The sequence below is a fragment of the Anabrus simplex genome, chromosome 1 (assembly GCF_040414725.1).
Source record: "Anabrus simplex isolate iqAnaSimp1 chromosome 1, ASM4041472v1, whole genome shotgun sequence".
In the NCBI taxonomy this organism is placed as follows: domain Eukaryota; kingdom Metazoa; phylum Arthropoda; class Insecta; order Orthoptera; family Tettigoniidae; genus Anabrus; species Anabrus simplex.
Window position 1 is genome coordinate 132,723,319 of NC_090265.1, and position 144,179 is coordinate 132,867,497.

At 40.3% G+C, this 144,179-nt stretch overlaps 1 protein-coding gene across 3 annotated transcripts; it reads left to right on the plus strand.

Annotated features, from left to right (window-relative positions):
- The first annotated feature begins 9,705 nt into the window (after positions 1-9,705).
- LOC136884836 (peroxidase) lies at positions 9,706-101,462 on the plus strand. 3 transcript variants are annotated; one of them, XM_067157133.2, is made up of 14 exons: positions 9,706-9,796; positions 87,350-87,496; positions 87,612-87,900; positions 88,847-89,112; positions 89,294-89,485; positions 89,583-89,782; positions 92,401-92,596; positions 92,750-92,947; positions 93,984-94,131; positions 94,310-94,466; positions 94,561-94,728; positions 95,787-95,985; positions 99,717-99,819; positions 99,937-101,462. In XM_067157133.2, exons 2-14 carry the CDS (start codon positions 87,361-87,363, stop codon positions 100,019-100,021), a joined length of 2,337 nt encoding a protein of 778 aa, XP_067013234.2. In that variant the 5' UTR covers positions 9,706-9,796; positions 87,350-87,360; the 3' UTR covers positions 100,022-101,462. The 3 variants fall into 3 exon arrangements, with proteins under 3 accessions (XP_067013234.2, XP_067013242.2, XP_067013228.2); XM_067157141.2 differs by lacking the exon at positions 9,706-9,796 and adding an exon at positions 85,249-85,458; XM_067157127.2 differs by lacking the exon at positions 9,706-9,796 and adding an exon at positions 85,495-85,684.
- The last annotated feature ends 42,717 nt before the right edge of the window (positions 101,463-144,179 follow it).

A 144,179-nucleotide genomic window follows, 5' to 3' on the forward strand; every position in this document is an offset into this window, starting at 1 on the left:
TCGATAGGTGATGTGTACACACTTTGAAACATGGCTATTCTTTTTACTTTAAGGTCATGCGTATAGGTTATGCTAGGATAGCAGCACAATCTAGCGGGAGGAGATTAGTACGAGAGTCAATGCATGCAAAATCCATAGGTAATGTGTACATGCTTTGAAACATGGCTATTCTTTGTACTTTTAAGTTCATGTGTATAAGTTATGCTAAGATGCCAGCACAATCTAGCGGAAGAAGTTTAGTACGAGAGTCAATGCATGCAAAATCGATAGGTAATGTGTACACGCTTTGAAACATGGCTATTCTTTGTACCTTAAGGCCATGCGTATAGGTTATGCTAAGATAGCAGCACAATCTACCTGCAGAAGTTTAGTACGAGAGTCGATACATGCAAATTCGATAGTTGATGTGTACACGCTTTGAAACATGACTAATCATTGTACTTTAAGTTCATTGGTATAGGTTATGCTAAGATAGCAGCACAATCTAGCGGAATAAATTTAGTACGAGATTTGATGCATGCAAAATCAATAAGTAATGTGTACACGCTTTGAAACATGGCTATTCTTTGTACTTTAAGTACATGCGTACAGGTTATGCTAAGATAGCAGCACAACCTAGCGGAAGAAGTTTAGTACAATATTTGTTGCATGCAAAGTCGATAGGTAATGTGTACACACTTTGAAACATGGCTATTCTTTTTTACTTTAAGGTCATGCGTATTGATTATGCTAAGATAGCAGCACGATCTAGCGGAAGGAGTTTAGTACGAGAGTCAATACATGCAAATTCGATAGTTGATGTGTACACGATTTGAAACATGGCTATTCTTTGTACTTTTAAGTTCATGTGTATAAGTTATGCTAAGATACCAGCACAATCTAGCGGACGAAGTTCAGTACGAGATTCGATGCATGCAAAATCGATAGGTGATGTGTACACCCCTTTTTACTTTAAGGTCATGCGTATAGGTTGTGTTAAGATAGCAGCACAATCTAGCGGAAGGAGTTTAGTACGATATTTGATGCATGCAAAATCAATAAGTAATGTGTACACGCTTTGAAACATGGCTATTCTTTCTACTTTTAAGTTCATGTGTATAAGTTATGCTAAGATAGCAGTACAATCTAGAGGAAGAAGTTTAGTACGATATTTGTTGCATGCAAAATCAATAAGTAATGTGTACACGCTTTGAGACATAGCTATTCTCTGTACTTTAAGTTCATGCGTATAGGTTATGCTAAGATAGCAGCACAATCTACCTGCAGAAGTTTAGTACGAGAGTCGATACATGCAAAGTCGATAGGTAATGTGTACACGCTTTAAAACATGGTTATTCTTCGTACTTTCAGTTCATGCATCTTAGTCATGCTAAGATAGCAGCACAATCTAGCGGGAGAAGTTTAGTACGAGAGTCGATGCATGCAAAATCGATAGGTAATGTGTACACGCTTTGAAACATGGCTATTCATTGTACTTTAAAGTCATGCTAAGATAGCAGCACGATCTAGCGGATGAAGTTTAGTTCGATGGTCGATGTATGTAAAATCGATAGGTGATGTGTACACGCTTTGAAACATAGCAATTCATACTGCTGCTCTATTCCCAAGACTTTTAAGCATAGCTAATCCTAATGCTGCTCTTAGCGACGTCGAGCTAAGGATTGATTACGTGACCGTGACGTCACGACCACGTGCTCTTGTTTGGTAAACATAGCCACGTGCTTTTTTGACAGCTGTCTTCTTGACGAACCCTAACCTCACTTTGAAGGACAATGGAGCGTCGCTAACCTCACTGCTGCCATCTTTACGGCGGTAAACCTCAAGGCTGCCACCTTGTGCATGTTATAGCGGGGAATTTTAAAAATCCAACAACGGAACATTGCTAACCTCACTCTTGCCATCTTTACGGGAGTAAACCTCAAGGGCTGCCACCTTATGCATGTTGTAGCGCGGAATTTAAAATCCAACAACAGAACATTGCTAACCTCACTCTTGCCATCTTGAAAAGTTCAGTGTTCCAAACACTAGTTCGAAAAACGTAACTCATCGCACCTCGGGGATTTTATTAGGTAAGACGTAACCCCTAGGTTCCATTCCTTGTTCTGAACATAAAACCATTTACCAATAAAGATTAATTTTCTACACTTAACAAAGTACAAGCGTTCTTGCTGATAGCGATCGATGAGGTTGTTGCACCTTTAGCCCTTTAGCCCTTTAGCCCATTAGCCCTTTAGCCCTTTAGCCCATTAGCCCTTTAGCCCATTAGCCCTTTAGCCAAGGAATGTGCGGTAAGGAGGAGGAAGAGTCCTTTCATCCTTTTTGCCCTTCTGATAAGATGTAACCCCTGGGTTCCATACCCTATCACGATTTTTTTTCAGCCATGTTTATGCGATAACTTGTTCGACTGATTTTTACACACAAGACGAATGATGGAAGGTAAATAATTTGAAGTTATACTTTGGCTATATCGTTTACCGAGCGAGTTAGCTGCGCAAATCATCAAAATTATACTTTTGCTCTGAACACATCAAACAATGTTCTGATCATATGTTGAGGTTAACAACATCGATTACAGTGTTCGATTCTAGTCTTGTTATGTTTCATTCTGATCTTCTTAGAACGAGGGTACCCCCTAACATGTTCTAAACACATGTTGTATTGAGTACAGTGTTCGATTCTAGTCTTGATCACTTATTTCGTGTTCTGAACACATCGATCAATGTTCTGATCACATGTTGTATCGAGTACAGTGTTCGATTCTAGTCATGATCACTTATTTTGTGTTCTGAACACATCAATCAATGTTCTGATCACATGTTGAAGTTAACAACATCGATTACAGTGTTCTATTCTAGTCTTGTTATGTTTCAATCTGATCTTCTTAGAACAAGCGTATCCCCTGACATATTCTAAACACATGATGTATTGAGTACATTGTTCGATTCTAGTCTTGATCACTTATTTTGTTTTCTGAACGCATCAATCAATGTTCTGATCACATGTCGTATCGAGTACAGCGTTTGATTCTACTCTTCTTATGTTTCGAAAGTCTAAACATGCACAATAATGTTATCGCTGCACACGCTTACCTTCGCGATGCAGGTTTTAACTTGTTCGATATAAAGCTATGCCTTGACATAAGAGGCGGAGGAGGAGGTAGAGAAGGAGGAGGAGGAGGAGGAGGAGGAGGAGGAGAATGATAAGGCCTTAACAGCCTATGTATAGTCACCTTTGTTTAAAGATGATAGCTGTCAAAAGAATTTTTCAAATTATCCACCACCACATTTCAGCTAAAGAGGGCAGCAGGGTGCTCTGTTGATTAAGCACATAGAATTTCAAATTGCCCTCCACCACATGCATAACAGCAGCTGTTATCTTGCGCAGTAGCCTCTAAGCTAGCTTTCTTCATAAGAGTAGCCGCCATCTTGTGCGAGCACCCCTAGGCCGTCTCATAAGGAGCTATGTATAGTCACCATTTTGTGTCTGCCATCTTGCGTAAGCATCCCTAGGACGTCTCAAGGCATCTTGTTTCTCATAAGAGCAGCCACCATCTTGTAGAAATAGATAGCTGCGAATGGCAAAGGGCTTAAGTAGGAATCGAACCGTTGATCTCATCATTAGACTATGTTTTTTCTTGTTCCTGATACTACGAACCTACGTATTAGGCGGAAAAATTTTGTCCGTTTTGCTCTACGATGCATCGTTTTCGAGATATTTAACATTTTGCATTTAAGCCTCCAAATTTAATGAATCGAACCTGCACGGCACGTTATACTCTCTACCATAGCTAAACCTGATCATGTTACGAAGACTCGCTTCAATACAAGCTAAAACAGAGCAAATGCCAAAGGGCCTAAGTAGGAACCGAACCGTTGATCCCATCATTAGACTATGATTTTCTTGTTCCTCATACTGCGAACCTAGGTATTAGGCAGAAAAATTTTGTCCGTTTTGCTCTACGGTGCACTGCTTTCGAGATATTTAACATTTTGCATTTAAGCCCTAAATTTAATGAATCGAACTAGCACGACACGTTAGCCTCTAAGCTAAGAGCAGCCGCCATCTTGCGCAAGCACCCTTAAGGCGTCTCATAAGGAGACGTGTATAGCCGCCATCTTGTGTCCGCCATCTTGCGCAAGCATCCTTAGGGCGTCTCTAGCCATCTTGTGCAAGGACCCTTAAGCCGCCTCATAAGAGCAACCGCCATCTTGCGCAAGCATCACTAGGGTGTCTCATAAGGAGCCTTGTATAACCACCATCTTGCGCAAGCATCCCAAGGGCGTCTCATAAGAACCTGTGTATAGCAGCCATCTTGCGTAAGCACCCTTAAGGAGTCATGTATAGCCGCCATCTTATGCAATTAGCGTCGAGAGAGGACTGCTGTAGAATTTTTCTTTTTAAATTATCCACCACCACATTTCAAAGGTATCTAGCTAAAGATAGCAGCACTGCGTATGACAGGTGACGAATTTACATCTACTGCGATAAAGAGGGCAGCACGGTGCTCTCTGGATTAAAGATGGCGGATGATAGCTGTCAAAAAAGCACGTGGCTATGTTTACCAAACAAGAGCATGTGGAATTTGCCGCCACCACATTTCAAACTAAAGAGGGCAGCACTATGCTCTGTTGATTAAAGATGGCGGATGGTAGCTGTCAAAAAGCACGTGAGTTTGTTTCCAAACAAGAGCATGTGGAATTTTTCAATTTGCCGCCACCACATTTCAAAGGTATCTAGATAAAGATGGCAGCACGGTGCTCTCTTGATTAAAGATGGCGGATGATAGCTAACAGAACTTTTCAAATTGCCCGCTACTACATGCTTAAGGTAGTAGCCATAAAGAGGGCAGCACGGTGTTCTGTAGATTAAAGATGGCGGGTGATAGGTGATGAAATTGCCCGCATGATAGCAGCACGGTGCTCTATTGATTAAAGATGGCGGATGACAGCTGTCAAAAAAGCACGTGGCTTTGTTTCCCAACAAGAGCACATAGAATTTTTCAAATTGCCGCCACCACATTTCAAAGGTATCTAGCTAAAGAGTACAGCACTGTGCTCTGTTGATTAAAGATGGTGGATGGTAGCTGTCAAAAAAGCACGTGAGTTTGTTTCCAAACAAGAGCACGTGGAATTTTTCAATTTGCCGCCACCACATAGAGGGCAGCACGGTGCTCTCTTGATTAAAGATGGCTGCTGTCACGTGGAATTGTCTGGTACCACAGGTATCTAGCTAAAGAGGGCAGCACTGAGGTTTGCGATGCAAGATGGCTGCTGTCAAAAAGCATTTTTCAAATTATCCGCCACCACATTTCAAAGGTAAGTAGCTAAAGAGGGCAGCACTGTGCTCTATGGATTAAAGATGGCGGATGACAGCTGTCAAAAAAGCACGTGGCTGTCAAAAAGCACGTGGATTTGTTTATCTCGAGCTAGTGAGGTTAAGTTGGTAGCACTAAGGTTTAGGCCCGCCAAGATGGCAGCACTGCCGATGACAGGTGACGCAAGAGGGCAGCACAGCGCTCTGTAGTTTAAAGATGGCGGATGGCAGCTGTCAAAAAGCATGTGGCTGTCAAAAAGCACGTGGCTTTGTTTATCTCGAGCTAGTTAGGTTAAGTTGGCACTACTGAGGTTTATTCCCGTCAAGATGGCAGTACTGAGGTTAGCGATGCGTTGTTGTCTGTCAAAAAGCACGTGGCTTTGTTTACAAATCTGTCAAAAGCACGTGGCTGTCAAAAAACACGTGGCTTTGTTTACCTCATGCTAGTGAGGTTAAGTTGGCACTACTGAGGTTTAGGTCCGTCAAGATGGCAGTACTGAGGTTAGCGATGCGTTGTTGTCTGTCAAAAAGCACGTGGCTTTGTTTACAAATCTGTCAAAAGCACGTGGCTGTCAAAAAACACGTGGGTTTGTTTACCTCATGCTAGTTAGGTTAAGTTGGCACTAGTGAGGTTTAGGCCCGTCAAGATGGCAGTACTGAGGTTAGCGATGCGTTGTTGTCGATGACAGCTGTCAAAAAGCACGTGGCTTTGTTTACAAATTCAAATCTCCCGCCAAAATTCAAATTTCCCGCCAAAATTCAAATTTCCCGCGGGAGGAGGAGGCCTCTCCCGAGAGCCGGAGGAGGAGGAGGCCGCCGAATCCCTGTATTATACTACTTGTATTCGTATCCGGTAGAATGATGTGGATCAGCAGCTGGCGGTGCAGGGAAAGTCGTGCGATATTGCCGCGATAGCTCTATGTTGAAGATTACGATTACAAGTTGCATGTACAGTGTAACATTTCCTTTGCCGTTTGCTCAAACGTTTCCTTCGTATTTAATAATTACTTGTGATTAGCATGCAAACGAATGGTATTAAGAGGTCATGAAAAATTCTTCCCATCAGCTTTTGTCATGAGGGCTTTGGACCTCCGGTGGCAACTTTAAGAAAGCTATATTTTTGTTTTTATGCTGTTTTTGCGTTTAATACTTCTGTTTGTTACGTTCTTATTAGCATAGACTATATAGGCTAACTATTTACAATACATACATTGGTTTGACTCAGCGTGAAATGAAACGAGGAAATTGATGACCGGGCGAGTTGGGCGTGCGGAAAACCATCTTCAGGGCTGCCGACAGTGGGATTCGAACCCACTATCTCCCGGGTGCAAGCTCACAACTGCGCGCCCCTAACCACACGGCCAACTCGCCCGGTATTTAGAGATATTAAAGATCAATACAGTTAATTCACTCAATTAGTTTCAAACACTTGGAGATTCATTTGGAAAAAAAGGCGCATTTCTATTTTTCCTAAGAGTTCATCTTATCACCGTCCGACTCGTTGGCTGAATGGTCAGCGTACTGGCCTTCGGTTCTGAGGGTCCCGGGTTCGATTCCCGGCCGAGTCGGGGATTTTAACCTTCATTGGTTAATTCCAATGGCCCGGAGGCTGGGTGTTTGTGCTGTCCCCAACATCCCTGCAACTCACACACCACACATAACACTATCCCCCACTACAATAACACGCAGTTACCTACACATGGCAGATGCCGCCCACCCTCATCGGAGGGTCTGCCTTACAAGGGCTGCACTCGGCTAGAAATAGCCACACGAAATTATTATTATCTTATCACTTACCGTATTTCAATAGATTGTCTAACCGACACACTTAAACCGATAAAAATGTTCATGACGCATCCGATTATTCTGTGCGATATTAACTGAGTGATATTTGAAACTCATTCTATTATTTAAATTGATTATTCATTCCATTAACTAAATAATCGGATGGAAGTTATTCGATTATTAAAAGTATTCCATTATCCCATCACTAATAGGGTGGACATTTATCCATTCAAAGAAGAACTGGCCCTGCTCGTGAGTTTTGAGACTGGCCCAGGTAGAGAAACCTACTCTTACTAATCCTCTTCCTGGAATTCCTGAGTTTTAAGACTCCTGAGTTTTGAGACGATACGCCCCCACTGGGGCGGGACACCTAAAGGGTAACGCCCCCTCTCTGACTAGGAGAGTTGCGTGAGTTGAGGGAGATTAATGTCTTTTAATACATATGTACTAGGTATGTCTTTAATTACAGCCAAAAGGGAATTCCAGCAGCGTACGGTTGCAGGAATGAATGAGTCACTGTAACATTCCGCGCGGCAGATTGGGAAACACAGCAGGGAAGAGGTTTTTGACCTTCTAGGGATGCTATTTGCGAACGACAATTATTTAAGATCTGTTCTTAAGTAACTTGGTGTACAGGTACATAGCATGTTGCAGACAAGCGACAAGCTAAATAAAACCACGTCAGTTGTTCAAGGCAGGATGATTCATGGCAATACCTAGACTTCTAAGTATGAAACGGACACAGGTATCATGAGCTCGCTGAAGTTTAGCGCTAAGTGTGCTGCTTAGGTTGTTGTATTACGTCACTATAGTTGAAGATGGGCAGAATGAAATTCTGTACAAATAACTTTGTCATATTTAATGGAAGGAACTCCCTTAAAATTCTAAGGGAATGCCGGAAAAAGAAAACTTACTGGCAGATTTTCGTGATGTGGTCTGTCCAGTTTAAATGTTTGTCAAAAAGTATACCTAGATTTCTTACAATCTGATTTATTGCTATTTGGGTTTCATGGAAGAGAATAGCAAGAATTTCAACTCGATTTAATTTCAAACTATTACTTTTCGATCCTATTAGGAGTGCTTGTTTTGAATGGGTTGACTTTGAGAGAATTAGATTTTAGTCTAACACGATCATGAATTCCTGAAACTGGTTTCGACGTACAACCTGTGACAATAAAGTTCGGTGAATAAAGTCAGAACGGTCGATACGGCAACACTGGCGACACACAACGCTGCATCTGCGTAGCAGCAGGTTTTGACCACCTGCTCCCAACGTTGTTCAGTTGAGCATCGTGTGTGTGCCGTGTAAGACCTGTTTGACACAGTGTGTATTTAGTGCGTTGGTTTTGAACTGCGAACAGGAACATGAACGACCAAATGATCAATGTACAGTTGTGTTTTAAGCTTGGCAAGACTCCGAAAGAAACGCATGCGATGATGGTACGTGTTTATGAAGATCAAGCACTGTCCTTGAAGTGTGTGTACGAGTGGTTCGCCCGTTTTCGGGGAGGTCGGGAAAGTGTTTCTGACAACCCCCGTAGCGGAAGACCGGCGACCGCCGTCAGTGACGAAAACATTGAGAAGGTGAGGACATTAATCACGAACGATCGGCGATTAACTGTGCGCATGATAGCGGATGAACTGCAGATTAACCGTGAATCCGTGCGACAAATCGTTACCCAGAATTTAGGGAAGAGAAAAACGTGTTCTCGTCTTGTGCCACATCACTTGACTGACGATCAGAAGCAGGCACGTTTAGAGGCTTCACAGGATTTTGTCGAAACGGCGGATGCGACACCAAATTTCTTGAACTGTATTGTCACTGAGAATGAAACCTAGTGTCTTCAGTCCTGAAACGAAACGGCAAAGCATGGAATGGCGTTCTCCGGGATCCCCTTGTCGGAAAAAGGTCAGAACCGAAATGTCACGCATCAAACTCGCTTTGAAAGGAAAGAGATTTGACGATATTCCTGACATCCAACGAAACGTGACGAGGCTTTTGAACACCATCCCAAAGGAAGCCTTCTTGCAAAGTTTCCAGGACATGTATCTCCGATCTCAGCAGTGCATAGTTATGGGAGGGGACTGTTTCGAAGGACAGTAAGGTCACTGTCGTGCGTTGTTCATCTATGTTGATAGTACAGGACTATTCACCGAACTTTATTGTCACAGGTTGTAGTTTAAATTCTCAGAACTCACACCTTAATATTTATTCAGTTAGGTACTGCATCGAAAATACAGATACTCTGATAGCTATATCTGGTTTTTATTTTCATAAATAATGCATAATATAAAGTGAGAATGTGTTTTGATGGAACTGTTCTCTCGGTACGTCACGGGGGAGCGTCTATAGTCAGCCTTGGAAGTCCTTCGAACTTGGACTTTATACTGGAAAATTGGCATAGATCTACAGTTTATAGGGTCAGTTTTAAGTAATACTATTTCAAAATATAAAAAAGAAAATAGAAACATTAAAAGCTTCGCTCCTTGATCCTTACTGACTTTGGTTTCGTCACCATGACGCACTTAGCGATAAGATGACCTTTGTGACCTCCTTCAGTGGACTTTGAAATGAAGAAACTCTGATCACAAATAAAGCAAAAGTTGGAGGGAACGTAAAACAAGAGGGCGTGCAGGCTCCCGCAGACTTCATTCACAGCCAGCAGCATCTCGCATCGCATCTACTCGTTCAATCAAGGTAAGACTCTTGGAGATCTTGACTAGGAATAACTAGATTGTTATAACATGGGATCGGTCTAATGACGTCATAAGCAGTGATTGATAATGTTCGTTCTTGCTGATGGTTATTCTGCTGCAGCCTACGAGATTACAATTGAGCATTATCCTCCGTGTATCTCTACACGATACCTTAAAGATGCAAAATGGCATGCATTTGTCGAGTTCAAAATTTGATAGGGAGTAGTTAAATCAACAACGCCGCAATTTATTTCTTATTAGTTTTGATGAAGACAGACTTTGGATATTCAATCTTGAAGGGTTACGTCACAAAGCATACGCACAGAAAAAATGTTTGGAGGAACTTCTATTTTTTCGTATATTTGTATTGAGTTTTGCCATTGGTACATACAAAAAGTAACAACTTTTAAGTTAAAATGATTCTGTATTTCTGTATTTCAGTGTAAGTTGAGGAATTGATAATAACCGAATGATTTCTTGTTTTCGAGTCCTGGCCGGTTCAGGGATTTTAACCTTCAATTGTTAATTTATCATAGGTAATTCCCCATCCTCATAAATGCGCAGGTCGCCCACGGGAGTCAATTCGTAAGAGGCCTCTCCGAATATCATGCGCGAAACAAACTGTAGAATTGTCTTTACCAATGTTTGCATCTAATATAATTTTACACGACGATGATAAATTTTGACGGGCTTTAGATAAAAGAACCGGTCCTGTGGTGTATAGGTAGCGTGCCTGCCTCTTACCCGGAGGCCCCAGGTTCGATTCCCGTCCAGGTCAGGGATTTTTACCTGGATCTGAGGGCTGGTTCGAGGTCCACTCAGCCTACGTGATTACAATTGAGGAGCTATCTGATCGTGAGATAGGAAGCTAAGAACAACAGCCGAGAGGATTCGTCGTGCTGACCACATGACACCTCGTAATCTTCAGCCCTTCGGGCTGAGCAGCGGTCACTTGGAAAGCCATGGCCCTTCGAGGCTATTGCCCCGTGGGGTTTGTTCTTTTGGTTTTAGATAAAAGAACTGTAAACGAACCTCCCTTTCCTCTTTCAGAAAAAGTGTTTTATTCCACACACTCTTTGAACATCAAACAGAACGAATCGTGTATCGATAAAATCTGTGTATACAAAACACTCTAAGCCTATAAACGAGGGAATGTCTTCGCTCTGTACATCTACATAATTATCTACTGTCGGCGCAGAAAGTATGTGCGGTCGAGTTTAAACGCTAATAAAATTTGAACCAGTCCACCAATCTAAACTATAATCACACCACCGTAAAGTTTGTTTTATTCTTCGTTCTTTGGTGGTATTTATAGATTGTTATTATGTTTCTTGTGAAAGCTATATTAGGCGGAATGCAAAAAGTACCTATTTTCTTGCCCGTTTTTTGTAAACAACAACTTTGTAGTACCACGACATGAAAGTGCACTGTCCGATTTTAATGAAATTTAGGTGGATTATGGAATGAACTATTATAAACATACTTCAGAACTTTAAATACTTTACACACTCTGTAATCAATTTGTTATTGTTTTAGAAAAAGGCTGCCCGTTTGATACTGGGTGGTCTTCCGAAATTGAGTTTGAGTTCATCAGAAAGTTCTGAAGTTTTTGTTTCAAATCATTGTATATATATATATATATATATATATTATTGATCTTCCTATCTAGATATATTACTGAAATGTTTGCACTTCTTTAACACGGAAACAGCCGGTTACTGTTACAACTTTTGTAGGGTTCCCTACCCAAGATTTTATACACCAATGAAGATTGTTATAATCAATTGGGAACATGCATCATTTTCAAAAATATTTTTTTTGAAAAGTACACCAATGAAATAGTACGTAAACGTATTACATTGTGGTATGTTGCCTTGTTTTCTACCATTAAAAAATATTTAATAGTGCCTTTCCGCAAGGCGAGTGAAACGGCCTCTGACGTAAGCGGCGCGCTGTGACGTCACGATCCAGTACCGCATGGAGCTCTACCAGCCGTTGTGCATCAGCCGTTGCTAAAAGCCGATTGTTTATTATTCATGATCGCGAATAACTTCGAAATGACAGAAGAAACGTTCGAAACAGCACAGTCAGACAATCTACCCTGTGTAGATGTCATCATTCTTGAAAAATGTGACTTTGTGGCCGCAGAAATTCGCGGATAACAAGCAAGTTTGTAAGTGGCGTCTTTTATATACGTGCAATGTACTGTAACCCATAGTATTAGGATAACAATGAACCTGGATAGATATCACATCACCTTCAACATTTCCTTCTAGACTGATGCCCCTATTAAAGAATAACATTAAATTTTCGGGCTTTCAGCATTAGTAAAGTAAGAAATCGGATTTCAGCACTAACATAAACATATAGGTAGCATTATAGTACTAGTCCGCTTCTGTGGTGTAGTGGTTAATGTGTGCTACTCCCGGAGGCCCAGTTTCGATTCCCGGCTCTGCCATGAAAGTTGAAAACAAATAGTACGAGGGCTGGAACGGGCTCTTATCAGCCTCGGGAGGTCAACTGAGTAGAACGGTTTCGAATCCCATCTCAGCCATCCTCGAAGTGGTTTTTCGTATTTTCCCACTTCTCCTCCAGGCACCTAAGGCCACGGCCGTTTCCTTCCCTCTTCCTTGTCTATCCCTTCCGATCCTCCCATCCTCCAACAAGGCCCCTGTTGAGCATAACAGGTGAGGCCGCCTGGGCGAGGTACTGTAATGGCCCTCCTCATCAGTTTCATCACCATACTCAAAGTGTCACGTTCCAGGACACTGCCCTTGAAGTGGTAGAGGTGAAATCCCTCGCTGAGTCCGAGAGAAAACCAACCCTGAAGGATAAACTGATTAAGAAAGAAAGAAAGAAGGAAAGAAAGAAAGATCATAGTACTATAGGGCTATATCTAATCTATCATTCCCCAAAAAAAAATATTTATGGTTGGGACAACTGGCCTACCCACTTCTGGGGCCCATGAAAGAGAATTAAATATCTTTGTGGAGGGAAAAAATTAAACATGATAAAGATAAATATGACTTCATCTAGTTTTCACAAGTCGGGCTGAGTGGTTCAGACGGTTGAGGTGCTGGCCTTCTGACCCCAATTTGGCAGGTTCGATCCTGGTTCAGTCCGGTGGTAGTTGAAGGTGCTCAAATACGTCAGCCTCGTGTCGGTAGATTTACTGGCACGTAAAAGAACTCCTGCAGGACTAAATTCCTGCACATCGGCTTCTCCCAAAAATCGTAGAAGTAGTTAGCGGGGCGTGAAGCCAATAACATTAATTACATTTGCCTTTTAACAAGCTGAGTATATCAGGAAAGAAAAGTGTCCTGGAGACATTTTAGTCGCTCAATACAGGAATGTCTTTGGGTGCTGTGACTTTTACTTTTTTTTTTGTTTTGCTGTTTGCTTTACGTCACACCGTCACATATAGGTCTTATGGCGACGATGGGACAGGAAAGGCCTAGGAATGGGAACAAAGCGGCCGTGGCCTTAGGTACAGCCTCAGCATTTGCCTGGTGTGAAAATGGGAAACCACGGAAAACCATCTTCAGGGCTGCCGGCAGTGGGGTTCAAAAACCACTATCTCCCGGATGCGAGCTCACAGCTGCGCGCTCCTAACCACACGGCCAACTCGCGCGGTATTTTTACCCTTCGGTTTATTGGCTTGTATAACCTAAAACTTAGGCTAAGTTGCATAATATTTCAGACACATCACTATTTTCACCTGTGTGCAATTATGTTATTTATTTCATTCATATTATGATAATTATTATAATTGAGGATTGTTAACTTATAAGACCCCAACAGACAAGCATTGGTTTTGTGTAGAGTTATACATAAATTCACGTTGTTTCCTTTCATGATGTACACGCCTATTCTTTGTTACATTATAGAGTATTTAGATATAGCCTAAATTTCTTTACCAATTAAGCTCTTCAATAAAGACATACATAACTGTCCCATGCCAAGATATATTGGTAAAATTAGAGCTGTCAAAAAGATTCATAACCCCTTTGATTTATTAGCTTGACATGGATCACCCAAAACATAGGTTAAGTTTGGAGAATACTTTAATAATCAGCATTATATAATGCAATGTTTATTACTTTCATATTCCAAGATGTAATTGAAGCATTTAAATAAAGCATCATACATTAAAATTTAAAGTTTTACCACTATAACAGCTGACATGGAAAAGTGATTTGAAAATTCAAACAAATTAATCTTACGTGAAAATCTTCAAAAAAAATAAACTGTAGACTTTTCCGATATATCACCAGCATTTCTCCGGCTCGCCAAAATCCATTTCTCCCTAGTTTTAGCGTCTTTGGAACATTTATAAACAATTTGTTTGGGATGGTATGCGATGTGCTATTGCACATCGGAACTATACACCATTTATAAGTTTTCAGCCTCACTGTCTGTGCAGGATTCATTTTAAGTCTAAAATATACTACTCAGATTATTATCCAATGTATAGACCTCGAATTTAACCATACCAGACACTAACATAAAGTAGAAATACGCGATGTGTATCCTGCTTCTCACAGCACACTATGTGTTATTTCGTCTGCTAATTCAGTCAACCTGTACGATGACGTCAGACCAATGAGATCGCGTACTTGCGTGACGTGACATTTTCGTAGATTTTTATCATGTTTGGAGTTATTATTTGTACATTCTGATCACATTTTTGAATTCTGCATGAAAGTTTGAATCAGATTAGCATATTTTTAATTAAAACCCCGGATCATGCATGTTCCCTATTGAAGGCATCTATAAATATTCAACTTTCGCGCTGACTTTAACTCCTTCATAAAGGCGATATTCAGCTCGCGATATTCGATTCCAAGCTGAAGCTCCATAATCTAAGAAATTGCAGTAAAAGATTTCAAAACCATATCACAGGCTCGAAATTCCTTCCGTCACTGCTGACCAGAAGAACTTGAACAGCAATCTTAAGATTAAAATAACTCAATCTCCTCTTTTTTTAATGAATGATTTACTGATACTGCTAAGCAAGTCAGTTATAGAACAAATTAGTATGCGAAACATAATGAATTTAAGTCGATCGTGACAGTTTCATTATGGCCCGCCTGGTTGGCGCGATAGTTAAGGCATTGAAAGTGAGTAGTTTTATAAAATGTGTTACCTTGAAGGATAGATTGGAACATAAATCGTCGATGAAGTATAAGAGAATAGTGGCTTGCGCTAGAGAAGGAGCAGTCATCAGGTTTAAACACGCCCGTTGAACACTCGAACGTCTTTTAAATTAATAATCATAAGAAGAAGAAGAAGAAGAAGAAGAAAAGGTGTTCCAAGCTCTTAGTATGAAACGCCGTCGTCAGCATCATCATAATCAACAACAACAACAACAACAACAACAATGGCAGTCTTATAGATATTCTTAAAGAGTTCTACTCGGAAATATACTGGCACCTTTGGAAAAAAAATATTGAACAAAACATTTTTCCGAGCCTGTAACTATGTCGCACATCTACGGTAGCAAGCACGAGCTGTATTTGTCTGGAGAAGATTAACTGAAACAATGATCACTTTCTCGCCGTACCTAGATATAAATGTGCGCCTGGTACTGCGATGCACCCGCATAACCTTTACCGTGACAGGCGAGGCAGAAAGGAAACAAAAGGTTTATCCAGTGGCCCTCGAAAATTGCACTCCCCCTACTCGCCGAAAAAAAAAAAGAATCGCCAATCAATTCATAACAAGATGAACAGAAGCACAGTTCGCTATTTGAAGTGTCTTCTCCTTGATACAGGCGAGAATGAAGTATAGCAAAGCGCCACGTTCTGGATTTCTTGTGCCTGCCTCAAGATAGCTAACATTTTGTGGTAATGATGAAATTCGTCAGTTAGTGCATTTTTATTGATAGTGATATACCTCTCAAGGGCAGTGTACTGTAGCGTGAGACTTTGGGTCGGGGATACAACTGATGAAAAGGACCAATACCTCACCCAGGCGTTTTCACCTGCTATGCTGAACAGGGACCTTATGGGGGGATGGGAAGGTCAGACGGATAGACAAGGAAGAGGGAAGGAATCGACTGTGGCCTTTAGTTACCATCCCGGCATTTGCGTGGAGGAGAAGTGGGAAACCACGGTAAACCACTTCGAGGATGGCTGAGGTGGGAATCGAACCTCCCCTCTACTCAGTTGACTCTCAGGCTGAGTGGACCCCGTTCCAGTCCTCGTACCACTTTCCAAATTTCGTGGCAGTGCCGGGAATCGAACTCGGACCACTAACCACTACATCACAGAGGCTGACGAATACAAAACTTACCCCTCCAAATAATATTGTCCTTTAGCCATCTTGATGTTTGTGAGGTCGGAGGTGAGGTGAAGGTGTCTGTGGCTCGATGCCAGCAGGTGAGGTGAGGTGAGGTCAGCTGGAGGATGAGCGGGAGAGGGAGGACTGGTGGGTATAGTAAAGCACGAGTTGCCACACGAACACACACCACTTAGTAGCAGCAGCAGTGTTCACACGCTCGCACGCAGCGCCGGTACCAGGTGAGTGCATACATAACCTCACTAATGGGGGCGTGGCTGGGAATACAATAGTCTTAAGGTAACCTTGAACTAGGTTGCCAAGTGTTCAAGTTCACCACCTTACAGTACATCTCCCAGGGGAAATACAGATCCAGTTCATCTCCACGTGCGTTTTGTTATTGGCTTCATTGCTTGCCGGCGGTGCGAGCAACCTTACCGGTACCGGGCATACTCATCCAGTCAGGTAACTCGCAGTGAAAGAGAACATCTCATCCTCTGAAGAACAATTCTATTCCAAATATTGATTAGTCAGTACATAAACACGTTATTCACCCCGTAAGGATCATGCTGGCTCATTCCGGTGGTATTTGAAGGTGCTCAAACACGTCAACCTCGTGTCGGTAGATGTACTAGTACGTAAAAGAAATTCCTCGGGAGTAAATTCCGGCACCTCAGCGTCTCCCAAAACCGTAAAACTAGTTAGTGGGACGTAAAGCAAATATTTATTATTATTATTATTATTATTATTATTATTATTATTATTATTATTATTATTAGGATCATACTGTTGACTAATGGTGCATTATGCGTGCACGTAACTTAATTATATTTGGGGACTGTCCGTTCAAAATGTGTTATTTCTACTTCCAAAAATATATATTTTCGTCTACATGCATTACCCGATCATAGGTACGTTCTATATGCCTTTTACTTTACGTTTCTTGTACTTTTGCCCACAACTTTCTTAAGATGGAAATAACACATTTTGAACACACACCTCATGTAAATGTCTACTTATCTCAAATGAAATGGCGTATGGCTTTTAGTGCCGGGAGTGTCCGAGGACATGTTCGGCTCGCCAGGTGCAGATCTTTCGATTTGACACCCGTAGGTGACCTGCGCGTCGTGATGAGGATGAAAGGATGATGAAGACGACACATACACCCAGCCACAGTGGCAGTGAAATTAACCAATGATGGTTAAAATTCCCGACCCTGCCGGGAATCGAACCCGGGACCTCTGTGACCAAAGGCCAGCACGCTAACCATTTAGCCATGGAGCCGGACTACTTATCTCAAAAAATAGTAATAACACAGTCATCATTCCTGTGCTTTAAGCGAGTACAGTACGTCTGAAAATCTTTTGCATATGGTATCCTGAGTAGGAGATGTGACTATCCGTTAACAATTATTAGAGAGTAGATTGAAATAAGTGGTCTAGTCCATGAAGTCAGTCATTTTCTCAGCACTGTCAGCTTCCATATCGTAACGTAACTATTAGCTGCTGTCATCGGAGGCCCGGGTACGATTCCCGGTACTCTCAGAGACTTCAGAATGGCAGGAGGGCTGGTATCTGGTTAAAATTGTGCCTGCAGCTCACCTTCTTATGAGATGTGCTTGAAAAGAGCTGCACCACCTCGGGACGAGGACACGAGTTTACTTTAATTTTATCTCAGCATTCTCCTGGAATAAGTGAATAAGTGAATAATAATAATAATAATAATAATAATAATAATAATAATGGTTTTATGTTCTATTGACTGCTATTACAGTTTTCGGAGACTGTTTGTCCCGCAGTTCTTTCACCGGTAAAACTAGCGAGCGGCGAATGAGTTCATTAGAGAAGCATGGAAGGATGGATATGTTTTTCTCATGTCCTAGTATACATGGATGACGTACTGTACACTGGTTGCCATGGTTACCGTGATGTCGGAAAAGTTGTCCGCGCTAATTCTAGATGGTGGTGGTGGTGGTTATTATTGTTTTTAGAGGAAGTACAACTAGGCAATCATCCTCTATATAACAGTAATCAGAGAGAGAAAATGGAAGGGATCCGACACTTCGAAAAATGAAGGTATCGGTCAAAAGAAAACAAGGGCCACGAGTGGCGTGAAAATGAAAGCCTCGAGTGCTCTAATACCGTCTGTGTCGGAAAAGAACAAGAGTTGACCAACGGAGGTCGGATAGGATAGATGAAAGTGAGGAGCCTGGCACAAGTAAGTGGAAGCAATACCAGGACTCAGCTAAGGGGCCCGTGGTGGCCAACCCACGCTCCCAAGGTGAAAGCCCCTGGGGCCCTTTTAGTCGCCTCTTACGACAGGAAAGGGATACCGTGGGTGTTATTCCACCGCCCCCACCCACAAGCGGATAATTCTAGATAGACCCAAAGCCCAAATGAAAACATATCCATGTTAATACATCAAGACCTTCGAGACCGCGAAATGACCGCCTGGTACTTTCCACCTCACAAAGGTATAAGAGATGATTTTTCTCTTAGAATTGGCTTTACGTCGCACCGACACAGATAGGTCTTACGGCGACGATGGGATAGGGAAGGCCTAGGAATAGGAAGGAAGCGGCCGTGGCCGTGATTAAGGTACAGTCCCAAAAATGAAAATGTGAAAATGGGAAACCACGAAAACCATCTTCAGGGCTACCGATAGTGGGGCTCTAACCCAATCTCTCCCGGATGCAAGCTCACAGCTGCGCGCCCCTAAGCGCCAACTCGCGGGGTGAGTTGATCTTTATATGGAATATACGCCTGCCAATAATTGGGTGAAATACCATTAAGGCTTCTCATGTAGTGAAAGGTGGGATGCAATTAAAATGACGACTAATAGTGTTACTGCAGTAAGAACTGTGCCGGGTAGATCTCTGTCGGCATTGCCACGGCTAGAAAGAAACACTGGCCCACGTTATGGAATTGTTCCCGCATAGTGAAGTACTGAGAAATTATCGGCACCATCGAGGAAGGCCTTTAATCGCAGATGAATTTCGGAGGAAAGGTTATATGAAGAAGTCCATGGCATATCATCAGATAAATGTAAATTAAATGTTCTTCATTCCATCGAACACACAGGTTAAATATAAATATTATACCACAACATCATCATCATCATCATCATCATCATCATCTGTTTACCCTCCAGGTTCGGTTTTTCCCTCGGACTTAGCGAGGGATCCCACCTCTACCGCCTCAAGGGCAGTGTCCTGGAGCTTCAGACTCTTGGTCGGGGGATACAACTGGGGAGTATGACCTGTACCTCGCCCAGGCGGCCTCACCTGCTATGCTGAACAGGGGCCTTGTGGAGGGATGGGAAGATTGGAAGGGATAGGCAAGGAAGAGAGAAGGAAGCGGCCGTGGCCTTAAGTTAGGTACCATCCCGGCATTCGCCTGGAGGAGAAGTGGGAAACCACGGAAAACCACTTCCAGGATGGCTGAGGTGGGAATCGAACCCACCTCTACTCAGTTGACCTCCCGAGGCTGAGTGGACTTTTCAAATTTCGTGGCAGAGCCGGGAATCGAACCCGGGCCTCCGGGGGTGGCAGCTAATCACGCTAACCACTACACCACAGAGGCGGACATACCACAACATACCTGTAAAAAAACACATTATTAAACAAGGGATGATAGTGTGTATTCTTATCCCTTGTTTAATAATGTGCTTTTTTACATAGTATTATTATTATTATGTGTTCGAGAGATTGAAGAACTTTTAAGTTACATTTAACTGATTCGAGACTGGAAAGTATGGCTTCCTTCTTAACAAAAAATAAATAAATAATAAATAAATAAAAATCATCAGATGGCAGCACTACACGCACACACATGATTCCTTTGAAAATAGCAAGGGTAAAAGGCTATTTGCAGACTCGATCATGAGGTTTGACCATTATAAAGATCAACCGGAAGAAGTAGCGATGAGAAAAAAAAAAAAGAACATTACATTCCGACAGTTCTCTTCTACAAATATAAATATACAAGAGATTGAAGTAATAGAGCTTATGTTTGGAACACGAGGTACAGTATCAGCATTCTTCATGAAGTTCACAAAGAAGTTAGCGTACGCTTTGCCAAAAATTGGAATACAAGAAATTTTCCTTAATGTAATCCGTATTTCATTGGGATTTGTAAAAACCCACCCCTATAGTTAGTAATACACAACACTATACAATGTAAGTTACTGTATTTACACTACCTATAAAATTGAAACAATGTAGGCCTATATTCTACATTGCATTAGTTCACTTTGTCCACAGTGGCCATCTGTAAATTCAGGAAGTGGATGGTTTGACAATACATATCTCTCCATTAAATTAGTTTTTTCTTCATGAAGTTGTACTTTATTTTGAATTTTCAAAACTCGTATCTCCTTTGACGTCCAAAACATTGACATATTTTCTTGTTGGACCGAATGAGTTGGCCGTGCGGTTAGGATCGCGCAACTCTGAGCTTGCATTGGGGAGATAGTGGGTTCGAACCGCACTGTCCACAACCCTGAAGATCTTTTTTCCCCGCTGTTTCTCATTTTCACACCAGGTGAATGGTGGGGCTGTACCTTAATCGAGGCCACGGCCGCATCCTTAAAACTCCTAGCCATTTCCTATCCCATCGTCGCCATAATACGTATCTGTGACGGTGTGACGTAAAGCAAATTGTAAAAAATAAAACATTCTTGTTGGTATTTTAAAGTCCCATTGACTCATATTTTCTGCGACAGTGGGTTCGGAAAGGGCTAGGACTAGGATTAGTGACCTTGGTCTTAATTAAGGTACAGCCCCCAGCATTTGGCTGGTGTTAAAATAGCAAACGATGAAAAAATACCTTTAGGTCTGAAAATGTAGAGTTCGAACCCACCGTCTCCCGAATGCAAGCTAACAGATGTGTGGCTCGTACCGGGTAGTCACCTTGCTCGCTCAAATACATTTGAAGCAAGTTCCGGGAAATATTATGTTCTGGTTTGTTTAATTATGAGTGGTTCAGAGTATCAGTAGGCGGCTGTAAGACATCTACACAAACAGGTCTCAGGACAGCTTTACAACAGAATGTTTAATGAAACAGCGATTTGCAGTAGGTCAAGTTCACATTCGAAGGCCTTCTAAGAGTTATAGCTAATGGCATTGAGAATATTCACCATTCTCTTTGCATTCTTCCCTGTTGTTAAACATAGAACACGTAGGCTTGTAAATAATGACTCGTCAACAGACTAGTATTTGTCAGGCTCTAACTTCAGCTTGTAAAGAACTTGCGAATTGAGCATGTTTGTGAACATCATTATGCCGACAGCCATGAAGCCTCGTGCAAGTACGGGTATACTGCTAAACAAGAGTCATGTTGGGCGGATAAAAAATTATTCATTTAACGAGGTGCTCTTATGGATCTAGTCGCCTCTATGTTGAATCTCTTATCCTATTACCCGACAATGCAAAAGATGCTACTACTAAGTACTACACCGAGCAAGTAGCCACCCGATTTGGGTCACGCAGTTATCAGCTTGCATTCGGGAGATAGTGCGTTCGAACGCACTGTTGACAGCACTGAAGATGGTTTTCCGTGTTTTCCTATTTTCTAACCAGGCAAGTTCTAGGACTGTTCGTTAATTAAGGCCAAGGTCGATTCCTTCCCACACCTATCCCTTTTTTTATCCCATCGTCACCATAAGACCTATCTGTGTCGGTGCGACATATAGCAAATTGTAAAAAATAAAACTGCTACAAAGAGTAGAATTCACTTCAAATAAATGTGCCGCTTGGTGCGCGAGAGAGAAGTGTACACTCTTTGTACTAAGGTTTCAAGAAACAAACCGAGCTCGATAGCTGCAGTCGCTTAACCCTGACAGTAACACGTCTATAAATATCGCTTTAGTTACACCACACGTCTCGAAGATGTGCCACTCAAAGCCTATTATTATTTAAACTTACGTTAAAGTTACCAGACGGAATGACCAAGGAATAGAGGTGGTGGAGGGGATAACTCTCCCCTCCTTATGAGAACTAGATGGCATTCATTCGCACAACACGTCAGAAAATCGTATTGTCAGGGTTAAGTGAGGCCAGTATCCAGTAATCGGGAGATAGTGGGTTCGAACCCCAATGTCGGCAGCCCTGAAGATGGTTTTCCATGGTTTCCCATTTTCATACCAGGCAAATGCTGGGGCTGTACCTTAGTTAATGCCACGGCCGCTTCCTTCTCATTCCTAGACCTTTCATATCCCATCGTCGTCATAAGACCTATCTGTGTCGGTGCGACGTAAAGCAAATAGCAAAAAAAAAAGAAACATTTCCACCACTTCGCCCGAAACATTCAACATCTCAGACTGAACAACTTTAGCTTCGATGTTCTTGGTTTAAGACATCCCTTAACTGGGGAGGTGCAAAAGGAAAGCTTACCACGTCACTCAGTCTACTTCAGACCTAACAGCATTAACATTATTTACGAACAGTGTGCTAACAAATTCACAAGAAGTAAATACGGCACAGTCACTGCTGTTAACACAGGTAAATGCTGACGGTGGCGCTCTTGTTGGCAGAACCTGGCAACCTGGACCTAATTAAAATGGCAAAGCATTTCTTACGGAGGAAAGGCATATATTTAACAACCCCAGTAAATTGTATTCACATTTAAGTGGTATTAGTGTCAATGCTGTCCACGTCATGATAAAAGAGTGAAAAGAAAGCATCAGACTTAAAAATATGATACTTAAAGTATGTGTTCACAATGAAATATTAACAAAATTCATTTGTTACAAATGCATTTTTCGCCTCAGACATTTCTTGGTGCACATTTTTATCCTTCATTCCGTTTTCATAATCTCAGTAATATTGAATATCCTCATTGAAGCAATCAATAATAAAATAAATTGACTCATTCCTTGCAGACGCTGTTAATAGAAGCAACATTTACATCTTGTACTAATCTGCTTTATCTTGGCATTTGCATTCATACAAATAATTTAAAGGCTTATCATTATATTTATATATATATTGCTATTTGTTTTACGTCGCACAGACACAGAGAGGTCTTATGGCGACGATGGGACAGGAAAGGTCTAGGAATGGGAAGGAAGCGGCCGTGGGCTTAATTGAGGTACAGCCCCAGCATTTGCTTGGTGTGAAAATGGGAAACCACGGAAAACCATCTTCAGGGCTGCCGACAGTGGGGTTCGAACCCACTATCTCCCGGATGCGAGCTCACAGCTGCGCGCTCCTATCCGCACGGTCAACTCGCCCGGTGCTTATCATTATAAACACATGCAGTATTACTATACAACTCATTTGTTTGGAATTTTAGAAATCTGGCCTTATCATATTAGTTTGTCAAAATATGCAAATTTCTCGCATTATCTTTATTATCACCACCTAATTGCGCATGGCGATAGTGATAATGTAAAATAAGGTACTGCATAATCAGCCATATATAATTATGTTAATTAACCGAGCGAGTTGGCTGCGTGGTTCGGCTCACATAGCTGTAACCTCTCATTTCCCACCGTCGACAGCTTGAAGGTGGATTTCGTGGTTTCCTGTTTGCACTTTAGGCAATCGCTGGGACTGTACCTTAATACGGCCATGGCTGCTACCGTCAGCTAATCACACTAACCACTACACCACAGAGGCGGACTATGAATAGATGATATAAATAGAAATGGCCAGTGGATCAACTATCCCCCTAGTCTGACCCCCCCCCCCCCCAATACACGAACTCCCTGGGAGTTGGAAGATACCGACGCGAACAAAATTTCTCTGAAGGGTCTATTGTACATTCTGGCGTCCCTCGGGGTTCCGTGTTGGGTCCAATTTTGTTTTCACTGTATATAAACAATCTACCTGGAGTTTTACGCCACACGAGACATCATATGTACGCCGATGATTTACAGATCTATTGCCATTTTCCTGTGATTCGTGTTGACGAAAGTATTAGTAAAATAAATCTAGACATAGAAAGACTACATCAATATAGGCCTACACTAAGTCATAATTTACTATTAAATGAAAGCAAAACGTTAGTTATTTTTCTAGGATATCGAAGAAATGTATCAAATCTTTTCAAGAGGGACATTCCTCCAGTAATAAACGGTTCTGCAGTCAAGTATCAGGAATGCGTTAAGAATTTAGGTATTCTTTTGGATAATACTCTCTTCTGGACCTTCCGTGCCAAGCATTTGACCGGGCGAGTTGGCCGTGCTCGTAGAGGCGCGCGGCTGTGAGCTTGCATCCGGGAGATAGTAGGTTCGAATCCCACTATCGGCAGCCCTGAAGATGGTTTTTCGTGGTTTCCCATTTTCACACCAGGCAAATGCTGGGGCTGTACCTTAATTAAGGCCACGGCCGCTTCCTTCCAACTCCGAGGCCTTTCCTATCCCATCGTCGCCATAAGACCTATCTGTGTCGGTGCGACGTAAAGCCCCTAGCAAAAAAGAAAAACCAAGCATTTGGTCAAGAAAATGTCTGGTATATTGCATCAGTTTCGACGAAACTTGCCGTATCTTCCTTTTTCGGTGAGAAAGATGTTGATCCAAACTATGGTATTTCCTATTTTAGATTACGGCGCTGTAATTACCAGCGATATCTCTGAGGATGTTTTTCCGTGGTTTCCTATTTTCACACCAGGCAAATTCTGTGGCTGTACCTTAATTAAGGCCATGGCCGCTTCCTTCCCACTCCTAGGCCTTTCCTATCCCATCGTCGCCATAAGATCTATCTGTGTCGGTGCGACGTAAAGCAAATTCTAACATTTCTTCTTTCTATATTTCTACTTCTGAAACCACTCGGCTATCATCCCCTTGTAATTGACAGCTATGTGACTCCCTCGTCATCACCCTAGCATTGGTAGCAACGAGTTTCTCAGCGTATAGCTGACATTAACTTCCAGTTTTCACATTACGCATTAAATGCATTAAACGAAAATAAAATGGTTTACAGTGTCATTTCCAAGCGAATTACTGGATGTTTCATGTCTCTTAATCAATCCTAGTATGCCTGTAGTCCATAGTCCATTACAGACACCACAGCAACAAAGGTTAAGTCGTAATGGTACAAGCAGGCGCACATATCTTCTCGCTTGCTGTCGTGCTGCTCGCCGTGTGTTATAGTATATTAATAATAGGAGTTCATGGTTCCTGTTGGCTCTGTTCCAAAGAGTATGAGAAGGACTGAACATACAACCTGTTTACAAGTGGGCCCATGTATCGTGACTTTGTCCTCGGGGTCAAGGCGTTTGGGGCAACAGCACCAGTTAGTAACACAGATGTATCAGCAGTTCGAATCGGAGTTAGAGTTAGAAATGGTTGTGGAAGTAAGGAGAAACTGAAGGAACTTACAAGGAAATTGAATCTAGCAAAGAAGTCAGCTAAGGATAACATAATGGCAAGCAGAACTGGTGGTCATACAAATTTTAGTGAAAAATGGAAGGGTATGTATAGGTATTTTAAGGCAGAAACAGGTTCAAAGAAGGACATTCCAGGAATCATTAATGAACAAGGGGAGTGTGTATGCGAGGATCTTCAAAAGGCAGAAGTGTTCAGTCAGCAGTACGTAAAGATTGTTGGTTACAAGGATAATGTCCAGACAGGGGAGATGAGTAATACTAATGAAGTATTAAAATTTACCTATGATGACAATGACATTTACAGTAAGATACAAAAGTTGAAAACTAGAACAGCAGCTGGAATTGATAAAATTTCTGGGGATATACTAAAGGCAATGGGTTGGGATATAGTACCATATCTGAAATACTTATTTGATTATCGTTTGATTATGATTGATTATGTTTGATTATGGTTTGCTATAGTTGCTATAGTAGCCCCTGTGTATAAAGGAAAGGGTGATAGATATAAAGCTGAAAATTACAGGTCAGTCAGTTTGACATGCATTGCATGTAAGCTTTGGGAAAGCATTCTTTCTTATTATATTAGACATGTTTGCGAAATTAATAACTGGTTTGACATAAGGCAGTTTGGGTTTAGGAAAGGTTATTCGACTGAAGCTCAGCTTGTAGGATTTCAGCAAGATATAGCAGATATCCTGGATTCAGGAGACCAAATGGACTGTATTGCGATTGACCTATCTAAGCTGTCAGTGGAGAGATGGCGTGGGAGGACATCAGTAGACGAATAAGTTTGAGTGGTGTCTTTAAAAATAGATAAATTTGGAATTCAAAAGGACAAATTGGGGCAAGTATTCGTTTATAGGAAGGGGAGTTAGGAACTGGAATAACTTACCAAGGGAAATGTTCAATAATTTTCCAATTTCTTTGCGATCATTCAAGAAAAGGCTAGGAAAACAACAGATAGGGAATCTGCCACCTGGGCCACTGCCCTAAACGCAGATCAGTAGTGACTGATATGTGCTTTTTACAATTGTTATACTTAATACAGTGAGAAGGCATTGCTAGTTGCATTTGGAAGTGAGTAATTCGGCAACACCAACTTGCGAGTGCTTAAAGTACATCTATGATTTTACAACAAATATGTTACCCATTATTGTGCATCATAGCAGTCAGCTCCGCGTTCTAGGGTTGGCGTGTCTTCCTCTTACCCGGAGGCCAAGGATTCGATCCCAGTCAGGTCAGGAATTTTATTTCGATCTGAGGGTTGGATCGATTCCCACTCAGCCTATGTGATTCAAATGAGAAGCTATCTGACGGTGAGACGGCGACCCCCACGAGTTTAGAAAGCAAAAAATAACGACCGAGAGAATTCGTCGTACCGACCACACGTCACCTCGTAATCTGCAGGCCTTCGGGCTGAGCAGTGATCGCTTGGTAGTCCAAGGCCCGTTAGAGCTGTCACGCCGAGAGTTTTTGTGCATCGTAATAATAACAATGTATCCTCTGTGGTTTAGTGATTAGTGTGATTAGCTGCCACGCCCGAAGGCCCGGGTTCGATTCCCGGCTCTGCCACGAAATTTGAAAAGTGGTTTGAGGGCTGGAATGGGGTCTTCCCAGCCTCGGGATGTCAACTGAGTAGAGTGGGGTTCGATTCCCTCCTCAGCCATACTAGAAGTGGTTTTCCGCGGTTTCCCACTTCTCTTCCAGGCAAATGCCGGGATTGTACCTAACATAAGGCTACGGCCGCTTCCTTCCGCTTTCCTTGTCTATCCCTTCCAATCCTTCCATCCGCCACAAGGCCCCTGCTCAGCATAGCAAGTGCGGCCACCTGGGCAAGTTACTGGTCCACTTCTCCAGTTGTATCCCCCGAACCAAAGTCGCCGCTACAGGACATTGCCTTTGAGGCGGTAGAGGTTAGAATCCCTCTCTGAGTCCTAGGGAAAAACCAACCCTGGGCGGTAAAAGGATAAAGAAATAATAACAAATTCTTACAGAAGAATCTTAAGTTGTCGCCAAACCAAAACCATCCCGCTATTAATACTAAAACGTTTTCATTATGTCCCTGAAGGGGACGACGGGCCAAGGTCTGTCTAGGGAGGTCTGGTCACGCTACCACAATCCTTTGCGGTGGCGGCCATATTGGGTCTTAAATATCGTTATGTGGGCGTGCCCGATGCAATGATGCGAGTTATTACTTGCACTTTGAAGGAAAATAGGATTCTGTGCCGCACCAAATTGTCAAAATAAGACAGCTGACGGAATTAGAGTGTTTCGCTTCCCGAGAGATAAGCAAAGGAGAGCTCAGTGGGTACAAAAGTGTAGGCGTGACAAATGACAATCTACAGATAACTCCGTCTTGTGCGCGGTTAGTGAAGTTATACATTCGTATTATTCTTGAATAATAATACGTTCATATGAACGATGTTTTATATTTATAGGTCTTATTATATCTTTTCTTCTTGAATCATTTTGAAGAATCGCAATTTGAACTAAAGAGGGCAGAGGGACGGAAACTACTCAAGTGGAATTTCATCCCAACAATTTTCAACGTCCCTAATCCACTCAAGTCTTTGATATATAATAGGAAACCTCCCAAAGAAAGAAAATTGTCTTTCAAAACAAGCAAGAAAAGTAATAGGAAATGTTTAATAGTAGTATTGATGTTTATGAACATTTCCTTTTCAGGTGTCCGGCTCCATGGCTAAATGGTTAGCGTGCTCGCCTTTGGTCTCGGGTTCTATTCCCGGCAAGGTCAGGAATTTTAACCATAATTGGTTAATTTCGCTTGCACGGGGGCTGGGTGTATGTGTCGTTTTCATCATCACTTCATCCTCATCACGAAGCGCAAGTCGCATCAAATCAAATCAAATCAAAAGACCTGCACCTGGCGAGCCGAACTTGTCCTCGAACGCACTAAAAGCCATACACCATACGCCATTTCATTCCATTCCTTTTCGTGTGAACTACAGGTAGTAACTTTCTAGCCCAACAGCAATGTGGAAATGTTTCACAGAGATTTGAAATGCTTGTTCCTGTTCATTTACCAATTATAATCACAACAAACAATAGGCCTATCACTTCAAACCAACAACTTGTGTCCAGCTTGCCATCATTACAACAACTGTAAATGAAATGGCGTATGGCTTTTAGTGCCGGGAGTGTCCGAGGACATGTTCGGCTCGCCAGGTGCAGGTCTTTCGATTTGACACCCGTAGGTGACCTGCGCGTCGTGATGAGGATGAAATGATGATGAAGACGACACATACACCCAGCCCCAGTGCCAGTGAAATTAACCAATGATGGTTAAAATTCCCGACCCTGCCGGGAATCGAACCCGGGACCCCTGTGACCAAAGGCCAGCACGCTAACCATTTAGCTATGGAGCCGGACACAACAACTGTAATTTGTTAATAACGGTACTGTAGTTATTATTTACAGCTATATTTCATTCAACTTAAATGCTCTCTAGGGTACATTATATGGCTGGACAAATACCTAAAGACCTAAAGATCACAACACTCGCTTCACTCGCACTAACCAACTACTGTAATTTAACGTGCCGTAGCCTAACATAATATCCTAATGTAATCCCTAAAATACCCTAATCTAGGTTAACTCAGCTTAATAGTGACTGAATTTCTATTTCTTATGGAATCGTGTCTACCAATGGCTTTAATTTTCTTAACCATTATTATTATTATTATTATTATTATTATTATTATTATTATTATTAGTAGTAGTAGTAGTAGTAGTAGTAGTAGTAGTAGTAGTAGTAGTCGTATATGCGTGAATGTTAGGACTCAGCTAAGAGCCCCGTGGTCGCCAACCCACGCTCCCCAGTTAGGAGTTCCTGACGCCCATTTCTGTCGCCTCTTGTGACAAGCAGCGGATACCGTGCATGTTGTTCTATTGCCCTCCACCCACAGGGGGAAATCTATTCTGGGTTGTGAGCACGAGGCCCTTAGCTGAGTCTTGACATTGCTTTCACTTACTTGTGTCAGACTCTCACTTTTTCTATCCCATCCGACCTCCCCTGGTCAACACTTGTTCTTTTCCGACCGCGACGGCATTAGCGCATTCGAGGCCTAGGGAGTTTTTCATTTCCACGCACTTTGTGGCCTTCATCTTTCTTTTGCCGATACCTTCTTTTTTTAAATGTTGGACCCCTTGCATTTGTTTTCTTCTGATTAGTGATTATAGAGGAAGGTTGCCCAGCTGTACTTCCTCTTAAAACAATAATCACCACCACCACTTTGTACTATATAGCTGAATGGGTTATCAATAAACTATTTAAGAGTAGCCAAGAACATCATTCTTGTTGCATATGTGCAGTCCAAAGGAATTACTAGATTAATGGATAACAACAGTTACCATACATAATTTAATGTACTCGGCTCAAGAGGCATTCAGTGTTTGTCGACATACTGGGGTAACCTTTTAGAAACACAGTATCGGTAATTACTTTCTTAATAAAGAAAACGCTGAAGGTAATTTATTACAACTCTCTTTTAGTACTTTAATTACAGTACTACGAGTTCAGTATTCCATGTACCAGTAATCATAATATGACACAGGTACTGTACAGATTTCTATGTTTCTGTCAATAAGATTACGTATTTGACAGATGATATTAATAAGAAACAGAGTAAGACCATGTTGTAAGGAAGTAAAAGGGTAGGACATGAGTTTTTCTGTTGATTCTTGTTACTAAAAAAAAAATCAGGCTCGGTTAATTATTTTCCTATTCAAATAGCTGTGAATGTATTCATATCATTTAAGTGTTATACAGTTATATATGCATGAACAGTAGATGCCCAATTAAATTATTTATGGAAAATATTGGTATTTTGTTTTTATTTCAATGTACGGTACCGAAATCCTCTAAATTCGAATACAGTACACTTGCCTTTGGTTACGATCGCTTGAAGACCCAATATGGCGGCTCCATAAGAAGCATTCGTGACTTGACCTCCCTAGACAGACCTTGACGGGCTTCCTAGACGGTAACGCCGTCTCTCAGCCCACGGAGATGTTTGGAGAAGGTGACAGGGTCGTGGCCTATACTAGGAACTGTCCCGACATTCGCTTTAGTGCAGGAGAATAGAAAACCACGGAAAACCATTCTTGGACAGCCATTGGTGGGGAGCAGCCCCTCTACGTCTCCCGAATGCAGAGGCGTAGAGCCACGACAGAGCCGCGGCCATCCCTCCTCTTAATCGCCAACGTGAACATGAACTACATAAAACAAATAATCGGTGAGTTCATAGAGTAGGCTTCTAATGTTACGACAGATTTCTGACCAATTATCGTTCATAATATTGATCGTGTATTGTGGCATAATCTTAAATAATCGCCAATATAAAATTCTATTGCCCAAAAACAAAAAAGACTGCCGAGTGCAGGAAGTATAATATTACAACAACATATTACCAGTTACTGTTAAGAAGAAGAAGAAGAAGAAGAAGAAGAAGAAGAAGAAGAAGAAGAAGAAGAAGAAGAAGAAGCCTGTATCGTACATTGCCGGGAAATGTTTTACTGTCTCGTGTGGAACATGCGCAAATGATAATTTAGGCTCATTCGTATGGCTCATTCGCGTAACTTCATTTATGGGGCGAAATTCATGGTGTTCATTGTCACGATTTTATTTATTAGACACTGTATATACACCAACCCGTATGGGAGTCAACATTGGCGGGTCTGGTTAAGGTTTCATTCGTTGTGTTTTTTATAATGGTTTTATCTATGTTAAAAGTTTATTTTTTCAACAGACAGAAACAAGCCTCTCTCTCCTATACTGCAGATGTTTCACCACAGGATCGTTTCATGCATTACGTTGGGGATCAAAAGCAACCGTCAGCAGAATAGTCTTTTAAAATGTCTGCAGTTATAGCACTAATATTTGTGTAGAACATTTAAAGTTGCTTGCTGGTTCGCACTTCCACGTGGACTATGCCATTACATTTCCCTATAGTTTCTTCCTGTATGTCCTCTTTTTTCTTTTCATCTCACACTATCAGTCTTCTTGCATTCTATAATTCTTTGATACGTAGTGACTGACTCTGTGAGTAATGCTCTTTGTCAAGCACAAAGATCTGTGCCTCTGCTTCTCTTTCTCTTCTGAGACTCTTTTCCATTTTATCTATTACTGCTATCAGGCCTATTCAGGCTACCACGAAAATTTGGAAGAAAACAAAATACCACGCAAGAAAGAAACAAAAGAATCGCGCAAGAAGTGTGTTCATAACCTCCAATTTTCAATCACAGCCTCTTTGATTAGTACAGTAGCTGCTTCCAGCGAGGATTACTACGGTGTTAGTTACTATCTGCCGAAATAGATTGCTAAAAGGCGTGACTCGCAAGAACGAGTTAAAGTATTAACAATAACAAATAATAGTTGCATCGTATTATTCTCGTTACGTTCCCGCCTTTCGACTTGCGCGCGGCCTGGCAATGTACGGTACGTCTGGTTAACTTGGAGTCGCGAGGATTCATGCGAAACGAACCCGACGTTAGAGTCGATGGCATGCTGAAGATGAGATGGGTAGATTGAATCATGAATGAAGAAATACTGAATCTAATTAGTGAAAGGAAATCAAGTTGGCTAAATTTGACGAGAAGAAAAGATAGGATTATTGGACACATCTTAAGACAGCCAGGATTTGTTCAGTTGTACTTTGAGAGAAGTGTAGGCAGTAAGAACGGTAGGGGTAGACCAAGATATGAATATGACAAGCAGATTAGAGCAAATACAGGATGCAGTAGTTACCGGTACGTAGAAACGAAAAGATTAACACAGGATGGGGTGACATGGATGGCTGCAACAAACCAGTCTATGCACTAATGACTCAAACAACAAGAACCACTATGTTTTTGTAGTGTACTGGCATAGTAAACAATCCTAGCATGAAACCGGTTATGCATATTAAACAGAAATACACGACATTAAAGAGATGCAGCATTGCTACATTGTTTGTTATTGGTAAACTTCAATAACAGATATACGTACGTACAGTGCCAAGAATCCGCCCTGTTATGAGTCCCTTGGTTGTTGTTGTTGTTATTACTTATATTCTTGTTGTTAAGTAATACTTGTTGGAGTATTTATTTTACGTTAATTTGTAATGTTATGATTGTGTAACGATAGCTTCTCTTAAGAGAAAAGCTTCGAATGTGACCCCTGCATGGGAAGTCTTCGTATCGTCGTGGTGTCCGGATTAACATACATTTTTAAAAACGGAATAAATTCAGTGTATGAAATGTTTGAAACGTCACTAATTCCAACTATCACCACGCTGAGAAATAGAGGTTAATTATTAAAATGCTACTTAGTATGAAAATAAGTCATCCTTTACACACCACTTATGTATCGGGGCTGATAATTAAACGGTATTTCTGAATTCAAGAGGACAAGTAGGGGGAAAATATTCATTTATAGGAAGGGGAGTTAGGGATTGGAATAACTTACCACGGGAGATGTTCAACAAATTTCCAATCCCATTGAAATAATTTAAGAAAAGGCTTGGAAAACAACAGATAGGGTATCTGCCACCTGGGCGACTGCCCTAAATGCAGATCAGGATTGATTGATTGATTGATTGATTGATTGATTGATTGATTGATTGATTTATCTGAGTGGCTCAGACAGTTGAGGCGCTGCGTTCTAACCTCAACTTGACAGGTTCGATCATGGCTCAGTCCGATAGTATTTTAAGGTGCACAAATATATCAACCTCGTGTCGATAGATTTACTGGCACGCACAACAATTCCTGCGAGACAGGAACCTCGGCGTCTCCGAAAACGGTCAGAGTAGTTAGTGGGACGTAAAAACTTATTACTATCTATGCAGTAAGGACATTAAAATCACCGTGAGATGATGCTGTGTTTAGAATGAAGTGTTTTGAGTATCACACGTTCTGTAAACAGTGAGTGGTTGTTATTCCGGAAACGAGATCACGTGATCAGATGTTCACCCTGCATACCCGCGCAGCTGCCGATGTAGCGAGTGCTTCTTTTGTCAAGTATGAATGGCTAATAGCCTCGGTCATTTGTCTGTTTATTGAATTCGCTGCCTCTTACTCGAGGCGCAGGGTTCGAAATATACACCTAATATTCACATTAATTACCATGAGCGAATATCTTGATACGCCATGTGGTAATTGCTGGTATATTTAAGACCTCTTAGAGTGAGACCCTACTCTGCACCAAACCCACAAAATTAACTCAGTCTTAGGAACGTCGATGTTGGTACGCAGGCCGCCGAAATGTTGGCATTATTATTATTCTTTTTTCTTTCTTTCATTCTTTCTTTCTTTCTTTCTTAATCCGTCTACCCTCCAGGGTGGTTTTACCCTCGGACTCTACCGCTTCAAGGGCAGTGTCCTGGAGCGTGAGACGTTGAGTCGAGGGGATACAACTGTGGAGGAGGGCCAGTATCTCGCCCAGGCGGCCTCACCTGCTATGTTGAACAGGAGGATGGGAAGATCGGAAGGGATAAATAAGGAAGAGGGGAGGAAGCAGCCGTGGCCTTAGGTACCTGGAGGAGAAGTGGGAAACCACAGAAAACCACTTCAAGGATGGCAGAGGGGGAAAATCGACCCCCCTCCCCCGCTACTCTACTCAGCTGACCTCCCGATACTAAGTGGCCCCTTTTCCAGCCCTCGAACCACTTTTCAAATTTCGTGCCAGAGCCGGGAATCGAACCCGGGCCTCCGGGGTTGTTAGCTAACCACTATGCCACAGAGTCGGACACAATCATTATTAGAGTATTATTATTATTATTATTATTATTATTATTATTATTATTATTATTATTGTTAATTATTTAATTTTAAATACTAAACTTGTAGTAGCACACACACAGTCCATCGATAACAACTACATTTAACTGGCCCGCTAGTTTCAGAACGAAAGACTAAAAACTTCAAAAGATAAATGTTCTAACAAATATCTCGACATTTCGAGAATGTCTCTTTTCTGGATCGAAGAGGTAATGATTTCCTAACATGTCTCAAAAACAAAACTAGACGTGACTATTCCTACATTCGCTACCCCGTTCAGTTACTCCCTTGAGGTTCCAATGTGACTGGAGGGCACTACAATAAAATTACTTCATTATTATTTTTTTTTTTTTTTCAAGTTAAGAGTTTCACTTTACTTGACAAGGAAGAACGTGTTGTTGAAGGCTGTTTACTTCCGTTTCATATTGACAGAATGTATTTACTTGGTACTAGGTACGAATATAGATCTGATGATGAACAACAGCATACTTAACACACCTCACTCTTCATCCAATCTATTAGATCGTCTCTCTCGTGGTGGTCACGCCTGCTAGAACCTAGACTCCCATTGGCGGACGTTTGAGACCTCGAGTATCACTTGTTTACTCGCGGTAACTCTTACACAACAGGAGTTCCGTCAAAACGATTAGGTAATAAATAGACAGTTCAATTACATGCGCCCTTGAGGTGCCAAATTATAACGACCGTCACATGACAGGCTTCTTTATCTGATGGCATAATGAAGCTTAAAATAGCCGGACTGAGTGGCTCAGACGGTTGAGGCGCTGGCCTTCTGACTCCAACTTGGCACGTTCGAACCTTGTTCAGTCCGGTGGTATTTGAAGGTGCTCAGATACGTCAGCCTCGTGTTGGTAGATTTATAGGCACGTAAAAGAGCTCCTGCGGGACTAAATTCTGGCACTTCGGCTTCTCCAAAAACCGTAAAAATAGTTAGTAGGACGTAAAGCCAATAACATATTATTATAAACTTAAAATAGCTTCGAAATGAAATGAAATGTCATATGGCTTTTAGTGCCGGGATATCCCAGGACGGGTTCGGCTCGCCAGATGCAGGTCTTTCTATTTGACACCCGTAGGCGACCTGCGCGTCGTAATGAGGATGAAATGATGATGAAGACAACACATACACCCAGCCCCCGTGCCATTGGAATCGAACCCGGGACCCTCTGAACAGAAGGCCAGTACGCTGACCGTTCAGCCAACGAGTCGGACAGCTTCGAAATTATAATTTCTTAATAGTTTCTTCAACCTCACACGGGCCCGGATTAAGGGTGCTTAGCGCCCTAGGCCTTCTATTTAACAGTGTTCAAAATTATCATGTTAAATTATCGGAAAACCTTCTTATTATTATTCTTCTTCATCTTCTTCTTCTTCTAGAAATGTTTGGCTGGACTCATGTGTTATCGCCCAGTCACAAACACAGATTGTTAAAGTCTACACTTACACATATATCACTCACAGTTAACAGAAATAGTGTGGTTGTCAGAAAAACACGCCACATGAGTCACACGAGACATGATGACCTCACATAATAAGGGGAGGAAGGAGATCTATGGTTACGTGCCAGATGCGACCGTGCCGCATGCGACCCATCAATCACTTAGAATTGATTTGCATTAAGGGCTGTCACCAAGTGGCGGATTGCTTATAAGTAGCTAACTTCGTCTTTTCTAAAATAAAGGTCTGACACCGTGGTTAGCAGGTTCGAGTGCCACTGGTCGAAAGAAAAATATAATAATGTTGCTGGCTTTACGTCCCAATAACTACTTTTATGGTTTAAGGAGACGCTGAGGTGCCGGAATTTAGTCCCGCAGGACTTATTTTACGTGCCATTAAATCCACCGACACAAAGCTGACTATCTGAGCACGTTCAAATACCACCGGACTGAGCCAGGATCGAACCTGCCCGGAAGACCAGCATCTCAACCGTCTGAGCCACAGAGCCTGGATGAAAAAAAAAATCACCATCAGAATATTGGCCGGCAGGGTAGGAAAGTTGGTGGTAGACAGTTTCTAATCACTAAATTGCATGCCAAAAGCCGGGATTCAAATCCAAACCTTTTCGCATTGTTCAAATGGAGTGAGGGGATATGATGCTGTTGATGGTGATTCGGCCGTCGGATGACGACGTAAAGCATTGAGCAGATCCCTTGGTATTATTCGAGAGGAGTAGGCTACGTGCCGAAACCGGGTTTCATCTCTCCCTACTTCATTATCATAATCCCACATCCAGACGCTCAGGCCGCCCAAGGGAGTCAGATAGAAAGACCTGCACCAGGCAAGCCGAACACGTCCTCGGACACTCCTGGTATTAATAGGACACGATAAATAAGTAGGCCTAAAGTCGTAAATAATTTCAGAGAATTAGGATAATTTTTATTGCTAGTGGCATTGCGTCACACCGACACAGACAGGTCTTAAGGCGACGATGGGATAGGAAAGGGCTAGGAATGGGAAGAAAGCGGTCCTGGTCTTAATTAAAGTACAGCCCCAGCATTTGGCTGGTGTGAAAATGGGAAACAACGGAAAACCATCTTCAGGGCTACCGACAGTGGGATTCGAACCCACTATCTCCCGGATGCAAACTCAGGGCCGGGCGCCTCTAACCGCATGGCCAACTCGCCCGGTGGGAAAAGACGTAAACGCATCACCATGTTTCGTATTGTAAAACGAGTTTCCCCCAGAAGTGTTATGTAAAGTAGGGGCAGTAGCTGCTTATAGGACTTAATGAAATGGCATTGCACTTCGTTTAGCTCACCTTATCTTGGGTGATGACACAACTTATCAAATGACAATTTGCTTGTAAACGCCGGTCGCATCCGGCACGGTTACAGATTATGCAGTCGCTAGTGGCACGGGTCGCATGCGGCACGGTCGCATCTGGCACGCCACCGAGATCTACTGTATATCGCACCAAAGAGTATGATAAACATTTTGCAATGGAAAAGATGACACAAAAAAGTTGTCAGAGGTTTATAAAACAATACGTGAATCATCAAGAAACTGCTTTAAGCTGTTAACAAGAGTAGGAGTGAGGGAGGATAATAAACACGAAATACTTGTAGGAAAGGGGATTTTCATTTGAACCAAAAAGGATAGAAAGCGCTGTCAGGGAATAAATCGCAAAACCCTCTAATAATATAATAATGACAGTAAGGAAATTAACAAAAAATATTAGTCTTGTACAAAACACCAATAAATTAACGCGTTTTGGCGAACTTTGTGCTTCGGGGTCCGTGTCCAATGGGCCCGTTTCTAAATCTGATACTGGCCCCACACATAAGAATCACAAAGGTAGAGAGGATGTCGCTATGTGAAGATTAGAGAATTAAATTCTGGAACGCAGGAGTAACATTTGATGACCAGTCTGTTAGCACAGGACGTAACTTCAGGATGGTAGATTAGATAAGGCAGGGTCCCACAAAGTAAAGAAGATCCACTCCATCCTCCTGTATCTTATATGTCTATACACTGTACATTAATTTTGTAAGACAGATGTAATGGATCATCCATGGCGCAACAGCCTCGAAGGTCCACAGATTACGAGGTGTCGTGTGGTCAGCACGACGGATCCTCTCAGTCGTTATTCTTGGCTTTCTAGACCGGATCACTGACTAAGCGTGTGATATTTACTCCTTTGTACCTTGCAGTTTTCATTACACACTGACTTCAAATTGTCTTCAGCCCAGGTATCCAGACAAGCTAACTGTCACGAGACGGTACAATAAAAGCATCCAAGATTTTAACTCTGTTATCATCTTGTAGTGAAAAATAACTCGCTTTTATCCACTTTTCGAGAATGTCGCAGTATGTTGGTGTTGTATCTGACCGTTCCTGCCACAAGTGCAAACATGGAACGTTCATATCAGAAATTTATAATACGATGTGAGAAGCAAAGTTTATAATTTCTATCCACCCAGCTGTCTTCAGCTAGGAAGTTGGAAATAGAAAAGTAAAGATATCTTTGCCGAGGTTTAAGTTGTAGCAATGGATTCTAAGAATGTTGTGAGATGGACAGTAGGCAATTGTATGATGATAAACGGGGAAAGAAGTCAGGATGTGAGTTTCACTAATAGGAAAAGTCCTCTTAGTTTTAATTACTGCGCATATGGGGTGAAAGTTCCTTTTTTTTTTTTTTTTTAGTTGCTTTACGTCACACTGACACAGATAGGTCTTATGGCGACGCACAGTGGGTAATTTCTAGCATCCAGCCGGCCAAAAATAATATTTTCAACCCTTGTCTTTGGTGCGCATTTTCTGTGAGTCGTGTTTATAAGACTCTTGGATACAGTAATTAAGTATTGAAAAGTCGCGCCCTCTGATTGTCTAATCTCACCGAAGGCCTAAAGTGGCTCTCCTCCGTTAGGGCATCATATTCTGGCGAGACGAGCGCGCAGTTATTATTAGGTGAGGGCTCAGTAAAGACGTTAGAACTAAATATTTCTTTAGCTTGCAATGTTACTATATTAGATGAAGGCATGCATTTTATATAGTATGTAGCATTTTCTGAAAATTACTATATTGTTGTCCGAAATACGCACTTAAATTTCAGGTACACGGTGTCCAAGCGCTATCTAATTATACAAATTCGAGCTGACTTTCAAAATGGATTGCCTTTGATTTCCGCAATAAAAGTCTTTTAGATGAGTTATCTATACTTCAAAGAATAGAAAACTGTGACTTTTTGCTGCGACCAGGCGCGACCATGAGAGTAATTAATTTTTTTCAGAAGCCATGTACTCTGTAACCAGGAGGTCGGTTTTCGTGCTGTTGAGGAACAGCAGGGAATATAAGCGGAACGATGATATTGCGAATGTTGTAATTGAACATTTAGGCTTTGAGGATTGTTCCGAGGATATATCCAAGTCAGTATTTTTTGTGCTAAAATTCGATCACGCTGGATAAAATATGGTAGAAAAAGGGACAATTTGCTGAAGTACAATAAAAGTTGGTTCGAGCAGAGAATGAGCCTTGCAGAAGGACGTGTATCACAACAATGTCAAGATGAGCCTGCCAGTACTATAGCTCATTCCATGTTAAGAAAACAGTATTGTTCTTATGACAACAGGGTTGCCATATCGAACGCTCCGCTCAACGCCATCACGGGAAAACGGCGGCACATACATTTATAAAAATCAGTATGTAAGTTCAAGACAAAAGGCTGAAGAAACTAAGCTAAAAATTACTTTTATGAACTGAAGGGGACGTGGGGTTTACAGGGGCCACTTTCGGTTCGTACAGAATCAGAGGTAAACTACGGCACATAAGAAACCTCAGCGCTGAAATATAAGGCAAAGTGCGAGAGAAAATAGACAAATAATTTTTATAGACTTGAGGGGCGGGTGATGTATTTAATTGCATTTAATAAATTTATCCAGACAATAAAGGCTAGAAAACAGACACAGTATATAAATACTGCAGATGACCACAAAAGATCACAGAATTAATGTTAAAGAAATAAATCACACACGTAGGCTTATCGCATAACTCTCATTCAACACAATACATTTACGCACTGATGTAGAGCCTAAAATACACACGCAATAAATAAATACTGTAGATGACTTCACTACAGAAGTTCAGGGAGGAAACGCGTCTATTGGTTGATATCCGAAGCAAAGTGTTGGCAATACCAATGATGGAAACCGCAAGAAGATTCTTCAGAGAGGCTTCCACTTCTGCGGATATTACTGGAGTAGATATAAATTTAATAAACCATCTACGTGCCTCGTAGAAACTCTTTCGTGTGGGTATGCCATTGATAAAGTAACATTGGCATGTACCAAAGGAAACTATACAATTATACTTACAAAAATACAAATCGTACTACATGCCTGTAACTTTGCACAAACTCTTGGGTCATGGCACTGTATTATACCTATTGGACACCTCTCCGAGGAAGCCCAGGAGACCAGGAATAAAGATAATAGGAAACCTTCCAGAAAGACACAAATACTGACCTTTTCCGTAGGGTGCCTATATCATCGGACCCTTATATTACCAGCTTAGGGAAATCAAGGAGGAGGAAGTTGATTTCGCTTTCACGAGAAGTGCTCAACTTACTGTCTGAGCCTCCTGTATCTGGTTCTGCCGAAGGAGATAATGAAAGTGACGATAACGATTCTGATGTAACTGCATCTAATGAATAAATTGTTTGGCAAGTACATAGCATGTCCCACTATTAACATCTATTTAATTTCTTAAAGCTATAACGAAAAATTATTAAAATTACAAAGATTACTAATTCTACTCCTGGCGTAGTAATTTGTTCTTTGTACTTGATTGACCACACACTTAATTATCTCCAATAATAGCAGTTACATACTAAGTTTTATGTAAATCGGTCCATTAGTTTCCGAGATACGATTTTTGGCCGGTTAGATTCCTGAAATTACGCACTGTGCGACGATGAGACAGGAAAGGGCTAGGAATGGGAGGGAGGAAGCGGCCGTGGCCTTAATTAAGGTACAGCCCCAGCATTTGCCTGATGTGAAAATGGGAAACCACGGAAAATAATCTTTAGGGCTGCCGACAGTGGGGTTCGAATCCACTATCTCCCGAATACTGGATGCTGGCCGCACTTAAGCGACTGCAGCTATCGAGCTCGGTGAAAGTTCCTTATGGGGATTACTGTAAGTACCTACTGTAGGCGTTAATATAAGGAAAGATCTTCATTCGGGTAATCACATAAACGGTATTGTAAATAAAGGGTACAGGTAACTGCACATGGTTATGAGGGTATTTAGGGCTTGCAGTAAGTAACATATGTAAGGGAGAGGGCATATAAGTATCTGGCAAGACCCCAACTAGAGTATGGTTCCAATATACGGGACCCTCACCAGGATTACTTGATTCAAGAACTGGAAAAAATCCAAAGAAAATCAGCTCGATTTGTTCTGGATGATTTCCGACAAAATAGCGTTACGAAAATGTTGCAAAGTTTCGGCTGGAGAGACTTTCGAAAAAGAAGACGATCTGCTCGACAAGTGGTATGTTCCGAGCTGTCAGTGAAGAGATGGCGTGGAATGACATTAGTAGACGAATAAGTTTGAATGGCGTTTTTAAAAGTAGGAAGGATCACAATAAGAAGTTAAGAGTTGGAATTTAAGAGGACTAATAGCGGCAAATATTCGTTTATAGGAAGAGGAGTTAGGGAATGGAATAATTTACCAAGGGAGATGTTCAATACATTTCCAAATTCTTTCCAATTATTTAAGAAAAGTCTAGGTAAAAACAGATAATCTGTCATCTGGGGGACTGCGCTAAATGCAGATCAGTAGTGATTGATTGATTGATTGATTGATTGATTGATTGATTGATTGATTGATTGATTGATTGATTGATTGATTGATTGATTGATTGATTGATTGATTGATTGATTGATTGATTGATTGATTGATTGATTGATTGATTTACACTACTTAGTCTATACCAATTAATTAGAAATCAGTACTATTACGAATATAACTTTTCTATACTATTGTTATATACTCGTATTTCTAATATACATAGCCGTCCCGTGGTGTAAGAGTACGTGCTTGCCTCTTACTCGGAGGCCATGGGTTCGATTCCCGGCCATGTCAGGGATTCTTACTTGGATCTGAGGGCTGGTTCGAGGTGATTACAATCGAGGAGCTATCTGACTGTCAGATAGCGGCCCCGGCCTAGAAAGCCAAGAATAGTGATCGAGAGGATTCATCGTAATCTGGACGCCTTCGGCCTGAGCAGTGGTCGCTTGGTAGGCCAAGACCCTTCGGGGCTGTAGTGCCATGGGGTTTGGTTTGGTTATGTATACCCGATTTGTCGGCACTTGGCGCTCACTTGAGACTCCATCGCTGACAACCGTGGTAGTTAGAAACAGGTCAGTAGATGCAGATGGTATAGACACTATAAAACATGTAGACTGTCCGGCTTCATGGCTAAATGGTTAGCGTGCTGGCCTTTGGCCACAGGGATCCCGGGTTCGATTCCCGGCAGAGTTGGGAATTTTAACCATAATTGGTTAATTTCTCTGGCACAGGGGCTGAGTGTATGTGTCGTCTTCATCTCCCATTTCGTACTCTTCACGACGCGCAGGTCGCCTAGAGGAGTCAAATCAAAAGACCTGCATTTGGCGAGCCGAACTTGTCCTCGGACACTCCCGGCACTAAAAGTCATACGCCATTTCATTTCATTTCAACATGTAGACTATGGATGATGATGTTTAGAAATAAGATGAAACTTCGCAACAGGTTACTTAGACTCTACTTATACTAACTGCGAAAGCTTAAGAATAAAAACAGAGGAACTTCTCTCAGGATTGCTTTCTGGCCCGAAGCATGGACAACGACTTCACAACCTCGAAGGATAGGTTCTGGATAAAATAATGTTCATTACAATAAGGAAGTAATGATTAAAGCAATGAGCCTCCGCTGAAGTGCCATAACCACATGGTGGTACGAAGGCTGAACCTTTGAAACCTCCTTCAGCGACGGCCACACGGGTCGCATCCGACTTCCGTGCGAGACTGACCTTCCCTCAAGCCGACGTCCTGAATGTTGTGGAATGACCTTCTTGGACTTCTCAATGGTAGACCTCATCCAAGGATAATCGTATACATTACCATAACGGTTGCCCTACGACCTTTAATGGCGTTATACGGAGTCGAAAATGTGAAGAAAAAAAATTGCTTCATATGGAATTCCGACTCATGATGTGTGTATCTCATTGAATAGAGAATCTTACGCCCGAACTAATGGTACCATTGTAGTCGACTTAGAACAGGCAGAAGTTACCTACATGGTGAAAGAAATTTCGAAAATTACCAAATATGTTTAAACAAATGCTTGGGCTATATGATTAGCCATCCGTGTCGCTAGGTGACCAGCCAAATAATTTAACCCATTATCCTCCAGGAAATAAGAGTTTTAATCGGCGGCTTTCTCTGTGGTTCAGCGGTAGAGTTGGAGTGTCGGCCTCCGGATCCGGGATCAAAGCTGGCAGAGGTAGTCGGACTTTTGAAGGGCGGAAAAGAAAGTCCACTGGACACTCCATGTCGTACGATTTCGGCATGCAAAAGATATCTGGTGACACACTTGGTGTTTACCCGACAAACTTTAAAACTCAGTCATACAGTAGAGATCCGGTTTACTGTCTGCCATCTAGTAGGCCTAGAGTAAAACGAAACGTCGAAATTGACTAGCAGACAGCCAGATGGCGTCAAATTAAAATGTCTTCACATGGTAGCTGTGGCCATACGATTATTATTATTATTATTATTATTATTATTATTATTATTATTATTATTATTATTATTATTATTATTATTATTATTATTCCCCTTCCTATAAATGAATATTTACCCCAATTTGTCCTCTTGAATTTCAACTTTATCTTCATATTGTGATCTTTCCTACTTTTAACGACACTACTCAAACGTATTCGTCTACTAATGTCATTCTACGCCATCTCTCCGCTAACACCTCGGAACATACCGTCCGGCTCCATGGCTAAAATGTTAGCGTGCTGGTCTTTGGTCACAGGGGTCCCGGGTTCGATTCCCGGCACGGTCGGGAATTTTAACCTTAATTGGGTAACTTCTCTGACACGGGGGATGGGTTTATGTGCCGTCTTCATCATCATTTCATCCTCATCACGACGCGCAGCTCGCCTACGGGAGTCAAATCAAAAGACCTGCATCTGGCGAGCCGAACTTGTCTTCGGACACTCCCGGCACTAAAAGCCATACGCTATTTAATTTTTCGGAACATACCACTTAGTCGAGCAGCTCGTCTTCTTTCTCCCAATTCTTCCCAGCCCAAAGTTTGTAACATTTTTGTAACGCTACTCTTTTGTCGGAAATAACCCAGAACAAATCGAGCTGCATTTCTTTGGATTTTTTCCAGTTCTTGAATCAGGTAATCCTGGTAAGGGTCCCATACATTGGAACCATACTCTAGTTGTGGTCTTACCAGAGACTTATATGACCTCTCCTTTACATCCTTACTACAACCCCTAAAAACACAAAACACAACACACCTGGATAAAGGGCAGCGTACTTGAATGAATCACTACAAGCATATGCATTGGTTATGTAATTTGATGTTTACAAACACTCCTTGTGTGTTTTAGACACACACGCACCAGAGCCATGGATTTTTTTTTTTTTTTTGACGGACACCCATATGCAGTGAGTACATATATTATATTATGTTCACAAACACTCGCCAAGCGTGTGATGTAAAGCAAAACGGAAAATATTGACTTTTGTCTTTCTGGATAGTAACAGGACGTTGACACAAAAGCCCATCTTTACCCACCTCTATTATTCTTTCTTCACTTAATTTTACGAGGGTCTGATTATCTCAACAATCACAACCACCTCCTCTACTAGCGATATGGGAAAATCGAATGCAATTTGCCAAAAAAAAAAAAAAACTGGCCTTCGATCTTTCGATTTGACGCCCATGTGCGACCTGCGCGGCTGTGATGATGGGGCTCTACTTAGGATGAAATCTAATGTTGAGGATGGCACAAACACCCAGTCCCCGAGTCAGAGGATAACCAATTAAGGTTAAAGTCACCGGTCCGGCCGGGAATCGAACCCAGGACTCCTAGCACCAAAGACCAGCATGCTAACCAGTTAGCCACGGAGTCATAACGCCAATTTTTCGTGTATGCAGGCCCTGTGGAGTGTGACGTCACATCACATGGCAGCCTGATTCGGCATTACCTTGAATTAGCCCCGGTTCTGCTATTGTATGACCTGCCATTGTAGAAGACAGGAGTCTTCATATATGGAAGGACGGTGCTATTGTTATGTGAATTAACCTTGTACTTCAGTCTGCTGCATGCCAGTAGTGGTGATGATCCAAGGAGTCGGGAGAGGACGTCACCTCATACACTGGTTCTCTTAAAGGATTCCAGAATATTTCCATGTTTTATATTTATTTTTTATAAGATGTTTTACGTCGCACCGAAACAGATAGCTTATGAAGACGATGGGGTAGGAAAGACCTAGGAGTGAGAAGGAAGCGGCCGAGGCCTTATTTAAGGTACACACCCAGCATTTGCCAGGTGTGAAAATGGGAAGTCCGCCTCTCTGGTGTAGTGGTTAGTGTGATTAGCTGCCACCCCCGGAGGCCCGGGTTCGATTGCCGACTCTACCACGAAGTTTGAAAAGTGGAAAGGGCTGGAACGGAGTCCACTCAGCCCCGGGAGGTGCACTGAGTAGAGAAGGGTTCAATTCCCACCTAAGCCATTCTCGAAGTGGTCTTCCGTGGTTTCCAACTTCCCTTCCACGCAAATGCCAGGATGGTACCTAACTTAAGGCCACGACACTCTTTCTTACCTATCCCTTCCAATCTTCCCATCCTCTCACAAGCCCCCTGTTCAGCATAGCAGGTGAGGCTGCCTTGGCGAGGCACTGGTCCTCCTGACCAGTTGTATCCCCTTCCCAAAGTCTTACGCTCTAGGACACTGCCTTTGAGGCGGTAGAGGTGGGATCCCTCGCTGAGTCCGACGGAAAAACCAACCCTGGAGGGTAAACGGATTAAGAAAGAAAGAAAGAAAGAAAGAAAGAAAGAAAGAAAGAAAGAAGTGAAAATGGGAAACAACGGAAAACCACTATCTCCCGAATGCAAGCTCACAGCTGTGCGCCCCTAACCGCACGGCGTACTCGCTCGGTAGAATATTTCCTAGCCAACTAGACGTGTCAGGTTCTTTCAAGATAAAACTGGAGCCTTATCTTTTTGAAGATCCAGAAGATAATGTCTGTTCCAACATTTCAGGAGTGCACCGAAGTACACGCGGTCTACTGGTGCAGTTGGCTGGTCGGTATTCAAAGGGTATAGTAATTGCCACGTAAGGCAATACCCCAGAAAGTAAATATCGCCGCCCGATGCTCTTCTTTTCTCTTCTTTGTAAAGGCTGATCACTGCTGCCAACCTGCCTGGTTACATATTAAAATCATCAGACATAACCATAACAAACTAACCTCAATGTAAACACCGATAATGAATGTTTCCCTACCCTAGTAAATGATAAAAGATAAGATGAAATAAATCAAGATAATTATGAATATCTCCTCAATGAGGAATTAAGGAAATAAACACCCTTTCTCACTTAAATTATCTGTCTTTATTTTGATATACAGTAGGCGTACTATAACCATATTCTTGAAAAGAGGGGCGTGTTAAACGATGCAATTTATTTAATAAGTCTTTGCAGTGTGATTTTCGTTAGTTCCAGACATCCAATGACTTCCCTTTCTTTTGCGCGAATATTTCCTTCTCTCTTCAATACCAGTAACCAGTAAGGAGAGAGATTATTGGGCATATTTTCAGCCTGCAGGCTGGTTATATCTTCAAGCTTATCAGGAAACATATAGGAATACTAATGTGCCAAGCTCCGTGAACGGAATTTAGGTCATCTTTCAAGTTCACTGCGGATTTGAAAATAATAATGTTATAAGTTCTACTGCCAAAATTTCGTCCCGCAAGAGTTATTTCATGTACCGGTAAATCTAGACATGAGACTGGCGTATTTGAGCACTTTCATCATTTCACACAAACTATGTTATTAAATGCATTATCCGAACATGCCACAATCCTACTTACCTGGTATTAGCCAAATAGATTTACAATCCCACAGAAAAAGAAAATATGCTTTAAATATTCTCGCAAATGTATCACTAGTGACTTTAACGGCGATGCGGTGGCAACACGCACTTCACGCTAGAGCAGTGATTGAACGTTGCCAACGTGCCAGATTAACGGTAAATGTAAGACGTCGTATCGGCAAGTAGGGTCCCTAAACTGTATGGTTACCGACACTGAAAAAGACCCAACAGCAAGAAAAGTAACCATAAATCAATATCTTAATATTACAGGGGAGAAAGGGTAAGGTTGCACCCTTAGGGTACGTCCTTACACGGAGAGGACTATACTTTAATGCCAGAGGGTGATACCAGCATGCTTATCAGTACGTTAAGGAACTCATTTCAGAGCTGGATTTCGGCCACCGAGCTAGTGGCTATGCGGTTTGTGTCACGTAGTTGTCAGCTTGCATTCGGGAGATAGTGCGTTCAAACTCCGTTTTCGGCAGCCCTGAAGATGGTTTTCCGTAGGTTCACATTTTCACACCAGGAAAAAGCTGGGGCTGCATTTTAATCAACGCTACGGTCGCTTCCTTCCCAGTCCTAGCCTTTCCCTGCCCTATAGTTGTCATAAGACTTAAATGGGTCGGTGCAAAGTAAAGCAAAAGCAAAATTATTAGCATTTCTAAAAACAATTAAGGGACATTTAACGAGGAACAGAGAGGATATTGACTCAATGCTATGATTTCGTCGTAAACTTAGACTCTTTCTCCCTAAAACTTTACTCGCTATATCCAATATATATATATATTTGCTAGTGGCTTTACGTCGCACCAACAAAGATAGGTCTTATGGCGACGATGGGATAGGAAAGGCCTAGGAGTTGGAAGGAAGCGGCCGTGGCCTTAATTAAGGTACAGCCCCAGCATTTGGCTGATGTGAAAATGGGAAACCCCGGAAAACCATCTTCAGGGCTGCCACCAGTGGGGTTCGAACCCACTATCTCCTGGATGCAAGCTCACAGCCGCGCGCCCCTAACCACACGGCCAACTCGCCCGGTACTCTATATTTTACTGTATAAACAAATGTTATTCTAGGATTGAAAGAATTTCCACTGCCAGTTTCTTCATGTTACACTTTTCCTCAGGTGCAATGTGTCCTTGAATCATAATTGAACTATATGCAATATCTTAAAATTACACAGAATTGGAATGCTTACGAGCTTTTGCTCAGGAGCTTCGTCCTAGCTATTGGTTTAAGATCGCAACATCAGACCAAATTCTTCCGGCGACGCAAGGATGGGAAACCATTTTCAGCGCTGCCGACAGTGGAATTCGAATCCACCATCTCCCGAGTGTAAGCTCGCAGGTATGCGACCTTAACCGCACGGCTAACTCGCTCGGTAGAAGCTTCGTAACGTAGTTCTCAAACTTCTTGAAATTTCAAATAACTTCCACGATTATTCAAGAGCAATTTTGGTTGTTTACTCAATGCTGCTGTGGGTTAACTGAAATATGTACATATTATTATGCTAAATTTCATTACGCGTTAGTTGTCCATATACAATATATCCACAAATGTTGCCTACTTTAGTTATTGATGATAATTCTACTACATGGTAAAAGCTATGCTGAATGTTAAAATGGCCATTCTGGTAATGATGATGATGATGATGATAATTTTTCTTTCTTTCTTAACTGTTATCTCGGTTTACGTAGCTTTAAACCAAGAAGAAGCTTTTACTGGCGTTGGTGAATACGAGTCTTAATCTGCTTACTCTCCAGGGTTGGTTTTTCCCTCGGAATCAGCGAGGGATCCCACCTCTACCGCCTTAAGGGCAGTGTCCCGGAGCTTCAGACTCTGGGTCGGGGGACATAACTGGGGAGGATGACCAGTACCTCCCCCAGGTGGCCTCACCTGCTGTGTTGAACAGGGGTCTTGTGGGGGAAATGGGAAGATTGGAAGGGATAGACAAGGAAGAGGGAAGGAAGCGGCCGTGACCTTAAGTTACGTACCATCCCGGCATTTGCCTGGAGGAGAAGTGGGAAACCACGAAAAATCACTTCCAGGATGGCTGAGGTAGGAATCGAACCCAGCTCTACTCAGTTGACCTACCGAGGCTGAGTGGACCCCGTTCCAGCCCTCGTACCACTTTTCAAATTTCGTGGAAGAGCCGGGAATCAAACCCGGGCCTCCAGGGGTGACAGCTAATCACACTAACCACTACACCACAGAGGCGGACTGATAATAATAACAACAACAACAATAATAATAATAATAATAATAATAATAATAATAATAATAATAATAATGTCTGTTAGGTCATCAGCCCAGAGGCTGGTTGGATCCTCAAATAACACCACCAAAGGTTATGCGGTTATGAAGGAAACCCCCAAAACCAATGGCAGCACTAAAATGAGGCTTACTAGGCAAGATGAGGAGTGAGGTAGTTTGCCATTGCTTTCCTCACTGGGTCAGAAAGTACTATTGCAGCACAACTGACCCTATGAGCAGCACCTTTCATAACACTCAGATGCACTAGTCATGCTCTGAATGTCATTACTCAGCACTACCCATACCCCAGCAACTTCCATATTGTCAGAGCCATGGATGTTGACTGGGACTTCGGTGGAAGCTACACTTTACTCTGGCCTGTGCCAAGAGATGGATGCAAAATTACTGTATCCATCAAGAAATGACAGCAGGCAGTAATAATAATAATAATAATAGCAGTCATATTATTATTACTCACTATATTAACACCTAGGTACTATCACACCATCAACACAGTAATTAAAACTGGGAGGACTTCTCCTTTTTGTGAAACAACGCGACTTTTCACCCCGTATTATTATTATTATTATTATTATTATTATTATTATTATTATTATTATTATTATTATTATTATAGGGAGAACCAGGTCGTCCATTTCCACCTCATTTTTTTAGTCTTCCGTCATCATTTTTCTCTTTTGTTCTGATCCCCTTCTTTACGAGACTTAAAATTTCAGTCGAACGAACAATTGTATACTTCCTTCTATTCAATGGCCTTGTACCCTGAAAGCCCACAAGGCAGAAAATTTGTTATCCGTATACGTTTCATAGACTGTGTCGATAAGGTCAACAGAGTTTTGCCCTCTCCGATGTGTGCCAAGGACAATCTTTGACCCTCTGCTACATGGCCTGCTAGAATTTCGTATACAACACGCGGAAACACGATGGTATAAATAAAACCTTGCCTCTAATCGGCTTAAGTGATAGTGCTTATGCTTATTTGTGCTGTCCAGCTCTTGGATAAAACTGTAGTGGTCACGTAACTCCCGTGAGACTTCTGGAAAAGTGATTAATTTCCTTCGTGTAACTAGGTAAACGATTAGCCTAACCACTCGATAAGACGTTCATTAAATTCAATAGAACTTGTCTCTGTCCACTGTTTTTGTGATAACATTTACTGCTACTTTTGTTGTCACACGAAACAGTAATTGCCTACAGCAGGATTCCTAAAATCAACACACGTACTATAATAGGTGGCAGAATAGCAGTCATATTAGATAGATTGATAGATATTTCAGTGGCGTATCCTGGAATCTCCACTGAGGCATGCAACTAGTAACCATGCAGTTAACACAATGTATTAAGTAAATTTCAATTCTACTCACCCTAATTACATGTAGGTGAACTCGAGCCAAACAGTTTTACTGTAAGTTTCTGGATTGAACGTGCGTACACAATTCTTGTTTTCTCTTTTTAAATTTACGAGGGTCCGCCTCTGTGGTGTAGTAGTTAATGTAATTAGCTGCCACCCCCGGAGGCCCGGGTTCGCTTCCCGGCTCTGCCACGAAATTTGAAAAGTGGTACGAGGGCTGGAACGGGGTCCACTCAGCCTCGGGAGGTCAACTGAGTAGAGGTTGGTTCGATTCCCACCTCAGCCACCCTCGAAGTGGTTTTCCGTGGTTTCCCACTTCTCCTCCAGGCAAATGCCGGGATGGTACCTAACTTCAGGCCACGGCCGCTTCCTTCTCTCTTCCTTGTCTATCCCTTCCAATCTTCCCATCCCCCGCAAGGCCCCTGTTCAGCATAGCAGGTGAGGCAGCCTAGGCGAGGTACTGGTCATTCTCGCCAGTTGTATCCCCCGACCCAGAGTCTGAAGCTCCAGGACACTGCCCTTGAGGCGGTAGAGGAGGGATCCCTCGCTGAGTCCGAGGGAAAAGCCAACCCTGGAGAGTAAGCAGATTAAGAAGAAGAAGAAGAAGAAGAAGAAATTTACGAGGGAAGGTAGAGGTCTCGCGGCTTTAACTATTTGCATCTTTTCATCAAACGAACGGCCAGTAAATGGCTTTTCAAACTGATTTACAATTATATCCGTTTTAGACTCATCCATCGTTAATACCACATTGCGAAAAATATAATAAAACACCGAAAACGACGAATAGCACAGGAACAGCACACACAGAATGAACTCACTAATCAGCAAAACACACAATGAATTAACTCACTAGTTAGCCACAACTCAAGCACTGGAGGTAAGTCACCCCAGTGGCATTGGTCAGTTTCGTCACGTTGGGTTCTCGTTAGGGGGTAATCTGTGTGTCCCGTTCGCTGTAAACATGTCGACTTTCTCCAAGTTGCTAACAGATGGCAGAGGGTAGCACGGGTATGGGGTGACAAATTCTGACCAAGTTTCAATTGCAGCGACATCGTTCGGAGGATTTCAGAACTACGTCTGCCACTGAATGCAATTTTAAGATTGAATGCCTTACGTCGTTAACTCCTCCATTTGCTGTCTCTTTCTTCCGAGAGTGGAGTAGACGGCGAGACTACACCAGCACCACACGTAATCAAGCAACGGAACTAGTACAGTTGCGCGGACCTTTTGAACTTCTGAGAGATGAAATCGTTAATATTTGACCTGAAACAACCTAAAATCGTAAATCAGACAGTTCTTTGTGTTATCATAACACATGCAATGAATGCCTTGCATTCAAGGAGAATACGCCCCTGAGATATTTATTTATCCTGGCAAAGTTAGGGACAGCTGTCCCTGTCTTACACTTAAACAGTAACAGATTTTGATTGATAAATATGTAATTACAAATCATTAAAAAAGTAACCTATCATAAACTTAACTATATAGAACTACTGAACTATAGCTAAAAGTAACTAGTTGTACATTAAAATTTATAAAAGTCAAGGAAAAAGAGCATAATATTACAGAAAAAGAGTACATTTGTGAAAATATACAGAAAAACTGAAGTTGTAAAATTAAAAGGAGAAAATAATGGGTCCTATTAAAGACGAAGGCAAGTACAGAATCAGGCACAACAACGAACTGTACCAACAATTGGAGAGCATTACAACATCTATGATGAAGAGGAGATTGAACTTCTACGGTCATGTCATGAGAATGGACAATCAGAGGCTCACCTCCAGAATCTTCCACACCATCTCTAGAGGGAAAGCGACTAATGCCAAGTGGGCAAGACTCGTCAGAAAAGACCTTCAAGAATTGGACATTGCTCCCAGTGAAATTTATGACAGGAATAGGTACAGAACGTTGATCAGAACATCAAACTCTCTCCAGTCACTAACAGAAAAAACAGTACGACCGGGAGGAGGTGTGAAATGGACTCAGGAGCGAAAAGATTTTCACAGTGCAAGGATGAAGGAGTACTGGTCAAAGAAGAAAGCTGCTAGAGATAAGAACCACGTGGTCCATAGCAGGTCCAAACGGAACTAAAAAAAAGAATTACGAAACAAAATAGAATAAACGTTACCCTTGCACTGTGAGTTTCCACTCAAGTTGAGAAAGGTACAGGAAATTGATAAAATAGACAGGGGAAGAGGATTTGAAAGGAAAGAGGACGAGAAATTAGGAAAGTATTATGTCTTGCTACCTTGCTATTTGTGCCTTTCCATAAGATATTTTGTGCATGCACGTTTACATTTCTTATACATGATTATCCCCAATGAAGATCATTCCTTGTATTAACACCTAGGTACTATCACCCCATCAACACAGTAATTAAAACTGCGAGGACTTCTCTTTTTTGTGAAACAACGTGACTTTTCATCCCGTATACCACCGTATCATTGCTGCTGGCCAACTCGCAACTTTGTCGAGGTCTTTTAGCAGTCGCTCACAATCCTGTAACTTATTTATTACTCCATATATACTGCTAATAATAAGAGTTGGCGTCTGACAGGTAAGGTTGGAGGGAGGAGCACTGTACGTGCCATTTCACGATATTGCCACATTCCAGCATTCCTTTCTACATACTCTTACCCCTCGCTTCCGGCTCACTTGTTCCCTCCTTCATTCTGACCGCTGTGATCTGTTGTAGACTACCTGGCCAGGCGGTGTCGTCCCATTTGCGATCACTCTTATACAAACAATCAGGTTCTTATCAGTGACACTGACAGGTTTGGCAACTCCCAGCAAGACGAGCTGCCCTGAAGTGTTATCTCCATGGCAACCACAGTCGCCCAACCCTCGTTTCCATGACAACCACACAGCCACTCCCTTTATCCCGCCTCGGCAGGTAGTAAACGGACCTCCCTCTAAGAAATGTCAGACGCCAACTCTTATTATTAGCAGTATAGTATAACATCATCCGCACAGCGAAGATTCTAGTACTTCATCAGCAGATATATAAAAGCAGGCTCGCCGCGAACAGGAGTAGTGTGTGCTGATGTGTTGAAGTAGAGTACTGTTAATACTGAGAGAGTGTTGTCGTGATTCAATGTTGGCAGTGTTAGAGCTGAAGTCGTTGTTTAGTGGTTGGTGTTTGAGCTGTGCTGTGGTATTGTCTGTGTGTTAAGTAGCTCAGTGTGTGGAGCAGTCACGTGAGCTGATTGTGCGAATTAATGGTCTTGTATGGAGTCAAGCCAAATGTACAACAGTCGTGTCTTGTGATTGTCAACAGAAGTGTGTTCGAAACTGTCTGCTCGGAGCTTCTAGTGACGGTGGTGCGTGCATCGTCAACCCTTTCTCCTTCTGCTTAGCATTCACAGTAAATTTATAGAGATCCACTTAGAGTAAGACTGCTATAAATTTCCACTTCTAGTAGCACCGAGGAGTGTTGTTGTTGTTGTTGTTGTTGTTGTTGTTGTGGTGGTGGTTATGGTTCTTCTCATCCTTTCTCGCATTCTGGCTGTAGGCTAGAAATTCTTAAGCGCACATACCTCCTGGGAACAATTCTCTCTCTACCAGCGCTTCAGTGAGACTCACTACGATTAACTTACAGAAAACTTACAGAATACTGTGAACCACATTATCATGGAATTTTAGAATGCAAGCTATGTATTTATGTAAATTTGGCTCAGTTCATATTTGATCACTTTGCCAGCTATACATAAATTCTCAGGCATACAACGATACCAAAAGATTTCATTATGTACCACATATTGATGTTTTTTTCTTGTAGGTATTATGCTTTATTAGGTAGATACATGAATTACTTGGCGAAAATGTTGATTGAGGTTGGAATGGGGGGGGGGGGTTGTAAAGCGAGGTTTAGAATTATATGTGTACTATACGAACAGCCTACATCAGTTCGGGTCCTTGGTTGAACGGTCATCGTCGCGGCCTCTGTTATACATTTACTACATTCGTTCCCATATGATAACTAATCTTCAGAACCTAAATTCCTAAATCACCTGTCCGCCACGGCGCTTGAAGCATCACCATAAGGCATCTCAACACCGTTTACCTTTCGAACTCACGTATGGGGAAGAACCAGCACAACTCTTGCTTTATTTACATCACATCGAGCTACGATCGCTGATGGGGGTATTGCAATGGTCTAACTAGCGTGGTATGAAGCGGGGAGTGGGTTCTTTTCGACCTCTAAAAGATCGGTACTGTTGAGCAAGGTTGTCTGTCACAAACAGGTAAATTTGTTCACGACCACGAGTGATTATGCAACCTGTTACTAAAATACTTTCCATTGATCAACCTTCTACTTGCTACAGTTGCCGTTATGTCTTGGGAATAACGGAATTGTTTGTAGCAGAGGAAGTCGACGGAACATTCATTACTGAAATTCCACCATCGTAACGTGGCACACATGACAACGGTGACCTCGCGAGGTGTCCCCTAAGTCAAGGGTGCACCTAGTTGGCCTAACGTGGAGATTGTTGTTATTGTTACTTCTTCATGTAAGGGGGACCATAATCATTTTTAATAATGCTATTTTTGTGCGTCCCACTAACTACTTTTTGACGGTTTTCGAAGACACCGAGGTGCCGACATTTTGTCCAGCAGGAGTTCTTAGTACCAGTGAATGTACCGACACGAGGCGGACGTATTTGAGCACCTTCAAATACCACCGGACTGAGCCATGATCGAACCTGCCAAGTTGGGGTCAGAAGGCCAACGCATCAACCGCCTGACCCACTCAGCCCGGCTGTAATGGGGACATTTTTGTCCACTGTCTCGAGCAGCGGCAATATTTATTTATTTATTTATTTATTTATTTATTTATTTATTTATTTATTTATTTATTTATTTATTTATTTATTTATTTATTTATTTATTCAGTGAACATAACAGGCTTTTTGCCCAATTACAATTTCACAATATACAGTACAATTAATAGTTACACTACTAAACATTAACTGAAAAAAGATAATACAAAGAATGTGTAGACTTTTGTCAAGGTGAAGGGTTTATTTTTCTTGACGTTCTGTAGATCCTGTGATTGTAATTACTTCGAACCTGGTCTACATTCTTTGTCAAATCGGAAGTTGTTTTCATTGTAGTCGTTCCACACTGCAGGGGCCTGGTGATCCTGCAGTCGTATGTCCCTATAAAGGAAGGTTTAACAACAATTATTGCTTACGACTGTCGCTCCTCGACATTCACAAACTTCCACGTTATGCTCACTGCACCAATTCGAACTGCCTACTACTCCCGTCTCAGCAGCGTATATCCGCTACAACATTCGTACTTCCTCTCCAGGGAACACTCGTTTATTTTCGTAATGAAATGATGGTTGGACACGCTTCCTGGCTACTTCCTGCACAGTGCACTCAGCTTCTATAAATACTATTGAGAAATAAGTCATCGAGAACCTTCTATGTAGTTCTCAAATACACTGGTGGAAAATGAAATGAAATGAAATACCTTATAGTAGTTTAGATGAATGCAATTTAGGCTAAGCATTTGTCTAGATAACATAACGGCTACCGAGCTCGATAGCTGCAGTCGCTTAAGTGCGGCCAGTATCCAGTATTCGGGAGATAGTAGGTTCGAATCCCACTGTCGGCAGCCCTGAAGATGGTTTTCCGTGGTTTCCCATTTTCACACCAGGCAAATGCTGGGGCTGTACCTTAATTAAGGCCACGGCCGCTTCCTTCCCACTCCTGGCCCTTTCCTGCCCCATCGTCGCCGTAAGACCTATCTGTGTCGGTGCGACGTAAAAGAACTAGCAAAAAAAAAAACCCCTAGCAAAAAAAAAACATAACGGCTCTGAAAACTGTAAATGTTGTTAGTGGGACGTAAAACCATTATTATTATTATTATTATTATTATTATTATTAGTAGTAGTAGTAGTAGTAGTGGTGGTAGACCTCTGTGGTTCAGGCGGCAGCGTGCTGGCCACTCACCCTGGGTTCCGTGGTTCAAATCCCGGTCATTCCATGTGAAATATGTGTTGGACAAACCGGAGGCGAGACAGGCTTTCCTCAGACTATTCCAGTTTTCCCCTGTCATCTTTCATGCCAGTGACACTCTCCAATACCATTTCATTTCATCTGTCAGTCATTAATCGTTGTCCCAGAGGAGTGAGACAGAACTATCCTCGCCGCTAGATGGGGGCTTCATTTATTCAATTCCTGACGCGGTCAAATGACTGGAAACAGGCCGAAGATTTTAATACTATTATTATTATTATTATTATTATTATTATTATTATTATTATCTGTTAGAAATGTACGGGTTTTTCGGGAATTTTTAGACGATACACACCACAATCTGATCTGTAGTGAACTTACAGTAGTATCTCTAGGCCTAGGGTAGAGAAAGTGAAATCTGTCTGCAAACGAATAAGGGTAGTAGATCTCCAGGACGAGGAAATTAGACAGAAGCACATGGATATGATTAGTGAGAAGTTTCGAACAGTGAACAGTAAGCAGGTTCAGGATATAGAAAGAAAATGGGTGGCATGCAGGGATGCTGTAGTAGAAATAGCAAGGGGATGCCTAGGAACGATTGTGTGTAAAGACGGGAAAAAGCGAACGCCTTGGTGGAATGATGAAGAGGGAGCAGCTTGTAAACGTAAAAGGAAGGCTTTTCAGAAATGGCTCCAAGCAAGGGCCGATGCAGACAGGGAATTGTACGTAGATGAAAGGTAAAGGTGTATTCTGCCCGAAGGCAGGTCCGAATCTCCGCAGAGGTGTGCCTAAGCCGGAGTTTAACGTATGGTAGGGTGGCCAGTTTCTTTCCGATCCTCCATTCCCTTACCCCCCACCACCAACAGCACGTGGCAACCCATCCCAATCTTTACCACACCCAATGTTGCTTAACTTCGGAGATCTCACGGAATCCGGTGTTTCAACACGGCTACGGCCGTTGGCGTAGATGAAAGAAACAGAGCGAAACAAATAGTTGTTGAATCCAAATAGAAGTCATGGGAAGATTTCGGTAATAACCTCGAAAGACTACGTCAAGCAGCAGGGAAACCTTTCTGGCAGTAATAAAGAATCTTAGGAAGGGAGGGAAAAAATAAATGAACAGTGTTTTGAGTAATTCAGGTGAACTCATAATAGATCCCAGGAAATCAATGGACAGGTGGAAGAAATACTTTGAAAATCTTCTCAACGTAAAAGGAAATCTTCCTGGTGGTGTTGCGAACAGCCAAGCTCATGAGGAGGAGGAAAATGACGTTGGTGAAATTATGCTTGAGGAAGTGGAAAGGATGGTAAAAAAAATCTCCATTGTCATAAAGCAGCAGGTATAGATGAAATTAAACCTGAAGTGGTGAAGTATAGTGGGAAGGAAGGGATGAAATGGCTTCATAGAGTAGTAAGATTAGCATGGAGTGTTGGTAAGGTACCTTCAGATTGGACAAAAGCAGTAATTGTAGTAATAAGCAAGGGAACAGGAAGGATTGCAACAATTATCGAGGTATCTCATTGATTAGTATACCAGGCAAAGTATTCACTGGCATCTTGGAAGGGAGGGTGCGATCATTGGTTGAGAGAAAGTTGGATGAAAACCAGTGTGGTTTCAGATCACAGAGGGGCTGTCAGGATCAGATTTTCATTATGCGTCAGGTAATTGAAAAATGTTACGAGAGGAATAGACAGTTGTGTTTATGTTTCGTAGATCTAGAGAAAGCATGTGACAGGGTACCGAGGGAAAAGATGTTCGCCATACTGGGGGACTATGGAATTACGGGTAGATTATTAAAATCAATCAAAGGCATTTATGTTGACAATTGGGCTTCAGTGAAAATTGATGGTAGAATGAGTTCTTGGCTCAGGGGACTTACAGGGGTTAGACAAGGCTGTAATCTTTCACCTTTGCTGTTCGTAGTTTACATGGATCATCTGTTGAAAGGTATGAAGTGGCAGGGAGGGATTTAGGTGGAAATGTAGTAAGCAGTCTGACCTATGCTGACGACTTGGTCTTAATGGCAGATTGTGCCGAAAGCCTGTAGTCTAATAATATACCATCAGAAAGAGACGACTAAAATTCTACGGACACCTACACAGAATGGATAACAACAGGCTGACAAAGAAAATTCTAAATCTAGCTCTAACTCTGAAAATCCGCAACAATTGGTTAGCAGAAATTCATGAAGATCTACAAGAAATGGGTATTGAGGACGAAACCATTCAAGATAGAATGACATTTAGAAGCTTAGTAAACAAACATAAATTTGCAGAGAAACCAACAAGAAAAAATACAGGCTGGACAGAAACACGCAGAAAGGAACACAGTGAAGAAATGAAGAGATATTGGGAAGAAAAGAAGAAGAAACATTGTGCAAAATAAGTTCAAACGCGCTCCACAGTTGGGCACAACGAATCAAAAAAATACGTCCCACTAACTAGTTTGTTAAGGTTTTCAGAGATGCTAAGGTGTCAGAATTTTATCCCGCATGAATTCTTTAACATGTCAGTAAGTCGTATCTGAGTACCTTCAAATACCGCTGCACAGTCGGGATTGAACCCGCCACTTTGAGTTCAGCAGCCTGAGCTGTTCAGCCCGACAATTCCCTTCAATAAGTTACTGATCAATTGTTCTTTTTCTTCTTCCTTTTTCCCACACCTATGTGGAGTCGTGGGTGTGAACTGTGCCGCATTCAGCCCACGTTTATGGCCTGATTCCCTTCCTGACGCCAACCTTATGCAAAGGGATGCGTTTGCTATTGCGTGTTTGAGTGGTGGCTGGTTCTGTGGATGTGAAGAGTATGTTAGGACAAACACAAACATCTAGTGCCCGAAACAGAGGAATTAGCCGTGTGTGATTAAAATCTCCGACCCAACAGGGAATCGAAATCGAGATCCTCTGAACCGAAGGTTTTAACACTGAACCTGACCATTCAGCCTAGGAGTCCGTCTACTGATCAATTTATCACTCTAAAGAAATAAGACATTCTGAGGATTTCCTGTTAAATTAGTTGGCATGGAAGTACGAAACGGGCTAGCAACAGGCATCATCCAGGAAGGTCACACTTCGATGTCTCATCGCAATCACCAAGGTTGTGCTGTGTATACGTGCCCACATTAGCAATGTAGAAGAATACAGGCTGTTTGTTCAGAACTGAAATGAACTCTCCACACGTGTTTCGACACTACGCCGCCATTTTTATCAGCAGACATCCAAGGAAGCTTGAAACTACAACCGATACTTCTAACAATTCGAGCTAAGCTTGCTGTGCGTTCATGTCATGTCTGGTCCAGTCGTTCCATCATTTAGTACAAAAAATAATGTAATACAAATAAATGCAAAAAAGGGAAAATTCTGTTACGGAAGGGTGGTTTCCAAGACTTACTGTGCATACGACAAGGAGTCTCCTACCGTATCAGGAAAAAAAATCAGCGTCCCAGAAGACCATTTAGTACTTGAAGGGAAGTTAAATATAGAATTATTATTATTATTATTATTATTATTATTATTATTATTACAACCATCCTTTACATATATTTGAAATGATGGTGCTGTAAACCCAGTAGTCTGACAGCAATAAATAACTGGATTTTAAAACTTCATGTTAATGTTTTATTTTTAAAACTTGTTTGTGAGTATTCAGCCCGAAGACTGGTTGGATCCTCAACAGCTGTCACAGATGGCGTAGGCTCAAGGCGTGCAAGGGAGATGAGGTGTGAGGTAGTTTCGCGTTGATTTCCGGGACTGAGAAAGGTAAATGAAAGTAACAAAGTTGTAGTAAATAGGTTCCACTACAGCACTCTTTTAACTATCTCAAATCAGTCACCATCGATCTGCATTTAGGATAGTCGCATAGGTGGCAGATTCCCTATCAGCTGTTTACCTAGACTTTTTCTTAAATAATTTCAAAGAAGTTCGACACTTATCGAATATCTACCTTGGTAAATTATTCCAATCCCTAACTTCTCTTCCTATAAACGAATATTTGCCCCAGTTTTCCCTAGCCCATACCAGAAGAGGTCTTGCGAGCAAATGAAGAATATATTGAAATGCCAAAAATCATGGGATAGAGGTCTAGTATAGTGTAAGCCTTCTTCTAGTTTAGACAAGTGGAGCAACTCGTCGTGGCATTGATTCCACAAGTGGAAGAAACACATGTGGAGAGATTCTGACCCATGGCGTTTGGATAGCTACCCACAACTTCCTGCTGTTTGTAAATGTACAGGATCTTGGGTGTGAATGGACCTCATTACAACGTCCCATAAATGTTCGACAGGGTTTATATCAGGTAAACGAGGTGGCTACAGCAGTCGTCGAAATTCTCCAGAACGCTCCTCAAACCAATTCTGGACAACAATGCATTACCCTGCTGGAATATCTCATTGTTGTAGGGGTACGTGAAATCTATGAAGAGCCGTAAGTGGTCACCAGGCAGTTCAATGTAGCAGTCACTGATCAACAACATGTTCAGCAGATCCAGGCCCGTGCCACGTGAACACACCCGAGATCTTAGGATTCCTGCTGTCAGACAGCACATTGTAAAACTTGTTCGTCTGCCGAAATCTCGGATCTCCCAAACCCAATCTACGGATGGGAGCATAGTTCTGCTGAAAAGGGTCCTCAGGACCAAGAAGCCAAATATTCGCTTTAAGTATCGTGGCCTTTGGCTCCTTACAATTCATCGTAAGTTTCGGTTTTTTTTTTTTTTTTTTTTTTTTTTTCAAATGTTCCTAATCCGTATCCACTAAAGTACCAACATTCTAATCTATGAAGACTGACACTCTTACATGTTACCATGACCCAGCGATGAGGGGGTTTCAGATCTGACCTGCACAACAGCCGCAGAACAGAGTGATTTTTCTCCCACCAGTGTAGAAACCAAGCGATTTCTTCGGCCTCATCAGGTAAACCACGGAAACCTATGAGAAAAAGGGTATTTTTCCCCTGGTGCTCCCATCTACACGCCACCCTAGAAAAAAAGACCGTGAACACACCGCACACAACTATGGAGCTACCATCAGTCTGGATGGTGCCTTGTTGACAACCCTACCGTCAGCTCGAAACAACTGGAATAGTGGCTCATTGGACCAAGCTACAGTGAGTGAAATAAGTATTCACACACTGTATGTGCGGCTTGTCACAAGTCTTTAATAAAAACACAAATACTTCATGCCCTATTACATGCATTATATTTTCTTAATGAAGTGTGAAGAACCATCTACGAATAGAAAAAAATGCTGCCTTTTCAACTAAACAAAACGAATATAATTTTCTGTTCGCAAAATTTATATTCATACATGTTGAAATACTATCCTCAAACACACACAGTTTGACAATCAGTACTTCGTATGCATTCACTGGGCGTCTATAACTGCTTGAAGCATTCGTGACATGGAGCTTACAAGGTTTGATGTGGTTTCGGCATCAGTTTTCGACCATTCCTTCTTCAGATGATCGATAAAATCTTCTTTTTATGACAAGCATTCAGCTTCTTTGCTCTCCGTTCTAGGAATGTCCACAGATTTTCTGTGGGATTGAGGTCTGGGGACTGTGGAAGCGTTGGAAGTTGCTCGCGAACATTCTTTTGTTATATGAGCAGTATGCTTAGATCGTTGTCTTGTTAAAAAACAAACTCGTCTTCTAGATTTAATTTCGCAACACTGGCCAGCAAACTTTCACGGAGTATGTTCACATTCGCTGTGGCAGTCAAATTATCATCAACAAAAGCTATTTCTCCCACCCTAGCTTAGGTCAAGCATCGTCATATCATGGCACGACCTCCGCCATGCTTCACAATTTTTACAATGTTCTTAGGGTCAAATTCTTGATTTCGTTTACGCTACACATACCTTCACCCATCAGATCTAAAAAAGGTTGAACTTGATCTCATCCAAGAATATAACTTCTCCCAGTATTCCTTGGGTTTATTGAGATATGCGAGAGCAAAGTCCAGTTTTTTCACCCTACTGCGCTGCTTAATGAATGGTTCTTTTCTTGCCACTCAGCCTTTTAAGCCAGCTTCGTGAATGTATTTCCTTATAATTTGAGGTGTTACTTCCTTGCTGCCAACGGCCGTAGCCGTGTTGAAACACCGGATCCCGTGAGATCTCCGAAGTTAAGCAACACTGGGCGTGGTCAGGAGTTGGATGGGTTGTCACGCGCTGTTGGTGGGGGGTAAGGGAATGGAGGAGCGGAAAGGAACTGGCCACCCTACCGCACGTAAACTCCGGCTCAGGAACACCTCTGCGGAGGTTCGGACCTGCCTTCGTGCAGAATAACCCTTACCTTACCTTACGTGTGAGAAATATGACTTGAAAGTTTGGCCGTAACTTGTTATATTCTGTATAGGTGTCGGTGTTGGTGGGGATTATTGTTTTAAGAGAAAGTACAACTAGGCAACCATCCTCTATATATAATCAGAGAGAAAAAATGCAAGGGATCCGACTCTTCGAAAAGTGAAGGTATTGGCCAAAAGGCAGACAAGCGTCAGGAAGAGCGTGAAAATGAAAGACTCCCTAGGCCTCACAACCTAATACCGTGGGGGTCGGAAAAGAGCAAGAGTTGACCAAGGGAGGTCGGATAGGATAGATAAAGTGAGAAGCCTGGCACAAGTTAGTGGAAGCGGTGCCAAGACTCACCTCAGGGCCTTGTGGTCACAACCCATCTCCAAAGTTCAGAGCCCCTGGGGCCCTTTTAGTCCCCTCTTACGACAGGTAAGGGATACCGTGGGAGTTATTCTACCGCTTCCACCCACAGGGGGATATAGATGTCGGTACTTCACTGGAAAATAGTGACTGCTTAATTAACTAGCGCTCCAAGATGAACTTATTTCGATAAAGACCAATAAATATGTATTTCATTTAAATTTCATCTGACATGTAACCATTTTACCAGTTCGAACTATTGATGGGAAAGCCCCTTCATTCTTACGTACTCGGTTGTGTGGCTTTACGGGTATTTCACACTAACTGCTGATAGTTTTCCGAAATATTAATCTTCTAACAACATATTTTATTTTGTTATTGTGGAATTAGAACACTTTGGTGGTATAACGCTCTCCATGATGTACCAAGGCCGCAATCTCTTATCAGTTGAAAGCCTTCAACAAGTCACGTTACATTCTTAACCTGATAGGGTTAACTTAATTCCCGTGTGGAAAATTCCAACGGAAGATTGTATGAACACACGTCAACAGCGAATAGACACAATCCACCTCCTATTTACTGAGCTGTTTATAAACAGTTTGTTTGCTGGTAAACAGATAAAGTGACACACACTTACTACTGCAATGATATATATCAAAACTCGTGAGATAGGTGTACTCAACTATCCTTTGTTTTACAATGGTTTATGAATGCTAACATCCGAGTTTCAACAGCAAGTTTACTATCCATGGTCATCATGTTTGAGTTTTTAACAGATAATAAATAAAATTGATTTAAGCAACTTGAAGTCTATAAATGTTTACACATTTATGAGGTTCTAGTGTCAACCCCGTGGTGTTAGGGGTTGTGGATCTTCCTCTTACCAGGAGGCCCTGGATCAGTTCCTGGTTGTAGCGTGATCTACTTATCTTGTGTTTTTAAGAGAGGAGCTCCACAGTTTGAGAGGCAGTGAACCTGATCAGTAAAGCCAAGCATGTTATCTATGGTCCTTTCAGAATAATATTCAGATGGGACTTGTGGCGGAATAATTCAACTCTTGTGATCTCAAAATATATTTTCATGAACGTATGCTTGAGCATCCCCTCCGTACCGGAAAAAAATATTGAATATTCTGACAATCAAGGCTGCGAATTGTACGTGAGCCGATATGTGGAGTTTAGTTTATTACAAAGTTTTCTTAGTAAAGAGCAGTGAGAGTTGATAGTTGATAGTAAATTGGACATCCTAAAATTTCAAGAAACCTCTGCCAAAAAGACTATTATGATTTATGAAATTCAGCACTACAGGCATACCTGTTAACTTACATAGGATCCCTCCTTAATGGCAGATGGTTGACGGATAGGTGGACATTTTATTCGCCAAGGCCACCATCAGATCCATGCCCAGCTGGAATGACGATTAATGGAAAACCAGACAGGGTGGAAAGGAAGTGCATTTTTTTAAACAATGACGACGAATGGGATGAAAAGGACGAGGAGTAGGAACGAAGCGTCAGTTGCCTTGATTAAGGTACAGCCCCGTCATTTGCCTGGTGTGAAAATGGGAAACCACGGAAAACCATTTTAAGGGTTGCCAACAGTGGGGTTCGAACCTACTATCTTCCGAATGCAAAATGACAGGTGCAACCACTCGCTCGGAAGGAAGTCATGAATACTGTATCCTTAAATAGTTTGGGAATATTTTCATGATGTATTTAAATCTGGCAAGTATGTTCTTAAACTTCTGACAAACAATGTACCCTGCGGAGGGTAGGATGAGGATTTCAGGTTGTTACTAAGTCATGTTTGAACACGTCATTTCTCTAATATTGCAAAATCGATTTCAGATAGTCTCAGCCGACATACAGACATTTTAGAAGGAAATAGCCGTGATCCGCTCTGTTACAATGATTCAAACTAGCAGTCAAACGTCCGAAACCCAAAACAGTCGAGTAAACGAGACGAGAATTTTGAAAATGAATGCGAATAGTATTCTCTACAGGATGATTTTATTTTGTTTGCTGTTTCAAAAGAAAGAGTTCTGTAAACGAGGAAATAGAATATGAGGTGTAGAAATCTATTTTCCTTGAAAGCTTTGGTAGTCAGGTTGACACGAACTCGGCTAGCTAATTGTGTGTATGTGGAATCCTTAACCCGAACGCTGGTCGGATTCCTAACTTCCACCGTCACTAAATCCCTGACATCATTGAAGAAGTGTACTAGTTTTCTATTCCTTGGTGGAGTACAGCCCTTTCATTATTGCCAAAATAGATTCTAATACGTCTTCAGTGGGAGTACGGGGTGGTACATATAGCCCACCTATTATTATTAGATCCGTATACTCGTATATTATAACGGTGTTTTCTTCCTGGTGTGAATTCATTACTTGTCCTACCCGAGGCTTGAAATAGCATGGAACATTCCCCTGATGGTCTTCCTGCGCCTCTAAAATAATAATAATAATAATAATAATAATAATAATAATAATAATAATAATAATGGTGTATGGCTTTTAGTGCCGGGAGTGTCCGAGGACAAGTTCAGCTCGCGCCAGATGCAGGTCTTTTGATTTGACTCCCGTAGGCGATCTGCGCGTCGTGATGAGGATGAAATGATGATGAAGACGACACATACACTCAGCCCCCGTGCCAGTGAAATTAACCAATTATGGTTAAAATTCTCGACCCTGCCTGGAATCGAACCCCGGGCCCCTGTGACCAAAGGCCAGCACGCTAACCATTTAGCCACGGAGCCGGACCCTGCGCCTCTCTGTTTTCCTAACGTATGTTCTACATAGAATCCTGTCAGGACCACACGATCTGTTGAGGTCTCTGTCCGCTAAGAGACTCGTCCGGTATTAACGTATTTTTCAAACCTTCAATTCAACAATAATTTAAAGGTCAAGTCTTGTTTCTGCATTTGGACAAGACCGAGGCGAGAGTATTTACTGTATCTCTTTCCTGCCATCCTTTCCTCTAGTCAGTTGGCTGTGGTCTGCTCCCATGCAAGTCGTACACCCTCAGTGTTTTGTCTTTGGAGGCAAAAACGCCTTATTATTACTCTTTTAGGTCATAGCCCTGGTGAGTTTATTATTACTCTTTTAGGTCATAGCCCTGGGAGTGTAGTGAAGTTCCCTCATGAATTAAGCTCTTTTTACGTTACTTGTCCAGTTACTCTATTTTCTGCAAGGGATAATCTTAGTTCTTCCTTTATTGTGGTCGTATGGAGGCTACAGACGTATAGCCAAGCAGTTCTGTTTCCCACATTTATCCTTATGTTACTGCATATAAGTTTGCCAAGCCAAATGAGAAGCATACACCCACCGACCTTTCAATCAATCAATCAATCAATCAATCAATCAATCAATCAATCAATCAATCAATCAATCAATCAATCAATCAATCAATCAATCACTACTGATCTGCATTTAGGGCAGTCGCCCAGGTGGCAGATTCCCTACCTGTTGTTTTCCTAGCCTTTTCTTAAATGATCGCAAAGAAATTGGAAAATTATTGAACATTTTCCTTGCTAAGTTATTCCAATCCCTAACTCCCCTTCTACAGGGACTAGTTGCACAAGAAATAGTGTTACTGGTGTAATAATAATCATGTTATTGGTTTTTTAAGTTCCACTAACTACGTACTTTTACAGTTGTCGGAAACGCCGAGGTGCCGGAATTTTACACCGCAAGAGTCTTTTACGTGCCAGTAAATCTACCGACACGAGGCTGACGTATTTGAGCACCTTCAAATACCACCAGATTGAGCCAGGAACGAACCTTTGATATTTAGAAATTTCATGAACCGTACTGAAGTGGGATTACAATAATTGAAATTAAGAAGGGTCCTCCTATTCAATACATCATCATCATCATCATCATCATCATCTGTTTACCCTCCAGGTTCGGCTTTTCCCTCGGACTCAGCGAGGGATCCCACCTCTACCGCCTCAACGGCAGTGTCCTGGAGCTTCAGACTCTTGGTCGGGGGATACAACTGGGGAGTATGACCAGTACCTCGCCCAGGCGGCCTCACCTGCTATGGTGAACAGGGGCCTTGTAGGGGGATGGGAAGATTGGAAGGGATAGACAAGGAAGAGGGAAGGAAGCGGCCGTGGCCTTAAGTTAGGTACCATCCCGGCATTCGCCTGGAGGTGAAGTGGGAAACCACGGAAAACCACTTCGAGGATGGCTGAGGTGGGAATCGAACCCACCTCTACTCAGTTGAGCTCCCGAGGCTGAGTGGACCCCGCTCCAGCCCTCGTACCACTTTTCAAATTTCGTGGCAGAGCCGGGAATCGAACCCGGACCTCCGGGGGTGGCAGCTAATCACGCTAACCACTACACCACAGAGGCGGACCTATTCAATACAAAGATATTTATTAACGTGAATAAGTCACATATCGTTCACATGAGGTACTAGTTTCGGCACTAAACTTGTGCCATCATCAGCCAACAAGTCAAATCGGGCAAACACAATATAACTTTAAAACAACTTTAAAACACACTATAACACCTGCACAGATGAATATGGAATAAAATAAGGAACGAACCTTTGATATTTCGAAATTTCATGATCCGTATTGAAGTTGGATTACAATAATTGAAATTAAGAGGGTTCCGTCCCATATTGAAGTGGGAATTAATTCTTTGGATCTAACCAAGTTCATCATATGCATGTTTATTTTTCGGAACCAAACTACAGAACACACATAGTGTTAACCAAATGACATTAAACTCCGCAGCATAATTTTAACAGATTTAAGAAACTAAAAACATATACAAGCTGGACAAACCGCCATGGGTATACAACAACGGAGGCATCGTCATTTTAATGGATTTTAAACTGAAATGCAACATCATCATTTACCATGTTTTATTTCATATTCATCTGCGTAGGTGTTATAGTGTGTTTTAAAGTTATTTTAACGTTATATTGTGTTTGCCCGATTTGACTTGTTGGCTGATGATGGCACAAGTTTAGTGCCGAAACTAGTACCTCATGTGAACGATATGTGACTTATTCACGTTAATAAATATCTTTGTATTGAATAGGAGGAACCCTCTTAATTTCAATTATTGTAGGAACGAACCTGCCAAGTTTGGCTCAGAAGGCCAGCGCTCTACTCAGCCCGGGTGTTACTTGTGTCATTCATACCTCGGCTACTTTCATAATATTATCACAGCCAAGGATGAGACTGAGACAGACAGATCAATGAAAGTAATAAACGTATTCTAGCCCATGCCAGAAGAGATATCGCACTGTAAACATGACAACCTAACCAGAGATGGAGCTCTGCATGTATACATATTTAATCTCATCTACCTTAAAATCTGAGGTTGGCTTGGCACAGAGGAACGTTAGCAAGAAGGAATTAAATATTAAGTAGGCGGAACCTCCTTGCCCTTCCCCATTCACACGCCAACCACGAAGTAAACAAACCTGTTGGCTCGGCATGCTGCACGTCTTTCGAGAAAGCTTGCGTTCACGTGATAGGCACGTGGTGAGCGGCTGATCGTCTGTCTTCCAGGCCTCTCTCCACCAATAACAGTTGAGCTTGTGGAACGAGCCCACGTGAACAGTAGTGGTGGTGGGGACATGCTGTATACCTCCAGTTCTCCAGTATGGTTTGTTTGCGTAATCTCAATATGTCGAACTGTAGCTGGGTAGGCTTACCTCACCGGCCGGTTTCAGCGATGTCTCATGAACTTCTCACGGCCTTCTCTCCCACCGTTGACTATCATATTTCCCGGGACATCGAACCCATGAACTTGGGAACAGAGGGACAACTAACCTATTTCACCAATGAGATCGCCACGTTCGACCTAATAATAATAATAATAATAATAGTAAAGCAAGCAAGTTTGTAGTTTTACGTGACTGTAGATACCATGCTCATAGTCGCGGGATTTGCAGTTTCACGTCGAGTCCAAACCACAGGAACACTTATTTTCGTGTCAAAGTCCCACGTACCTTGGTGACATGGGAGCCCGCAAGGGGGGGCACTTGCCCCCTACCTGGAATTCTAAAGATGTTGATGTTCAATTGTTTAATATCATACCAGATTATTTCATAAACTGAAATTACTGACAGTCATCTAGCATATGTTATAACTGGAAGTTTCTATAAACAATTTAATGTTGCTGACGTTATATTGGATTTTATATTCAAGAACATTGTTAATGCCCCCCCCCCCCTGGAAAAGATCCTGCGGGCGCCCATGCTTGGTGATATTCGAACCACGATTGCCAATGACGATAGTACTCTGCTAACACATTCCAATATACTAATACCACTATTGCTACTAATAATAATAATAATAATAAAAATAGAAATGCCGTGTGGCCTCTGGGGAGGCCTGGTGCAGGTCTTGTGATTTGATGCCCGTGGGTGGCTTGCGCGTCGTGATGAGGTTGAAATGATGATGAAGACGGCACATAACCGCAGTCCCCGTGTCAGGGGAATTAACCAATTATGGTTAAAATTCCCTACCCTGTCAGGAATCGAACCCGTGTCCCCTGTGACCAAAGGTCAGCACGCTAACCACTTAGCCATAGAGCCGGACATAATAATAATAATAATAATAATAATAATGGAAAGAAAAAGTATAAAGGAAGAAGAAATCAAAGAAAGAGGCATTTTTAGAAAAGTGTTAAATATGGAAGAATTTCAAGGGAAAAGACAACTGGTACAAAGTGGTCTGAGGAGAGAAAGAATAAACACAGCGGAAGGTTGTACTATTGAACAAAAAAGAAGAGGAAACATCAAAGATTAAGGAATTGAAATTAGCACGTAGACTCTATCAGGCCATAACGAGAAGGGAGCTTGAGATCATGGAGAATTCTGTTTCCGATCCATCGTGCAGCTTTTTTTATCCTCTGAGAATCGTTACTCTTTATATTTTTAAGAAAAATATGCCAACTGCTATTTTTTCACTAACCACTTAGCCATGGAGCCGCACATAATAATAATATCCTATAAGGGCCGTTGACCTAGATGTTAGGCCCCTTTAAACAAGCATCATCATCAATATCCTATAATATCTCATTAGTAACACGAGATTTCTATTTTTTAAATTTCATCTATCGTCCGCCATCGTAGCGTTACCCCTTTTAGGTGCCGTCCTGAGAGACCGGGGTTCGATTCCCAGAACTGTCAGAGACTTAAAAATGGCAGGTCTGGTATGTGGATAAAATGGCACGTGCAGCACACCTCCGCTAGGTTGTTCCTAACAAGAGCTGCGCCTCTTCGGGGTTACTTCACTATTTCATCAATCTGTCTGTCCTAATAAACTCTTCATTTTAATGTAGAGGAGTTCTATGCACATCTACCAGTGAAAAGTTACTCTGACTTCGTTTAAGAGAAGTTTCGGTGGTCTTTGTAGTTCGAATTTCCTAAGATTCCTTGGTTTTCAGAACATTGTAGAGTACAAACTCCACTTCTTTGTTTAAGGCAAAAAAAAAGTACTCTTCGCATCTGAATTTTAGTTCGCAAAAGAAATCTAAAGGAACATCAGTAACGTATGTATAACAACAGTCTATTGCATGAAAATGACGCCAGGATGTCACTGCGCACTTCTGAGTTACGTTGCGCGTCGCGCTGCTGGCTATCCCGGACCACACCCTCTCCAACCAGTTTGTTGCTGTTGTTGTTGTTGTGACGCAGATTGGTGTTATAATTATCTGACAGGATGTAAATATCCATTATCTCACACAATAGCTATATGTGGCGCTCAAGCCTTTTAGATAACCGCGCTGTTTATTATCGGTGTCATCTGTGTTTATTATCTGCGGTTCATCTGCGAGGTATACAGCTCGGATAGCAACTTTAGGATTACTGAAGTGTATATTCAGTTCTTAATGATAATAATAATTATTTTTGGCGTGTGGCTTCCGGAGAGGTCTGGTGGAGGTATTTTCTTATTTGACACGCGTAGGCGGCCTGCGTGCCATGATGAGGATGAAATGACGATGAAGACGACACATACACCCAGTCCCCCAGCCAGGGGAATTAACCAATTATGGGAATCGAACCCGGGACCCCTGTGACCAAGGGCCAGCTCGCTAACCATTTAGCCATGGAACCCGACTATTGAGTTCTTGACCATGTGTTAATTATTTCATGAGAAGATGATATGTATAAACCAGGACACTTTAGAAGTAAGTGTTTGAAAATATATGTATTATTCTGCCATCTTCTTCTTCTTCTGCCGAACTCGATAGTTGCAGTCGCTTAAGTGCGGCCAGTATCCAGTATTCGGGAGACAGTGGATTCGAAACCCACTGTCGGCAGCCCTGAAGATGTTTTTCCGTGGTTTCCCATTTTCACACCAGGCAAATGCTGGGGCTGTACCTTAATTAAGGCCACGACTGCTTCCTTCCCACTCCTAGCTCTTTCCTATTCCATCGTCGCCATAAGACCTATCTGCGTCGGTGTGACGTAAAGCAACTTGTAAATAAATAAATAAATAAATAAATAAATAAATAAATAAATAAATAAATAAATAAATACAAACTTCTTCGTCCGCCTCTGTGGTGTAGTGGTTAGCGTGATTAGCTGCCACCCCCGGAGGTCCGGGTTCGATTCCCGGCTCTGCCACGAAATTTGAAAAGTGGTACGAGGGCTGGAACGGGGTCCACTCAGCCTCGGGAGGTCAACTGAGTAGAGGTGGGTTCGATTCCCACCTCAGCCATCCTGGAAGTGGTTTTCCGTGGTTTCCCACTTCTCCTCCAGGCAAATGCCGGGATGGTACCTAACTTAAGGCCACGGCCGCTTCCTTCCCTCTTCCTTGTCTATCCCTTCCAATCTTCCCCTGTTCAGCATGGCAGGTGAGGCCGCCTGGGCGAGGTACTGGTCATTCTCCCCAGTTGTATCCTCCGACCAAGAGTCTGAAGCTCCAGGACACTGCCTTTGAGGCGGTAGAGGTGGGATCACTTGCTGAGTCCGAGGGAAAAACCGAACCTGGAGGGTAAACAGATGATGATGATGATGATGACAAACTTCTTCTTGAACTGCCAACGGCCGTAGCCGTGTTGAAACACCAGATCCCGTGAGATCTCCGAAGTTAAACAACATTGGGCGTGGTCAGGAGTTGGATGGGTTGTCACGCGCTGTTGGTGGTGGTAAGGGAATGGGGGAGCGGAAAGGAACTGGCCACCCTACCGCACGAAAACTCCGGCTCAGGAATACCTCTGCGGAGGTTCGGACCTGCCTTCGGGCAGAATAACCCTTACCTTACCTCTTTTTCAACTCTCTTTTGTTCTTACTTTTTGTCGGGCTAAGGGAGAGTGCTAGTCTCCTGAGCTGAAGTTGGCGGTTTCATACAGGCTCAGTCCGACTGTATTTCAAGCTGCTCAAATACGTCAGCCATCGCCCTCCGTAAGGGTATATCACCCAAATGAGATCGTGTCTTATCCAATTGAAATGCCAAAACTGAAACGAATACTCCTACCTATTATGGACTGTGTATTATTAATCAGAAATAAGTAAATGAAGTAGACCCACTGAGCGCGTTGTCTCACTGCGATAAGGTATGTGCGTATTTCTCAAACAAATTTCATATCCTGGGTGTCTTTCCTAAAAGTCTCCTCAATAACAGAAGATAGCTAAAAAAAAACGACAGTCATCAGATGACGCTGAAATGAAATGTCGTATGGCTTTTAGTGCCGGAATATCCCAGGGTTCGGCTCGCCAGATGCAGGTCTTTCTATTTGACAACTGTAGGCGACCTGCGCGTCGTGATGAGGATGAAATGATGATGAAGACAACACATACACCCAGCCCCAGTGCCACTGGAACTAACCAATTAAGGTTAAAATCCCTGACCCGGCGGGGAATCGAACCCGGGACCCTCTGAACCGAAGGCCAGTACGGTGACCGTTCAGCCAACGAGTCGGACAGCTGGCACTGACAATAGCTGACACCAGAACTGGGACAGCTTTTCATAAAAATAAATCGAGTTAAAATTGAACGGAGTTAATTGGTAGTTTCCCTTACTCTGGCCTTAAAAATACATTGCATCTTCGAATTAAATGATCGAATTGTAGTTACACTGATGTGAATCTGTGTCAAGATTCTGATCACAGGGACCATATTAACTCAATTCGTTCACGGATCAGATGACTCGGAATAAAGCCATGGCCTACTTAGTCAGCTCTGTCGAGAAAGAGATGAATAATTCGAGAACGATCTCGTCTACGAGGCATTGAAATTATTGGTCCGTAAAAAGAGTTGTGAAGGTGACTGCTCTGTGGGTTTAATATTATAAAGGTTCCCGTAATTGATAATATTAAGTCATGGAATAAACACCATCCGCCTCTGTGGTGTAGTGGTTAGTGTGATTAGCTGCCACCCCCGGAGGCCCGGGTTCAATTCCCGGCTCTACCACGAAATTTGAAAAGTGGTACGAAGGCTGGAACGGGGTCCACTCAGCCTCGGGAGGTCAACTGAGTAGAGGCGGGTTCGATTCCTACCACAGCCATCCTGGAAGTGGTTTTCCGTGGTTTCCCACTTCTCCTCCAGGCAAATGCCGGGATGGTACCTAACTTAAGGCCACGGCCGCTTCCTTCCCTCTTCCTTGTATATCCCTTCCAATCTTCCCATGCCCCCGCAAGGCCCCTGTTCAGCGTAGCAGGTGAGGCCTCCTGGGCGAGTTACTAGTCATTCTCCCCCGTTGTATCCCCCGACCCAGTGTCTGAAACTCCAGGGTACTGCCCTTGCGGCGGTAAAGGTGGGATCCCTCGATGAGTCCGAGGGAAAGCCGACCCTGGAGGGTAAACAGATTGAGAAGACGAAGAATAAACACCACTTTAATTGATACAATCGTTTGTAGTACCGGTATTTACCTTTATTACGTTCAGAATTTTATCACATAGATATACTGCGTATTTCCTCTTTAATTTTGTCAGATTGCCAAACTGAATTTTGCTTTGCACCATTGGTGACAAGCAGTCTGAGGAAAACTGCGAACATTACCGTAGTTCAACTGCATGCATTGCTTTACTCGGAGAGTTGCTAACTCAAACAGCTGCAAGGGCAGTGGTGGCTGTTGCAGAAAATCAGTTGTGTGCTGTAACCCCTCCCCGTCAAAAAAAAAAAAAAAAAAAAAAAAAAAAAAACCATACAGTATGCGGTTTTCAAGAGGCTCCCCACTGAGTTTTTCATACTGAACAACATGCAAACAACCCCAACACATGTACACATCCCTCATACAAAATTAATTAAACACACAATGACACCTGCAATGACAAAGCCTTCACTTACTCAGAAACACTTGGTATGAGCGCGCAAAAGCAGAACCTCTCAATGTTACCAAAATCATTGAAATAAAACCAGCAACGTCGTAATGCAAAATTATATGTTCTGTTGTTATAGCAGAATTTATAAACTAGACATTTTGTAATTAAAGAAAATCACAATATCATGCCCTTATTTTGACAACTTAAAATGTACAATTTTTATAGTTCATCGATTTACAAATGTGGCTATGGAACAGGCAAGTGGAGAATATTAAAGGACATGGCAGGAATAGCTAATGGCTTTCTCTACAGTATTTTGTTTTCCCGTTTGCTTTGAGCGATCCCCCCTCTTAAATACTAATGCTGAGTCAGGAGGGTGCCACCTACCACGTTCTCATTTTGGTCGAAATGCATGTGCTGCCTCTCTCTGGTCGAACGAAGACTCGCTGTGAAGTGATGTCTTGGCGTTCTTGGCTGTTGTTTCCACAACACATTGGAAAAGTTGGGCACGCGTGCGCAAAAGGCAGAGTTCCTGCTTTCTGGCATAAAGTTTAGAAATTCTCGCTGAGCTGTGATCACTCAACCTGGTTGTAAGGGGAGTTGAATGATATCCTATTCTTTGGCTGACGTCTTTTTCAGTGCACTGTATTTGATTGTAGGTAATAGTTTTAAAGTAATTTATTTTTCAAATAGACAATGTGCTGCAGCATTTCAACATATAAGCTACGGCCGCCCCCTGTACAAAGGAGCAGAATGTCTCAGTAATTTTTGCTCAGGTTAGTAACTTTGTCTCATAGCTGATAGTAGGAATTTCAGTTTGAAGTGGCACGTGGGATTCTGCGTCAAGTGCTGAGACCAAGGATGATTTCTGGAGTTGAGGATATGTTATGATCAAAGGCTTTACATGTGGCGAAAGACCCACAAGAACTTTACTGGCAGATAGATTATCATGGAGTACGTTCATAACAATGCTCTTTGTGTAACACGAACAACGCAAGGATTGATAAATCTCACGGTCGCTTCATTCCCTGTCCTAGCCCTTTCCTATCCCATCGTCGCCATAGGACCTGTCTGCATCGGCACGACAACAAATGTAAAAATTGATAACATAATACTATATATTTAGAATATTTGTTTTATCACCGAGCCAGTTGGCCGTGCGGTTAGGGTCGCACAGTTGTGAGCTTGCATTCGGGAGATGGTGGGTTACAATCCCACCGTCAGCAGCCCTGAAGATGGTTCTCCGTGGTTTCCCATTTTCACACTAAGCAAATGCTGTACCTCAAGGCCACGCTGCTTCCTTACTAATCCTAGCCCTAGGGGCTCTTAACTTGGGAGCGTGGGTTGGCGATCACAGGGCCCTTAGCTGAGTCCTGGCACTGGTTCACTTATTTGTGCCAGGCTCCTCTCTTTCATCTATCCTATCTGACATTCGTCGGTCAACTTTTGTGCTTTTCCGACTCCGACGGTATTAGGTTTGCAAATCCTAGGGCGTCTTTTATTTTCATGCCCTTCGTGGCCATTGTCTTTCTTTGGACGATTCCTTCATTTTTCGAAGTGTCGGATTCCTTCCATTTTTTCTCTCTGGTTAGTGTCATATAGAGTGTGGTTGCCTAGTTGTACTTCATTTTAAAGCAATAAACACCACCACCACTTACCAATCCTAGCCCTTTCCCATCCTCGCGTCGCCGAAAATCTTCAATGTGTTAGTGCGACGTTAAACCAATAGCTAAAAAAAAAAAAAAAAAAAAAAGTTCCGTTTTCAGTCGGTACTACATGTGTTACCCACCTGTATATATTCGTAACTACTGTCTTACATTAGCACTTCTTGTGTTGGCCTCGTCGGTTCAAGATGTAGCACGACCGACTCGAGTTCGGGTCAGCTCCGCTTCGATTCGAATCCTTGAATGAGTTTATCCATTTCAGTAATGGGCATTTCTTAAGATTAAATGATTAAGGCTGTGTTTGAATTAAACTCATTAATGGTTTAAGTTCGATTACTGAAGCTCAGTTTTATTTTCCTCGTTCTGTTATTGTTGTGTTCATTTTTTTGATTTTTGAAGACTATCATCTATCATCTCGTCCATTTACCCTATGCCTTACTTGTTCGGCGGTTATTTAAAACAACCCTAAAGTTTGATTTTCATTATGTTAGTGACATTGCCAACAATTATGTAGGGACAGATTTTCTTGCGATAGTTTTCTCTACATAAAGAACTTCCACTATATACAGTATAGCCTATGTATAAATCTACCCTTTCCAAATTAGGAATATATTTTTACTGTTATATGGCCATACACTTTTCTGGGAGTATGTGTGTTTTTTGTAACGATCACAATATCGCTGTCAGGCATTATTTACTGACAGGGGAAGCCGTTGTTTTATTGTACTTACTCTTAACTGAGGTTGGTTGGCTTAGCCACCTCTGTATTTCCGTCTTACGTTAAGGTGGTTGTTTTTTCCAACTTAAAACTTAAAACAGAATGTCATGTATATTTTTAGATTCACTACGGGAGATTCTTGAAGAAACTTCCCGATGACTGTACATTATTCGTGCTGACACCTTGCATAAGACCCTGTTTCTAACCTTGTTTGCCTTTCTTATGCAGGAAAATTACTTGCTAAGTTTAATTGATGTTCGATTGTCGGTGGTTCGAATTAATTGCTCCTTTTGATCTGGGCATATTTGTGTTTCTTTCTGTTATTTATAGACGTAGACTTGTGTTTTGTCCATGTTACCTTGCGTCAGTTGAAGAGGAGTGTGCGTTGCTGCTTTCCTGTACCCAGAGGAGGGGGAAATGATACCATATTCATGAGTACTATAAATTACATTCATTATCGCGAGACTCTTTATCTCTGTCAGCGGAATACTTACTAACGTTTTATGCCGATGTCTGGAGCAAGTAGGATTGAATGACCGTGAGCTGGTTATCGCACTGTAAGTGGACAAAACGTAATATCGTAGCAGAGAACTAGCACCTGACCTTACTCGGGTTATTTTTAAACACCTTAAGATATCAACTGACGCTTAATTCTGGAGGTCCCTTGGAAATTTATAGGATTAGGCTGCGCAGCCTACCGTATTTGGCCTTAACTACGCCAATAAAGACATTTATCTATTTATTATTCTTCCCGTTTTATTCATTTTCGTCACATGCTAATACGCACTCAATCCACGACAATTATTCACTACTTGAAAACAGAGGCAAGGGACTGTATACCTTGTTGAAAACAATCACCATTACAACATCTGGATACCTTATCATAACTTAATGTGGATTCGTCGTTTGGTATTTCTCGGTGACTTTATGGCTGTGGATAGATATATGTCAGTTAATCGGATAATTTCATCTTTAGACAAGATGATTTAGGAAAATACAATATGCACTGGTTTCGAAAATACAACAGTTTTATCACCCAGTAATTCAAGTACTTCACGGGGGACCGAGCGAGTTGGCCGTGTAGTTAGGGTCGCGCAGCTGTGAGCTTGCATTCTGGAGATAGTGGGTTCGGACCCCACTGTCGGCAACCCTGAAGATGGTTTTACGTGGTTTCCCCATTTTCACACCAGGCAAATGTTGGGATTGTACCTTAATTGAGGTCACGGTCGCTTCCTTCCCACTCCTAGCACTTTCCTATACCATCGTTGTCGTAAGACCTATCTGTGTAGGTTCGACGAAAAGCAAATTGAAAAAAAAAAAAAAAAAAAAAAAAAACACAACCAAACAAACAACTTCACGGGGATCACTTTACGTGTTAATATAAGGGAAGATTTTCATTGGGGTAAACACATTAACGACATTGTGCATAAAAGTTACAGATCTCTTAATACGGTTATGAGGGTATTTAGGGGATGTAGTAGGCCTAAGTATGTAAAGGAGAGGACGTATATATCTCTGGTAAAACCCCAGTTAGAGTATGGTTCTAGTGTATGGGATCCGCACCACGATTACTTGAAACAAGAGCTGAAAAAGATCGAGAGGAAAGCAGTACGATTTGTTCTGGGTGATTTCCGACAAAAGAGTAGCGTGACGAAACTGTTGCAAACTTTTGGCTGGGAAGACCTTGGAGTAAGGAGACGAGCTATTTGACTGAACGGGATGTTTTGAGCTGTCATCAGTGGAGAGAGGTCGTGTAATGATATTAGTATAATAATAATAATAATAATAATAATAATAATAATAATAATAATAATAATAATAATAATAATAATACCCGTGTGGGGATTTACCGGTTACCTCCATCGGACGCGTCCCATTGGAATTGGGGAAGCTCGCTGGCTCTGCCGCCAGCAGAGTCAGAGGCTAGTAGGGAAATAAAATACCACCGTGAAAAAAAAACGGTCCCTTGCCAGGGTTACGGCGAAGACTGGTAAATGACCAGAAGCCAGAAAACATCTTGAGGCAACCTCTAGGGCTAACAACCCTAGTTGTAAAAGGATGGGTACCCGTCCAAAGCAAAGTCAAGTCAAAAAGCATGATGGCACAACATTTCAAGAAACATACCCCAGGGGGGTAAATCTTCGGATAAATCCCTCGTCATGAACGCCACGGCGCACGAGTCTCGTTCGGATTCTGGGGGAGACTCGACATCATGCAAGAGACGAGTCGGAGCGTCTCGGTGTACCCCGAAGAGTCAAAAACTCAGGCCAAAATCTAAAACCTTTCTGGCAACTTTCAACATAAATTCACTCACACAAACTGGCAAGCTGAAAACCATCGCCAAAGCTCTTCACGAAAATCAGATATCCATAATGGCCCTACAGGAAACAAGGTACCCAGATGAAGAGTTTTTTGAATCCGAAGGCTACCGATTTTTCAAGAGCAAAGCGCAAAAAGGAATCCTCAATGGAGCTGTGATGCTTGGAACCGCGTTTGCTGTTAGAACCCAGATCCTTAAATCGGTTGCAAATTTCGAACCTGTGAATGACAGATTGTCTATACTCACAATTAAATGCGCGAATAAAACCTACGCCCTAGTTAACGAACATGCTCCTACAAACGATAAGAACAAGTCTGATCGAGACGAAGTTGATAATTTCTGGGACCTACTGGATGAAAAATTAAACAAAATCCCCAAACACCATGTCAAGCTTCTTTTGGGTGACTTCAATGCCCAACTAGGTCGTGAACAGAAGTACAAGAAAGTTATAGGAAATTACCCTGCTCACAAAAGAACTAATCCCAACGGCAAAAGACTGGTGTCCATTTGCGAAAATCACAACCTGCAGGTCATGTCGACCCAATTTCGCCATCTACCCAGAAAGCAAATGACTTGGCGTTCTCCCGTCCAACCTCTCGGAGAGTTCCAAATTGATCATGTTGGAATCTCCAGGAGAAACAGCCCTGAGATTATGAATGTCAAGGTAGAGAAAGGCATCAGTGTGGCCTCAGATCATTATATGTCTCTCATGAAATTCAAACCAATTCCCGCAAACACAAGGAAGACAACCAAACAGATCACACGCTTCGACAATGATAAACTTCGGCAAAGGGTCGAGGAGTTCCAGGAGAAGGCTAGACCAAATGACTGTGACTTTAACAACGCCAAAAGTCCCCTTGTTGAGGCTGCCAAAGACGTTGCAGAAATCAAGAGAAGCAAAAAGCATGCCTGGTGGAATGGTACCCGCGAATCAGTGCTCCAAGAAAGACTCAATGCGTGGAAACAGTACTACTCTACGAAATCAGAAAATGATTGGGAAACCTACAAAACCCAACGTGCCCAAGCAGCTAGGGTGTTCAGAACTGAGAAACGTAAATACGAAAAATCTCTCATTGAAAAGATAGAACAAATCTTTAGGAAGAATGAAAGCAGAGAGTACTACAGAGCCTTCAAACGCAAACTCACTCGCTATAAACCACCATCTCTATGCTTTGAGCGAAAGGACAGCACACTGGCGACGTCAAATGAAGAAAATTGCAGCATTATGGCAGATTACTTCAAGAATTTACTTAATTGCTCTAAACCGCAAAGCGCCATTGAGACCAAGGAACCCTTACTCAGGTACCCAGATTCCAGACCACCCGACAGAGATGAAATCAAGCGCCACATTGCCCGTCTCAAAAATAACAAAGCGCCGGGGGAAGACTCAGTAGTAGCAGAACTATGGAAATATGCCCCAGAGGAATCACTTGATATCTTGCAAAAGCAAATAGAAGAAATTTGGAACAAGGAGACCCACCCGAAGACTGGAAAATAGCTTTGATCCATCCATTACACAAAAAAAGCAGCATGAAGAACATCAACAGCTACAGAGGAATATCTTTGCTACCCGTGACTTACAAAATTCTATCACTTGCCATCCTGGAGCGTTTGGAAGCACAAGTCTAACATCAAATAGGTGAATACCAAGGAGGGTTCAGAAAAGGTCGCTCAACAGCTGAACAAATCCAAAATCTCAAAACGATCATCAGATATTGTACACTAAGGTCCAAGCAGTATGTGTCTTTGTGGACTTTAAGAAAGCGGGAAGTCCTGCTAAACTTCTTAAATGAATTTGGAGTTGATATGAAACTGCTGGCATTAATTAAGGCCACCCTGACCGATACAAAATCCAAGGTGAAGTTACACGGATGTCTCTCGCATTCCTTTGACATCAAAACAGGAGTCCGACAAGGTGATGGGCTATCCCCGATACTCTTTAACTGTGTTCTTGAAAAGATCATCAGAACCTGACGTGTGAGATTACAGGAAACCAACTACAGTCCATTGAGAATAGGAACCAAATCCAAGGGGGTCGCAACAGACTGCTTAGCATTTGCCGATGATATTGCTGTTCTCTCAAACGACATAAAACCGCTAGAGCTCAAGTTGAAATTTTAAAGGAAATTGCCGAACAAACTGGTTTGCAGATATCGTTTGAGAAAACAGAAGTAATGACTAACATCAAAGAGGCTCCACCAAAACTCCATACAAAATACGGGGACATCACCCGAGTAGACAAATTCAAATACCTGGGTGAGATCATCATGAAAAATGGACTGGACAAAGAAGCACTTCAGGAGCGAGTACGCAAACTGAAAATAGCCTACCAAACATGCCGCACCATCTACAACAAAAAAATGCATTTCCCAACACACCAAGATACGTCACTATGAAACAGTTCTGAAGCCAGTAGTCCTATATGCAGCCGAAACCCTGTCTCTAAATGCCAACAAAGGACTCCTTGAAGAACTGGAGAAAAGAGAACGCAAATTTGTGAGAGGAATCTTGGGATCAAAGTACAGAGATGGAATCCATAAAAAGAGATCCAACAAGGAAGTCTACAGCAAAATAGAGAAAATTACCGACACAATCAGAAAAAGACGGGCACGATTTTATGGTCATCTGAAAAGAATGGACGGAAGAAAGTTAACTAAAGAAATCTTTCACTTGTTGTATTAAAATCCCAAAACTACAATTCCCTGGTTTAGAAATACCAAAGAAGACCTGCAAATGCTACATATATCAGCTGAAGACGCCCTTAACAGAGATCTCTTCCGCAAGAAAATATTGACGAACGGGCTAAACCGAGACGAGCAACCGAAGAGAAGACACGGTGCCCCTTGGACAGAGGAGCGTAAGCAGGCCCACTCACAAAGAATGAGGGAAATTTGGGCTCTAAAGAAGGCCAAGTTCAGTGTCAAATGCAACAAGACTTAACGTGGTCCTTGATGGCCCCAGCGAATTATATAATAATAATAATAATAATAATAATAATAATAATAATAATAATAATATTAATAATGGTGCAGATCTTTTTCTAGTTGGCTGCCTGTAGGCGATCTGCGCGTCAGTGAGAATGAACTCCTACCTATGATGAATTCCAATGAATAAAGACGTCACAAACAGCCATTCTCCGAGCCAGAGGAATTAACCAATTAAGGTTAAAATCCCCGACCCGGGCGAGTATCGAACCGGGGACCTCTTGTACCAAAGGCCAGCCATGAAGCCAGGCATGGCATTAGTAGACGAATACGCTCGAGTATAGCTTTTCAAGGTAGGAAAGATTATAATGTGAAGAAATACAAGAGGACAAATTGGGACAAATACGGAGATATACATTTATAGGAAGAGGATTTAGGAAATGGAATAATTTATCAAGGGAAATATTCGCTAAATTTCCAAGTTCTTTGACGTAGCTTGAGAGCACCAAGGGAAGAAATAAACTTGTCCAGGGGAGGGACTTGAATAAGTACCTCCCTGCTGATAGGCTTGGCCCTTAGCAAGCGCGCTACGGTGGCATTGGCTGAAACCCACGGTGTGTTGAAGCTCATTTCTCGGCACGGCTCTCAAACCTGAGCAAGCCACGTGCAGATTTAGCAACACCGCCTCGTAAAGCCCATTTGAATTCGCCCGCGAAGCGATCTGATTGGCTAACTTCAGCAGCTCTAACACTCTAAGGCCATCTACACACGGAGCTACTCGTTAGTAATTGATTGGTAACTCAAGTTTCCCGCCGATTACTTTGGAATCACTTCCTGTGTATTTCAATGGAAAGCCACACACGGCGCTACCAGTTAGTAATTTGTTAGTAACTTGTTTGTGATCAGTTCCAGGTGACTCGCGGAGCCAGTCACCAGCGAGTTTAGTTTCTCAGTTCCCAGTGATCAAGTGCCTTTGCTGTCGAATGGCAGGCGCAATAAGCTGCAACAAATCCATATAACTGTGTTTGGTCATACGATAAAAATAAATAAATTTAGCATCCATTTGTTCGAGCTCCTTTGCTGCTATGAATAATATGCAGCGGATGTTCTTTTCAAGATATGGGTGAACCCAATACCTTCTTATATTTTTCTCACCTGAAATAATGAAACACAATCATGTCTTCTTCGTCATTTGAGTCAGTGGTTGACATTCTAGCAAAGTTGAGAAGCGATCTAGCGAGTCCGCACCAAACTTTACAAATGGCTAATTAGGAAGAATGCGTCACCATATAGTAGCTTCGTATGTGGAGCCGAGTCACCATTCAGTTACTAACCAGTTTGTGACCCCGGTTACAAACCAGTCACGTTTCTAATGAGTAGCTCCGTGTGTAGAGGGCCTAACGGTTCACACTGTTCACGACCACCCTGTCAGTGGCGTATACTGAGGGCTACCAAGGCTATCGGTGAAGCCCAAACCTCAGTTGAGAATGATGGAAGTCTAAAGCACATTATAATGTAAGCATCTGACATATTGTTCCATTTACAAGACTTGAAAGCAGTGAGAAAAAACGTCGCACGTATTTCTGAGAGCTAGGCATCGGAGACTGATATCGCAGCCCAGACTCTCGTACCTCTCCCCTCGACTCGCACCCTGCGGCTTGCTGCTGTATATCGGATAGGAGCGGACCGAGTGGTCCGGGAGGGGGTGTATGTGTGCTAGGCTTCGGTCCGTCAGATCGCCACTGCTAACTATCAACCATGCGTTACTCATCGTATATACTTCCTCACCTGATACTTCTGACTTAATCATATAGATAACAGAGTGCTGGTATTTCACTTCCGTAAGAAGACACCGTGGGGCTGCTATTATAGGAATAATATAGTTTTTCTTTTTATAGGTAGATCTGCTAAAATGAAATGCAATCTTTCATGTTTAGTTTTCTCTTTTGTCGGTTGGAATCGAACCCGTGATCATGGGTCGGACACCACCACTGATCTCCCAAGGAAGGTAATAAACCAGTGAAGGATGCGTATGATCTCTGGTAATGCTGTAAAATTCAACATTTGTATTTAATAATAATAATAATAATAATAATAATAATAATAATAATAATAATAATAACGGTGCATGGCATCTATATAGGATTGGTGGTGTAATGAGGATTAAATGAATGGCGAAGACGTCATAAATACCCAGTCCCCCAGCCAAGGGAATTAACAGTACGAGGTGTTTGATTATGAGAACTGAACCGGGGCAATCGGACCAAAGGCAAACATTCTACCCATTTAGCCATAAAGTCGGACTTTAATTTGCTAAACCTCAGGCTACCATCTCCTCTGATCAGGTGTTGAGTAGGCTTTAGGCTATTGACAGCAGTGGCCGGGGCAGTAGCTTGTGAAGCAACCTAGACAACACAGTAGGCTACTCCATTCGCTATTGGCTGCAGCTCAAAACTTCACTAAACCAACCATCGCAAACAGGTAACCTAAGTCTAGTGGGAGCCCACGTCTTGGACTCAGCATACGCCACTGCACCCTGTATATCCCTGCAAATAGGGTTTGCATCACGAAGACATCCGGTTGTAAAACTGGGCTTAATCACATGCAGTGCCGACCCCAATAGGCCTAATCGGGAAAAAGAAAGAGTTATGGGCCATTACCAAAGAGTCTGCCCTTTGCTGAAGTTTCTGTTAATCCGATTCATTGCAGAATTGGGTGTTGGATCTGAACACAGTATTTTGTAGACGTATTTAAATTGGTCTGTTGAATCGAACAGTGGAAAATCACCCAAGTATCCCCTGCACCACACTTCACCCCCATTACCAGGGATTGGTTTGTACCTCGCCACTCTGTCTGCCGGGTTCGGGGACAAGCTGCATTGAGCAACGGAAAATTACTGACTGAAGCTGCGCAGTCGTCTTCCTTTTCCAACCTGTTTAAATTAACCCTATGAGCTAGGGCAGAATTACCAACCTCATCATTTTCTCATCAAATTTAGTGGCGTGGTTAGCGGTTTAGTAGCTGAAATTTAGGACATATTAAGAAATTCATTTATGTGATTTATTGTGATATTATTCAAGCTAGCGACTTAATAATATAATTTACAGGATTATGGTTGGTATTCGCTTTCCATGAGGCGGGAAATGTGTTTTAGTTTGTTACTCGGTCTAGTATTTCCCGTTCCATAGAGCGATGGAAAATCACCTGAATAGAGCGGCGCAAATCCCCTCTTCGCCCGCTCGACCTCGTCTGATCACGCAGCGGCCGCGTGGTGAGCGCATGACAGCCGCCTGCTCAGCTCTCCCCTTTTCTTGTATTAAAACCAACTGTCTCCTTGCCGGAGTTGTGACTTGCGTGGCGTACTCCCTGTGATGGTGTCGTCGAGAGTCGAGCATAGTTTTGTTATACACAGGCGAAGTTCAGTGATAGAACCACCACTACAAACATTAACTTTGCCGTAACATTCTCACCTAAAATTTCAAGCTTTTCGTGCTAGTCATTTCACATTATATTTTGCGACGTTTTAGCCGCTACGTTTGTGATATTATTTTTACAGTTCAGGTATTACTGTTTTATGTTGTGACTTTTTTTATGAAGTAAAAGCGTGTGTTTACTAACTTCCTTAAAGACTGTTTTGACGTAGTTTTTAACAATAAACTTCAAACGTGTTTTGAGAATACTTTGTAACTAACATCAGCTACGATGCATATAGTGAAAGTTCAAAAAGGTAGCAAGGAGTGGGTGTTGAAGGCGAACGACCTCAAGAAACCTCTTGAATATGTACCCGGTAAGAACAAATATAGTATGTTACTTTTGGACTGTGATACGAGCTAAATTACAATTAGGGAAAGCACCATTTCCGCTCCATATGCTCGACCTGCTTAAGAGGGGCCATTGAACTCCTCTTATCAGATTCTTATCTCTGATAGGAGACGCTTGAAGGTTGACCTCCTCCCCCATAAATTGTAAATTTTTGAAATTTATATATTGAGAGAGACTGTGATGGATACACTCTGTTGCTGCATTTGTTTGACATTATAATGATATTTGTTTGTAGTGTAGACTGGAGCAGATAGGAAGGGGGTGGGAGGCTGTTGTTATCTATGGTTTATCTTTTGAAACATGTGGATATTGTTCCTAGCTGGCGGTAGTGACCCCGGCACAGGGTCGTAGAAATACCAGGAACAACCACAGGCGGTGCCCTTGCGCGTAATGGGAAATGGTGCTGTTGGGGTTAGTTTATGGAACCGCAGCTGATTTTATCATTCCCGAGGGAGGTAAGGGTGGCCGGAAGCCATACGCTAGTTTTCACGGTGGCGGTACTTTTGAACGATACCGGTATGTTCGTTTTCTCCGGGGAACTACTTTTATTACAATTTTAATATAATAAAAATACTATTTTTTTCCGAGTGAAGTAGTCAGGTTTCTTAGTAGGGAATGACTATACAGAGCCCCGTGGATATCAGAATAACTGCTAGTGTAATGCCAACGAAGTATTAACTTACCAATGTGTATCTTACGGGGAGAGTTGGCCGTACGGTTAGGGGCGCGCAGCTGTGAGCTTGTATCCGGGATATAGTGGGTTCGAATCCCACTGTCGGCAGCCCTGAAGAAGTTTTTCCGTGGTTTCCCATTTTTATACCAGGTCCTTACCTTAAGGCCACGGCCGCTTCCTTCCCATTCCTAAGCCTTTCCTATTCCATCGTCGCAATAAGACCGATCTGTGTCGGTGCGACGTATAGCAAAAAAGAGAAAAGAAAAAAGTGGATCTTCTTCTTCTGTCGATTTTCCCAACACCCTGGTGGGGTTACAGGTGCACACCGTGTAGCACATATGAGTAGACATTGTTTTACGGCCGGATGCCCTTCCTGACGCCAATTCTAGGTATCCTAGGTATTCACTATTATGTGTTTATGTGGTGGTTGGTTGCGGGGTGTGTTGTGTAACTTGTGTATAAAGACCGGAAACCAAGATCGTCGTCTTGTACATGGACGTGTTTGTTTATCCCTTTAAAAACATGTTTACTAACATCTTACAAAATCAGAACCTTTGAACCCATCAGTACCATTATTTATTTTGCAGTTCTAATACATATTAATGAATTGCAATACAACCATAGAAAATAATTTACAATAATTTACAAGGAGACTTTATACTTTGAGACAGTACAAAGTTACATTAAAATTTCAGATGATGTTGAAAGGAATTACATGAACAATTGCTGGATGAAATGTAGGCTATTCAAATAATTGTCTCATGTCGATAAGTCTAGCCTACTGAAGGTGTTGATATTGTATTGTATATAAGAAATTTGTACTCCAAGTTGAATATTTTTATTTTTGTTTAAAGTCCAATACATTTAATTATTTATGAATAAAGAACACACAGTTTATAAAATGCTTTTATAGATGTTATGTATTGATGGTATTAACCAGCTTTGCTGTTGTTTTAGGAGGTTTGAAGATGGCCATGAGCAGTGTTGTTTTGGCGGTGATAGTTTGGACATCCCTACAATTTGGTTCGGAGTTCAGCCAATCTCTGTCAAATGCAGAAGCATTTGCAATGTTCCGTTTGCCAGTTTCTCTGCAGTCTTTCGTAGGTAAGCTGTGATTTTAGATTGCTCCAAAAGATTCATAAATGTATCAGTAATGTTAAACTCATAATATTTTGTGTTCTTACATTCTCTAACGCAAAATTATTTTATTTTATTAAAGGTTGGTACCATCATCCAATGAACGACAAACTGGGTGGCCTTCAGTTGCTTGAACTTCGTGATATTGATAGTAAAATATCAAATTCTGTGGCCTTTGGAGGTGATTGTGTGGACCGTTTGGAGAGGCTGGAAGCAAACTTGGATACCAATGGTGTGAAGGTTCAACAAGGAACCCCTATGCATGGGCAACTTATAGATTCTTACCCATTAACGGAGGCCCTGCATCATGGTCGGGACTCACTGGTGGCAATCAAAGCTTCTTTGCACCTTATGCACAGCGTTTGCCTCGAGTAAGTACATCTGCAAGCTTCTCTCTTCTTGAATTAAAATAGATTTAGCACCCTTTGTAGATGGATATCTGAAATGAAAAATTGACCTCGCATTAGTTGAGTTACTTCTGTAATCACTTTGTCTAATTTTACGCTGAAGATCCTTCTCAATCTTCTGTAATTGTAAGATGAAGTTCCTTTAATTCTGACCTTGAGTTGATGGCGTGTCAAAGGGAAATGGGTTAAAATGTTAGTTGCTACTGATGAACAATCTTTGGTTCGTTTCGATAAAGAGGCTAATTCATTTAACTACTGTGGTTTTGAGTTAAAGATTTTGCCACCAATGGTTATGAGTAATTTTAATAATCCCTTTTTACAAATTTACATGAAGGGGAACCAATTATAAGTAATAATTGTGTGGTAATCGGGAAGAGACTGGCCTCACAGTTTGTGGGTGGTGAGCCTGCCTCTTCTCGCTGGGAGGCCCAGGTTCGATTCCTGGCCAGATCAGAGATTTTTACCTGGATCTTGTTTGAGGTCCACTCTGCCTACATGAGAACAACTGAGGGGCTGTAGCCTATATCAGTGGGATAGCAGCCCTGGTCTAGAAAGCCAGAAATAACACCAAGAGGATCTGTTGCACTAACCACATGTTCCCTCATAATCTGCAGGCCTTTAGGCTTAGCAGCATTTGCTTGGTAGGCCAAGGCTCATCAGGGCTGTTGTAGTGCTGGGGGCAGGGAAGTGGGAATTGTTGGAGCAAAAGGTCTTGTTTGAAAATTGTATGCAAATTTACAATTTAGATCTCATGTTTTCTTACAAGAGACATCAGTGATTAAAATCTTAATACTGAATCTACCCTAGGAAAATAAAGGGTCATTTTTAGCAAGGTTTGTGGGTAATATACCATCACTTTCAGTACTTCCCATGTGTACCATCATAACCTGAGCATGTGTTCTATCCATAGGTCTGGATTAGCTGATGAACAGTGTGCCCGATACATAACTTCACTGAAGCTACCTATGGCTGAGAATGGAAGTGAAGAAGATTCTGTTGAAGCGGTGCACAAACTCCTCGGAGACAAATGCATGGCCTACCATGGAACTAGTCTTTCCTGCTCCAAATCCACCAAGTATAGATCAGTAAATGGATCTTGCAACCATCTTATTCATCCATCATGGGGCCAAGCATTCACTAGCTACAGAAGATTACTATTTCCAGAGTATTCTGATGGTAAGTAGTGAAAAATTTTAAATGAGGAAAAAGCCAGTTTTATTCCATGCAATATTTGGAAAGATTTAATTTCTGTAGTATTTTACCAGGATTATCACCATATTTGAAATACCTAGATATATTTTCATGTTAAATTTAGAAGAATTTATTCTCTGTTATAACCAAGAAAATTCTTGTTTAGGAATCCAACAACCTCGTGAACATGCCATTGGTTTGCCTAAGAATAAACATAATTTACTTCCGTCTGCCCGTCTTGTGAGCTCTAGCCTTGCCCTGGATGGTGATTTGCCTGACAATATCAAGACTCTGGCTGTCATGCAGTGGACACAGTTTGTGGAGCATGACCTTGCTCATACACCTGTGAACAAAATGTGTTAGTATTTTCTCGTTATTCTTTAGTTTTTGTTTCCAGTAATCAGAGAGCATTAATGATAATATTTAACAAATTTTTGTACTTCATTATTTTTCAGATAACAAATTTGAGAGCTCCATCATGTGTTGCAAACCTGATGGAAGGCACCTGTCACCACGATATGTTCACCCAGCTTGTATGCCAATCAGTATTGCCCATAATGATCCTGTTTACTCTAGTCGACGCATGACTTGTATGAATTACGTGAGATCTGTCACAGCAATGCGTTCAGATTGCAGCTTTGGGCCCGCTGAACAGGTAAATTTGAGCAATGTTCTCTTATGGAGATTATTCATTTTATTTTATTCAATGAATGCCTCTATTTTCTTATTACTAGGGATGAGATTTTGCCTATTTTACTCCTGTGTACGGAAATGCTTTTAAGATATGGTATAAATTCATTTTAGGCTCTTCTTAGCAAGAATTTGTTAGTTTTATTATGCCTATAAATGGCTATTTCAGAGGCTCATGCCTATTTGGAGTATAATTACCTATTTAATGCCTTCTGATAGACTCTTAAAGAATCCAATTTTCTTCCAGTGCATTGTATTCTAGCGGGTGTGATCAACAGAATTTTTTTCTCTTTTTTCAACATTCGTTTACCCCACTAACAATAAGAAGAATTCTCAGAAGTCTCCAGAAATGGTGTTTAGGAAATTTTCTTCAGGATAAACAATGAGCGATTTGACCGCCACCACCACCCCTTCCACTTCCTAAGATGATATGTGAGACCAATCAATGATATAGATGTTGATTCCCATAGGGAATCTGAAATATTTGTCCTGAATGAGTAAATTTATAATACCAATATAAATGGTCCATTATTGGACATTATAAATTTTCCAGCTAACTCATTCCTGGTTGCCAGCGTTTCGCCCTCGTGTGCTAGGGTGGGCTCATCAGTTGGTACCTAGCACACCTACCAATACGCTGGCTAGTGCATACCGTGGAGGCCACTGCGTAGGCTAACTGGAGCCACCGGCAGTGCCAATGCACTAAGAGACTTTGTCTCATAACTAAAAATTGATGCCTGCTTGGCCATCAGATGATATAGATGTTGATTCCCATAGGGAATCTGAAATATTTGTCCTGAATGAGTAAATTTATAATACCAATATAAATGGTCCATTATTGGACATTATAAATTTTCCAGCTAACTCATTCCTGGTTGCCAGCGTTTCGCCCTCGTGTGCTAGGGTGGGCTCATCAGTTGGTACCTAGCACACCTACCAATACGCTGGCTAGTGCATACCATGGAGGCCACTGCGTAGGCTAACTGGAGCCACCGGCAGTGCCAATGCACTAAGAGACTTTGTCTCATAACTAAAAATTGATGCCTGCTTGGCCATCAGATGATATAGATGTTGATTCCCATAGGGAATCTGAAATATTTGTCCTGAATGAGTAAATTTATAATACCAATATAAATGGTCCATTATTGGACATTATAAATTTTCCAGCTAACTCATTCCTGGTTGCCAGCGTTTTGCCCTCGTGTGCTAGGGTGGGCTCATCAGTTGGTACCTACCTAGTCTGTCGAGCTGTTTCACACATCCGTATCCCCTACCTCTCTGACACTCCAAATTGTTGGATGCTTTGTCTTGAGATTGTGTCAAGATCTACTTTCAAGAAATGATGACAATTGTTGTTTAATGGGGCCTAACAACTAGGTCATCGGCTCCTTTACAGAAGTGCGTTTGGCAATGCCTAAAGAAAAATCTTCCCAGTCCTACTGGCTCAAGCAGTGGATCACTGAAGTTTCCAACTTCACTACTGATGGAAGGGTGTCTTCTGCTCAGCTTGAAGTAACGAGGTTCCTTTTGTCTTTTTGTGATCGAGGACTACAATCACATTTCATTGTACCATTTATAGGCCTATTAATTTATGTGTTGAGGCAAGTTGTTTTGTTGCAACACTAAATAATTTAGGCCATGGATGATGAGGATGATGTCTATATAACAGAGGCCAAGAAAATCATGTCCTGTCCATCGGTTCGTACAGATTTGGCGTTCCTGAAGGCAACTTCAACAAGCTGCTGGAAGCCATCACAGAGTTGCAGAAAAGTTGCATGCCCCTTATGGAATCCATTAGGACAGAGAAAGAAGTTAAGGGAAGTCTTGAGCAAACATCTGGGAAGATAGTTGCTATAAGGGAAAAATCTGATAGGGTCTGGCAACAAAATCCAAGGTGGAAAGAGATCGTAAAAGCACCACTTCATACGATGTTGAGAAATCCTTCTCACAATACAGAAACTTTCTTCATGACAACAGAACACGATTGTTACCTGAAAATATTGAAAATTTATTAGTTGTAAATTATAATTTAGCCTTTCATGGCCTGTGTAACTATTCATGAATGATGTAGATTTTGGGTTTATGCTGCGTAATGAACTATATAAACACTCTCAGCGCGTTTCTGCATTTCAAAACACGTTGAGAGTGTTTATATAGTTCATAGGCCTATTAATTTATGTGTTGAGGCAAGTTGTTTTGTTGCAACACTAAATAATTTAAGCAATGGATGATGATGCTGTCTATACAATAGAAGCCAAGAAAATCATGTCCTGTCAGTTGGTTCAATCAGATTTGGCATTCCTGAAGGCAACTTCATTACACGGCATAAACCCAAAATGTACACCATGAATAGTTGTAAATTCCTTACATAGTGATTGAGTGTATTATTAAAATATAAGTTATTTTTCATGCCTATTTGGTTTGCCTATTGTAAACATTGTGCTTATTTTGGCTATTTGTAGTGCCTATATGCCTGCCAATTTTAACTGTTTTTAGTGCATTTAATATTATTATTATTATTATTATTATTATTATTATTATTATTATTATTATTATTATTATTATTTAATTTTCAACTTTTAGATGAACCAAGCAACCCATTACTTGGACGGTTCAATGATCTATGGCTCAACTGATAACAAAGCAGCGAAACTGAGGCTTTTCAGACATGGTCATCTCAAGAATACTGCAAAGAATGGACAGACATTCTTGCCCTCTGCTGAGGACCCATCTATTCAGTGCCAGCTTGATCCTAACTCCCAGGCATGTTATGAATCAGGTATGTGTATATGAAAGAAAATGTAAAGTTGTGACTAAAATTTGAAAGTTGGTCAAAAACTCTGAAACCTACTGTAATTGTACATTCAAGTAAAAAAAGTTGCAATTGAATTTTAAACAAAACCATTTCTCATTGAATGTGTGCTGTTTACAGGTGATAGCCGTGTGAATGCTCATCCCCACCTGACAGTGATGCACACTATCTGGCTCCGTGAACATAATCGAATTGCTGACAAGCTTGCAGAACTTAATCCCACATGGGATGATGAGAGGCTGTTCCAGGAGGCTAGGAGAATTGTCATTGCAGAAATCCAACATATCACTTATGACGAATGGCTGCCTCTTGTGTTAGGTTAGTATTTGTGGTCTGTTTGTTAAATTCTGTGGACACTACAGAATGCAACTTTTATTTTAAGTTTAAAGTAATTAGATCCTTGTTATTAGTGCTCACTTTTACAGTACTGTGTTCTTAGTAGTAAATTAGTAGTAAATTTTATTTTGATAACAAATGTGTACATGAAAAAAAAAGTACAATTGTGACCAAAATTTGAAAATTAGTATTGGTAAATAACTCTGAAACCTGTAATTGTACGTTCAAGTGAAATGAGTCACAGTTGTATATTAAACAAAACCAGTTTTCATTGAATGTATGTTATTTACAAATTTAATTTTTGTTATTGGCCTCTGTGTGCACTGCATAGCAACACAGTACACTTCCCGGCTGGCAAACCTTAAAACCTTAATTCCGTTTGGTCTCAGGATTTAAAAAAATAAAACAAAGAAGCCACGCTTTTTCGCCAACTGTCGGCATTGCCAGTGGTCGCGTATTCTACCTCTTCCTCTCCGCGCACTTCTTGCTAGGCCTACGTGATATTGTGGTGTTCCTCAAAACGCCAAATACAAAATAATTACAATTCTGCTCGAACATAGCAGATATGAAACGCACTGTAGACACTCCGAAGTAGGTGAAAGTGAGCAAAGTTACCCCTGCACGTTCTGGAAGACACATTCTTTCATGACGCGGAGAAATTTTGAATTTAAATTATTCTAAAATACTATTTTTTTTCAAAATGTAAAGGCAATTTCAAATTAGAAGTCTAAATTTCGGTAACGGAACAAACATTGTTCTTCGAATTACGAATTATCCGTATTTCGAATAAAACAATATAAACAACATGCAAAACCGTACCTCATGTTTCTGGGAACAAGAGTTGCTTCGAATTAGGCGAGATTTTGAATTAACCAATTTTGAATTATCAAGGTTCTACTGTAGTTTTTAAATTTTATGTATTCATAAATTAGTTTTGATAGACTGAAGAACGTAACAGTTATAAAAATAAAAATGTTATAAGTCGTTAATATTAATGAACTCTTTATATCTGTTATAGGAGAGAAGTACACCAAGAAGTTTGGTCTTACATCAAAGAAAGACGGCTTTAGTAAGGAGTATAGCGAAAATGTTGATCCATCCATCACAAACAGTTTTGCAACTGCTGCCCTAAGATTTGTGCATTCGCTAATGGAAGGAAAGCTGAGGTAAGTTTATAAAAATCATTTATGAAATTAATAGTTTTCATAAAAATAAATGCAGTGATAAATGTGGAAGATGTTTAGTAATACTGTTTATTTGAATTTCCTTCTTCTTGATATGGGATTGTCTTTATACGCCATATTGTAATGATGTGGGGCTAACTGTATTGATATATGTGTTCAGATTGGTGAAAGAAGATCGAGAAGTGAATCACACAATCCAGTTGCGGGATCATTTTAACCGACCTCGTATTGTAGAAGAGAATAATCATCTGGATGCACTTGTCCGGGGCCTTGCCACACAGAACAGTCAGAAGAATGACATGACTTACACTGAAGATGTAAGTTATTCATGCAAGTATAGAATAATTTTTGTATAGTGAAATATCCTCTTGGTAGTGGTCACTGATCATCACGTTTCTTCTCTCTTTGCAGATCACTAGCCTTCTTTACCAAGACTCGGAGAACTATGGGTTGGACATAATTAGTTTGGATGTTCAGAGGGGACGGGATCATGGCTTGCCTGGGTACAACCAGTTCAGGAAAATCTGTGGCTTGCCTGTTGCTACTAGCTTTAATGACTTCAAGGAGATACCTAAGGCTGTAAGTATGACTTCTTTGCTTGCTTCACTAGAAATTCTTGTATAGAATTGTTTTAAATGACGAGTTATACTTGCAGAGTAATAGTTGAGGGTTCCTCAGATAAATTAACTTCCAAATTTTAGAGTGGTAGTAACACTCCCAGAAATTATGTTTTGTTCTTCATTGTTATTTTTCAAAGAGATGTATTGAAATGATGGGTTTAGTTTTAGACAAGGATTTGAAAACTTGGGTGTGCATTTTCTAATTTCATAGATATTCTTACATAGGCCTATTTTCTCAAAATTATTATTTATTTTTCTGTTATATTTACATATTCATCCAACATGCACAGCTATTTGAAGGAACTAGATATTTTGCAGTAAACAGAGCAATTGAATGGATGAAAACCATAACGGTATAAGTAGCATTTTGGTCATTCAGAGAAAAAGGCATTTAAACACCGTCACCACTCAAATAAAGCATGCTATTTGTAGTTATACCACCCATCACTAGAACGCAGTATATTGTTGCTATCACTTGTATCTCTTTGATGGTGAAAGGATACATCCTCCCGGAGTTACATATTGCACTTAACTCATTTTTTTGATATGTCACTTATACCGTTATGGTTTTCATCCATTCAATTGTACTAATACTGTGTTTTCAGTAAACCTTCAACTGTCATTGGTCTTAAGAGACTGCAATAAATAGATTGAATGATATTTTTTCATGTTAATGGCCACCTAAGTGAGTTGTATGCATGTGCTGCTTCATTTGAAAGGTAGTTTAATATGCCTACCTTCGTTCACCCAAGTAAATTGATTTCATGATCAATGATCATAGGTTGTTGAAAGGAATGTGAGGGACATCGGTGTTGAGGAAACAAGCCTAAATGATTCTTCCTGCATACCATAGTGTTATTACTTGACAGTTGACAGGCAAGTGGCAAAATTCCAACACTCTGGCATCTCTTAAAACCAATAGTTGTCGTAGGGAAATTAATAATAATAATAATAATAATAATAATAATAATAATAATAATACATTTAAGAAATTAAATGTGTATATTTCTCTTCCAGATTGTACAGAAATTGAAGTCTATGTATAAACATCCAGATGATGTTGATATGCTGATTGGTGGTATGTCCGAGAAGCCCAAGGATGACAGTCTTCTTGGACCGACATTCCGTTGTATAATTGGCGAGCAATTTGGAAGGACAAAGAAGGGTGATAGATTTTTCTATGACCTGAAGGGCCAATCAGGATCATTTTCTGAAGGTGAATAATAGTTTAGCAGATTTTATGTGTAATTATTAACTGGATGCTGTTGTTTGTTGCCATTGTAAATGTCTATGTTGCACATTTTAAAGGATTTATAAAAAAATACCATATACATATGAAGAATCCCTACATATTTAAAAAATTAAATTTGCCAGTATTCATTTGCAACAGACAGTAACATATTAATATGTCACAGCTGAAATAACAATCAACATTGTTGCTTATTTGAAAAAACTAATCTAAACAAAAATACCATATATGTGCAAAATCGAGACCCTCCTATTTTTTTTTCAAAATTTGGTGGCAAAACGTTGGGGTACTGGTATTACTTGCATCGAGGTCAGTAGACTGCTCCTGACATACAGAGATTTAGAAATTGGTATACTTTTCCACTCCCTTTGTTGACAGTACTGTTCCCGCCAAAGCGAGAAGTGTGTCTCGTACATATCGTGCCATTTGCGTAGCATCATTTTTAAGTAGTATCGTGTGTAGGTTGGCTGGTGTGAGTTCTTGCTACAGGTCATTCATAACTAAAGAAAAGCTCCACATTATTGAAGAGGCAGAGCAAATTGGTAATCGCGCAGCAGGAGAAGTATGATGTGGACAAGAGGTCCATACTTGATTGGAGAAAATATAAAGCTCATCTTGAACATACAAACAGTGACTAAACACTGGGTATTTTGTGGACAAAAAGTGAAGTTTCAAGAAATTGAAAACAGGATGTGTGAATATGTGACTGAAAAGAGGACGGTTTGGACGTGTGGTCACAAGTAAGATATGTCTGTTGAAAGCAATAGCAAGAGAATTAAAAATTACTGGTTGTGATGCTTGCTATGGATGGCTTGTGCATGTTTTTGAACAAAATAGCGTCCGTTTATGTAGGAAAACTAGTATTGCATATCTCTCGTCCCATTATGAAGAAAATGATTATGAATTACCATAGATTTGTTATAGGTTTGTGCCAGGGAAGTTCATATTTACTCTTCCAAATTGGTAATGTGGACCAGACGTATTTATTGTACTGTAGTATTCATGGTTTTCAATATAAATACCTATTTAACAATGTTATATAATTACAAAAAAACAACCTTTTTTTTCCTTCAAAATGTTCCTTTCCAAATTAGGTGCGGGGATTATTCAGTGGCAGGGTTTATGTATTTGTGTATGTACAGTACTCAAGACTATGTGCTAAACAAGAGAACAGAAACAGCATTTTTTGTTGAGCTGTGAAAATTGAAACTTGCACCCAAGAACGAAAATACATATAAAAGGCTCACAATAGATTTTTCAAATAGCTAATGCTCTGTACAACAGCTTCAGTAGTGTGATCTGGAAAATGCAGATGTATAAAGACAGAATGAAGAGAAGTAAATTGGGGTCAAGTTGAACATACAGTTTGCAGAAGAACAACATCCAGTTGAAATTTTAAATGTTTGTTTTGAAACAGAATGGTCAAAAGAATTGTCACACATGAAATAATCACATTAAATAAGAAGTTACCTGGTTGGGCATAGAGAACATTTTCTCTTGGCCCGTAGCAGAAGTTTGATAGTGCAAAATATTGATTTAGAATCAGATTTTGACTCTATAATGTTATCTCACTAATCATTTTATGTTTGGTGAATTTTATCATGTTGAAGTTCTTTCTGTGAATTGGTGGTAGAGTATCGACCTCTGGATTCCAAGATTTTGGGTTCAAAGCTGGCAGCTGGCATAGTTATTCAGATTTTTTAAGGGTGGGTAAAAGTACATTTGACACTCCATGATGTTCGATGTGGGCATACAAATGATCTCTGGTGACACATTTGATCTTTACCCAACAAAATGAATTAAAATCAGCCATGGATCTGGCTTACTCTGACATCTGGTAGAGTAAAACAGAATGTCAAAATTCACATACAAGCACCCTAAGTAGTGTAAAATTAAAATGCCTGCACACAGTAGCCGAGGTCTTCTTCTTATCATGTTGCTCTGAAATTTTACTTTGGTGATATTAGTTCTAATGAGATTTGTTGACAATGTAGATGTAGGTAGGTTACTCTTTTAGTCATTGGTCTCATTAGCTGAATGGTCAGCGTTGAGGCCTTCGGTTCAGAGGGTCCCGAGTTTGATTCCCGGCTGGGTCGGGGATATTAATCACCTCTGATTAATTCTTCTGACTCGGGGACTAGGTGTTTGTGTTTCTCCCAACACTTTCCTCTTCATATTCACACAACACATTACACTACCAATCACCACAGAAACACGCAATAGTGATTACATCCCTCCATATAGGGTTGGCGTAAAACAGGGCCAAATCCACAGGTGTGACACAGTTCGCACCCGTGACCCCACAGGTGTGGGAAAAGTGGTAGAAAAAGAAGAAGACTCTTAGAGTCATTGGTCCATTGATTGGTTTGATAATGACAGCCCTAGTCAATGCTAATATTCTCACCTCTTGGTGACAGTCTACAGATACTCTAATCTGCTTACCATATTCATGTCTTTGTCTCCCCTTATAATACCTTGTACCTCCTGCTAAAACTAAATGGCCTAGTCTTGGGTGTCTCAAGATGTGTCCTTTCAATTTATTTTACCTTCTTCGGGCTAAGTGGCTCAGGTGGTAGAAGCACTGCCCTTCCAAGCCGAACTTGGCGAGTTTGTTTCTTGCTCAGTCTGGTGGTATTTGATGGTGCTCAAATACAACAGCATCTTTACCAGCGCTTAAAAGAATTCCTATGAGACAAAATTCTGGTAACTCTGCCTCTCCAAAAGCCATAGAAATAATTAGTGGGACGTAAAACCAATAACATTATTTTCTGTCGTTCCCAAGGCATTTGGTAATTCTGAGGGTGTTTTCTCATTTCTAGGCACTTCATTTCTGCTGAGGTCTCTCAGTGCTCAGCTTGAGATTTCAGAGTTAATCAGTATCGATGGCCCTTATCATTATTGGCATATAGTAAATATTGCTAGATTAATTTGAAAATCCTATCCTTTCACCATTCTTCTTCTTCCAAATGCTGGGGCTGTACCTTAATTAAGGCCACGGCCACTTCCTTCCCACTCCTAGCCCTTTCCTGTCCCATTGCCACCATAAGACCTATCTGTGTCGGTGCGACGTAAAGCAACTAGCAAAAAAAAATCTTCTTCTTCTTCTCATTTTATGACCGCATAGGATCACTTTAGTCAGTCCATCGTTCAGGTCTCTTTGAAGGGATTGTTCTGGCTTTGCGGTCCTCCTAGCACTTCTTCAGACGCTCCGATCTTCGTGCCCTTTCCTCACTTGAAAATATGCATGTTGTTGGTTTGTTTCATGTAAGGGTAAATTGGAGGTTTGTATTCTTGAGTTTTGTATTCAATTTTACCTTATTTGTGGTGTCTTCTGTTGTAAGGCCTATTTCCTTCAGATCCTCTCATCCATTTACATCCTGTTGTGGTATTTTTTGAGACGAGATTATGTTGTACTAGTTGTTCCGGAAGTCTTGAATCCTGCATCCTCATGATATGACCAAAGAATCCCAGTCTCCTCTTACGCATAGTATCTGTAATGGGTTCTAGCTCTTTGTAGACGACTTTGTATATAATGGTATTTCACTTTTAAATTGGGACACACATAATGAACAGTTCAGATTGAATGTAAGTTTTAGAATATATTTTTTTATTTTCCAGTTGAGTGAAAATAAGCTGCTTCTGTGTTACCTCATTGACTCGACTATGTGGGATTTAATCATGCTTTCTTTTATTTACAGATCAGCTACAAGAGATCCGGAAAGTGACTTTGGCTCGTATACTCTGTGATAATGCTGAAGTAGAGAAAATGCAGCCCAGTGTTTTCCATAAACCCTCTTCCAGGTAATTTACAAGCTGTATTAAAAAAATTACAATAAAACTATCATTATTATGAATATCTTGTTATGTAGTTTAGGATCATGACCAAGTTACTGAACATATTCTTTTTTCTCTTTGCAGCAACAGATTGGAATATTGTACTGATGACACGAAAATCCCCAAGATGAACTTTTCATTTTGGGCTGAAGAAGCTGACAGCTCGTGAATGCAGTACACACTGTGCTTTAGCAGCACATAAGAATCACTTCCTTTAACAAAGGGTTCCTCCGTTTGTGGAGGAGAGTATGAATGTTGTCTGGGCAGACTGAGGCAGAGAATATCTGCCTGAATATGTGGGTGACTGAAATGCACATTTTGTTCTAGATTTGAGGAGATTACAAAGCAATGCAAATTAGTTTTCCTTTTTATTGTATTTAATTAGATTAGAAATAGTGATACTGCTAGGGTTTGATTAGCCTATAAACATGGGCTTATCAACAATTGTTCTGTTTGTAGTTAGACTGAATAAAGCCTATTATGATAGGCAGATCTTCATATCACTTCCTGGAAAATGAAACTTATATAAATGAAATGGAAGTGTTTATATTATTTTTTCACTTTGTGAAAGAGAATCCACGAAAGGGCATCTTTGACAGACTAGCAGAAATGCTAATAAATTATATACGTATGATTTTTAAAATTCTGTGGTAGATTACGAGAATATTACAATATTCTACAGTAAAACTTCCTCACATAGAACAGAAACTTACTCATATTGGAAGATAACTGTTTGATGACAGCAATAAAAATATAATATAATATTTTATATATATATATATATATATATATATACGGTACACAATTCATAAATGAAGCCTTACTATGAACTCTTATTGTCTGGATTTGCATATTTGCTTAAAGCAGGCTGGTGTAAAATTCTGCATTTCAATGTTCTTTTGATAATTTTACTGTCAAAGATGCCAGTGCTGAGAAGTCAACAGTGTTATTTGACTGACAAATAAACCAAAATGTTCCATTCTGTTTTATATAGAAATGTTGCCTGTAATGCGAGCTTTTGAAGGGGAGATAGTATTGTTCTCCAGCTCCTTATTTATTTACTTGCATTTAAAACTGAAATCAGTAGACTGTACAATAGATTAGTATTTCACACACAGTGATAGAGTACTCCACTAAAGTTTTGAAAGAGGACAGGAATGGTATACTGGACCTGTCTTCATAATCTGTAAACTACAAGATTGAAAATGAACCCAGTTGCTCTAGAGACATCCATCTGTTGTCTTCTTGCTTGGAAGTATTTTTGTTTGTTTTGCTTATATATTAACAAATCAGTGTGTGTGTGGAATACATAAGAAATTTATTGAAATTTGTGTGAATGTTTGAGAATGTAAGTGATGTTAAAGATGAGATTCTATTATTGTTAAATATTTGAAATTATATGATGCCAAATAGTATATTTTAAGTGTGAAGTGATTATTGTAAGATATATCCAATGCAATAAGATCATTCATTGGTATATAATTTCATTCTCATTTATATTTATGTATCATCTCACGTTTCACCATTTTTATACAAAATATTTTTTAAGTACTTACATCATTCCCTGACATTTTCTTGTCAAAGGAAATAAAACTTCTTTTTTAATAAAATGATGTTATTTTGTTGAGTATTTATCCCTTCTGCTTCTTATACTAAATTCAAAGTAGAGAAGATTGCCATAAATATATATGCTAGTTAGTGCACAATATGGAGGAGATGCAGACGTAGTCATTTAAACATTGATAAATCCGCAAGTGAATCGGAAAAGAATATTAGTTCTCTTTTTTTATATAGAGAGTATCCAGGGGCACATTGTTTGGAGTCAAATAATAATATTAGCTCACTAATAACCTATCTGAGGTAAATTCTGTTATAAACTATCATTACAATGGAATTGGCAGTCTCAAAAGTGGAAATAAATAAATGGAAACTTCAACTGCTGAACTGATGATATAGTGGATCAATGACTCTTCAAGGAAGACCAGAGCAAGAAAATACAATACTGCCTAGGAAAAATAGAGCGAGATGGTTTGGATTAAGTAGAGTGAAATAAGAAAAAAAGAAGAGGACTGATGATTGTTCTGAAAAAAAATGTGACAGTGAAATATATGAAGTCAAGACTAGTCTCTTGGAAATAAAGCAGCTTAAAGCATTCTTCCAGAATTAGAAGAAGTGACATTTCAAGGAAGACCAGAGTAAGAAAATACAGTACTGAAAATGAAAACCTACAACCTGTTTTCCAGTCATTGACCGGGTCAGGGATGTAATGAATCAACATATATAGGCTGTTATTACAATGGGTTTGCCACTCCCAAGGTGATTTATTAATGAATGATAAATGCTATGAAATGAGAATGGACAGTGTTGCTGGAATGAAAGATGACGGGGAAAACCGGAGTACCCGGAAGAAAACCTGTCCTGCCTCCGCTTTGTCCAGCACAAATCTCACATGGAGTGACCGGGATTTGAACCACGGTATCCAGCGGTGAGAGGCCGATGCGCTGCCGTCTGAGCCATGGAGGCTAAAATACAGTACTGCCTAGGAATAAAAATTGTTAAACTCTCCCAGTAAACTAAAATATGAAAGACTGTATTAATATTTCGTGCAAAAACTAATAATTTTATAAAGAAGACTTCAGTTGACTTATTGGAAGAAGGCTGTGAACTGACTGCCATAGAAAAAGCATAAAGTTTTAAGAATATAAAAACTGTAATTGGTGGTGCAGTGCAACAGGATGTTTCCCTATGATGGGTAAAAGTTATGAATGATTGAGTGTGTAAACAGCTGGAATTCAGCTAATGAATAGGTGGACCAATCTTCACCTGGGATGATCTTGAGCAGAAGAGGCTCCTACAATTTGCAAAATCTTCATGAGAGGGTCATTGAGCCCTGCAGCAATGCTCGAGAAGAATAGGATCAGAGGATCGTGACAACTCGAATATATGGCATGCAACGAGTAGCTGTGGATAATATTGATATAAGACCCTAAGGCAGTGCTGCTGTGATGGTATAATATTTTGAGAGAATTTATTTATTATCATCATTCATTATCTTGTCACCATAAGTGTCCTAACTCAGCCCATTCAAATGTACCACACAACAAGGTGCCATTGCCTGTTGATCAGCGATTGAACGACATTAACAATCTACTGTGTGCCGTTATCCAGTAATTGGACCATTTGATTGTATAATTTACTGCAATGTAGCTATTGGGTATCTGCAGTTATACATTCAACTGTTTTCTGTCACATGTTCTGGTGCTAACCTACGTAAACCCAAGGATTCTGCAGCTACCTAGCTCTGTTTTCACTCGCTCCTCTTCTGACCATTATGGCTCAGAAGCACGATTTTAAACCACACTTTCCACCATTATCATTATTTTGTTGTGACTTCCCTTATATCCTTGTACTTCGTTGTATGAGGGAGTCATGTATTTACTTGTGATAATAATGATCGCCAGACCACCATGACAAATGGAAAAGGGCGACTGGTTCAAGGGCAGAACCAGCTAAAGAAACATGCCCAACGAAACAACATTTATGGATCGCCACGCTCAACATTGGGTCTCTTACTGGACGCAGTCACGAACTAGCATCGATGCTGAAAGAACGGAAAGTGGATGTGTGCAAGAAACACATTGGTAAAGTCAGAAATCCCGTGACATCGGGGATGGCTATAAACTGATCTACCATGGTACATCCAACAGGAATGGTGTTGCCGTCATCGTCTGCGTCAGCCTGCGAGATCAAGTTGCTGAGTTTCAGTGCTATTCAGATCACCTTATCTCAATCACAATCGACACTCTATCTTTTCGATATGCCTTTGCTGGCAGGACCTAGTGTTTACAGTGCACTATGTCTTCTGGTAAGGGCTAGAGCAATTTTGTTACTTTCATTGATCTGTCTCTGTCTTATCCATGGCTTTGACAATATGAAAGTGATTGAGGTATGAGCGATGCTAGTAATGCCATTCCTTCTGCAGCCAGTCCCTACTATGAATGGTGTGAAAATGTTGCTCATAGGGTCGGTTGGTGCATGCATTTCAGTGGGCTTGGCAGACTAATATATAATAGCAACTTCTGGCTCGGTGAGGAAAGCAACGGGAAACTACCTCACTCCTCATTTCCCTAGTACGCCTCTTCAGTGATGCCTAGGCCATCTATGACAGCTGATGGCAGACCTGTTGAGGATCCAACCAGCCTGAGGGCTGAAGACTGAACACATACATACACATCTTCTCGACTCCGTGTCTTCTCTGCATGTGCGCCACAATCTGGCTGTGGTGATCTAAAAAGGGAACAGTTTTGGCAGGAGCTCCAAGACAATATTTCAGCGTGTCGTCAAGATGAGTTTCTACTTGTCTGTGGTGATCTTAGTGTGCATGTTGGGTCACACCAAGGATGTTTATAACTGCCATGGTGGTACCAAAATGGTGATGGAACTCAATCAATATCAATCAATCAATCACTACTGATCTGCAGTCGCCCAGGTGGAAGATTCCATATCTGTTGTTTTCCTAGCCTTTTCTTAAATGATCGCAAAGAAATTGGAAATTTATTGAAGTTCCTATAAACGAATATTTGCCCAAATTTGTCCTCTTGAATTCCAACTTTATCATCATATTGTGACCTTTCCTACTTTTAAAGAAATCACTCAACTTATTTGTCTACTGATGTCATTCCCGCTATCTCTCTACTGACAGCTCAGAACATACCACTTAGCTGAGCAGCTCGTCTCCTCTCTCCCAAGTCTCCCCACCCCAAACTTTACAACATTTTTGTAACACTACTCTTTTGTCGGAAATCACCCAGAACAAATCGAGCTGCTTTTCTTTGGATTTTTTCCAGTTCTTGAATCAAGTAATCCTGGTGAGGGTCCCATACACTGGAACCATACTCTAGTTGGGGTCTTTCCAGAGACTTATATGCTCTCTCCTTTACATCCTTACTACAACTCCTAAATACCCTCATAACCATGTGCAGAGATCTGTACCCTTTATTAACATTAACAATCATATTTATGTGATCACCCCAATGAAGATCTTTCCTTATATTAATACCTAGGCACTTACAATGATCCCCAAAATGAACTTTCAAACCATCAACGCAGTCATTAAAACTGAGAAGAATTTTCCTATTTGTTTAACTCACAACCTGATTTTTAACCCGTTTATCATCATATCATTGCCTACTGTCCATTTCACAACATTACTGAGGTCATTTTGCAGTTGCTCACAATCTTGTAACTTATTTAATACTCTGTATAGAATAACATCATCTGCAAACAGCCTTATCTCTGATTCCACTTCTTTACACATATCATTGATATATATATATATATATATATATATATATATAAGAAAACATAAAGGTCCAATAATACTGCCTTGAGGAATTCCCTTTTAATTATTACAGGGTCAGGTAAAGCTTTGCCTACTCTAATTCTCCGAGTTCTATTTTCTAGAAATATAGCCACTCATTCAGTCACTCTTTTTTCTAGTCCAATTGCACTCATTTTGGCCAGTAGTCTCCCATGATCTATCCTATCAAATAGGTCAGTCGCAATACAGTCCATTTGACCTCCTGAATCCAGGATATCTGCTATATCTTGCTGGAATCCTACAAGTTGAGCTTCAGTGGAATAACCTTTCTTGAACTGAAACTGCCTTCTGTAAACCAGTTATTAATTTTGCAAACATGTCTAATATAATCAGAAAGAATGCTTTCCCAAAGCTTACATGCAAAGCATGTCAAACTCACTGGCCTGTAATTTTTAGCTTTATGTCTATCACCCTTTCCTTTTGGATTTTCCGAGGGAAATTACTTGGTTATTGGTAACACATTTTTCAAAAATTGCATCAACCACCTCATCAACTACACTAGCGGTGACAATAGCATCCACATTGACTTTATCCTTGTTCAATGCTGTGATCTCAGACTAGTATTAGATGTGAAGGTCATATCATCTGACTGAGTAGCCCCTCAACATAAGCTGTTCATGGCAGACTTAAGGATATGTAAACATCGTAGAGGGTGGAGGCATAAATGCCCCTGTAAAGATCAAGTGGTGGAAGCTTAAAGACCAAAAGGAGACCCTAGCAGGCAGTGTAAATTTTCCTCCCATCGACCTGAATGCGATGGGCAACACGTGGACCACATTCTGAAAATCTATCACTGCAACTGCCACAGCAACCTTGGGTACAACAAAATCTAGTTCCCACCATATTGACAAGCAAATGTGGTTATGGACGGCCCAAGTCCAAGAAAAGGTGCATGAAGAGAAGAAAGCATATAGAAACTGGGTTTCACAAAAGTTTCCAGAGAACAAGGAAAGATATGGCAGCCAAACGTAAGGCTAAGAAAGCTGTCGCTGAAGCTAGGCGCAGTCACTATAATGACCTGTATGCAACTCTGGATTCAAAGGAAGGAGAGAAAACTATCTTCCGGCTGGCCAAAGTTAGAACAAAGTCAGCAGAGGATATTGAGCACTGTGTGTGTGCAAAAAAGGCAAAGATGATCAGCGATTACAAGACAAACAGGACATCCTCAAACGTTGGCATCAACACTTTGAAGTGATTTCCAACATCGAGTTCCCACACCCTCCTATTCCAGAAAGTAATCCAACAGCAGGTCCTATCTCACACACCACACCAGAGGAAGTCACCAACACCATCAGGAGTATGAAGAACCAAAAAGCGCCAGGATCAGATGATCTTCCGGCAGACTTCTGGAGTTGCAGAAATTAAAAGATCCTGTGATCAACTGGTGGTTCAACTTTTTCAATGCCATAGTTGACTCCAACACAAAGTTCCCACACCCTCCTATTCCAGAAAGTAATCCAACAGCAGGTCCTATCTCACACATCGCATCAGAGGAAGTCACCAACGCCATCAGGAGTATAAAGAAACAAAAAGTGCCAGATCAAGTGATCTTCCGGCAGACTTCTGGAAGTTGCAGGAATTAAAAGAACCTGCGATCAACTGGTTGATCAACTTTTCCAATGCCATATTTGACTCTGGCTCTGTTTCCAGTGATTGGGCTACAAGCAATCACTGTGCCTATCTTTAAGCATACTATGAATCTCGTGTTAAATCCATATTGACGGTTGAACTTCTTACAAAATTGTACAAAACTATTTTAATCCTCCTAGTCAATACTATATATGTTTTACGCCCAATTAAGACGAAACTTCACACATAAATAGACATGTTTCCACCCGGCATTGGGTCATCCTCAGTAAGACATATATGATGAATTAAAAACATAGGAGATAGTAGGTTCGAATCCCACTATCGGCAGCCCTGAAGATGGTTTTCCGTGGTTTCCCATTTTCACACCAGGCAAATGCTGGGGCTGTACCTTAATTAAGGCCACGGCCGCTTCCTTCCAACTCCTAGGTCTTTCCTATCCCATCGTCGCCATAAGACCTATCTGTGTCGGCGCACCGTAAGGCCCTAGCAAAAAAAAAAAAAACCATAGGAAACACACGAAATGAAATGTTAGTTAAAAAGTTTTTAAAAAGCATGATGAAAGTTAAAAAACTGTGAAATGTTGATCATTAAAACAGTCTTGAGCTGGAGGTCTTTCTGTTTTGGTTCAACTAGTATTTGTCTATAAAATGGATAATACAAATCAAATTAAAGTTGAAATGTTGATCATTGAAACAGTCTTGAGCTGGAGATATTACTGTTTCTATGATTTTGTCCCCTGGCGTGGTTCCAATGGTATCTGTATACTGTTGCCTTAGTTGTTGTGTTCCGACATGGGTTGATATACATATGCATTATTGAAGTTGAACCGTCTGAATTTAGTCTGTAAAATGGATAATACAAATCGAATTAAGGTTGAAAAATGGTGACTAACAGGAACAACATTTAGATTAAGTTATGAAGAACAAGAATTAACTTACATGATGTGGCCCACTTGTATCACCTGTGTTCTCTGATTTCAGAGTCCATCTCTCGACTGACTTGCTCCCACAGTCGAGATGCAAGACGTGTTGCTACAAGGAAGTGGAGCGTGGAAATGGGGCGGGGCTTGCGGAAGAATGGGGGTGTGCAGAATAATGGGGGCGGTGACTGAAACCAAGTGTAATAATTGTGAGTTCTTATGTTCATGTTTTTTTTTTTTTTTACTACAAATGATCCGAGTAAAAGTTTCCCATATTACGTTCTTTCTTTCATGTATCTCATTTAAGTTGAAGGCTGGGGTCTTATACTGATCCATACTGATGTAAAAATTCTCTAAAATGTTGAGTAGTGGACCTTTTTGTTCAAGTTGTAGAATTTTTAGATCTTGATCTATTGTGGTATAATTGTGATTATAGTCTGTGTGATGGTTAGTCATGGCAGAGAAATTGGTATATTTTAAAGCGTTGCGATGTTCTGTATATCTTATGTGGAAGATCCTACCAGTTTGTCCGACGTAACTTGACCAGCATCCCTGACATCCCAGAATTTGTGTATTTATTGCTAGTATTTACCGTGTGAGAGATAAATAATATTCTTTCATTAGTGTTGCTGGCTTTGAAAGCAATTTTTAGGTTCTGTTTTTTTTAAGACATTGGTGATTATGTGTATATTATTTTTGCTAAATGTGAATGTGGCATATTTTTCTTTAGTTTTTGACTCTTTTGTTAAAGTAGTTGTGGGATTGTTAGTATGTTTGTTGATTAGCTTATTTATAAATTTTGTGCTGAATCCATTGTTCAAAGCTATTTCACGGATGGTCCTGATTTATTTTTTTAAATTTTTCTTTGAGAGCGGGATTTTTAAAGCTCTTTCTAACACGCTATTGTAGGCAGCTTTTTTCTGAGCTTCAGGATGTGTTGAATTTTGTTTAATGGGGTTAGCAGTGTAAGTTGGTTTCCAGTAAATGTTAAATGCCAGGTGATTATTCTTATGACGTGATAGTGTTATATCTAAATAATTAAGTGAGTTATTGTTCTCCATTTCCACAGTGAATTTAACTGTTGAGTAGTTCCAAAATTTCCTTTCCTTCGTTAACCCTGCTATCTATAATGACTGGCACATCGTCGACGTAACATGTCCAGTATTTTGTAGCTTTGATCTTATCTATGACTAGCAGATACCCGTGGCTTTTCTCGCATTGATTTTGTAATTTGATGAAAGTAATCGTTCCTTGGTACTGTACTAAGACATTATCAGAAAATCCCTAAAGTATAAAAACTCACCGAAAAATAGAGTTTCATTTACCCCAGAAACTCTTTGTAAATCACGATTGAGGTATTGCCTTTTGGGGCTAAGACGACCATGCGACACAGAACTGTACATGTGAGAAACAGTCTTGTCTCAAGTCAAAAAAAATACAAGTTTCTCTATTTTTAAAGGAGATTCCAAATACCAATTTCCATGTTTGTATCATTTTCATTTTTTGAGTATAAGTGTCCTCATAAAAAATAATTCAACTTACTTTTCAACTTCCTTCCACCCCCGTTAAGTGCCTTTTCCGAAAACAAAAATGTACCTGTTCCTGTATTTTTAAAGGATTTTCCAAATACCAAGTTTCTTGTCTCTAACATGTTAAGTTCTTGACATATATACTGTAGATATACCGGTACTAATTTTAAAAATTCACCCACTTTTTCAATTAATTTCAGCCCCTTAAATGGATTTTCCGAAAGCAAAAAAGTACGTGTGATTCATGGTGTGGGTTACTCTAGTCAAGTCCTAGTTTGTGAACCATGGGCAATGGCTGAGTGGCCTAGTAAGTCGTCCTGAGAGTCGGGATACCAGTTGCTATGGAATGGGAGTGGGAATCTCGGACATATTCTGAGTCCTGGCCCTCCTTGTGCTCAGGCGACTAGGACTATACATTCCACCAGTGGTCCATAACCCATTAGAGGAGAGATCCTCACTTGGACTATGTGTAAGTAGGGTAGCATCCTGCTTCATGAATTTACCGAGCTCAGAATATTTTAAGCAAGCCTCGGACCTATGGGAGTAATGGAGTCCCACTCCCATTTGACAGGCGAGGGACTCCTTGGAAACAACTTGGCGAACGAAATGGAATTCGATGGGGAGCTATCAATATTAATGGGCCTTATGGAAGAAAGAAAGTAGAACTGGCTGAGTCAGCAAAGAGAATGCATATGAATGTGCTAGGACAGGGCCATCCAAACAGCGCTCCCCGAGCGCTAGCGCTCTGGCGGCGCTCTAAGCCAGTGCTCCGAGCGCTTTGGGGAAAGGTAGTTTCGGTAAGGGTGGAAGGAGCTTGGCTGGCTGAGCGAGCGTTCTGTCCGCCGCGCCGAAGCGCTTTGTTGACAGCGTGTAACTAAATCAGTTTCGCAGTTGTCATGACTGAACATCTTAACAAAAAAAAAAAAAATGAGTTATGAAGCAGCAGCCTTTAAAGCAGAATGGGATATTTCATTTTTCTGTACAGCTTATAAAGAGCATGCCAAATGTATAGTGTGCCACCGAGATTTAATGTGTTTAAAAAACACAATTTGAAACGGCACTACAGTGCCAACCAAATGGATGATTACGGTGATTTGACAGACGTCAGTCACCAATCGAAGTTGGAAGAATTGAAAGAAAATTTCAAGCAGCACTGTTCTGTAAGTATTATTGTTTTAATTTTAAAATGCTTCATTACAAACGGGAATGAAGAAATTATTGAATTAATATGTGAAGAATACAAAAATTGTGCCTTGCCGTATTCTTGTCTGACAGGAGATTGAGGAGCAAGCTACAAATGTTCGCCGCGATTTGCCAAAGCTGGGAAACCCTTCACGGAAGGGAATGTAACCAAGGAGTGCCGAATGGACGCGGCGGCATGTATTTATCCTATGGAGCTAGTTGAGAAATTTGACGAAAATCTCTCTTTCTCCTCAAACTGTGGCTCGCAGAATAGACGATATGACCGTTGATATGGAAGAGCAATTAATGGAGAAGGCAGCAAATTTTGTATCCGTTTCCAAGGCCCTCAACGAATCAACCGACACTGCGGACGCAGCTCAGCTCGTTATTTTCATTCGAGGGGTGGATGACGATCTTCGAGTCATCGAGGATTTCCTAGAGTTGGTAGCCCTCAAAGACACCACTGCCGGTTTCGATATTTTCCAAGCAGTGGAGGGTGTTTTTGAGTCAATGGGATTAAAATGGGAGCAGTTGACGAGTGTAACGACGGATGGAGCTCCTGCTTTGTGTGGTCTACGCATGGGGTTCCTCAGCTATGTAAAATTAAAAATGGCTGAGAGCGGTAGTACCCTAATAGCGGCGATCCATTGCTTGATACACCAGGAGGCAATCTGTGCAGAAGTCGCCAAGCTTAAAGACGTAATAGGAACAGTTGTGCAAATGGTAAATTTTCTTCGCTCCCATGGACTCACGCACCATCAATTCAAAGAATACCGGGCGAGTTGGCCGTGCGGTTAGGGGCGCGCAGCTGTGAGCTCGCAATCAGGAGATAGTGGGTTCGAACCCCACTGTTGGCAGCCCTGAAGATGGTTTTCCGTGGTTTCCCATTTTCACACCAGGCAAATGATGGGGCTGTACCTTAATTAATACCTTAATTAAGGTCACGACCGCTTCCTTCCCATTCCTGGGCCTTTCTTGTCTCATCGTCGCCATAAGACCTATCTGTGTCGGTGCGACGTAAAGCAAATACCATTAAAAAAAAACGGAAATTCAAAGAGCTCTTGGATGACATCGAAGTGGAGTATCCGGATATCCCGTACCATGCAGAAATAAGATGGCTGAGCAAGGCGAAGGTGCTTCATCGAGTTTTTTTTGCTTGCGGAATGCAATAGATACCTTTTATCACATAAAAGGGCGGCCCGAAGTTTTTTGCGTGATCTTAAGTGGGTGGCGGACTTGGCCTTTTTAAGTGATTTTACTGCCCATCTGAATACTTTGAACACTTCGCTTCAGGGCGAAAAGCAAAATATCTGCGATTTGGTGGGAAAAATTCAAGCGTTCAAAAGCAAATTGATTTTGTGGTAAAACCAGTTGCGTGCAAGGAACACAGGACATTTTCCATTGCTTGAAACAGTGAAATAAGGTGTCGACTTTGATGAGTACTTGCAGGCATTTCACCAATTGCAAGAAGAGTTTGAAAAGAGATTTTCAGAATTATCAGAACTTCAAGCGATGTTAGATGTATTTGTTCGACCATTTTCTCTTATTGTTAGTGCAGACAGTGCTCCACAGCTATTTCAATTAGAGTTGCTTGAACTGCAGTGCAATGTTCGTCTTAAAGACTGCTTTCTAATGTCACGAAGTTTAGAAGAATTTTACAGCGGATTTCCGCAAGAAGAATACCCCCTTTTGAATAAACATGCATCTACAGTTCTGTCAATGTTCGGCTCAACGTACATTTGTGAGCGTTTCTTTTCGGTTCTTAAGCTTACCAAAAGTAAACATCGTGCAACGATGGGCGATGGAAACTTGCGCAGTTGTTTAAGAATAGCTGTGTCCAGAAACATTGTAGGCCTACTCAATTTGGAGAAGATTGTTTGCTCCAAAAGTAAAATCTCGTAAAAACGACTGAGCTGTACTATATGTTGATATTGGTATAATTTTGTTGAATTTTCCTCTCAGACATGTTCAAATTTCAGTTGTGAATAAATCACATTACTGTATTCCTTACTTAACACCTGATTTCGTTTCCTGCATATTCCATACATCGGAGTATCTTTCAATTTGTATATGCAGTATATTTGTTATGGCAAAACAGCCCTATCAATATGTCAACAAACCCACAAAAGCCGTCAGACGCACGACTGTACGTATGTATCTAGTCATCGCGGTCCGAACATCGTCCGTTTCAGGTCTCCTCGCTGCCACACTGTAGTGGTGGTAGGGGAAGGAGCGCTAGTCTGACTGCCCATTGCTCCCCGAGCGCGGGCGCGCTCTCGGAGCGCAATGGCTGGATGGCCCTGTGCTAGGAGTAAGTGATATTCGGGGAAGGGGAGATAGCGAGGAAGAGATAGGAGATTATAAAGTGTACTTGACGGGTGTTAGAAAGGGAAGGCAGAGTATGGGGTAGGGCTGTGTATCAGGAATACCACTGCACGCAACACAGTTTCTGTTAGGCACATAAATGAGCATATGATGTGAGTAGATTTGTCAGTTGGAGGAATTAGGACGAGAATTGTCTCAATGTATTCACCATGTGAGGGTGCAGATGAGGATGAAATTGACAAGTTTTATGAAGCATTGAGGTCAGGGTCAACAGCAAGGACAGAATAGTGCTAATGGGCAATTTCAATGCGAGAGTTGGAAATAGAACTGAAGGATAGAAAAGGGTCATTGGTAAATATGGAAAAGATATGGAAGGTAATGGGAATGGGAAGCATTTGCTGGACTTCTGTGCTAGTATGGGTTTAACAGTTACAAATACAATCTTCAAGCATAAGGCTATTCACCGCTACACATGGGAGGCTAGGGGTACCAGATCCTTAATAGACTATATCTTAACCGACTTCAAATTCAGGAAACCTGTTAGGAATGTACGAGTTTTGCAGGGATTTTTCGATGATACAGACCGCTATCTGATCTGTAGTAAACTAAGTATCTCCAGACCTAGGGTAGAGAAAGTGAAATCTGTCTGCAAAGGAATAAGTGTAAAAATCTTCAGGACGATGAAATTAGATAGAAGTACATGGATATGATTAGTGAGAAGTTTCGAACAGTAGACAGTTAGCAGGTTCAGGATATAAAAAGAGAATGGGTGACATACAGGGATGCTGTAGTAAAAACAGCAAGGGAATGCCTAGGAACAACTGTGTTTAAAGATGGGAAAAGGCGAGCATCTTGGTAGAATTATGAAGTGAGAGCAGCTTGTAAACGTAAAGAGAAGGCTTATCAGAAATGGATCCAAACAAGGGCCGAGGCAGACAAGGATTTGTACGTAGATGAAAGAAACAGAGTGAAACAAATAGTTGTTGAATCCAAAAAGAAAGAATCTTAGGAAGGGAGGGGAAAAAGGAAATGAACAGTGTTTTGAGTAATTCAGGTGAATCAGGAATCACTGGACAGGTGGAGGGAATATTTTGAAAATATTCTCAACGTAAAAGGAAATCTTCATGGTGGTGTCGTGAACAATGGAGCTCATGGGGAGGAGGAAAATGATGTTAGTGAAAGTACGCTTGAGGAAGTGGAAGGGATGGTAAATAAACTCCATTGTCACAAAGCAGCAGGAATAGATGAAATTAGACTTGAAATGGTGAAGTATAGTGGGAAGCCAGGGATAAAATGGCTTCAAAGAATAATATTATCATGGAGTGATGGTAAGGTACCCTCAGATTGGACAAAAGCAGTAATTACACCTATCTATAAGCAAGGGAACAGGAAAGATTGCAACAACTATTGAGGTATCTCATTGATTAATATACCAGGCAAGGTATTCACTGGCATCTTTGAAGGAAAGGTGCGATCAGTCGTTGAGCGGAAGTTGGATGAAAACCAGTGTGGTTTCAGACCACAGAGGGGCTGTCAGAATCAGATTTTCAGTATGCGCCAGGTAATTGAAAAATGCTAAGAGAGGAATAGACAGTTGTGTTTATGTTTTGTAGATCTAAAGAAAGCATATGACAGAGTACCAAGGGAAAAGATGTTCGTCATACTGGGGGACTATGAAATTAAAGGTAGATTATTAATATCAATCAAAGGCATTTATGTTGACAATTGAGCTTCAGTGAAAATTGATGGTAGAATGAGTTCTTGGTTCAGGGTACTTACAGGGGTTAGCCAAGGCTGTAATCTTTCACCTTTGTTGTTCATAGTTTACATGGATCATCTGCTGAAAGGTATAAAATGGCAGGGATGGATTTAGTTAGGTGGAAATGTAGTAAGCAGTCTGGCCTCTGCTGACGACTTGGTTCTAATGGCAGATTGTGCCGAAAGCCTGCAGTCTAATAATATCTTGGAACTTGAAAATAGGTGCAATGAGTATGGTATGAAAATTAGCCTTTCGAAGACTAAATTGATGTCAGTAGGTAAGAAATTCAGCAGAAATGAATGTCAGATTGGTGATACAAAACTAGAACAGGTTAATAATTTCAAGTATTTAGGTTGTGTATTCTCTCAGGATGGTAATATAGTGAGTGAGATTGAATCAAGTTGTAGTAAAGCTAATGCAGTGAGCTCACAGTTGCGATCAACAGTATTCTGTAAGAAGGAAGTCACCTCCCAGACAAAACTATATTTAGATTGGTCTGTTTTCAGATCAGCTTTGCTTTACGGGAGCGAAAGCTGGGTGGACTCAGGATATCTTATTCATAATTTATAAGTAACAGACATGAAAGTAGCGAGATGATTGCAGGTACAAACAGGTGAGAACAATGGTAGGAGGGTAGTTGGAATGAGGAGATAAAGGCTAATTTAGGAATGAACTCGATGGATGAAACTGTACGCATAAACCGGCTTCGGTGGTGTGGTCATGTGAGGCAAATGGAGGAGGATAGGTTACCTAGGAGAATAATGGACTCTTATGGAGGGTAAGAGAAGTAGAGGTAGACCAAGATGACGATGGTAGACTTAGTTTCTAATGATTTAAAGATAAGAGGTATACAATTAAATGAGGCCACACCAATAGTTGCAAATAGAGGATTGTGGCGATGTTTAGTAAATTAACAGAGGCTTGCAGACTGAACGCTGAAAGGCATAAAAGTCTATAATTATAATGTATGTAAAAAAAATACATGTTTCATTATTTTTAAAGGAGAACCCAAATACCAGTTTTCACGTCTGTACATGTGTAACACCTTCAGTTTTTGAGATATAACTATTCTCATAAAAAGAATTCAAATTCTTCTTCACTTCTTTCCACCCCTCTCCCCCCTTAAGTGGACTTTCCGAAAACAAAATGTATGTGTTTCTTTATTTTTAAAGGAAATTCAAAATACCAACTACCATGTCTGTGAAAGCTTCAGTTTTTAAGATATAAGTATTCTCATGCACGGAATTCAACTCGTTCTTTACAAATTTTCAAATCCCCTTAAGTCGATTTCAAAAAAAACAAACAAAAAAAACAACAACAACAACAACGTGGTCCTCTGTTTTTAGAGGAGATTCCAAATACCAATTTTCACGTCTGTAACATCGTTAGTTTCTGAGATATAAGTATGTAAGTGGATTTTCCGAAGACAAAAGAAGAGGTATTTCTTTAATTTGAAAGAAGATTCCAAATGCAAATTTTCATGTCTGTATCATCTTCAGTTTTTGAGATGTAAGTTTCCTCACAAAAAGAATTCAACTCTTTTTTCAGCCGCCCCCACCCTCGCCTGTTAATTTAATCACCAACCCTCCACTAAAAATGCATGTTTTCTTTATTTTAAAAGGAGATTCCAAATACCGGTACCACTTTTCACGTCTGTAACATCTTTTTTTTTTTTTTTTTTTTTGAGATAAACGTATCCTCATAAAAATAATACAATTATTTTCATCCCACCACCCACCAGTTAAATTCATCCCCACCCAAACAAAAAATACGTGTTTCCTTATTTTTAAAGGAGATTCCAAATACCAATTTTCACATCTGTAACCTTCAGTTTTTGAGATATAAGTTTCTCCATAAAAAGAATTCAACGTTTTTTACTTCCTTTCACATTCGCCCCCTTAAGTGAATTTTCCAAAAAAAATGTGTTTCTTTATTTATAAAGGATCTTCCAAATACCATTTATCACTACTGTAACATCTTCACTTTTTGAGATATATTTATCCTCATAAAAGGAATTCAACTCCTCCCCCCCACCTCCCAAGTTGATTCCCCCCCCCCCCAAATGCGTGATTCTTTATTTTTAAAAGGTATTGCACTTACCTGTTTTAACGTCAGTTATATCTTCAGATTTTTAGATATAAGTACCCACATACAAATAATTCAATTAATTTTTTAATTCTTTCACCCCCTTAAGTGGATTTTCTGAAAACATACGAATCTGTATTTCTTTATTTTTAAAGGAGATTCCAAATACAAATTTTCACTTGTGCAACATCTTTAGTTTTTGAGAAATAAGCATCCTCATACAAAGAATTCAACTCATTTTTCAATTCCTTTGCCCCCTTTAAGTGGATTTTCCGAGAAAAAGAAATACGTATTTCTTTATTAGAAATATGTATTTCTTTATTTAAAAAAAGACTCCAAATATAATTTTGACATCTGTAACATCTAAGTTTTTGAGATATCACTATCCTTATAAGAAAATTCAACCCCCTTTCAGTGCTTTTAACCACATTTCTTCCGAAAACAAAAAATACATGTCTCATTATTTTTAAAAGATTCAAAATACCAATTTTCACATCTTTAACATGTTAAGTTTTTGAGATGTTCTGTAGATATGGCCATTTTAAAAATTCACCCCTTTTTCAGTTTCCCTTAAGTGGATTTTCCAAAAGCAAATTATCTATGTTCTTTTACTTTTACAGGAGATTCCAAGTACCAGTTTTCAAGTCTATTTATGTTTATTCCTGTCCAAACACTTATGAATCTGAAATTTGGAACTTATCTTAATGAAGTACTGCTTCCAAATATTGAGTGCGACTTGATAGAATCTGATGATGTTCTTTTAAGAACAAAATGTGTCTTTCTTTGTTTAGTAGTGTGTTTTTTTTATGGGTATGTTATAGTGTAATATTTTATATTGAACTTGTGTGTTTGACAAAGTGAGGATCTTTTAGGTTACACTGTACCTAAATATGTTAAAAATCCTATTACAATTCTGTATGCTGTATTGTATTATAAACTTGGCTATCAGCTGTGAAAAATGAAAAATGAAAACCTACAACCTGTTTTCCAGTCATTGACCGGGTCAGGGATGTAATGAATGAAGCAGATATAGGCTGTTAGTACGATGGGGTCGCCACTCCCAAAGTGATTTATTAATGACTGATAGATGCTATGAAATGAGAATGGAGAGTGTTGCTGGAATGAAAGATGACAGGGAAAACCGGAGTACCCGGAGAAAAACCTGTCCCGCCTCCGCTTTGTCCAGCACAAATCTCACATGGAGTTACCGGGATTTGAACCACGGTATCCAGCGGTGAGAGGCCGACGCGCTGCTGTCTGAGCCACGGAGGCTCTGCTATCAGCTGTGTCTTCTGTTAATTCACCATTCAAGTATGCAGATTTGACATCCAAATGTCTAACATGGAGACATTTCTGGGCAGCTACAATATATAATAATGTCATGTTCAACAACTGATGCAAATGTTTCATCGAAATCTTCTCCATATTTTTGTGGAAAACCAGAAGCTACCGAATGGGCATTATAAATGTGGATGTTTCCAACCTCGTCTCATATTGCTTTGAAAAATCATTTGCAGGGATTTTTTTTCTTTCCAAATGGAATATCTGCCTATTCCCATACTGTACGTTCTATTAGAATACGGATTTCCTCTTCTGCAGCAGTCGACCATAACTTTCACTCACGGGGTGCCATTTTTAGCAGTTTATCCTATGTGCTTAGCTGTCTCACATAATCTGTTTGCACTTTGTAAGTCAATCTTGTTGGTGGTTCTCCTTTAGTTCTTCATTTTGAGGCATGTATTTGAGATTCCTCCTTTATTTTCATTGTGCTGCCAAATTCCTCTCCCAAGCCGTCTTTTCCTCACAAGAATCTTGTGCATTGTCATTAGGTGAACATATTTCAATAGAAATTTCCTTCATCATTGAGATGAGATGGTCTTAGAGATGGCATTGGTTTCCCATTCCGGTGCTGTACTGCTATTAAGATTCGTGTGAATGGTGTCAGCTTCGACAATTTTCACAGACATGCTGACCCAAACCTTGGCTGTCGTAGGGTCCAAAATCCTATATCCTTTAATACAGTCATCATACCCAATAAGAACACTTTGTGCTGCGAGTTAGCCATGCGGTTAGGGTCTCGCAGCTGTGAGCTTGCATTCGTGAGATAGTGGGTCCAAACCCCACTGTCAGCAGCCCTGAAGATTGTTTTCCGTGGTTTCCCATTTTCACACCAGGCAAATGCTGGGGCTATACCTTAATGAAGGCCATGGCCGCTTCCTTCCTACTCCTAGCCCTTTCCTATCTAATCATCGCCATAAGGCCTATCTGTGTCGGTGTGATGTAAAGCAAATTCTCCGGTCATTCATACCATTTCTAGCATTTCTGCTTGGGAATCAAATAATAAATCTTCGATCCAAAAATAGATGACTAAGATCAGGTTTCAGTTCTGTGAATTATTTGACTGAGTTTTATTGATACTCTGACTTGCTGACCGATCCTATAAGTATGCTGTTGTTAATACAATTTCTCTCCAATAATTCAGCATCTAATAACATACATTTCACAGGTTCAGTTAGTGATCTGTTTTTCCTCTCTGTGATACCATTTTGATGAGAAGTAAAGGGGACAGTAAACTGATGTTGTATGCTCTCTTTCCACATAAAAATCTTGAGTTCTTGGCAAACGTATTGTTTGCCACTGTCCATGACTTTGGAGATTGGTGTTCTTCTAAATCTCGTTGACATTTGCACAATATAATTGCGTATGACACCTGGTATTTCAATCTTGGATTTGACTAATCTCACTACAGTAAATCTTGAGTAGTCATCGATTTTGTCAATTTATTTCTTATAGTAGCAATTCGATATGGAACAAAAATGAAATTCATAGCTTATGATAGTGTCAGAAAATATCTGTTGCCACTAGGTGTCACCATTTACATAGGTCCACAAAGAAGTCTCATTACTTCAGTTCCTTTGGCATGGCATCTGAAAACTTTGATTGAGATAGTTTTCCTTCAATACAATTATTGCATATTATCATGTCCGAACATGAAGATATTCGAATCGCTGTGGCTAAGTGTTCATTAATTAATCGCTTAATGCCCCAGTCGACGATGCCATAAATGCAGACATCCTTCTTCTCTTGCCATGTTAGCTACCTGCCTTGAAGTCATGGTTTGAAGTCAGAATAAATTACCATCGCTTCTTGCCTCGGCAATGATCTGCTGTCCTTTGTATCCATATGAATTCTTCTCAAAAATTACGTGATGAACTTGTTCTGTTATCTGTTTGACAGAAATCAAATTGTTGTCCAGTTGTGAATTATACAGAACATTTTGTAATCTTATCTATTGGATTTTCTAGTAGTTTACAATACAGTGGTTCTTCTCCCACTCCAGTTGCCTGTACTGATGAACCTTCAGCAACATAAACAGCAGAATTGACATCACATATACTTGAGAAAAATTGTTGGTTGCTAGTCATATTTTAAAATTAAAATACAGGATTTTTTATCCACCTCATTTGATACACAATGTTATTAGCTCTGAAATGAACACATGAATGGTTTAAAGAATAGACATCTTTCGATCCTTTGTATCATCATCAGTATATAAAAATGTTATACAACAATTAAAATATAAAGACATTTGTGTTGAAAGTTTCTTTTAAGAGTTACGTCTTCTCATTGGGATCTTCTTTTGTGGAAAAGTTCTTGCATATTTTGTGTCATTATTGTAAATATTGTTATGAAGTTCTTAGTTTTTGTAGGTATATAATAGAGTTCTTTGACTCTTATGTGTCTGTTGGTTTTAGTATAGTTAAATCAGACCAAGTTTGATGTTGTGGATGTTTATCTTCTAAGAGCTACTGTATAAAATTGTGGCTCTGTGGAATGGAATCTATAAGAAGGAGAAAAATCTATTAGAAGTCGTGGCAAATTCAGGTATTAACTTTAAACTGCAAAAACAGAGAAGGTTGTCTCAGCTTATGGTCAATAGAATGGTACGTTGTGAAGCGGCTGGTAGTAGACCTGCTACTGAATGAGGTATTTGAATGGATGGCTGTTCCTAGTGTGGAGTTGTGAGGGGAAATTATTTTTATCATATGTAATGTTAGTCATATGACTTGTTGCTTTGGAATCAATGCACCATCCCTCAGGTCGTGTGTTATTTTAGTGATCTTGTATTTTGAATGACACATAACTCTACTTACTTTCTACCTTGACCAATGATTTGGCAGATTCTGTACAACTGGACTTCATCTGTTGGCTTTTCTTAAACCAATGACAATCCATCTTTAAATGGCCAGGTTTTTGACAAAAAATAACATATTCGAGTCTCTTTATAATTTTTATTTAATTTTTCATTCTTCATACCTTTGTGCAATCTTTTTAAATTATGATAACTAATCTTACTTGAGCCAGTTGCGGTTGACTCAAGTGCAGTCTCCAAGTCACCATTTCCCCGACTCGCCTGCTTCGACACGTCTTTGATATAATACCAATATAAATGGTCTGTTATTGGACATTATAAATCTTCCAGTTAACTCGTTCCTGGTTGCCAGCGATTTGCCTGAGTGAGCTAAGCTGGCCTCATCAGTTGGCAAATAGCACACCCACCAAGACGCATGGCTAGTGCACACCATGAAGGCCACTGCGTAGGCTATTTGGAGCCACCAGCAGTGCCAATGCACTATGAGAGATTTTGTCTCATTACCAAAATTTGATGCCTGCCTGGCCATCAGATGATCAGATGTGCTTGTCAACAATTAGCGAAACATTGGCAATCAGGATTGAGTTAGCTGGAAAATTTATAATGACCAATAATGGACCATTTATATTGGTATTATAAATTTACTCATTCGGGACATATATTTCAAGTTCCCTATGGGAATCAACATCTATAACGTCTTTGATACTCTGTGAACATTTTTCCTGCTATGTATCGCACAGTTAAATCCACTTTGTCATGACCTTTGAGCGTTGGAACTAACTGTCCTCAACCCCTAATGTAATGTACACTATAGCCTTGTTATTCTTCTTTTTTCCAGTCATTATTTGCATCTTTGGGTTTCAGCTTACTGACAACTTCCTACAAATCAGCTCGAATCTTTGTTTTCCTAAATATGTAATTTCCACTATTCAGTCATAGGATATTCAACCTTATATTGTCTTACATCACACTGCACAATTATGGTACCGGTACGTTTTTATACAGAAGTCATAATCTACTTATGCAGTTCACGATTCTGTTCTAATAACACGATGACAATAAAAACAATAAATCAATCCAGGACTGGAGTTGTGGTAGTGAGATAGTGATGACATGAAAAGCAGGTTCAAGACATAGTTGAAAGATTTGCCTTTGCCTGCTGTTTATGAAGAACAGGAGCCCAGGCAACTAGCTAGTAATTTGTATAGGTCTTCATGGAGTCTGCATACGTTCTGTGATTCAAGTCAGGTGGTTTATGCTTCTGCAGTCTTTCTAAAGTATTTCAAGGGAAGGGAGATTCAGGTGCAGCTAGTGTCTGCAGAATGAAGGGTAACACCCATATCTGTTCACCAACAGGGAGAGTTTCAAGACATTAAATAATTTTGAGGATCAAATGAGCTTTCTGAGAGTCAGAACAAATATGGCCACAAGAAAGGACAAGGAAAATTTCTGTACTCTCATCCAATTGACTTACTGAATTGGCCATCCAGGAAAAAACACTTAAAGGCATCTCTTGCTTGAGTACAGATTCTACTGGCAATCCTACGAGAACATAATTGTGTTCTCATGGGGAGGAGTCTTTGTACAGCTATTGGAAAGTGTGTCAGAGGCAAAAGATATGGAAATAAAGAAAATTATGACTGAACCAGTCATACTTCCTGAAGACCATATGAAAGGTGCAGCAGTTTCTGAAGTAATGAAGGTGGATCTTGCAGGACCTTTGTTTTTGAAAAGTGGGAGACCTGGATAGTTTTTTTTTGCGTGTATTCTGTGCTTAGGGCTGTTTATTTTGAATCGGTGTGGTCTTTGTCTGCAGTAGGGTTTCTACAAGCTTTCAGGGAATTCATAGCTGGACATGGGAGACCTAGCATAATATATAGTGACAATGGAACAAACTTTACATGTGCAAGTAATTTATTTGCAGCTATTGATTGGGGTTAACAGCCCAATGAGGCCCTTTCTCTGCAGATTGTATGTAAATTTAACCCTCAGTCTGCTGCATGGAGGAGTGGGTTTTCGGAAAGGAGAGTGCAGATGATTAAGAAACTGTTATGACGTGTGTTAGGAAGAGCAGCATTGATGTATGAAGAATTACCGACTGTGAAACCGTTACCAGTTCCAGAGTGTTAAAATATTTGTCCGAAGATTGCAAAGACTTGGTACATTTTACCCCTTCCAGGATATTCCAGTGACTGGGATACCAGACTTGGACCACATTAACAGAGTTAACCTGTCTATGTATGTGAAGTCCATGAAGGGCTGCAAGTGGTCATCAAGCAGTTCAGCGTAGCAGTCTCTTGTCAACAACCTGTTCAAGTGGATCGGCGGATCCATCGCGTGCCATGTGAACATCCCCACACCATTGTGGAAGCTACCACCAGCCTATATGGAGCCTTGTTGACATCTGGGGTCCATGGATCCATGGGGACTGCACCATGTCCGAACTCTACCATCAGCTTGAAACAACTGGAATAGTGACTCATCGGTCCAAGCTACATGTCGTCAGTCCTCCAAGATCCAATTAGCAACATTACGTGCCTAATGTGCCCAATGTCGTGGTATTAACAATGGCACTCTTGTACGTCTTTTGCTCCCATATCCCACTGACGTTAAAAAATGCTGCACTGACCTGCTGGATGTGTGTCTGGTACCAACAGCATTGAATATGTATGATTTGAGCCAGTAGGGTTTTCTGTTACCACAGATAATTCTAGCCAGATGCTGCTAATCACGATCATTAAACATCCGTGGTTGTCCACTGTGCTGTTCTCTGTGAGTGTTCCTGATGCATACGTGACACGGCCGATTGAGGAATATTAAATGTCCACACACAACTTTGACAATGGAATGTTCCATTCATCTTGCCCCCACTATCATGGCCTATTCGAAAGACATTAATTCACATCCCCTTGCTACGACAAGCACAGATAGTTTATACACACACTCTCTCGAGATTTTTCACTAAAATTTGTATTACTGACAATTGAGCTTGTCATCATGTTATCCTTAGCAGATTTCTTCACTAGATTCAATTTCCTAGGAAGTTCCTTCAATTTCTCCTTATTTCTATAACTATTTCTAACTCTATTCCTTTCCAACCTGCATCTCCTTCTTAGTCTCTTTAGTTCTCTTTTATAATATAGCAGGTATATACTTTTCCTTACCACCTTTAAAGGTGCATACCCGTTTTCATATTTCTCAACAACTGCTTTAAACCTAGCCTGCAGACTGTTTACATTATATTTACCACTTTTCCAACAATCATAATTACTATTTTTTTAAACTCCCTCATGCCCATCTTATCAACCATATGGAACTGCCTAATTGTCCTAGTTTTACAACCTTTCTATCCTTTATTTTTAACTTCGACGAAAACAGCTTCATGATCACTTATACTATTTCTTACTTTAGTTTCTCTACAGTGCTCATTTTGTTTTACCAGCACCACATCTGGAATATTCTTCTCTATAGCTGGTTCCATCACTTTCTGATTCAGCTGCCCTTCCCAGATTAAATCATTTGCCATTTGTTGACCATGCTTCTTGTCATTCGCATTACCTTCCCAATTGACATTTAGTAAATTGAAATCACCTGCTACAATAAATTTCCTTTCCGAGTCATTTCTCACGTAGGTAGCTGACTATCTTATCAAATAATTCTGCATCAGGTTGCCTATTATCTTTAGAGATGAGCCTTATACCTAGAATTTCATGTTTCTCACCCTTAACTTTTTCATAGCTTATAAATTCTTCTTTTATCAGAATGAATACTCCCCCCTCCTATCTCTCCTAACTTCTCTCTGAGATAAACACTCCAATTCTGTGAGAAAATTTCCTCTTCTCAGCCATAATTTGATTCCTATTACATTATCTGGTAAATATACATCTATTTCTTTCCTTACAATACTTCTACATTTTAACACTAACATTTTGATGTCATCCTTAATTGACTACTAGATCCCTGTACTCTTATCACTGCCCCCTAGTCTACACCATTTCCCTGAATGTACCTCCCTATATCGTAACTCTTTTAAACACATCTTCTAACTTATGAGTACCACTGCAGTTCAAGTGAAGGCCATCTGACCTCCCATTCACCCATTAGGATCTACAAATCTCACTCCCAGTTTCCCACATACCACTCCATAATCTAATTTAAATCTCCAGTCACCTTGCAGTCAGTATCCTACACAGTATTCCACTGATAACAATCTCTGTTTCCTTAAAATTCTCCTGTGCTGCATTAACCAGATACCATATCCCCCCATATAAGTTGGTGCCTATACCTGCTTGCCTTTATATTGATGGTACCAACTTGAAAGACTAACATCTTCTCCTTACCCTTCTCTTTCTATTCTACTTCATTCATTACCTACCTCAACCTAATTCCTTATCTCTGATTCCAGATCTTTACTCGTATAATTTATATTGTAACTTTGGAAACGCTGAATTGGCGGTAATCTGGTCTAGAGTTCTTCCACGGCGCTCTGTAATAAAATATACCTACCGCTCAGAAACTCTCATCTGCTTGCGGCACAATCACTTCGGGATTCTTCTTCATAAGTTAGTACATAGGGAATTAAATACTACCGGAACTAATGCTACTAAATGAGAATGGGCCAGACTAAATTTTTACTAATTAAATTTATTTTAATTGTGAAATTCATTAATTTCCAAAAAGTTTTAAGTGAATAATAAAAACATTAATTAACTCAAATTGTAGAACAACAATCAAGAGTTAGGTTACACCATAAGCAACAATTCTCCATAACTCTCTTACCCAAATACACTTACCAGATAATCATCAATTAAAATGATTAATTAATTGGAAATTGATTGCTGACACCATAGGTGTGCAATATTGATTAAATGATTGATGTAACCTTAGTTATCTTTCATTTAAAAAAAATGTCAGATACAGTAATCGTTACATAAGGTAACTCTGAGCAGTGTTAAAGTTATCTTTAATTAATTGAAACTTACCAAAATTAAAATAATAAAATAAAAGTTACACTGAAATGATATGAATTAACTGCTCCAATAAATAGTAGGCGTTTCCTGAGAATGCACCTCATTTTGGGAGTTTACTGCTCCCTGTTATATTCCCATTATCTAAATTAGCATAAAAATACATATGGCAGCAACTGGCCTTTCATGACCTGGTATCGGATGGATACTCAAACCAAATTTATTAACTTATTACATTACATAATTGACCTGAGTTGGATGCGAGCTAACATAGTACCCAATTTGTATATAAGCAAGTTGTAAACACTTAAGAGCACTTATGATCACTGTGTTGTATACATGGATTCTCTGAGTCAAATACTATTGATTTATCCTTAAGATCAGCTGAACAGACCTGACTAACATTTACATATAAGTATTTTACACACTCAAATATTTAACCCGATTGGGTCTGCAGATATTTTTACCCCAGTTATTAAAGCAGTGTCTTAAAGTCTAAGGTTTTACACTTACAGTCTTATTTATTTACACCTTACTGAGGCCTGTTCAGTGACTTAATTATTCAGTTGCAATTTGCTTGGATGCTGTAAGTGAAATGTTGTTTTAAAAGATGTAACCAAGCTGCCTTCCTTCCCTACAGTTACTGACCTCATATTTACATTACAGCATGAGTGAAACCTCCCATGTTGACCATAAAACAAACTAAATGACACGAGGAAGAATCAGCTAAGCCTATGTTATTCTAATTCTACCATCTAAATACACTCCTGAAAGAGGAGACACCCTATCATATCTAACCTATACAATTTACACAGAGCAATACAATCGCATACCAATCTGACTGTTATTTACTTCTAAGATGCTGACCACACCTGTCATTCAAATGACCAAATATCACTGAATGTTCTGATGATTTCACTCGTCACAGTGGCTATGGTAATGTCTCACTGTGGACGCGTGTCACCAAGTCCAATTATCTCATATCATGGTCACTATAATAATTTAAACAAGACTGAAATGTTGCTTAACTTTAACATCAAAAGAGTCAGATCACAATAAATAGGCCTGTAACCTACTTCACGCAAATACATCTGGCTGATAGGAAACTTAAAAGGGTCCACCTTTTCAATACAATAAATGTTATAGTTTATTTATAACATATATTCACACTTGGAACTAGTTTCGACGCTGTTTGGCGTCATCTTCAGCCAAAATGTGGGAAATAGGCTAGCATGTAGACATTTATACTACACAAGGCGTTACATTAAACAATACACATCTTACGAGGAGATAAAAACAGGGACGAATATAGAAACAAATGAATCGTTGAGAAAGCAAAAGTTATACATATTAAAAATAACCTTAACCACACATCTTGCAGTGCGAAAATATTCGCACTTGAATGATTCCTGAATACAAAACGCACGTGCACACATTTCTGAAGAGCCAGCAGGCAGGAAAAAGTAAGGTGAAACCTTAAGAGTTCTTCTGAGAAGAGTTCATCAGTTTTTTCTATGTTCCGACTAATTAATGAAGTCTCCCTTGAGTTCCTGATAAACATACACAACAGGAAAATCTCCTTCACTCTCAACAATAGCTATAAAGACCAACGGTAAATTGCATTTTAAATATTGTGCAGAGACGTGAAAGCATGATCTTGAACGTGATATACCGGTAACTTCTTCATTTAACCCAATTTTTTACACAAGGTGTTACATTAAACAATACACATCTTATGAGGAGATGAAAACAGGGACGAATATAGAAACAAATGAGTCGTTGAGAAAGGAAAAGTTATACATATTAAAAATAACCTTAACCACACATCTTGCAGTGCGGAAATATTTGCCTTGAATGATTCCTGAATACAAAACACACGGGCACACATTTCTGAAGAGCCAGTAGGCAGGAAAAAGTAAGGTGAAACCTTAAGAGTTCTTCTGAGAAGAGTTCATCATTTTTCTATGTTCATTCATTTCCGTCGGAACATAGAAAAATGATGAACTCTTCTCAGAAGAACACTTAAGGTTTCACCTTACTTTTTCCTGCCTACTGGCTCTTCAGAAATGTGTGCCCGTGTGTTTTGTATTCAGGAATCATTCAAGGCAAATATTTCCGCACTGCAAGATGTGTGGTTAAGGTTATTTTTAATATGTATAACTTTTGCTTTCTCAACGACTCATTTGTTTCTATATTCGTCCCTGTTTTCATCTCCTCGTAAGATGTGTATTGTTTAATGTAACACCTTGTGTAAAAAATTGGGTTAAATGAAGAAGTTACCGGTATATCACGTTCAAGATCATGCTTTCACGTCTCTGCACAATATTTAAAATGCAATTTACCGTTGGTCTTTATAGCTATTGTTGAGAGTGAAGGAGATTTTCCTGTTGTGTATGTTTATCAGGAACTCAAGGGAGACTTCATTAGTTAGTCGGAACATAGAAAAAACTGATGAACTCTTCTCAGAAGAACTTTTAAGGTTTCACCTTACTTTTTCCTGCCTGCTGGCTCTTCAGAAATGTGTGCGCGTGCGTTTTGTATTCAGGAATCATTCAAGTGCGAATATTTTCGCACTGCAAGATGTGTGGTTAAGGTTATTTTTAATATGTATAATTTTTGCTTTCTCAACGATTCATTTGTTTCTATATTCGTCCCTGTTTTTATCTCCTCGTAAGATGTGTATTGTTTAATGTAACGCCTTGTGTAGTATAAATGTCTACATGCTAGCCTATTTCCCACATTTTGGCTGAAGATGACGCCAAACAGCGTCGAAACTAGTTCCAAGTGTAAATATATGTTATAAATAAACTATAACATTTATTGTATTGAAAAGGTGGACCCTTTTAAGTTTCCTATCTTCCATTCTCAGTTCAATACGGACAAAAATGAAATTCCTAGATTTAAATACATCTGGCTGCAAGATCCTCGTAAAATATCCATTAATATTATCCTTCATAGATAAAATTAGGAACGAAAGGTCAAGCAAAAAAGAAATCATGGACATAAATATTATTATTTAACTTTTTTTTTTGTTAGTTCAGCCAAGACTTTTTGTTTTGACACAATTGGAGCTGTTATCAGTGTTATTGTTCGGAAATCTCTTTACATGAAACAATTCGATATCAAGACAGCCTTTTTATGTGGTGAGTTGTAAGAAGAGGTATATGTGAGTCAAGCTGAAGGTTTGCAAGCTGAATGCCAGGTTATACGAATTGAAGCAGGCATCTACAAGCTGGGACAAGAAATTTGTGAGTTTCATAAAGGAAAATAATCTCAAGTCTAGTGACTCTGATCCATGTTTATTTGTTGGTACGGACCCTAATGAAAAATTTACAGTCACAATTTATGTTGATGATGGCTTAGCTGCGGGTGACGAAGAGGCAATTAATTTGTTCCTGAATAATCTAAAGAAGAATTTAAAATTATCATTGGTGGTTTGGACATATTTTTGGGAATGAAAATAGAGAAGGATTCTGATGGATAGATTTGTTGCATCTACACTAAAAAGTCTTAAAGAAATTTAATATGGATCTAAGCAAGAATGTTGTGACTCCATCGGAGAAAACAGAAGAAGAAAAAAAAGAGGAATTTTTAGGTAAAAGTGTACCGTACAGAATGGCTGTCAGATGTCTTATGTTCCTAGCCATGTCAACACATCCAGACATAGCTCACTCAGTGAACGTAGCCTTCAAATTTTTAGATTGTCCTAAATCATTTGACTGGAAAGGTGTGAAGTAGATAATGAAATATTTGAAAAGTATGTTTAATTATAGACAAATATACAAGAAAAATCAGACTCCAGACATCAAATGTTCAGCGATGTCAATTTTGCAGGAGATACTACGAGTGATTAGAATAATAACAGTAAGTTATGTATTAAATTGACCACCTAATCAATACAATAAGTCATTGTCTTGGATGATTTACATTGATCTATTAACTAAAAATGGTACATGTTTCACCTAGTATGAAGGCATCATCAGCCATAATCTTAACCTCGAAATAAAAATAAGCACTTGAAATAACATATAATAAGATGAAATTGATTTTAAAAGTCTTGAAGAGACTTAAACTAAAATTAACCTGCAGCTACAACACTCACAGTAAGAAGCCTACAGTTGTCAATACACTTGACCCATAACGTACATACTACCTTCACCTCGTCAAATGATTCAACTGTCAATAAACTCATATTCTTCACAACATTTTAACGTCGTTTATTTCTGAAAAAAAATTTAAAACTTTCAATCTTAAAATCTGTTCAGTAAGTGAAATATTTTCCTGAAAGAAGAAAAATGTCTGCTGAGGTGCTGAACAACGATCAACATTAGTCACATAGTGTTCAGAAAGTTGAAGGATGAAGAGTCCTGTATTTTAAAGCTCAAAATATGCGCAGTAACTTTAGTATTTACAAATAATAAATAATTAATAAATAATATAAAAGGTTAAATATTCTTGAATCTATACAAGTTATGTCATCAGTGATGGCTTGTAAAACATGACAATATGTCAAAAGAAGTCTCCTGATTTTTTACTTTTGAAAATTGCCACCATGAGGGATGAAGCTGTTAGGTTTATAATGGGGCACCATTACATAAATAAGCAGCAGCCACACAGTTGTTTAAACAGAAAATTTACAGAGAATGGATGAGAATAAGTCAAGAAGCAGCTCATGATAATTAGAGCAACACTGCCTGGCACCTAAGTTGGGATTTAAGATCCCATTGAATCAGGGGCTATTCCCACACTAAGAAAGCAAGTATTAAGAGGGGGAGAGCCCAAAGCTCTAATTCAATTAAATAAGAATTTACATGCTCAAGTCAAATGGAAGAAGCCTCCGTGGCTCAGACAGCAGCGTGCCGGCCTCTCACCACTGGATACCGTGATTCAAATCCCGGTCACTCCATGTGAGATTTGTGCTGGACAAAGCAGAGGTGGGACAGGTTTTCTCCAGGTACTCCGGTTTTCCCTGTCATATTTCACGTCGGAAATCAGCAACGCCACCGTGGAGAAGGAGTACGCTGCCCCCTGGCGCCGCGACTGCGCGACCCAGGCCGAGCGGCTCAGCTCTGCAAACTGCAAAGTAGATGCAGACCACTTTCCCAAGGTCCACGTCTGCGAGGTGGACGCAGACTAAGGCCAACTAGGAAGGGCCTACTACCAGGGTGCAATCCAGGAAGGCGCTCCAGAAGGCGGATGGCAGTACAGCAGTGGAGGAAGATGCCCCCTGACGTTCAGAGTCCACTACCCAGGCCCGGCCTGAGTCTGTCATGTTGCAGACATCAATCTGCGCCCCACAGGACAGGGAACGCAATCAGGTGTTGGCAATGACCGATGTGGCTGCCAGCCAGGAGGAGGGAGAATCCGGCACTGTCGTGAATTAATGTTGAGGGCCAGGCATTAAGTCATTATGGTATAATCTAAAATTATATCTACCGTGTCCCTAATTTCTAAGTCATATGAGAATAATAATAAAATAATAATGATATGTTCTGTTGTGAATTAAAATTTTGTAGTGATGGGTCATGACGATAATTTATTGTCATGATATTTTTGATGACGTGATTAACAATAACTATTTATGAAATTTTATGACATCAGATAATAATAATAATAATAATAATAATAATAATAATAATAATAATAATAATAATAATAATAATACTGTTGCAATTTGCATGAGTTATTTAGCCATCTCTGTGTTATGAAATTTCCGAAGTTTTCAACATAACATGAGAAAAAGTGGATATTGATGTCCATGGAACGATCTGTCATTGATTAACAGTAATAAAATAATTGGGAACTTCTAAGAAATTATTGATAAATGTTTTATTTTGTTTACGTAACAATGAGTTAATTGATACAGTGTCGACCGGATGCGCAGAACTGAGTTGAAATCCGATATAAATGAAAATATCGAGCAATAAGAAAATCTTGTCTCACAATGAGAAAGTAATTAAAACCCGCAAGTGGGCAGAAAATGTTACGTTGAGGTACCAGTGAAAATAATCCTGGATTAACAAGTGACGGGCTATGTGCCATTATGAGAGCCAATGTCTACAATAAGGATGGAAAGAATATAAATAAAGTTCTGAGGAAATAATAAGAGATGAAATAAAGAGGGACGAACCGCTTTGTAATAGAGAAAGGCAGATGCCTGATTATAAATGCTTGGACTCAGTATATAAAGACCGCCATAATCACAACATCTAGGTGCATTGGGAAGATTTAGTTGATATTCAGTTGATTCCAGATTGTGTCCTCTGATATAAAGCAGAGTTAAATTGATACCCAGTTATTTTATACTTTAAAATTACACCTGTGAATAATAATAAGAAAAATCAAATGATAAATACCTGACACAGTAACAATTTGCTACAAAGGTTAAATAACCGGGCAAGTTGGCCGTGCGGTTAGAAGCGCATGGCTGTGAGCTCGCATCCGGGAGATAGTGGGTTCGAATCCCACTGTCAGCAGCTCTGAAGATGGTTTTACGTGGTTTCCCATTTTCACATCAGGCTAATGCTGGGGCTGTACCTTAATTAAGGCCACGGCCACTTCATCGTCACCATAAGACCTGTCTGTGTTGGTGCGACGTAAAGCAACTAACAAAAGTTAAATAATTATATTTATGACCATGATTTCTTTTTTGCTTGACCTTTCATTCCTAATTTTATCTATGAAGGATAATATTAATGGATATTTTACGAAGATCTTGCAGCCAGATGTATTTGCGTGAAGTAGGTTACAGGCCTATTTATTGTGATCTGACTCTTTTGATGTTAAAGTTAAGCAACATTTCAGTCTTGTTTAAATTATTATAGTGACCATGATATGAGATAATTGGACTTGGTGACACGCTGTCCACAATGAGACATTACCATACCCACTGTGACGAGTGAAATTGTTGTATGTCCGGCGCTCCCTTTCTCGCTCCGCCTGCCAGCTGCACGCGCGCCTGTGTATCATTCTGCTAGCTTCGACGCGCAGCCCTCAGTGCGCGTGCCTGACCATCGAGTGTACTATAAATAGGAGCTCCCTGCCTGCTCACTGGCCCACTTGCCCGGTGTCCAGCTCCAGAATACACCCTACGTCGAGCACGGAGGCTACTCCTCTTGAAAATGTGCTTCGACCAGGTGGACTGAATTTCTGGCAGTACGAGGTTTCACCTCTGGTCACCGCTCCCTTTCCTGTTTCCTCTGCCTATGTTCCGTAATTCTTTTACAAGCCATTGTCATTCCCTAATTTATGCAAGCTCCCTTAGTTTCGCTAGGTGGAATTTCTTCAATCAATTGAACTTGCTTTTTAGGAATTCAGGCACTTCAACAAACAAGGACTCTCAAAGACATTTATGTTAGTGTGCCAGATAGTTCTCGACTATCAACGTGTCAATTCACAAAGACTATCTTTTCAAGATAGAAGTGTATATAAAGACTGTAAACCTGTACATATTGTATAAAGATAAACTTTTCTCAAGATTCAATATTCCTTTTTGCTTCAAAATAAATTTCAGTTATTTGTGTAAATATCATAAAGTGAAGCAATAAAAGTTGTGTTTTGTAAACTTCAACCTTGGTTACAACAGAAATCATCAGAACATTCAGTGATATTTGGTCATTTGATACCTTTGGGATATATGCAAACCTCTCACTTCCAAATACTCAAAAGGTGGAGGGCAATTTGACTACATTTCAATTGGAGACTTTCCTTCTTTATCTGTAGACTAGCAAGATACCCGTGCTTCGCTACGGTATTATACAGAAATTTATAATTGAATGCTTCTTGTTTTAGATAAATAATCCGCCGAAATTCACGATCTGACTCGTTTTCTGCGAGAATCCACCAAAATTCCCGATCTGACTGGTTTTCTATTATTTTACGGTTCGTTTCCTCCCATTTTTAAATCTTCCTTTCCAGCAATCGATTTCGTACTTCTCGGGCTAGGCTCAGCTATTCCTCCCGGTCAGTTGGGCCCGTAAATCTTTGCCATCTTTTCCTATAATATTTTTAATATGGATAAAATCCTTTAGAAGATCCGGCGTGCTGTCATATTGGGTGCCTTGGCGGCACTGAACCCGCGGCCGAACTGCATTCTTAGTCATTACCCGTCCAGGAGCCGTTTCCAGAACGGTCCGCACATCTGACGACGGTCTGGAATATTATTATTATGTGTTGCTGGAATGGCTGATGACAGGGAAAACCGGAGTATCCGGAGAAAAACCTGTCCCGCATCCGTTTTGTCCAGCACGAATGCCACATGGAGTGACCGGGATTTGAACCACGGAACCCAGCTGTGAGAGGCCGGCGCGCTGCCGCCTGAGCAACGGAGGATCCTTATAAGTACATTAATAACAGTAAAATCAATTGGTCTCACCTCCTTCTACACCCCACCGCCGTGAAGTTTATTTACCGCCCCCCCCCCCCCAAATATTAAAAGAATGCTTGTTTCTTTATGTTTAAGGGAGATTCCAAACACCAATGTTCACGTCTATTACCTTCAGTTTTGAGATATAAGTATCCCCATAAAAATAATTTAATTTTTTTCACTTCATTTCACAATAATCCCCCCCCCCTAAGTGAATTTTCCCGAAAAAAAATACTTGTTTCTTTAATAGTAAAGGATCTTCTAAATACCAATTATCACGACTCTAACTTCTTCAGTTTTTGATTTATGTGTCCTCATGAAAGGAATTCAACTCCTTTACACTCCCACCCTCCAAGATGGTTTCCCCACCAAAACACGTTTTTCTTTGTTTTTAAAGGAGATCCAAATACGAATTTTCACGTCTGTAACAACTTTAGTTTTTATTAGATGTATGCATTCTCATACGATTAAGTCAATTAATTTCTCAATTCTTTCACCCCCCACCCCCACACCTCCATTGGATTTTCCGAGAATACGTGTTTCTTTACTTTTAAAGCAGATTGCAAATATCAAATTTCACGTCTGCAACTTCATTTTTGAGATATCAGTAGCCTAATTAAAAGAATTCATCACCATTTTCAGTAACTCTTACCCCTCCCCCTTCCACCCAAGTGGTATTTCCGAAAACTAAAAACACACTTTTCTTTAGGTTTAATAGAGATAAAAAATACCATTTTTCACTTCTGTAACATGTTAAGTTTTTTTTAGATATACTGTTAAAATTCTCATTTTAAAATATCACCCCTTTTGAGTTCCCCTTAAGTGGAGTTTCCAAAAACAAATCACCTATATTTCTTTACATTTACAGGAGATTTACACCCACTTTTTACGTCTGTAACATTATACGTTTCCAAGATATTCTGTAGATATTGTCTTTCAAAAAATTCACCCCAATTTGTCACTCCTGTTTAACCGCCATTAATTGGCTTTTCCAAAAACTAAAAAATACGTGTTTCTTTATTTTTAAAGGAGATCCCATATGCGAATTATCAGTTATGTAATATCTTTCGTTTATGAGATATGTGTATCCTCATTAAAGGCATTCAACCCATTTTTCACCCTTTTACACCCCTCCTATTAGGATTTACTGGAAACAAAAAAAAAAAAAATACGTGTTCCTTTATTTTTAGAGGAGATTCTAACTACCAATTTTTACATCTGTAAATTTTAAAGTTTTAAGATGTAGACACACTCATTTTAAAAAGTTCACCCCCCTTTTCACCCCCCAATATTTGGATTTTCCAAAAACGAAAAAACACGTGTTTCTTTACTTTTAAAGTAGACCCAAAATACCAATTTTCAGGTCTGTAATATCTTCAGGTTCTGAAATATAAGTAGCCTCATGAAAGGCATTCAACCCATTATTCACCCTTTTACACCCTTCCTATTGGGATTTTCCGAAAACAAAAGAATACGTGTTTCTTTATTTTTAAAGGAGATTCTAAATACCAATTTTTACATCTATAACCTTTAAAAGTTTTGAGATATAGATACACTCATTTTAAAATATTATCCCCTTTTCACCCCCCCCCCCCCCTTTATTGGGTTTTCCAGAAACAAAAAAATACGTGTTTCTTTATTTTTAAAGGAGATCCCAAACACCAATTTTCAGGTCTATAATATCTTCAGTTTCTGAGATATAAGTAGCCTCATTAAAGGCATTCAACCCCTTTTCACTACTTCTATTGCGATTTTCCGAAAACAAAAAAAATACGTGTTTCTTTATTTTTAATGAAGATTCTAAACACCAATTTTTACATCTGCAAACTTTAAAAGTTTGTAGATATAGATTCACTCATTTTAAAAATTCACCCCCTTTCCACCCTCCCATTAATTGGATTTTAAAAAAACAAAAAAATACATGTTTCTTTATTTTTAAAAGAGATCAAAGGTACCAATTTTCAGGTCTGTAATATCTTCAGTTTCTGAGATATAAGTACCGGTATCCTGATTAAAGGCATTCAACCCATTTTCCCACATTTTCACCCTTTTTCATCCCTCCTATTGCGAGTTTCTGAAAACAAAAAAATACGTGTTTCCTTATTTTTAAAGAAGATTCTAAATACCAATTTTTACATCTGTAAACTTTTAAAGTTTTGAGATATAGATACACTCATTTTAAAATTTCACCCCCTTAGCCACGGAATATCCAAAAATCCTCTCTTAGCGAACACCTACATCTTAATATGAATATATCCCCAAAATTTCATTTCTTTATGTCCAGTAGTTTTGGCTTGGCGATGATGAATCAGTCAGTCAGGACAAGTTATATATATACTAGCTGATGTACCCGTGCTTCGCTACGGGATTCTCAGAAAGACTGACTTTGTGGTTTTCCTAACTGAAATAAACATAGGTCATTACAAAAACGTATGAATGTAGCGATTAAAAGCAATGCTATCGTATAAAATACTCGATCAAATGGAAAGCCGCACGTTTTATCACTTTTAACGAACAGTGCTGCGGTTAGATTGCGCTGCCAATCTAATAGTCCAAAGTTCATGAGCTGGGATGACCAGGCCGTAGATTGCCATGAACACTCATCTGCCATTATTCCGCTAAATATGCACACTGTTCATTCCAATCCGTGCCTCAGAGTAGGGATTGAACAGCCCGAATGCTATGATGATCCAGTGTGTTACGTACCAGTAGTATCAGAAAATTTATAAACCAGGGGAATGGCATGCTAAAGAAGAAAGTTATCTAACTCCCCAGCTACTTCCCATCAATATTCAGGCAGGCTGTTACACTCTGTACGACTGGGCGAGTTGACCGTGTGGTTAGCGGTGCGCAGCTGTGAGCTTGCATTCGAGAGATAGTGGATTCGTACCCCATTGTCGGCAGCACTGAAGATGGTATTCCGTGGTAAGGCCTAAGGCACTCCTAGCCCTTTCCTATCCCATCGTCGCCATAAAACCTACTAATGTCGGTGCGACGTAAATCAAATAAAAAATACTCTGTACACAGCAGTAATCCTATCTACCGGAGATGAGGGGCAACAGAAGACACAAAGCACATCACGACAAACAATGGTCAATGTAATGTTATTGTTGATCAATGTTATGAGCTTTCTATATTGTAGGCCTACACATTTAGTTTTCTTTCGACTCTGTGATTTGTGAAATATTTTATACCGTAAACTGTAGTTTCTTATTCTCCGACTTTACATACCGATTTTCATTAAATACTGTTTACCCATTTTCTCGTTACTCTGCGGTGATATGGGCTTAGTAACAAAAATCCAAATTCATGAATATCTTTGTGATCATAGACAGTACGGTAACAATGTATAATACATGAACAATAGGACATTTAATACTATATAACCTTAGTTATGTAGCATTCATCGATTACACCTCTAATAAGAAATATTTGAGAATTACATTTTAGGCCTTCCCCTAAACTACCATTTCACTCAGCGTGAATAAAATAATTTACAGCCTAGACTATAGCGACTTATTTCCTGACTTTGCATACCGAGTTTCATCAAGATAGGACTACTAATAACAACAATATTTGAGAATTAAATTTTAGGCCTTCCCCTAAACTACCATTTCACTCAGCGTGAGTAAAATGATTTATAGCCTAGATTGTAGAGGCTCATTCCCCGACTTCACATACCGATTTTCATTATACCACTAATAACATAAATAGTTGAGAATTCAATTTTAGGCCTTCCCCTAAACTACCATTTCACTCAGCGTGAGTAAAATGATTTATAGCCTAGATTGTAGAGGCTCATCCCCCGACTTCACATACCGATTTTCATTAAATTATCTTCAACCGTTTTCTCGTGATGCGTGTACATACATACATACAGACAGACAGACAGACAGACAGACAGAAATTACGGAAATGTAAAAAGTGCATTTTCTTGTTACTATGGACATGACTGATACAGAAATACCATTATTTTCAAATTCTGAGCAATGTACAGACAAAACTCTTATTTTATATATATAGATAGAAGATAGATTCTGTTTGGTTCTTGGAAGTGATTCCTTCTGCACCAGACCACATATGTCTGCATGGATTCACTCAGCACAAGACTTTGGTCAGTTCCCTCTGCTTCTGAAAGGTTCTCTGTGTTGCATTCCATAACTGCATTCCATAAGACTAATTGCAGAATTAGTCTTGAATAACTACTTTAATGTCAAGCTTTCAAAATACTGTCTTTACAGGTCACTTACTTTGATGAGAAAATCGTTCATGCCATGACTGCAAGTATCACTGCTTTCTGCAACATTAACTTCAAATAGTCCATCTTGAAGCACAACCTTCATATTAAGTATGTGTAGGCCTCTAAGAGTATATTTCCCAGTAAGTTTTCTTGGCCATCTTTAATAAATAAACACTGATTGTGCTTAACTTTAAATTCCAAGCCTTTAGATATGGTTTGACTAACAGAAAACAAATTTCTGCATACATTCAGAACATATCAAACATCCTTTAGATGATTTATTACCACAGTTCCTCTGATAAACATCTTAACACCTTGACCACAGGCCTTTGATCGACTCCCTGTTACAAACCCAAAGAACTTCTGGAGTCGAAAAGCTTTCGTATGATGTAAAATAGCTCCTGTTACTTGTCATGTGCAGATGCCTAACTATCAGTGATCCACTCACTCTAATTGGTCACCTATCACAAAAGCATTACCTATGGTATTATTAGGTTTATGTTTGGGTTTAGGATCTTAGGATCATCACCTTTCTACTTAACATTACAGTGCTTCACTACACGTCCAAATTTGAATCATTTGTAACACGTATGACCTTTGTCTACTGAGTTGTTATCGGCACTACTTTTAAACTGCTTTTCAGGTCCCTTAAAAGCAATAAATGCTACACTAGTAGCACCACAATTTTGTGTAATATGCATTTCCATTAGCCATAATATTTCAATCTGGTTATTCAAAGCTCTTTCTGCCATAGGAACACTTACCTAACACTTTTAAATTCAAAATATTCATTGGGAAACAATGGGAGAATGTGTCCCATAAATAGCATGTCAGGCAACTGATTACAACTCATTGTTTTAGATTCCTGATTTCATTAATTGAAATTATAATGTAAACAAGCAACCAGAGTAAAAATGTTTTCATTTCTAAGCTTCTCAGAAGAGAGAAATTTTTCCATTAACCTGTTTTATCTTTGGCCAGAACTTTGTTCGTACACGCTCAAAAGTTTGTTCCTTATTTCCTTAGCTGTTTTATATGAGGACATCAGTTCTTCAGGAGCAGTATTACACACCATCTCTTTTAACATCACCTGTCACAATTTCTAGTACTTTCTCATGCTTTAATACTAAACAGTACTAAACAGTAAAAGAAAAAGGGTAACAGATTCACTTAAAGTATGCAGTAATGTTCAACTCAATAGCAAACTGGGCTCATAACCTGTTAAGAAATTGCACCTAAGTAAAGCATTTAGGAAAAAAGAAAACTGGTTTTTATTAGAGACACAAATGTTGCATAGCATAAGGGTGCAGAATAGAGATAAAACATGACTGTGTACATATCAGCATCAATGATGCAGAATTGTTATCAGTAATACAGTCTTCTATGTGACGTCACTGCTTACATAACATAATTTAGTTTGTTTCTTAATAGTATTTCAGTGAGAATTTACAGAAGGGATAAGTATTTAATCAGCAGTGTATGAAGATAGTTGGATATAAAGATAATCTCCAGGTAAAGGAAGTGACCAACACTCGCAAAGTACTGAAATTTACCTAAGATATTTATTAAAAGACTAGCAAGATACCCGTGCTTCGCTACGGTATTATACTGAAATTTATAATTGAATGCTTATTGTTTTAGATATATAATCCACCGAAATTCGCGATCTGCCTCGTTTTCTGCGAGAATCCACCAAAATTCCCGATCTGACTCGTTTTCTATTAGATTACGGCACGTTTCCTCCCATTTTTCAATCTTCCTTTCCAGCAATCGATTTCGTACTTCCCGGGCTAGGCTCAGGTATTCCTCCCGGTCAGTTGAGTCCGTAAATCTTTGCCATCTTTTCCTATAATAATTGTAATATGTATGAAATCCTTCAGGAGATCCGGCGCGGTGTCATATTGGGTGCTTTGGTGGCACTGAACCCGCGGCCGGACTGCATTCTTAGTCATTACTCGTCCAGGAGCCGTTGCCAGCGCGGTCCGCACATTTGACGACGGTCCGGAACATTATTATTATTATTATTATTATTATTATTATTATTATTATTACTATTATGTGTTGCTGGAGTGGCTGATGACAGGGAAAACCGGAGTATCCGCAGAAAAACCGGTCCCACCTCCGGTTTTTCCAGCACGAATGTCACATGGAGTGACCGGGATTTGAACCACGGAACCCAGCTGTGAGAGGCCGGCGCGCTGCCGCCTGAGCAACGGAGGATACTTATAAGTACATTAAGAACAGTAAAATCAATTGGTCTCACCTCCTTCTACACCCCACCGCCGTTAAGTTTATTTACCGCCACCCCCGCCCCCCCCCAAAAAAAAAAATTAAAAGAAGGCTTGTTTCTTTATGTTTAAAGGGGATTCCAAACACCAATGTTCACGTCTATTGCCTTCAGTTTTGAGATATAAGTATCCCCATAAAAATTATTTTTTTCACTTCATTTCACACTACTCTTCCCCCCCCCCCCCAAGTGAATTTTCCCGCAAAAAATACTTGTTTCTTTAATAGTAAAAGATCTTCTAAATACCAATTATCATGACTCTAACTTCTTCAGTTTTGATTTATGTGTCCCCATGAAAGGAATTCAACTCCTTTACACTCCCACCCTCCAAGATGGTTTCCCCACCAAAACGCGTTTTTCTTTGTTTTTAAAGGAGATCTAAATACGAATTTTCACGTCTGTAACAACTTTAGTTTTTATTAGATGTATGCATTCTCATACAATCAAGTCAATTAAATTTTCAATTCTTGCACCCCCCCCCCTTCATTGGATTTTCCGAGAATACGTCTTTCTTTACTTTTAAAGCAGATTGCAAATATCAAATTTCACGTCTGTAACATCTTCATTTTTGAGATATCAGTAGCCTAATTCAAAGAAGTCAACACCATTTTCAGTCACTTTTACCCACCCCCCACCAGCCAAGTGGTATTTCTGAAAACTAAAAATACACGATTCGTTATGTTTAATAGAGATAAAAAAAACATTTTTCACTTCTGTAATATGTTAAGTTTTTTTAGATATACTGTAAAAATTCTCATTTTAAAATTTCACCCCTTTTGAGTTCCCCTTAAGTGGAGTTTCCAAAAACAAATCACCTATGTTTCTTTACATTTACAGGAGATTCCAAACACCCACTTTTTACGTCTGTAACATTTTACGTTTCCAAGATATTCTGTAAATATAGTCTTTCAAAAAATTCACCCCAATTTGTCACTCCTGTTTAACCGCCATTAATTGGATTTTCCGAAAACTAAAAAATACGTGTTTCTTTATTTTTAAAGGAGGTCCCATATACAAATTTTTAGTTCTGTAATATCTTCAGGTTCTGAAATATAAGTATCCTCATTAAAGGCATTCAACCCATTTTTCACCCTTTTACACCCCTCCTATTGGGATTTACAGGAAACAAAAAATACGTGTTCCTTTATTTTTAGAGGAGATTCTAACTACCAATTTTTACATCTGTAAATTTTAAAGTTTTAAGATGTAGACACACTCATTTTAAAAAATTCACCCCCCTTTTCACCCCCCAATATTTGGATATTCCAAAAACGAAAGAATACGTGTTTCTTTACTTTTAAAGTAGATCCCAAATACCAATTTTCAGGTCTGTAGTATCTTCAGGTTCTGAGATATAAGTAGCCTCATTAAAGGCATTCAACCAATTTTTCACCCCTTTTCACGATTCCTATTGTGATTTTCTGAAAACAAAAAAATGCGTGTTTCTTTATTTTTAATGAAGATTCTAAATACCAATTTTTACATCTGCAAACTTTAAAAGTTTGGAGATATAGATTCACTCATTTTAAAAATTCACCCCGTTTTCACCCTCCCATTAATTGGATTTTCCAAAAACAAAAAAATACGTGTTTCTTTATTTTTAAGAGAGATCAAAAGTACCAATTTTCAGGTCTGTAATATCTTCAGTTTCTGAGATATAAGCACCGGTATCCTGATTAGGCATTCAACCCCTTTTTCACCCTTTTTCACCCCTGCTATTGGGATTGTCTGAAAACAAAAAAATACGTGTTTCCTTATTTTTAAAGAAGATTCTAAATACCAATTTTCACATCTGTAAACTTTTAAAGTTTTGAGATATAAACACACTAATTTTAAAATTTCGCCCCCCTTTTCACCCCCTTAGCGACGGAATATCCAAAAATCCTCTCTTAGCGAGCACCTACATCTTAATATGATTATATCCCCAAAATTTCATTTCTTTATGTCCAGTAGTTTTGGCTCGGCGATGATGAATCAGTCAGTCAGTCAGTCAGGACAAGCTACTTTATATATATAGATATGAAAGATGAAAACTAGAAAAGTAATTGGAATTCATACAATTACTGGGAATATACTGAAGGCAATTTGTAGGGATATAGAGTACCGGTCATCATCATCATCATCATCATCATCAATGTCCCACTCCAGTTGCCCAGGTGTGATTAACAAGCCTCCACCACTCCTTTCTGTTCTTCCCCTTTTCCTATCAATGGAGAGTTGCTATAGTAGCCCCTGTATACAAAGAAAAGGGTGATCAGCTTAAAACAGATAGTCTTAGGACATTCAGCTTGACATGCCTTGCATATAAGCTCTGGGAAAGCATTCTTTCTGATTATATTAGACACATTTGTAAAATTACTAACTAGTTTGATAGATGACAATTTGGTTTAGGAAGGGTTATCCCAGTGAGGCTTATTACAGCAAAATATAGCATATATTTTAGATCCAGGAAGTCAAATGGACTGCATCACTATTGACCCATCCAAGGCTTTTGACAAGCAGATCATAGGAAACTACTGAGGAAAATGAGGGTTGGACTAGACAAAAGTGTGATTGAATGGATGGCTGAATTTCTAGAAAACAACTCTCAAAAAATTACAGTAGGTGAAGCATTGTCTGATCTTGTAAGATAAAGAGGGGGTGTGTGTGTGTGTTCTGCAAAACAGGACTAAGACATTATCCGAAAATCACTAAAGTATAAAAACTCACCAAAAAAGTGCGCTTCATTTGCCATAGAACCTCTTTGTTAACAACATTTGTAGTTTTGCCTCTTGGGGCTAAGATGACCAGGCTACTGGCAGAGCTAACTCTGGAACATCAGACATGGAACTACTCTCAAGTCAAAAAAAAAAAAAAAGTTTCAATATTTTTAAAAGACATTCTAAATACCTATTTCCACATCTGTAACATCTTAAGTTTTTGAGATATAAGTATCTTCACAGAAAGAATTCAACTCCTCCTTCACTTATTTTCACCCCGTTAACTGGCTTCTCCGAAAACAAATAAATATTCCTTTATTTTTATTTTTATCTTTAATTTTTTAAATCAATTTTCACATCTGTATCCCAATAAACAGAATTTGCCAGGCTGAGTGGCTCAGACGGTTCAGGCGCTGGCCTTCTGACACCAACTTGGTAGGTTCGATCCTGGCTTAGACCAATGGGTGATATTTGAAGGTTCTCCAATATGTCAGTCATGTCTCAGTAGATTCACTGGCACATAAAAGAACTCTTGTGGGACAAACTTTTGGCACCTCGGCATCTCCAAAAAACCCGTCAAAATTAGTTAGTGGGACGTAAAAACAATAACATTATTATTAAACAACAGAATTCAACTCCTTCTTAACTTATTTTCACTTCCCACCTTAAGTTGATTTTCCAAAAACAAAAAATATGTGTTTCTTTCTTTTTAAAGGAGATTCCAAACACCAGTTTTCATGCCTGTAACATGTTAAGTTTATGAGACATACCGGTACTGTACATATAGTCATTTTTAAAATTTACATGCTTTTTGAATTCATTTCACCTCTCAAGTGGATTTTCCGAA

What these genes read in the sequence shown, in the direction of transcription:
- LOC136884836 (XM_067157127.2), top strand. Translation starts at nt 85,600, where the DNA reads ATGCATATAGTGAAAGTTCAAAAAGGTAGCAAGGAGTGGGTGTTGAAG. An exon ending in ATGGCTGCCTCTTGTGTTAG is followed by an intron (nt 92,948 to 93,983) that starts GTTAGTATTTGT and finishes TATCTGTTATAG; the next exon opens with GAGAGAAGTACACCAAGAAG. An exon ending in ATCAGGATCATTTTCTGAAG is followed by an intron (nt 95,986 to 99,716) that starts GTGAATAATAGT and finishes TTTTATTTACAG; the next exon opens with ATCAGCTACAAGAGATCCGG.